Consider the following 125,688-nt stretch of genomic DNA (forward strand, 5'->3'; position numbering starts at 1 on the left):
TAGATACTGACTACCGAGTGAGACCACAGGAGTTTTTGATAGCCACCTTTGCTGGCGAACTAGACAGCATAGACAGGATACTGATACAGACGGAGCTCACTGTCATCGCTGGTGACCACGAGTCATACAATATATCTGCAGATAAAAGAAAAGCAACATCAAGCTGTCATTCCTTACAGTCATTACAACACAAACCATGCAGGAAATTGTAGCCCATGACCATAAGTGTGCACCAACAGCATTATTTTACTTACATCTATTCTGTGGACAAAAGACTTCTGAAAACATGACCAAGAGAGTAAATGCTCAAAATGTGAATGCAAAAGTCTAGATGATTCCTTTTATGCTTAGTTCATATTTTCTAACGTAGAAGATCAGATGATAATAGGCCCCGGTGTATGAACATGTTTCAGCTATATGAATTTTAGGCCCAGTGGTCACGTCTACCTAAATTTGGAATCTGGCAAACTATATATTCAGTACTATAAATGGACGCCAAGGTCTCCGCCGGTGAAGGAGCGGCTGCATTGGATGACATGCTGATTTGCAGCGCGGCCAACTGACTCGCAGTATCTAGCAAGCGCTTGTCGATGGCAGCCACATGCTGTGCTAATTCGCCGAGTTGCTTCTGCATGTCGGCCACCAGCTTGGTTAAAGCTTCGATGGCTTGAGAGCTACCAGAATTGGAACCTGGCAAGGTTGTTGTCAGCGAAGGTGTTGGTGTTGGTTGCATGTGCTGAATGTCCAACCGGCAACAGCCGTCGTAGATGCAGCACTCATGGAGTGCACCATAAGCTCGACATGCGTCGTGTGCTGACCGGAACTAGACAAGCGCTTCCACATGTGTTTCCACCACAAACAACTGCACCTCCTCAGCGCCATATGGGTTGAAGACCTGGTGAAGCACCTCCTCGGTCACCAGGTATAGCAAGTAGCTCACCGTGACGCAAAGAACACCAGATTCGGAACCTGGCATCCCTGATACCAAATTGTTAGGGTAAACACCCGTCGGGAGGATAGCCGGGCGACGGCTGCTAGAGGAGAGATTGGACTATAGATTGGAGAGGCTTAGAACATTGGGGGAGACATAGGAGAATGGGATTGGGAACTAGATTGATTTCTCTTACTTAATTGATTCGATTACATGACTTCTATAAATAGGACTCCCAATGGAAAGTTCATGACCAAATCCAACTCTATCTCCTAGCCGATTCTTTCTCTAATTGATAACAAATCTAATCATACCTTTTAAATGACCCCTTCCAAATCTGATATAATCTTATCTCTAAATGCCATCTAATCATACTTTATTACCTTTGACTCGCTATTCTTTGAAATAATATATGCATACAGCACGGACACAACCCATGTGAATGCATTATGATGACATGTGAAGGATAATGCCATAAACAACCTTTTCACATACTACTTGAAGTGTTTCATTTCCTAAGGTATGAATAATTATGGATTTATTTCCTCAATGTATTAGCATCTGCTTTCATAGAATGTAAGTGACGATAATATCCAAGAAATATGAAGCCAGCATTCTACTCATAGAATAGTTTAGAGGTCAAGTTGGAGAAGTACGCTTTCATTCTAACTATATCTTCATATTAAGATGTTTAATCCCTCATCAACTTTCCAAGAGGTTTATTTGCCAAAAAAACACTTTTGCAAGTGCCAACCAATCACATGCTTCCCCGCCTAACACACAACCACCTGCAATTTTCTGCCTACTTCTGCATAGTAAGAGAGGCAGTCATATCCAAGTTCATAAGTCTAATAATTAATTAGGTATTTCCAGATGCTCAAACGTTTTTTTATAAAAAGTAATTTGCGGTTCTCATCAACTTCACATTTTCTTCATTTTCATAACTCTTCACGGCAATCAGGAAAAAGAACACTTACATATGACAATAACAATTGGCATCAAACACAAAGCCTGTTTTTATTATGCGCACACATACATAACTCTAAGACCAAACCAACAAAGTGAGGGTTTTTTTAAAATTAATGTGACCATATAATGAAATACCATTTCAACATATAACCAAGCCGTTTAGCAACAACTTTCCTATCATATAAAATTGGCAGAAAACTAACATACAGACATACAGCAATACGTAAACAACTAAAAAGGTGCAGCATCTAGACAACTCAGATATAGAATTTCAGGGGCGGGGGGGGGGGAGGCATGAGGGCAGTCAAAGAAGGAAGTGTGTTGGGGCATCTCAGCGCGCCTACTATAAAACTATAAAAGCACGATTGATTAAGTTGGCAACTTTCCTCTAACAACTGGAATCTTAGCACCTAACTGACAGCTTGATGGAAGATTAGGTCAGGCAAAGAACATTCCCACAAGGCCACAGCCATGCAGCTAATCAAAAGCATCAAACATGGAGACATACACAAATCTTCTCCATGAGAGAAGATGCATAAGGAACAGTTTTACCTAAACAGATGTGCCCGTTGCTGTAAATGTGTGGATGCATCGGCGCCGGATTGAGAAAAATGACCTGGAAGCAAAGGCAAAATTATCATCCAATCAAATTAAGAAAAGAACGGAAGAGAAGAGAAGATAGAATTAAAGGAGCAATCTTTCTCGTGAAAACCTGACCTGAGGTGCCTCCATGGGATAATGCTCGGGGAAGTCGACCTGCAACTGGTATGTCTCGCCGGCGTAGAGGGTGCCCGCCGCTCCGGTGACCTCAATTACCCACCTGTTCACTTATCCAAAGAGAAATCTCCAATTAGGTAAGTAGTCCAAATTCACCTCCACAAATAGCGACTGGAATAGAACAATAAAGACAATCCCTACAGATCAAGAACAAAAATTGCACAAAAAAGGATTCTTAAACCCATCTACGAGCTGGAAACATGCTGTTCATCCACACAAAGAAAATCCTAATATAAATCAATAAAAAGGGGAAGACGTAAGGAGAGGAGAGGAATTGCAGGGATGCGGTCAGATAGGCGACACCTTTGGAGGTTATCGGAGACCTTGTGCTTGAACCCGGCGGGGGGGCTGACCTGCCACTCGGCGAGCTCCTTCTGCAGCCGATTGCAAGCGATCTTGCTCAGCGCCTGCACAAGCCAAAAAGGGGCGAAATTTTAGCCGAATCGAGAACGAAAACCACCGTCCTGCTGCTCCCCGGGCGGCGAATCCATGGATTGTGGGGGGGGGGGGGGGACCAGGGTTCGGTACCTTTCGGGAAGGAGAGGAGGAGCTCGTCATGGTGGTGGGGAAGGGAATCGAATTGTGGAAGGGGGAGGCGAAGCAGAGGAGGGAGAGAGAACGTCAGAGAGTCGGCTATTCGGCCTTCTTTATTTCAGTTTCGACTTTGGATGCTTCTCTTTTTTTTGGTTTTTCTAGAGAAGAACCTAGCTTTTTCTTTTATTTCTTTTTAAAAAAAACGAGAGAGAAGAGCGTAGCTGGTTGGTTTTTCTCATCTAACCTCCTACAGTACTTGGGTTCAGGGTGACTTTTATTCGGTTTTTTTTTTTGCGAAAGGTGGGGATTATATTAAAATTGTGAAACAGTACATCCTTTTACATGTAGGATATGAGAAAAGAACAAATTGCACAAATAAACTTTGCTGGTCCTAGTCTTTTTCTTCTTCAACTCTGGCCATCTCTCCCGGTCGATATGTCGCTGCAGTAGCAGAGCCAAGCACCGGAAGACATCGAAATACACTCCTCCTATCAAGGATTTGTTCCTGACAATGTGTCCAACAAATAACTGGGTTACCTTCATAGATCAAATATCGAGCATGAAGCGAGACACATGCGATGTATGCAAGTTCGGACTTCTGATTGGAGTAATATCCTACGTCTTGTGTGTATGATTATGTATATGTATTCACCCGAGTACATGCAATATGGCAAATATATTATAAGGAGTAGATCAGATCTAATCTAACCTACAGCTAAAGTCGTCGAGTTCCTCCTACATCAAGGTTCTGATGCTTGTCTTGAGTAGCAAGAAAAAAAAGTCTCTCACAGGGGATCTGGGTCCCCGCCTTATATAGGGGTCATGTACTGCCTCCTATCCATCTGTATTTGATAGAGAGTCCTTCTTGTCGTCCAAGTAGATAGAGCTGTTATGAATACCAGTCTTCTTGAGTTGGGTAAGCAATCGAGACCTTCTTAGTATACACCTTCTAGATTCTGAAAGTATCAGATACAACAGATTCGGTTCGTAATATCCAGAGTTGTTAAGTATGCACATGGTATACCTCGTTCGTATATGGTATACTCCTTATACGTATATACCTCACAGTTAGATATTCGATACCTCCTACCAAATCCGAAAAGGAGACCCAAATCTTGGATCGCCGCATGAGCCAACGCCTTGAAGCCAAAGTCGGGACGCATCTGAAGCAAATGGGGAGCATCGACAACCTCATAGATGGATTGAGTGGAGGTAATCCAGACCTAGCACCTCGACAATCATTCGTGCCAAAGATGGAGATCCAGAAAACCTCACCGTCATCGACTTAGATCTGGCGACCCAAACACACAAACACACCAGATAGGGGATGACAAGCATCTTACCCAAAAACATGATGCAAACACGTATGTACCTCGCATAGCCCTCGTCGGAGCCTTCACCATAGATGGTGGCTTCATTGGAGATAGCTTGGAGAAACAAAAGGTTGCATGGCTTCGTTATCGACGAATCCAACTGAAACCTACCGAGCCTACTAACTACTATCAGCTACTAACTAATGAACAAGCTTCACCGAACGTTGAACCACCGAATCCCCAACTCCCTCGGTGCCAATGAGGCCACCGGAGGAGGGGATTCGGTGAGATCGATGCCGGTTTTTGGAAATTGCATGTCGGTCGTCTCTTTCTACTGTAGATGGGGAAAATGTCTGCAGGCTTTGACCTCCCTGCCAACATTGACAGCTTTATTCGTATTTCGTGACATCAATAATCTAAGTGTATCACATGTGCTTATGGATTGTATGCATTATAGGCCTGTTTGGTTCACAACCTAAGAATATCTAAGATTGCCAAATGTTTTTACCTATGTTACTACACTTGTGGCGAATAAAATCTTGCCTAATAGATTAAGTTGTAAAATTTGGTCCAGTGTTTAGCTCCTCCCCAGCAAATTAATTCCTCTCACCCGACTCTACCACCCACCTCTCTTTCTTTTCTTTCCACTTCCAGCTAACAAGGGCACTCAAATTGCTCGAGTTCTAAATTTGATCCGAGGCTAACAAAATTTAGCCAAATCACGGCAGTTTTTCGTTGATGCTCTTGCCATTTGCAGAAACAAAACATAAGGATGGAGATATAAAGACTGGCAGCCGGTGTCAATCAAGAATCGCACTGACTGAATTTGTTGCTGCCACTGAAATAAAAAGAGCCAGCTTGCAAACAAACTATGCTTCTCTAACCTTCAAAAACATCATGTGAAACACGTGAAGGACCCTTCAAAAACATTATAAGAGGAAAAAAAACAGAAAAGGGCCATAAAATCAACATCATGTGTATTGACGGCCCAATTGCATGCAAGGGGCCGGAACAGAATGGCACCGATCACAGTACCTTTCGTCTCAATTATTTGATCCTATGCTATTCTACTCGATCGCTCCACATTCTTGTTCTGTCAATTGGCATGCATGGCATGTGCTATATATATTCAACCGCTTACCAATTCAAATATTCAATATGTTTCGATCGTGATATATGCGAAATTCGTAGGCGATGTGATTGCACCAAGAGTCAGTTTTGCAACAAACTCACCACATGCAGGCAAACTTCTTATCCATTCAGTTGCTGTTTAAGCGGAATTTTTGTTACGTAGAAAAAAATAATAAATCTCTCCTTGTTTTCACCCGACACGATTAATCCAATTATGAAGCTCTGGATGGAGAACTTTAATGGTACTGACTAATAAGCTAGTTGGTGTCGGTGGGCAGCCAGTATCGGTTGGTGAACCAAGCCTTGTCGGCGACGACCTTGACGCCGTCGTGGTTGCGGTGCCACTCGTAATAGGCGTGCGTGCGGTTCTTGATCTCCAGCGTCGCGTGCCCGAAGCTCGCCTCCCGGAACGCCGAGTAGTCCGGCTGCGGCCACCGGAATTGGTTGGCGAGGCCCTCGATGTTGCCACCGTCGCCGATGTTGACGTAGACCGGCGCGGAGCTGTTGAACGCCGGCGTAGCCCTGCCGTTGGCGATGTCGTAGGCGACGTTGGAGACGCGGTGGCTGCGCTCGTACGAATGGACGTGCCCGGCGAGGACGAGGTCAACCTTGGCGTCGACGAGCCAGCGCTCGAACTGCACGCGCATCGTCTCGCCCTCCATGTAATGGTAGTCGTTGCTGTTGTACCACGGCGAGTGCACGCAGACGACCAGCCACGGCGTCTCGGTGCGGTTGACGCGCTTCAGCTCGTCCTGCAGCCACGTCCACTGCGGCGTGTACTGGCCGTAGGCGGAGTAGGAGGCCAGCACGATGACGTGTGCCGACGCAATCTTCACCGAGTACCAGAACGGCCGCGTGCTGCCGGACGCCGCGAATGGCGTCGGGTACCGGTTGGTGAAGGGCTTGAACGGGTCCGTCTCGCCGATCTCCGGCGCGTAGTCAATCTCGTGGTTGCCGGTGGTCCAGATCCATGGCTGGTGCGCGACGACCCTCTCGGTGAAGCGGCCCCACGTGTCCCAGCGGGTGTTGTCGTGATCGGGGTGGTCATCGGCGTACGAGAGGTCGCCGATGAAGAGCACCGCATCGGCGTTGGACGCCTCGTAGTGCTTCAGCGTGTCGTTCGAGTGGAACGTCTGCCCGAGGTCACCTGCATGTGTTCATCATCGATCATGTCAACCGATCGAGTTGCTTGCATGCATGCATGCAATCGTTCGAACGAAAGAAAATTAGACATAAAGAAATGAATAATCTACATCGATCTGTGGCCTACGTACCGATCAAGCCGAACTTGAATGGCACGTCAAGGCCGGGCTTGGGCGGCGTCTTGAAGGAGAAGGTCCTGATGGCGTAGCTGAAGCCAACGGCGTAGTGGTACCTGGTGCCGTAGTCGAGGCCCGTGAGGTTGGCGTGGTGGATGTAGCCGGACTTATACGAGCCTCCGAAGGTGTAGCGCTGGACGGTGCCCTCGGCGGCGAGGCTGAGGTCGTCGGCGGAGAGGCCGTAGCGCACGACGTTGCTGCCCGCGTGCTTGGGCGTCACCCACGACACGATCATCGCGCGGCCCGTGAGGTCGCCCTGCGTGATGTGCACCTGCTCCGGCGCGTTGAACCCCGGCGGCGCGCGGAAGACGTCGGCGTCGAGCGGCATGTCCGGGAGCATCTGCAGGCTCCTCCGGTAGCTGCTCGTCACGCCGGCATCGACGCACGCCGCCGCCACGGCCACGAGCACCAAGAGCGAGAGCACACGGCGCATCGTCATCGTAGAATAACAAACTAGCTAACGGCCTCCTCCTCCTTGGTTGTTTACTAGCTAGGCACGTAGGGTTTATGTACGCATACAGCGGATGGATCAGCAAGAGAATATGCTGCTAAAACTGGGAAAACTGCAAAAACCCCCCCAAAAGTCACTTGGATTTTGACTTTCCCCCCCAAAAGTTGTTTTGTTGCAAAAAGCCCCCCAAAAGTTTGACTTTGTTGCAAAAAACCCCCTAAAAATTCAAAAAAATAAAAAAATCATTAAAAAAATTCTAAAAAAAACTAGAGACAATTCTAAGACCTTCTGTGAAATTTGTTTTCAAAAATAATATCCTTTGCATCATATTTCATGGAGAGGAAGTTTGGAAAAAAAAGAAAAATATGCAGCTCATTTATTAACTCATGTTATTTTAAATTTGTCATGTCTACCATTATTTTTCCTACACAAATAATTATTTAAGTAAACTAATAAAAGTGGTTTCACTAATTTTGGGGGTGTTATGGATTAGTTATGAATTAATCTATCTGCAACCCATCTACTGAATCCTGCACGTTACAATAACTATTTCAAGATTTCATGTATTTTTACAAGATAGAGGATCATGTAAGAAGACTAAAAAATTTTGTTTCATGATTTTTGGATTAGTAAATAATTAACTATGCATTTAACTCGAATTAATAAATGAGTTGCACGTTTTTCTTTTTTTTCAAACTTACTCTCTATGAAATATGATGCAAAGGATATTATTTTTGAAAACAAATTTCACAAAAGGTCTTATAATTGTCTCTAGTTTTTTTTAGAATTTTTTGTGATTTGTTTTAAATTTTTTTGAATTTTTAGGGGTGTTTTTGCAACAAAATCAAACCTTTGGGGGGTTTTTTGCAACAAAACAACTTTTGGGGGGGAAAGTCAAAATTCAAGTGACTTTTGGGGGGGTTTTTGCATTTATCCCGCTAAAACTCCGGGCCCAGCAGCGTTTTCGGACGCCCCATGAACCTCTTTTGAGACCAGCCACGGCCCAGTTATCTGAGTATTTTTCTCCTTTAATTTTTAGGGAATTCACAATGTAATTTTGTTTACACTTTAGAGGGGGCAATTGATTTTTTTTTAAATGTCTTTTCTTAACATCCGATGGATGGGTGAGTGATTTTAGGGACGAAAACTTGCTTAAGTTTGCTATTGATGATTTCTAGTACATATATTTCGAAATAAAGCATGGTTATATATATGAGTTACACTTCAAGGTTTGCACGTGAAGTAGTTCACAACTCCAGGTAAAAAAGCAAGGAATTAATGACCTTGACATCGCCGCAGAAGCAGGGGCGGAGCTACGGTGCACGGTGTGCCCGGGCACACCCAAATTTCAGAAAGTTCAACAGAAATCAGTTCTTCATTTTACTTTGAGCCAAATCTCAGCAGCCTATTTGCAAAGCTCAAGACCCACAAGCCACGTACACTCGGGAAGCCCTTCAAAAACACCTTAGCAATTAAACTTCTGATGTCAACACCTAGCTTATGATTTATGAACTGGAAGGATCTATAGATATCTGCTGATTTCTGAAGATTGTCTACTATGTTTCGTTCAGTTTACTTCCTTTTAATCCCTCTCACAAAGGTGAGCTCCTTAGTTGGAAGCTTACGAGATGGATAGGCTACTGAGGCAGGAAGATCTGACCCATCATGATTCGTGGTTACAAATTGCTTTATCAGCACTGTAATACCCAAAAGTTAAATACCGTGGACCCATGAGGGAGTGCGAATTTTGACATTTTAAACCATTGCTTAGTTGGATAATCGGAGATCACGGATACGTAGATCTCATTGAGATAATTCCGTTTTACTATCTAACATCACGTTTGGACACTCAGTGAGTCTGTAACGACTCTAATAAAATTAAAGCATTGGATAAATTAGAAATAAAATACAAAATAGGATAAGATCGGCTCCCACCTGATCCCACCCTCCCTTCACCCGAGCCCCCATCCGCCAATCTCCAACCCTAGCCGTCACCACCTCATCCAACTACTGCCGCCCCGTCTTGTTGCTCCAGGTAAGAAAGCAAGGAGCTAATGAGCTCGACATCGCCGTGGAAGGATATGCAAAGTATTACCTCCAATTCAAAATATAAGTCTTTTTTCAATTCTTAATAGTCAAACTCTTTTAGCTTTGACTATCAATATGTAAAAATATATGAAGATTGACAACACAAGATTGGTATAAATAGACCTATCATAAAAAAATATTTCCACATTATATAATCTTTTTATTCTAAGTAATATACTTTCACAGGAATTGCTAGTCACATTGTCATATTAGAGACCATGTGGATGTTATAAATGACTTACATTTTGGATCAGAGTAAGTAGTAGCAGAAATGCATAGACAAATGACAACGGTACTGTTGGGCCAAATGTCCGTCCACATGAGGAAATTGTTAGCACAAAGAACCCAGCACGGCCTGACACATGTGAGCCGTTCATTGCCGTTGCGATGGACGGTAGAGATGCATCCCCATATGTGAAGGGAATGAGAACAAAACCCTATCCTCTCACCTTGCTTTAGGTTGAGACAGAGGCAGTGTGCAGCAGCTGGGCCTGAGAGACTAGCAGCCCATGGAACAACAAAATAAAGTGGACCATATTTGACATCTTATATATCAAAAATCAAGTGTAATCGATATATGATGTGTCGAATATGATTTATTATGAATCATATTTTTAGCATACGTGTTGTAAGAATTTATAAAAACAGTTATCACACAAGCATACGCGTAAAGCGATCGCACAGCAATCTCAACTATATTCAGCACACGAGGTGCTAAATATAGTACTGTGAAATATATTGGGCATCTCATATGCTGAATACACTTAATTTTCAGTACATAAGGGAATATGATCAACAATACATATTCGACACCTCGTGTGTCGAAAATGGTAGGATCGGCTCATATTCGACACCTCGTGTATCGAAAAATAGTTTTTAGTAAATGAGATGTCAAATATACATTTTAAATTATAAATATAATGATATGTTATCTGGTCGATAAATACCATCATATATATTATCTACTTTTAGATTTTTGCGTAAATATGTTTAAGAGCTGGTATACAAAAGAACATTAGAAACAGCTTACAGTGATCTCAGAAAATGAAAAAGAGAGAAAGAACTGACTACACTTGCAAGCTCGCACGTGTATCTGCTTCAACCGAAAACAAACAGAAATTTAAAGGTGTGCAAAGAACAACTCGATCGAATTGTGCAGCAACTGGACCGATGTTTCCATGGATCGATCACGACGCACGTGTGATCAGTCGGAGTCATCGGTGGGCATCCAGTACCTGTTGGTGAACCAGACGCCGTCGGCGACGACCTTGGCGCCGTCGTGGTTGCGGTGCCACGCGTAGTAGGCGTGCGTCCGGTTCTTGATCTCGAAGGTGGCGTGCCCGAAGCTGGCCTCCCGGAACGCCGAGTAGCTCGGCTGTGGCTGCGTGTAGTTGTTGGCGATGCCCTCGATGTTGCCGCCGTCGCCGATGGTGACGTAGACGGGGGCGTTGAGGTTGCGGATGGGCGTGGACTTGCCGTTGACGATGTCATAGTCGATGTTGGAGACACGGCGGCTGCGCTCGTACGAGTGGACGTGGCCGGCGAGGACGAGGTCGGCCTTAGCGTCGACGAGCCAGCGCTCGAACTGCACTCGCATCGTCTCGCCCTCCATGTAGTGGTAGTTGTTGCTGTTGTACCAGGGCGAGTGCACGAGCACGATGAGCCATGGCGTGACCTTCCGGTCCACGCGATTGAGCTCGCCCTGCAGCCACATCCACTGCGGCGTGTACTTGCCGTAGGCCGAGTAGGAGGACAGAACGATGACGTGCGCCGAGGCCAGCTTGACCGAGTACCAGAACGGCTCCGTGCTGCCGGCGGCGCGGTACGGTGTCGGGTAGCGGTGGGTGAAGGGCTTGAACGGCTTCTCCTCGCCGAGCTCCGGGGCGAAGTCCAGCTCGTGGTTGCCGGCGGTCCAGATCCAGGGCTGGTAGGCGACGCTGCGCTCGACGAAGCGGGCCCACGTGTCCCACCGGTTGTTGTCGTGCAGCGGGTGGTCGTCGGCGTAGGAGAGGTCGCCCATGAAGAGGACGGCGTCGCCGCCGTTGGCCTCGTAGTGCGACAGCGTGCTGTTGGAGTCGAACGTCTGCCCAAGGTCGCCTGCATTTCGTCATCACAGGTCACAATTAAGTCATCAGCTGTAGCACTGTACCTAGTGGTACAACTACATTGCTGCATTCTTTTTCGTCAGGAATGGCATGAATGCTGCTCTGCTACTTCTATGTATTCTCTATCCCCGGCCAACACGGCAAGGCTGGATTGATTGATGTATACTTGCCAGGAAATTCAGACTTGCTAGTTGCTGACGTGCAGATGGCAACAGCTCAAGAGTTTGAATTTTTTTGCAGATAAAATCATCATGGGAGTATGGGACATTAGCAATACCTCAAGTGGTGTATAAACTATTGGGCATTGGATGCTACGATTACAATCGCAAGTGGTGTATCTTGTTCCAGAACCTAGATTATGTCCAACTGTTTGTTTGTTTGTTTGTACGTTGCAGGTTGCACTCAAGCCTTTGGCATGAGAAAAACAAGGGAAACTAGGGATGCATCTCTTACCAATGAGCCCGAACTTGAACGGTACATCAGGCCCCGGCTTGGGAGGGGTGGTGAACCAGAACGTCCTCACCGTGTGCCCGAACCCCATGGCGTAGAAGTACTTGGTGCTATGCTGCAAGAACGAAGAAACCAAACAAGGAGTCAGTTCCACCATCGTGGCCATGGCCGCCGTTGCTGACCTGACCTGATTCGTCAGGGTACCTTGAGGTTCTTGAGTGTGCAGTGGTGGATGAACCCCGAGGTGTAGTTGAAGTAGTCGTAGCGCGTGTGCGTGCCCTGCGCATGGCACTCCAGTTTGTCCGGCGCGCCGCCGTACATCACCGTGCTGTTGCCCAGCTCGTTCTCCGTCACCCACGACACGATCATCGCCGTGCCCGTCTGGTCGCCCACCGTGATGTGCACCTAATGATCCCAAGGAGCAAGCGAAAAAGATGAAATCTTTTAGCACTAGCAACAAGGTAGAGATCGTGCGGAAGTGGCCCAGAGCCGGGGACCTGCTGAGGAGCATTGTAGCCCGGCGGCACGCGGAAGACGTCGGCGTCGAGCGGCATGTCCACCGTGGCCTCCAGCTTCCGCCGGTACTCGCTCGTCACCCCGGGCCCAGCATCGGCTCTCGTCGCCGCGGCGGCAAGGAGCACGGCGAGCGCAACCAGGCTGCTCAGGCGCCGGCGAGCCCCCGACATGTCGCTTGCACTTCTCTGCTTCTCTCTCCCCTGTTTCTTTCCCCCCAACAACTTGAGAAGCAGAGCCTGCAAAGCGAAGCGATGCAATGCAATGGAGACTGGAGTTCAGGTGGCTTAAATAGATCCCTTGAGAGATTAGATACTGAATTTTTTTGGGTTTAAACCGAGTCCAGTCTGCGCAATTTGTGGGGAATATCCTATGAATTGTGCTTAGGCTTAGAGTCCCGGTCGAAGACTAAACTCTGTACTGAATTGACATGGAGATTGGGATTAGTGTGCCGATTCATTTGATCGAGGACTTGGAAGTTAGACTTTGAAATTAGTTTTGCTCTCGCGTGGGAAGAAGAATTAATATTGCGTCTGTGCCGGGCTCAGTTCTCACATGGCCGGACAAATGCATCGCCTTCGTGCCGTGTGGGCGCACACAGCAAACGGCAGGCTAATTTGACCAATCTTAACTGTGGCGATGGCTATGAGATGGCTGAGATGTCGTTATGCGAGAAGATCATGCCACTGAATTATACTGTCCATCTTTCATCATCATTCTAAGCTTTTAGACGGACGAACTGGCTCGTGCATGTAACTGAATTAATAGATACCCATGATCTGCTAATCGCTATTGCCTAGATCTCAACACGGACCAGTGGGCATGAATAAAAGGAGATGACAGCGACTTGTGGCAAAAGACCCCTACTTTTTCACCGATTTAGCTCCACCTTCAATTTCCCCTACTTGTTCGCTGCAAAAGATTGAGATCATACTGGATGCATGCTTTCGAGCATGTGGCCGCGATTTTGCGCAATCACAAAAAGGGCAAGGCTTGCCAAGATTAGGACTTACCAATTCACGAGTAATGTTGAAACATGGGAGAAAAAAAAGTATTTTAATTTCAGTCTTGTTAATTCTTGCTAAAATTATTCGCATGAGACTTACTTATCATTATTTTTTTCTCAATAAAACACACTCCTATTTTATAGATTTAATTATAATAAATACAACTATATAAATGGATCCTAATTTAGTATACTGTTTAATAGATATATAGCTATTGAAATCTGTTAATATATGGTTTTGGAATCCGTGCAGCACTGTCTTCCATATGAGCCGCTGGCCTTGGCTTTGCTTTCATCGGCTGGGCAGCCAATTCATTGGCGAATGATTTCGGCGTCCACGTTTTCTCCTGCACGTGAATGGAAAATGACCTGACGTGCCAAATTTGGGTTGGGCGAGCCAATTTTTGGTCTCCATTCAAATACACGACAAATAACTTGAGCATGACCAATATTTTGTGGTCACACTAGCATCGGCAGCAATCCAAACATGCTTTCTTCTCTTTTCTGAAACAAAGGTAGGATAGAATGCTTTGTTGGCTTGTTGCTGAGATGCTCATCTTTGCCATACAGATATGACATCAAGTTTTAGCGAGTGTTTACAAATGTGTTTGACCTCCGATAACATGCTACCAGTGATTACCGTGAAAATCATGGTAACCACAATAACCGAGCATTTACCAATGATTTTGTGTACAAGCTAGACAAAAGAACAGGTGCATGTTAAACAGACATAGGCCAGGCAGAGGCAGTCTTGTTTCTTTGCTCCAATAATTAACGGGTGGGCATTGTTAATCACGTCAACCTCGAGGACAAGGAGTCTTGAATGACCCCAGAAATGCAGAGCTCAGTCTGTATGCAAGTCCTTGTCCTGCTTTCACTTGATGCACGCATTGCAGAGAAGAAGAGGAGGTAGTATAACCTCACAGGTCACAACTCACAAGTAGGCTTCCATAATTTGATGGATCCATTCAATCGAGTCTAGCTAGCGCAACAAGCCGTTTTGGCTATCTGGATACCAAGCATAATCCATCTGACCTCATGTGCCATAGACTAGAGCACATACACTCAGTATAAATAAATGAATTGAAAAAAAGAGCCACTGACTAAATGAATGTTATCAAGAATGGGCTTAGTCTCTGCAACCATCCATCCGTTCATTTTATTGGTAGACCGTAGACATGCGTAATCATTTTTTTAATCTGAATTTTGTCACTCGAACATAGCAAGCATATTCCATTTCAGTGTTCGTGTCGCCATATACTAGAGCATATATATATTAGCTGCAAATGAACCGGAAGCACACTGCACAACCGACTACATGAATGTTTTCAAATGATTAGAACATATATTCTGTTAGAGTATATGATATAGGATACATAAGAATCTAGGTATGAGGATTGGTTAATATGGTATTGTATTGAGTCTTGAGGACTGAATATATAGAGTACATATGGTTAGATATCAAGCAACACTGAAGATAAGATAGAATCTAATCCTATCCTACCATAACAACCGAATTCTTGTGTATCATATACAATATACTCTAACATCCTTCCGCAGTCGTAACGGGAGCGTCGCAGACGATGAGACTGGAGAGAAAGACGAATGCCATTCCCCCGCAGTTGAAATAACGCGATGCAGATGCTATGACTGGAGAAACCGATGAGCTGTTCATGTAGATGGTAGCCCATTGTGCCTGATGTAGAGGTAGTTGAGAGCGAGGAGAGTAGCCGTGGTCGAGGATGCCGTGCGTGATATAGACGTGTCGATGTAGCCATAGTTGGAGTTGTCGTGGTCGAGGGGACCGCACATGAAGCCACGGACGCAAGGGATGCCATGGTGACTGGCGCAGGGAGGCCCGAGGGAAGAAGACGGTGATGTGGATGAGACAGTCGTTGAGGAAGAGGTCGATGCCGAAGTTGACGCAGTTGAGGCCGTCGAGGACGAGGTGTGCACGGGGTTTGCAGGCCTGGGAACACGTCAGGGACAAAGGCACACACCGGTGTTGCTAGTATCGGACGCGTGAAGGTAGGTAGCCCAACCTTGCGCCAGTGTCTGAGGGACCAGTAGAGAGGCCTCAACAGTCACAGTGCACAAAGCAGCAAGGAGGAGAAGTTGCCGATGCAGCTCGCGGTTCCCGAAGTAGACAAAATAGTTAGGGAATAGACCGCGACATTGGCAACGAAGTAGTGTTGGATGAAGGCGATAGAGGGAGGCGGAACTAATAGCCTGGAACGGCGTCACAGTGCGCAGAGCGGCAAGGAGGAGAAGGTGTTAATGCAGCCCGTGGTTTCTGGAGTACACAAAGTAGTCGGGGAAGAGACTACGACATTGACGACAAAGTAGTGCTGGATGAAGGTGGTAGAGGTAGGCGGAACTAGCGGCCTGGAGCAGTGATGTCAGTGTCGGAGAGAGTGTGGTGACGGTGCTCAAAGAAGTCAGCGAAGAACACCCGAACAACGTGACGAAGACCAAAGGTGCTAACGACTGAGACGATGACATGCCGAGGAGGAGGCGTTGGCTGGCCTAAGCATCATGGCACGCGGGACGGTGATGGCGAGATCCTCCATTCAGCCAGACCACACCTGGGAGGGCGCATCAGCATTGTGGAGGCATGGCCATGGGCGGCAACATTGCGGCTCGAGGGCCATGCAGTGGTAGCCCCGATTCTCGAGTGGAGACGTGCGTACACGAGGAGGACAGGAGCCAGTGCTGATCGACCAGGATGAACTACATGCGATCGGTTGATTAGATCGAGGGCACGCGAGGCGGTCGAGGCATAGGCTTCCTGAGTGGTGACGACAAAGATGAACCGGCGTGGATTGTCGTGCAGATGGAGTGGTGGGGCAGCAACGCATGAGGGCGTCCCTTGAAGCACCGTGCGCTCAACCATGTCGCACGGGCGGAGACTGGCGACCTGCGCACATGCACACGGTGACCGCACACGCACACGAAGCGGGGACTAACACGGATATGGTGACGGGCAGGCGTGTGGTCGAGCGAGTCGGCGTGATGTAGATGCGTTGGCTTAGTTGATGCAGGCGGTTGTCCAGACGTGTGGATGGAGACGGTCACGTGGAGACTGTCGGTGCATGGAGCTGGGTGCAGGATGACGTGTTATGGAAATGACGAGAGCGACCGGTGGAGTCAAGACGTGTGGAGTCGTGTGAAGCATCGGTGCAGACAATGTGTTGACGGAGTGGCACGACGACGTGTCCCGTGGAGTCATGGACAGGCAACGTGCAGAGACGGATGACGCGAGGAGACGTGGAGTCGTGGCACGCAGAGGACCACGACGACCGACGTGAGCACGCCACTGGGGATTAGTACGTAGCACGCCCAGGATCCTAAGCCACGCAAGCACATGGAGATGGGCGGCGTGACCGTGCGTGATGGCGTGCACCGAGCGGATCCAGGCGTGTGGATGGACAGTGGCGGACGTAAATGAGCAGCCGGCCTTGCTGCACGCGGGTGGAGGAGTCGATGTCGAAGCCAAGGTCGGAGTAGAGGCGTGAGGACGATGGGCAGCGGGCGACGGACGATGCAAAACTATTTAGGATTGGGAAAACCTAAGAGAAACGTCAATCAACGACCGACGAGAGAGAAAAATCCGATTAATAGATGAAAAAAAGACTCTCTAGTGCGGCTGATCAACACGATTGGCGGCGTGAACCCTAAGTACGGGCGGCACTGGCCCCAACAGAGATCATGGAGATCGATCTCCCCAAGGTTGCACGGAGCAGAAGCTAGTGGCAGCTAGGGTTTGTGGCCTAGGATTAAAATCTAAAGTCGTGATACCATGAGAGAGTATGAAGATAGCTTAGATATATCCTATCATAACAATTAAATTCTTATATATCTTATACCATATAGTCTAACATATTCATATTTTTTATCTTAATTTTGTCACTTTGAAAGTATGTTTTGGCAGGGTAGCAGTTTGTGAACAAGCAGCAAGAGATTCTGAGTGTCACCAGTTTCACTGTCAAAGCATCTTGAGAGTGGGCTTGTGGCAATTCCCATGGCTGAAAAGAAGATAAAGAGCACTGCACTGGTCGATCGGTCTAGTTCTTCAGGAAGCAAGCCGAAAAGATGGATTTTTATGATGGGGCCATGCATATCTTTGTTCTCTTTTCCTCTACCTTTCTTGCGAAATTTCACTTGACAATGATGGAAAAAGGATCGATTCACATACTGTTGAGGGGTTGAGAGACGTAAAGCTTAAATTCACTCAGATCGAATCCAATCAAATCTGTTTGGTACTGATCGTTAGAGCACAGACACCATGCATCGCTGGGTTGGCCCGGGTGCTTCTTGCGACATTGCCGTGATCCAAGGCCGCATCAAGAGATGCAGATTCGCGTTCTAGGAACAGATACCAATGGAAACTACATCGGCGATGGCTGGACGGCCGCCAATCCTTTGCCTAATTGGGAAGAGCAGGACGACTGGCACGAGGACTCCAAGGCTGATACTGACGATGTCTCTGCTGACCCGGTGCTTCTTGATCTGCTGCCGAAGCTGCGTGACTACAGAGGTAGGCCTCAGCCAACCTTGGAGAGGCACCACGTAGGTTAGCCCACACTCAGCTTATATTATTGTGGAAAGAAATTCTACTAGATTTTTTATCAAAAGATTTTTACGAGATCCTGATCCATGTTGTCTTTTTTTATTCAACAGTTAACACGTGCAACTGAGAAGAAAGAAATATACACGTAATATGCACAAGAGAAAATCTTTCTGTAAGATCGGATCTCATAGAATTTCTTTCCTATTACAATGATATCGTGTACATTATGGTATAAGATCACCGACTGGAACGATGACGCATGGGTGCTTGCCTTTGACATGGACAAATGGATGCTGCAGGGAGTGGCGGAGTTCGGCGCCGAAAGAACTCTCGGCATAAGTTTTACATAGGTGCACAGGAGGTTTACATAGGTGCACAGGAGGATCTCCAGTTATCTCAACAGTGAACAATATGGATCGTGCAGGCTCCAGGGATAAAGGCAAACCTGAAAGAAGTTGTGGCAATGACGATCCCCTTGAAAGCAGCAGCATGGAATCCCTGTGATGGTGGAATGGATGATATTCCACCGCAGTCCTGGCCTCTTGCTATGGTGAAGAAGAGCTGCAGGATGCTGGAACAACTGTGTTTTATTGTTTTTCTTTTCTTTTTCCTGAGCTTCGGTCTGCTCATTGCTGGTGCAATGACTCAGCCGAGGCCTGCTTTGTTGTTACTCCTTGCTAAGATAAACAAACTTATGTGGCCCAGAATTTGATAAGCTAGAGTCTGACTACGTTACAGAGGCTTCCTCTGCTCTTGCCTGGAAGCCTAAGGGCAATTCAATAGTGGTAGATAGCTAGCTCTTATCTGTTTTGAAGTAGTAGAAGCAATGCTAGTATGTTGAGGATGAGTAACACTATAGAGAAAACGTGGTCTGTTAAAATGTTACAATTCAAAATCTCTAACATGTGAATTAAAATTATATGAATCATAATAAAATCTACACCGGACACTGTCTCTAAAGTAGAACCGAAGAGCGTTTTAGACTCATAGGTGGGCGCGAGAAAAAAACTCATATACACTCACAGAGAGACGGTACATGTCCTGAGTGTTTCACCTTTACTTACGTCGCTCATCTCCTATACGGCTAAAATAAAATCCAACTAAATAACCCTCTCTCTGGCAGTAAGTGAGGTGGTCGAGTGGATCTTCAGTGACGGATTTCGGTATGGAGAGGGTGAGCAGGAGTTTGAACGAGGGCGATGTCTAATGAAGGGGGATTTATAGCTGTGGGAGGGGACAGGGGGTTGCAGCTAGGGGAGCGCACGCTGAGTCGAGTGTGTCGAGGTAGAGGTTTCGACGGAGTGGGGAGGTTCGAGGGTGAAGAAAACGGGCATCACATAAACCAAGTTGTCCGATAGAAAAAAACTATATGTACAGAGAGTTATCACCTCCACGGCATTTGCATACGATGCATTGCACTTTTTTCCACAGATTCCATGCGCTATTGAATTATTGGGCTAGAAACGACGGACTGACATGCATGTGATGAAGCATCCATGGAACAATAGATTTTATCGACCGGAATTGAAGATAGTACAGTTTGATACGATCGATCATAACTGAAGGCTCCACCACATGTGATGAGGCATCCATGGACCAATTTTGTTGACCGGAATTGAAGAAAGTAAATCAATCAAAAGTAACTGCATTGCCTGCAGTTGTAGTACGTAATTGATCCGTCGAGTAGGGCGAGAGCGAGCTAGGTTCATACGTGGGTCTCGAGATAATTAAGTCGTCACAGATAAGCAGATCGATCTTCATCAGCATGCAAGACATACGACGGACGCCTTAAAACACACAAGGGACAAGGATCGAGAAGAGAAACGAAGAATCGATCAATTGTACATCTAGGCCGGACGAACTGAAAGAGGCTAGGATCGATCGACCGAAGAACAGTACAAGTGCATGTGGTAGATTAGGTCAAATCGGTATCATCGATCAGGTCAGATGTAAACTGCGTGCGTAGGTACGTACGTACCAGAGCCGCAGCGACCCATGGCGACGGCCGATCGGATTGGAGGACAACAAGACAAGCTACCTAGCCCTGCAACTATATAATACACCAATTCTACTTTTTTTTACGTCCACGTAACTTTCTTCCCTAACATATATAACATTTCTCTATCCACCTAATTTGTGTATATACGAATCCTGCTTCTCTAAAATAAAGCGCTCACACCTTTTCTCGTATGGCTTCATCAAATTCAATGGTCCAAAATACCCGGTTCATCCAACCCTTATAGGTCCACGATAGTTTCGCCTCCTCTCTAAGTCTTGAACGTGCCGCTCCTCTCCTAACTCCCAAACGCGACGCCTCCGCTCCTCCGCTTCATTCATTCGGTCCTCCCACGTTCTTTGGTCCTCGATCCCATCTCGAACAAAAACACGTTTGATCCCCCAATTCCATCGCCCTTCTCCTTCGACGATCCCCTCTCCTCTTCCACTAGACTCTCTTCTGCGTCGCTACCCTTGCACAACTCTAGTCATCTACGATCGTGTCGTCGCCCTTGAACCACTCTGGTCAGCCATGATCGGGCTACAACCCCGTCCACCCATGCACTCTCCGCTCTCGACTGTGGCGAGGAAGTCGTTGGTGCGGTCGTGGAAAGACACTTGTGTGAGCCCCGTCGGGTTCATGGTCAGTGACGTTGGATCTGGATCTCACCCTCGGCCTCGGTGGTTGGGTGGGTCGGGGAGGAGCACGATGGCAGCGACTCCGACGAGCGGCAACACCTACTCATGCGAGACAATGGCGCGAACCCACGATTGGATGGAGACCCTCACTGCCTTCCTCTATCACCACCGCCTGCTCCTCGACGCCCACATCGTTAACTTCTTCAAGGCCCCCCTCAGTTTCCCGTGAATTTTTTTCAGAGGCTCGTTCGATCAGTGCCTATTTGGCGATCAATTTGAGGGCTGTTTACTGAAAGTTTCGATCTCCTATGGTACGGTTTGCATAGGATAGTCTGTGGGAGTTGGTGGACGCTGAGTGGATAGAGTGCCTCTGGTGGGAGCCCGTGGGGAGCTTGCTCAAGCTGCCCTCCAGATACGTTCAGGTACGACTTCCCATTGCACCCCAGTAACTCGATGTATCCAAGTTCATTGTTCCTTGTATAATTCATCACTCCCTCTTCGGTTTGGTGTATGCATCCAAGTGTCTATTGTTTTGCATGAACATTGGCCCGGTACACTACAGGAGTTTGTGCTTACTATCAGGTCACTTGTTCTTCCCTAGGAGCAGAAGGCGCCGCAATCGGTATGTTTGCTGAATCTATCGAATTGAGTAGGTATCGCGTATTGGTCGTAGTAGCATGGCCTTTTTCAGGGGAATGGCACCAGGAGCAGTATTTGATTGAGTTAGTGTATAGTTCATATACGAAAAATTTCTGCACATGCTTCACCTGCAGTGCTTCAGTGAACAAACGAAATCACTGTATGAACTTGCTTTTTCTTAAAATATGTTTGTTTGCATTACATTTTCAGATTGCTTTGCATCTTTTGGAGTCATTGAATTAAGAAATTGCCTATTTTCTGCCATTTGTTTTAATCCTGATATGCTTTTCCTTGAATGCTTGCAGCTCATACCTGATTTGCATGTGGTATCAATTGGTACTATTCTCGCTCAAGGCATGAACTCAAAGAAGAAGCACGAATTAGGTAATCCAGCTTGTACTGATTGTTGTACTTGCTACACGTGTTTATTTGTTTACAAAGATACCATGATTTTCATTTGTTCTTTGCATTCTCGTGTTTGGAGAAATTGCTTTCTGCAGATTGAAAATCTAGCTGCGCTGGTTCATGCAATTGCTAAGAGTTGTGGAGCCAAGACAGTGGTCAAGTATGTCATCTGCATGTAGAAGCAGATGTGTTAACCAGGTTTTATGTAAAGATAATTACTTTTTTTAATGCTTTGATAGTTGGCATCCTTTTTTGTTGCTTTTTATTGTGTCTTTGCCATCTTAAATATTAACCCTATGAATTCATGCCATGTCTGAGCAAGAATTTTTCGATGGGTCCCGCTACAAATACTGGTCACCAAGGGAAGTCCATATGTTGTACTATATAATGTCCATATTTGATTCACTCATTGTTGTTATTTTCCTTGATAAATTGTGACTTGATTGCATGATGCTTTGGAAGTCATGGTTCTAAAGAAGCCAAAATATGGGCTGGTAGCAAAAGAAGGCATGGCTATCATCTAGATTTTCTTATAGATGTTGCATGTGTCTTAATTTTATTGTTGGATGGCATGCCTTATTTCTTATAGATGTTGCATGTGTCTTAATTTTATTGTTGGACGGCATGCTTTAGTTTTCTGTTGCTACTTTCTGAGACTGAAAGAAATGACTGAGTTTTACCATAATTTCAATAGTAATGTGTTATGTCATGTATTTATCTTTTACTCATCTTGATATTATCAGGGTTATCCCTCACAAGCTTTATCTTTTCATTACTAACTCCCTGTTGTAGGGATATATGCTTCCTCACATCATGCATCAGTTACAAATACTCATGCAGAGAGAATAAAAAAGCACTATGCTGCTAAATGGTGCAACCTTCGTCAAGTTTAATATTAGTTGTACTACCTTTGGAGTTGGTGTTTGTTGCTATAAATTGTTGTCTATTATTTTTGCAATGTGGAGAAGAAACCGCTCACAGTACCTAGGACTATCACCTGTTATGTTCTATCAAGTGAGATATTGGCATATGTCCCGTTAGATGCATGTAAGGATGATCTTGATGAATATGTAAGAGAAACTAAGACCTATATTGAGAAAAGTTCTCGAATACAAGAACCAATTCATAGCAGTCCTCCATTAATCCTTGCTGGTCTTTATGCCTGTGGTGATCTTTCAGTTAACATGCTAAGGTTGGTTTTTGCACAGTATGAGAACACCGCCATGTAGCGTAGTCTTTTCTCCAAACTAGCAAAATGCTGCATCTTGAATTAAAAAGTTCTCACCTTGCTGAAAATCCTTTAAAGTATGGTTATCCTCTCTGGACAGGGTTTTCATGTCCTGCGAACAAGTAAATGCATAGGTAAGCATTGGCTATCGCTACAACTTGCTTTCTGAGGATTCTTATGAGGATACAAACACCTGTTTTGGTTTTCCTATGAGCAAGGCTGCCAAACTATCTGAATTGGTGTTTGGGAAAAGCATCTGTGACCTTGCTTGTCAGGTATGATATCAATTCATGATCTTAGTGTTGCCTGCTGTTTTTTAAATGTCCATTTAGTGTTGCAACTCATGTTTGCAGGCACTCAGAGCATAGACAATAAATACTAATAGAAATTATTTGGTTAGTGGACATAGAAATAAAAAAAATGCTCACAAGCTTATTGATATCTATTAGTTTCTATTTTGTTAGGTTTTTAAAAAGTAAATTTTCATTAGGTGTTTGTGACCCTCTAAATAAGGAGGGGAATTTCAATATCCGAAAATAAGTGAAATGTCTTTAGTCCCTTCCTATTTTTCTACTATCTCTATTCTTCCCGGCTGGGGCTCATATCAGAAAGGCAACTTTAAATCACCAAATACATGTTACTTTAAAATTTACAGGCATACTTCTTGTTTCCAGATGATTCCACAAGAAATAGCCTCAAGATGATCTTCAGTGTCATTGGAAGGTCAGAACACAGCTCCTCTTATCTCCATGTAATTTGTGGTACACGAAGTTGTAACGTCAATTAAGTGTGTTTTTTTTATATATTTTCTAACTTAAAATATTAAATAAATAGGCTCCTCATAGAAATATTTATAAAATAGATGCAATAATCGTCAAAATTACTGTTCATACCTTCCAAGTACGCTCTATTCAAAACAGTAGTCTTTTGTTGCTCTAAAAATTCTAGAATTTTTTTTACGTATTTCATAATCCATGCGCAACCCATTCTAATTGGATTTATCTAAAAAGCATGCGTAAATTTAAACAAAAATTCTCAAAAAAAAACTACTTTAATAACTTCTAACAATTGTTAGAGTCTCAAATAAATATTCAAAAATCTGGAAAAAAATCACTAATATCTTTTTATATAATGAAATATTTTCTAATATTGTTTTCAGTCATAGGTTATATGGTGAAAAACCGAGTTCCTTTGCAATACTCTATTTTTGTGTATTTTTATCATTTCATGTGATGTTCATTTTTTAATTCAATTTGAATTCAAACAAAATTCAAACATATAAAAAATTTAGCCATTGGAAACATATCCACTATAAATATTTTTTATGTATAGGATGGGAATATTTTTTTATTTATAGGATGGAAATAATTTTACAAAATTTCACGTGATATGTTTTCACCGTATAAACTATGGCTAGAATTTTTTTTTTTAGAAATTAGTCCATCATATAAGAAAAATATTAGTGATTTTTTTAAATTTTTAAAAATTTATTTGAGATCCTAACAATTGTTATAAGTTATAAAAGTAGTTTTTTTTTAGAGAATTTTAGTTTAAATTCTACACAGATTTTTTTATGAATCTAATTAAAATGGATTACACATAGATTATGAAATACATATAAAAAGTTCTAGGATTTTTAGAGCTACAGAAGACTACTATTTTGAACAGAGGTAGGGGAGAGGAAATGAGATCGTGAACAGTAATTTGACGACTAAGCAAGGGCTAAAAGTTTTTTCATAGGAGGCTAAGGACCCATACAGCTGGACTGTTTGTTACCTCTCAGAGGTGGTAAGGGTCTAATCGCTCTAAAAAAAACGATAAATATCTATTTTACAAATATTTCTACGCGAAACCTATTTATTTAATATTTTAAATTAAAAAATAAAAAAAAAACTCGCGGAACCATCGTCAGTGCCCCCCCTCCTTCTAGAACCACAGGAGACAAGGCAAAAAGGACTTGGTTGGTCAGTGGGCTGCTCGGCCTGCTGGCGTTGAAACGGCCTATTGGCCGACGCCTCCTTTTTTAAGAATTTACTTAAATTCAAATTTGGCTATATTTTAAATTAGAAATTTAAAAAGAAAAACCCCTCAAATACCAACATATATATCAACAAAGTTTTAGTTCAGTTCTAATTTTTTCATAGAGTACTTGGACCTCGAAGTTGGTCTGATAGTTTGGGAGTTATCTAGTTTTACTGTTGATGTCTAGAACTTCAATGCCATATAGAACAGCTGTTTTGACATGCAAATTAAGGCTCATTAATGACAGAATTAAAATATGGTTACAATAGTGATTTGGTATATAATATTATATAGACTTCAAAATGCTATTATTTGCCTTAGCTCATTTTGTATAAATAAAAAATGAAAAAAATAGCCTATCACTGTACAAAATATGTTTTATATATCAACCTATTACTGTCAATTCTAGCCATTAACCTACTATCACTGTTGGTTATTCTTATGAACCGACAATGAAACTTGAGTATCACTATCAGTTCTAGCCACGAACCGACAATAATAATGTATGATAACTTATCTCAAAAAATTCATAGCTTTTTCATGCAAAGTTGGATGGAGAAATTTTTTATATGAAAATAGTTGCTAAAAAAGAACTACAATTTTGTAGTTGAAAACTTTTTTTATTTGAATTCATTTAGATATCTAAATAATTATTTAAAATTTCAAACAAAAGAGATCAAAGAGATTGCATATGCTATTGCTATCACTGTAGTTCTGTGGTAGGATGGTAAAGACATATCATGCGAGCTTAGAGGTTTTGGGTTCAAGTATCATGAACTGCACGCACGTGTATATCATGCAAAAAATATTGTGACGTGTGACTTGCGACGGCCGAGCGCGGGGTGTCTAGCCAGGCAAAAAAATTAAAGCCAAAAAATATCGATTCGGGGATCGACTATCACTGTCGGCTAAAGCCTTTAGCCAGCAGTAATAGTCGGTTTCAGTGTCGATCTCTAGACTAGCAGTGATAGTCGGGGATTATTATTGTCCGTTGTCTACTGTTGGCTTTAGAATCGACAGTGAAAGATGTTTTGGAGCTAGCAGTGAAGGCCTATTCTGTAGTAGTGTATTAAAAAAAGTTTAATAACAATGTTTTTGAGAGGAATTTTGTGTAGTTTTTAGAAATGATATAATTAATTATGTTCAATTGCTGTTATTAAGTTTATGCCGGATTACCTGCCAGGATAGCAAGAATGTTTCTCGGTTAAGTGGAGTTTTAATTTGGTAATGCACGTAGAAACGATTCTTATGCTTTCAAAACTATATATATATATATATATATATATATATATATATATATATATATATATATATATATATGTGTGTATGTATGTATTGTGGTAGAATGGTTTGCTTTGTTGAATGTTTTCTTGGTCCTTTCAGTTAAATTTATTCAACATTCGTATTTCGCTGTGTTACGTGATTCAGGTTTCATAATTGCGTTCCTGTCAAGGTTTCAAATTATTCCTTTCATATCGTTCATATTCCGATAGAACCGGATGTATGGTTTAATTCTTACTTTTATATTCCTATGAGTAAATGCTGGCTTAACTTGTTTGGTTTTACCGTAAATATTAAGGATGTATTTAGATGTCATCCGTTTTAGACAACAACTACTATTTTGATGATTTTTCATGAGAAGAAAATTTTCTTTTAATCCTGGTTCTTTATTGAAATCTAACAAGTTATATGTTCTTCTAGTTTCATATTGTATTTGCTTAGTGTTTTTACTTATACTTATGTTTTATTTTATTTTTAGGTAACAAGTTATCGCGATATGTATGGGATGTGAGTAGCACCATAATTTGAGCACACACACCAATATTTATATTTAGTCTTCATATTAATTAATTATAACTCTATATTTGTTAGTTACATTTAGTTAAACACCTTTATGGTTGAGATGGTTGTGTGGTTGTAGTGGTCGCATGTATCAGGCTAGATTGGGATTGGGTTGTGATGTTTACTTAATGTTTATAGATTGTGCCTGAGATTTCTATGTGATTTCCTTGTTCAGGAAGTTGTTCTTACACGGAAAGCTCTGTTGAAATTTTGTAATATTTATAGACTTGTTAGAATTTGGTGGGAGTGGGATGGGGTAGCACCTCAGGTGTAATACTCTGAGTTTTAGCATATTAGAAAATTGAGAAACCAAGTTGAAATGTGTCTTGATTTTCTTGTGATGAGTGATTGATATTGTCATTTATTTGGTTTGATGATTTTCGGTTTTACATGAGCTTTGATGTGATTTGAATTGATTTGAGATTTTATTTGAGCATATTAATTATGGACTAATTAGAATTGGAGATGGAGATATGTGTTTGCTTGTCTCATGATGTGTAGGTGATGGATGTAATTTGGCGGTCGATGGCGGGATGATCGGGGCCAAGCAGAGTGCTTGCTACCAGACGATCAAGGAGGCCGGGAGGAGTCAAGGGTGATCCTAGCTGAATACGTGGAGGTCAAACAAAGCATTGAAGGCGGATGGAGACGGCGTGTTGACAAAGTCAAGCGAAGGGAATGCCGGTGCAAGTGACAAGGCGGCCCGAAGGATCGGGAGTGGGAGAGAGTTGCCAGCGGTCAGGATCGCATGACGGAGTACACGCATCGACATTGAAACGCTTGCTTAAGGTGTAAGCAAGGCGGTGAGTTACGCTTTAAGAAGCGTGCAGGCGGTTTCGCAGTTTGACCTCAAAACCGTGGGAAGACTGTAGGAGTATGTGACACCATCGTGAAGCTTACGTCGAGGCTAAGCTAAGTCGTGAAGGCGTCACGGCTGTCCGATGAATGGAGAAGAAAATGGACCAAAATACCCTCGATGGTAGATAGGAGTGCACTGTAAGAGAGGGGTACTTTGGGGAAAAGCTAGTAAACTTAAGGGCCAAGTTTCTAAGCCTATAAATAAAGTGATAGGGTTAGAGAGAGTTTTGAACCAGCCACTTGAGTCTCCTTGTGCCACCTATTTGAGAGCATTAGAGCTAGGATTTTAGATGATAGAAGAATGAGCGCTTAGCCTATGTAATATGTGAGAGTTTTGAGAGATAAATTTTTATAATCCACCTAAAATAGGGCTGACCTCTTTGAGTAATGAAGTTTATGTTTTTTTTGCATATGTTTGAATTCCCCTTCTTCTAGTTTCCCTTTATTGGTTCCCTTGTAAGTTTGCAAGCTTTTCGATTTTCGGTTTTGATTTTCGTTTTGTTTTTTGACTGAAATTTCAGCACCTTGTGAGGTCATTCTTCTTGTTACTAGAGACATAAAAACTCACATACGAGTGTATGCTCATGGGTCTTGAGTACCCTTGCTTCTAGATCATCAACTTGAAGAGATTCTTTACTCGGTGATCTTTTCTTTGAGCTGCAATTTTTCACCTTTACATGGTTATTTTTCTTAATGCTAGTGGTTTAAATACTCACATACTCATGTATTTGAGTGGGTCTTGAGTCCCCTTGTCACTAGACTATCATCTTGGAGGATAACCTTGTCCGGTGTTCATCTTCTCTAGTTTCTTTGAAAATTGTGAATTTTTGTGTACAAAGGCACATGGAATGGTCTTGAATGAAAGCTATAGTTTATATTCTATCCGTGGAGTCATGTTTCCATGGAACTAGTCTTCTTACTTTGTCTCTCTAATTCTTTTGCTTCCGTTTGAGTGTTTTGAGGTGCGTTGGGTGAGAAATAGGAAAAGACCATTTATTTCGAAAGAAATTTATTGAGCCGTATATTCACCCCCTCTAGTCCACATTCTCGTTCCTACAAAAATAGCAAAATTCACTTCAAATTAAAACTTTATCTAATTATTAAACCAATATAAAATCAAGAAAATATATATTTGAATGTGTATATACTCGTATGTGCATATTTAGATATATTATTTTGGTTAAGTATTCCAAAGATCACCAAATTAATTTCTAACTTAATCCCTACAATAAATTGAGCATATGCACTTTTGGTTTATTATTTTATGGTTCTTTAAGTGGTTATTCAAATTTGGATGTCTCTCAAATTCTAATCTCAATCTCGATTCTATTCGGCAGAAGTCCAATCAAATTCAATTCTTTTAAATTCAAACCTCTCCCAAATTCCGTTGTTTCCGGTTCAAGCGATGGTGACGTTCAGTGTGCAAGGCGTGGTCGCTTTGATCATCTGCTTGGTCCCTTCCAAACGGAGGTAATTGCATTATTGCATGGGCTTAAAAATGCAATCAGATGGGCATTGGTAACATTGTTGTTGAGGTGGATGCATTGATGGTAACAACATGCGTTGCTTTCATTAACTATTGATGACCATGTGGTGGCCTTGTAAGTGAAGTCAGGAGTTTGTTTCATATACTTTTATTAGTGCTTGTGTTCAGTATAATTCTCGAAAATGTAATAGTGTGGCGCATGCTCTAGCAACGCTAGGTAGTGTAGAAGTTGAACTCGTGTTGGCCACTCTATCAAACTATATTTAGGTTTATTTGGTAGAGCTCTGATTCTACAGTGAGAGTGATCTGTGGTGGAAGTGATTCTATTTATAAAATCGTTTGTTATGTTAGTGGTGGAAGTGATTCCTAAGAGAATATAATGTTGAAATGGAGGAGAATCAATCGGAAATCAGATGGAAGCTAGATTTTTCAGCTCTCATCTTGCAATACAAATCGTGGAGTGATTCCCACGCGGAATCCACTCTCAGACAGGGCATTTGGCAGCACGGGAATTGATTCCCACACGAAATCACTCCACGGAGCGCTACCAAACGAGGCTTTAGATTTTGGTTGGTGACGATTTAGCGGTACCCTTGGTTTTAATGGAATAACTGTTCCATTCAAAAAACAAAAAACAAGAGTACTTAGCATCTCTTGGTCTCAGACAGACTGTGGGTGGGCCCAGGTCCCTCTGGGCCAGGACCAAAAGGCCCTGCCTCTACAGTTACTCCTGTCTGGAACTTTTGCCAGCGTCGGACATGGTGAACACGTGAGAGCCAACAGTTGTTCCATGACTCTTCCTGCTTAGTTTGTCCCAGTAAATTAATACAGTACAAAGCAGGCGCTGGTTACATGTACTCCTCTAATATTAACTGACTACTCACTAGCATCGGATAGGATGCCATTGTCATACTCTGCATGTACTCCTGGAGGAACTCATGTAATTAATCGACTTTCCATGTGTGATCACGAGCCTTACTAATGCACTAACTAGGAGTACGTATTGTACAGGTCTGCTCAAGTAACAGCAATATCCTTCACTAGGGTTTTCTCTCCATTTTGAGTAGAGCAATATCCTTCACTAGTAACTAGCCACGCAATGATCGAGTGTCAATGAATCGGGAAAAAGTAAAAAACCTACAGCAAGCAAGTGCCATTGGAAGCTGAACAATACAATAATATTTTATACTCACTGTTGTGGAAGCTTTCAAAAAGGATGAAGATTTTGATGAGGGTCTCGCTTCTCAAGCTCAAGCTGCATGGAAGAATGGAAGGGCGAGTGCAACAAGGGACTAACTATATTTATTTAATTCCACTCTCTACTCTTTTATATCCGTGGAGCATTGTGCGAGTTTTGGATGTTGGTGAGCCACTCCACATGCTGCACATGTCAGGATGGCATGAACATGAAGCTGATAAAATGTCTCCAGTTATCAGGCTCTAAGATAATAGTGCAACTAGGCGTACTTTACTACTTGGCTCTGGAACTGCATCTCCTTTTCATGTACGTGTCCTGTTCATACTTGATAGTGCCTACTCTTTCCTTTAATTTTTGTTCAAGGAGATGTCAACTTTGCACCCACAATAGTAAAAGCGAGCTAATCAGCCAATCACCGGAATAGCAAAGATAAAAGCGAAAAGGGGAAAGAGAAAAACAGACATCTCTCTATGTACAAAACACATCGATTTGACCACTTGGGTTGAGCACAAGAGAAGACGAGAAGCTGCGCTTGTCCAGCCAGAGTCCTACATGGACATGGTTCATCATGTATCTACAAAACTTTTGCTTCTTACGTACTCTCTCATCATGAGTAGCAAGCATTATACTCACTCAGAGCTCCAGGTGCTGCTCGTAGCACAGCTCGCTCATGCAGGGAGACAGGATCTCCTCCTCCAGCATCTTCAGGACAGCGCTCATCGATGGCCGCTGGCCTGGGTCTGCATCGGTGCACATTGCAGCGATGTCCAGGATAGCCTCGACTGCTTCCACTTCCACGTCGCCGCATCTCTCGTCAATGATGTCCTCCAACCGGTGTTCCCCCGTTAGCGTGTTCAGCTGCAAAAGAAGTAAAATTCAGATGATTTTTTATCATTACTAACTACAAAGGCAATGAGACATGGAACCAGCAATTACCCAGCCAACAATGTTCAGTCCCTTCTTGATGAAGCATGAATCAGTTGGCCTCTTTCCAGTCACCAGCTCCAGCAAAAGCACTCCAAAGCTATACACGTCTGATTTCTCAGTAGCATGCCCATTTTGCAAGTATTCTGTCACTCAAAGTAAAAGTAACACATATCAGTGTTGCTTAGGGAGATCTAACCTTTTCTCTTACAAAACATGACGTGATACATCTCAATTTATGCCTAATACATAACAGGAATTTACAAAGCCTTATGCTGAAGCGGTAATACAGATATTCCTACACTTTTGTGAATTTAACAAATTTGTTTCACCAATCTTGTTCCATTTTTGGTGTATAACTACAAAATGCACTCCCAGTTGCGTTCCAGTACAACTAATAGCTTTCAGCTGTGAGGTTGAAGTGCAATTTCAATCGTGGTGCATAATACAAGTAGTTTTTTCATCGTAAAAATCACAACGGCGATGTCTGACTAGCAAGAGAAGTACCTGGTGCCAGGTATCCAAAGGTGCCTGCCACAACAGTGGTAACATGAGCAGCATTGTCTACAAGCAGTCTTGCAAGGCCAAAATCAGATACACGAGGCTCCAGGCTCCTATCCAGAAGGATATTACTGGCTTTGATGTCCCTGTGCACAATCCCAGGTGAGCAATCATGGTGCAAATATGCCAGACCTCGAGCGGAGCCCAGAGCGATTTTCATTCTTGCATTCCAGTTCAATGGCTGGTCCTCCTGTGCATCTCCTGCCATCGGCAACACAGCATGCAAGCATCGGGAAAGAAGGCATTGCGCAAGTGTTCAAAATTGTAATCATGATCATGTCAAGATTTATAAGATGGTGGGCATACTTACCATGAAGGTAGCAATCCAAGCTGCCCAGCTCCACAAAATCATATACGAGTAGCTTGGCTGTTGGGAGACGGCAGTAGCCTCGCAGGTTGACAAGGTTGATGTGCCTGATGCTTCCCAGAATCTCAAGCTCCTTCTCGAAGGTCCTGTCACGCCCTTCGCGGTTGAGGTCAATCCTCTTTACGGCAAATGCTGTGCCATCATCCATCAACATCTTGTACACTGTACCAAACCCACCACAGCCAACCGCATCCTCTTCATCAAGCAGCTCCAGCCTTCTAATGATCTCACTTGATGAATATGGAAGGTTCCACTGGTATGTCACAAGCTTTGCACCTAAGTTAGGACACCATATATAACAATTAGTTTTCATTTAGTCAGTCAGGAAAAAAATTGTAACGAGTGACTGCAAACGGCATTAATTTATTACCATCAGGAACAGTTCGCTTATCCATTTTTACATAATTTCCACCAATGTTCTTCTTCCTGGACAACAAGCAAATCCATAGGAAGCCGAGTATGGCGATCAAGGCAAGAGCCAAGGTTGACATTGAACCGATCACAATGCCATTCAGAAAGTGCGATGTTTTATTGTTGTTGATCGGAGAAACACCTATTGCACAAAAAAAAATTGACAACAGTACTTAATCATACACATTGCACTAAAATTGCGAAAGAGTTCCAACATGCAATCAACTTAAAATGGAATACTTGCCAGATGAGGAGAGGGGATCGGAATGCGGCAGCACAGCAGGAAACCCCAAGGTTCCATGGCAAGCTTTCTGGATGGGCAGACCACAAAGTTCCAGATTTCCGACAAACCTGCATTTGCCCTTGAGTCATGTGAACAAATGCACTACAACATTAAATGCAGGCTCTTCTACTACCACAAAATGTCAACTTGCAAGCTATCCCACATCATAAATAAGAAGCACACACTACAGAAGGGATAAGTGAACATGGGGCCAAATCTTACGAGCTGCTTTTGAATGTTCCGAGGACACCAACATTCGGGATCACTCCGGAGAAGAAATTGGTGGACAGATTCCTGCAACAATGCAAATGTGTGTTCTCGGTTCATTATGTTCTCAAATCCTTACAGACCCAAAAAGGGGCCACCAACGATCACACACAAAAACTTACAGAAAGCGAAGGTGAGTAAGGCTTCCAATCGACGCCGGTATCGTGCCCCTCAATAGGTTGCTCGACAAGTCCCTGCAGCTTGCACACATTAGACCAACAAAATCGCTGCAACAGCAAAAGTAATCAGTGTCAATCAAAGATGGTAATGTGAAGAACATACAGGATTGTGAGGTGAACGAGCTGGCCAATCTCTGAAGGGATAGCTCCTTGCAGGTAGTTAGCTCTCAGATAACTGAATACATTATGGAAAGAAAAATGGCACATTTGAGCAGTCTGACCAACTAGCTGAAGAAATCGACGAAGATAAACAAGTTAACAGCGTACATTGCCCTGAGCTCTATGCAGTTCTTGATCTCTGCAGGGATTGGACCGTGCAAGCTGTTCTGGTGCAGAGCTCTGAAAGGGAAAGGTCCGTCCACAGGCACAAATGCATACACACGCACATAAAGGAAAAGACAATGTAGTTGGTATTAGAGCTTGTTGCATCCTGCAAATAAGGAAGGAAAAACATTTGGGCCTAAAACTGGCCAAGAAAATCTTACAGTCTCTGCAGCTTGTCGAGCTTCCCAATGCTAGGTGAAATAATGCCTCCAAGCTGCATGTAAGGAAGATTTCTGCACCGAAAAGAGCAGACAAACTACTTTTCAGCGACATGGAATCCAAGAAGATGACATAGGTAACCGAGCCATCAAACATTTCATTCAAATAGTTGAGGCAACATGAAACAACGAAAAGGGGAAATCTTAAGGGGGGAAATACAGATCGGGTGAAGAAGAGGACAAGAACACACATGGATTGGACCCTGAGGTCGGGGACGGAGCAGGAGATGCCCTCCCAGCCGCAGGGGTTTGGGTCGGTCGGCCTCCAACTGGTGAGCCTCTGGGTGGTGGCGTTGAAGGCCAGCTTGAGCTGAAGCAACGCCTCGCCTGAAAGAAATGGGCAAAGAAACTTGCATAAGGGACTGCATTGAGAGATTGGAGGGAGATTGAAGCGGAAATGAATGCGGCGATGCGGTGCAGCGTACCGTCCAGGGTGAGGGCCGTGGAGGCCGTGGAGCAGAGGAGTGCGGCCATGGCGACGATGGCGGCGCGCAGGCCCACAGCTTGCGCCCCATGGCGGCTGCTGTGCTTGCTCCTCTTGTCATTCTTGTCCATGGTGGCTGCTGTGTTTCTGGGAGGGGTTCTTGGCTCGGCTGGCTTCTTCGGGAGGTTTTGATTTTGAAGGGAGTGTGTGAGAGAAGGGTGAGAGTGAAGCCCAGCAGCTGATGAGTGCCTTTAATTATGTGTGAGCTCTGACGGCCTTGAACCAGGCTTACCGGAAGAGTTACCTCAACTGTCACCGACGCGTAGGCCCAGAAGACGTTCATGGATGAGGTGTCAGTGAGAATGCTGCGTGGTGGACCCCCAGTCGTCAGAGAACAGCCGAGAGCTGTTGCGGAGGCACAGACCACGACGTGCTCAGCTGGGGTCTCTTTCCCACCAAAGGAAGGACCGTTCCGTTCCGTTGTAGACGCACGCGTGCGTGTTTGTGGGAGAGGAGAGTGGAGACCGGGGAAATCGGAAAGCTACCGTGGTGCGGTGCTCGTGCTGCTATTCTCTCCAGGAGGAATCGGCCAGAGAATTTAAATCATTGACTACTACTCCGATTTAAATATCGGCCAGAGTAGTATATTATTTCAGAAAACATGATGGCAAAATATTGTTCTAGATATAGCAGTAAGCTGGCCTAGTGATCTTGCCATTTGGAAGATGCGTGCGTGGCCCTACGATTACAGTGCTAAACTCTATAGCTCCCTAGATGTTGCGGCAATGATGTCGCCTTTCAAAAGGATCCTGCTATTTCACGTGCCCGCTAGCGGGTGGTAAACTCGTGTCTTTTTCGACAGCCTTCTCTTTTCTTTTTTTGAATTTTTTTTTTCTTTTCACATCTTTTTATTTTTGGAAATTTCTAAAAAAATCTATCAAAATTTTTGAGAAAATCCTTTTGATAGCTCAAAACTTTGAGAAAAAAATTAATGAGAACAGTTGTATATCAAGATATTAATGGGCTATGTGGACGTGTGACTTGGACTGCTAACGTGTGCCCATGAAACAGGATTTTCGGTATTTAGTGATGGCGGCAAGAGAGAAAGCAGAGGAGGGGGAGAGCCAGGAAGGAAGAAGAGTGTCCAATAAAGAAAGAGAGAAAGAGAAGAGAAGAGGAATGGGAATGGGTGGGAGAGGGAGAATATTGCGATGAATGGGGGTGGTGGGGAACTGATCTGATTCGATTCTCATGTCATGTGCTTGCTGCCCATGCCCATGGATGCCTGTTGCTGGTAGCAAGGAGAACCCAGCCAAACGAGAAGGCAAGTGCTTGCCTTTGCCTGCTGGAAAAAAAAACTAGCCATTCAAGAAGGAGCGGTTTGAAAAACTAGGTGTGGACTGGAGTGACACAGGAGGCAGCATAGCAGCTACCTACCCACTCCAATTAAATTAAAAAAAAAAGCATAACAAGGCAGACAGCACGTCTCCACAGGAACGTACGTGTCCTCTACCTGAAGCTGCTGCTGCTGCTGCTAGTGCCCAAGCTGGAGGCTGCCTCGACTTTGTTGTCCCTCTGCCCTCATTCACAACCGCGGAGAGGAGCTTGATGACGGATGTAGGAGCTGTGTGCCTCTTCGACCTAACTGTAATTGGATCTGGTCATGACGGCATCGACTCGAATCTCCATCACATCAGCAAGCAAATCACACGTAATTAAACCCAAAAGCCTGAGCTCACTGGACAAGGCCGGCCTACTCTCCTTCTCTTCTACGGGTCCAGCCAGCCCCTTCTTTCTCCCCTGCACAGTAAGCTCAACTAGCCCACAAGCCCTTCTCATTCCTCTAGCTGAATCGCACCTGCGCCCCTCCTCTGTCTCCATGACTGAACAAACCAAGCATCTGGCGTGGAGATATGCATCCGGCGGGTGCGGCTTGTGTGGGCGAGCGGGGTCGGGTGGCATGGGCTGGAGGTCCTGGTGGTGGCGTGCCCACGGCTGCAGGCGGTCGACCTGTCCCACTGCTGTAGGCGGTCGACCTGTCCCATTGCATGGTCGTCGGAGATGGTCGCCCTGGCCACGGCGACGGGGCTTAGGGAGCTAGTGCTGGACAAGTGTTTAGTTGTGACGGATATCAAGCTGGCGAAGGTGGTCGTGAGATACCTGGGGCTGGAGAGTCTCAATGTCAAATGGTGCCGTGAGATCTCCGACATTGGAGTCGAGCTGGGCCCAAAGTATTGAAAGGAGGTATCGGCAAGTATCGACAAACGTATCATATATTATTTTTTATTTTTAGATTGTAATTTTCTGATACTCTCCAATACCCGTATCTAGCCGTATCGCTGAGTATCGTGACATATCTAATACAGGTACGTCGGGCTCTGCCAAGTATCCGTGATACTTAGCTGCTAAGGTTCATCCATGCAAGCAATTCATTTCAGGCATTGCATCATGCACTTCAGAAACATGGCAAAAAGAATTTTAAGTCAGACCTTGTCCATCTTTATAGGTGGTAGAAGAAACAATTCGGTTGGCCAACATTGCTCCAATGGTTCGTGTGGCGCACAAAGATGTCAAGTACGGAGGTTATACAGTACCAAAAGGGTGGAGAGTTGTGGTCTGGCTACGATCACTGCACACAGATCCAAACTACTATGACGATCCATTGAGCTTCATCCCGATAGATGGGACGTAAGTTGATAGACAAAGCTAGCTCGTTCGTATACTGAATTTTGACATGAATTGAAATATGTATTGATGACACTCAACACTACACATTGATCATTTTATCAGAAGCCAGCAAAGCCAGGGACATACCTGGTGTTCGGAGGGGGGTACAGGGTCTGCGCCGGTAACATGCTGGCAAGGCTGCAACAAGTATGTGTTACAAGTAATTTACTATCATGCTACATCATCTATCTATTGGTTACAAGTAATTACTAACCAAACTACATCTAATTTCTCTAATTTTTTCCCTAGTTTTCATGGTATTCCATAATTATTTGTTGTTCTTCTAGATGGGAGCGGCTTAATCCTGACGCAGAGGTTGTATACCTTCCACACTCAAAACCAATAGATGGGTCGCCATGCCCTTCACTAAGATCTGAGCACAGAACAAGTATGTGTGTGCTCTATTCCGATCAGATGACAAAAATAAGAAAAGAGTCATTGCATGCCGGCCTGCTCCGTGAGAGGCCCCATCTACCTCATAGAGTATTGATGAGGAGCAAGAATGCAATGTACCAGCTACCTCTGTATATTACACCCTGAAGTGTGCTTGTGTTAAGCACCTTTGCTCCTGCTCTACATTATAAAAAAAAACATCAGTAATACATAGTAAATTAACTCTGTTTGCACGATTTCGAGAGCTCGTTGTATTCAGAATGCTATATTCCTATGTGTTGTTGCAAGAACAAGAGCTGAGTGAGTAAAGAGAGTGTATATTTGTAAAATAAGAGTCTGTTTGGTTGGTCGAACCAACTCATATATACACAATCTCATGTGAGATTTGAGCATATTCAGTTGTTTGGTTTGTTGAGTCGTACCGTTCTGCCTAGGATGAGATGATTCAGATTCTTAAAATATATTGAGAAGATGTTGTACCGAGTCGTGTGGTAAAATCGGACGAATGACCTCGTACATATTCTGCCAACTCCGCTAATCACCTACGGTGAGTAATGATTAGTGATTATTAGTGTTTATTAAGGATTTTTAGTTAAATATTACTCCTTCAGTTTTAAATATATGATGTTTTGATCAAAATCCGATCAAATTTTTAAAACTTTGACCGTTAATAGCTTCTAAAATATTAACTTTGGAAACATAAAAATCACACGTGTAGATTTCTCTTGAAAAATATTTTATAATATTATATTTTTAGGTTTCTAAAATAAATATTTTAAAAGCTATTGACATCAAAATTTTAAAAGTTTTTAAAAGTTTGACCGAATTTTGGTCAAAATGTCGTATATTTAAAACCAAAGGGATTAGTTACAATTAGATGCTATTAACCATAACTAATTATTATTGTGGGTATTTAGTAATGATTATTGACCACTTAAGTTATAATTAACTAGAATTAGTAATAATTAGTACTAATTAGCATAGTTTATTGATAATAACAAATATAAAAATTATTAATTTTATAAAATAATTAAGTTATACATAAATGTAATACATAGTTTTTAAATAATTAAACACGTTTCCGTATCGTCCTAAACACTAGCCCTCATGGCCCTTTTTATGCATGAGAGGGAGGTGGTAGATTTCACCTTTGCCCCAGATATTTACATAGACAATGTAAACGCTCGGTCACCTAAAGCAAGTGCATCATAGTCTTCTGCCTTTGTATATACTATTTCGGGCAATGTGCAATTTACATTGTAGCACCTTTTGACTTTCTCGCACAGGGGAATCCCATATCCGACACACTTGGGCTGGAGGCTGGAGGTATTCCCCCCCAATACGCTCCATTTTCTTTTAATTTTACATGATGAAAACTTTTTTCTTTTCGATTGCTCTGTGGCCTTACTAAGTACCACTTTTGCTTGTGCATAATCCAATGTGTGCGAGTTGGAGGGAGCAACTTCTGCTTACTCATAACCTGTCGCCTAATCCTTGTGTTTGGCAACCCTGCAATTTTGTTAAGTAGAAGCTGAGAGAAGATGTGACAAACTATAACTAGATGTGACAAACTAGAACTTTCACTGTGTACACGTGAGGTTTTCCCCAAAATAAACTGGTTGTTTTTTGCCTCTAGAGTTGCTGCTAGTGGTAAGGGATGAAAACGGTACTAGAAAACTTTGTCCTATATCGTAACTATATCCCATATTTTCCTAATCATTTTTGTTTTCTCGGTTGTTTCTCAGGAACTGAACAGATACGGGACGGAGGTATTCGAAAACAGGATAGGCCTCGTCCCATCCAAATCTCCGGTATCCCGTTTTTAGGCGGCATATTCCCGTTTTCAGACTTATTTTCATGTTTCAGGAAAGCCCAACTCCAGTCCACTCGTTCAGCCCATTAGGCCATAAGCCAGCCCAACTCAATCGGCCCACTGATCCACTCCACTCATGCATGCACGCAAAGACACACAAACCAAAATAAAGAAATGATCTTTGCTCGACGGTCACCACCAATCGAAGGTGCTACTTCTGAAATTACATGATGAATCACACAAGGATATAATAAAAAATATGAACAAGGATTCGTCCACAGGTTAGCTAGCTTATTTAATTTTGCGATTAGAATCCAACAAGCATCTATACTATCCTAGCAGATCTACTATTGCATTAACGTAAGGAGCTCATGCTAGCAGTGGTGGATGGATGCAGGAGCCAAATATGAGGCTCGTTTATTTGTCTCCCCCTTTTTCTTCATTTTTCTCTTCTTTCTCCTCTTTCTCTTACTCATCTATAACAAAACAAATAATTATTAAGGGCTTTCACCGACTTCAAAGCAGTAGGCAGCCCCAGCCCTCCCTGCATGCGGAACCGGATCCTCAACGTCAGAGACGCACAATACATTGAGTCTAGAGCTATAGGGATTTGCCGTGGAAGTGCCAAACAGTGGTTTGAGGTTACTGTTTGACAAAAATATTGTACCGATTTCACTGTTAGCTCGGCTGATATAGCACTTGACCTGCTTCGTTCGTCCCGGATCGGACAGCTACAAATGCGTAAGTCAGAGGGGCACTGTAGCAACACCGGAGAGGCAGCTCAGATGATCTTGTTCCCTTGGATCCACCCCTGCCTGCTACTTAGCTGCATACTACTGTACTAATTAAGTGACTAGAGCAGCAGAAGTGATCAATCCACTGGTGATCAGATCACATGGGCCTGCCCTTCGTCGGCGAGAACCCCTCCCTCAAGTGGTACTTCCGGCACGCGCGCCTCCCCGACGGCTTCATCGACGACAAGAAGCGGAGGTACGGCGTGGGGGGCGTGTACAGGACGCACCTGTTCGGCTCGCCTGCGGTGCAGGTCTGCTCGCCGGCGGCCAACAAGCTCGTGCTGCAGTCCCCTACAGCTTCGGCATCCGCTGCCCCGCGCCGGAGCTCGTCCATCCTCAACGTCGAGGGCGCCCGCAAGGCTCCGCGCCTGCGTAGTCGAGGCGGTCAACCGGCCCAGCTCCCTACGTCCAGCCGCGCGTGGCGGCGGCCCTGCGTTCCTGGGCCGGCAAGGGCACCATCACTGCGGCCACCAAGACCAAGAAAGTTAGCAAAGCAATTCACAGTCGCCTTCAATTTGCAATCCATGCGTCGACGTCAATTGCTAACACCAACTAGTTGACTGTGTCAGGTGACGTTCGAGAACATCTGCAAGATGTTTGTGAGGATGGGGCACGCGCGTCGAAACGTGAGGCGTCTGATGGCGGTTTTGGCGGAGCAGTTGGAACGAGAGCGGGGGTTAGGGATGATGGGTGGGGCCCGCGTGTCAGGGGAGGGAGGCGGGGATCGTGGGGACGTTGGCGTGGAAAGAAAGGGCGTCACACTTCTTCTCATCCCACGTTAGATACTGCGGTCAAATGAGATAGTCCGGTTTCTCTGCTAGGATCGACACAGCTCTGATACTAGTTGTTATGATTTCGATCAAACACAAGCACACAAGATGGTTCGAGGTAGTATTGCTGGATTCAGATGAGAGGGTTCAAACACAGCAAAGGTTCGGAAGAGAGGGAAGAAGAACAAGGGTTTTAGGAGTACAAAGCAATCATCATTCTCCACCTCTCTCTTCCGCTCCCGCCATTACATAGTCGCTCATAATCTCCGACTTGGCTCCCTCATTTGGCCCACACCGAACTCGGGTATAGCTTATTGGGCTCACGATGCCTTGTTCCCAGTGCAATCACCCTCCTCCTGGACCATGCTTGGCGCCTCCTTCTGGTCAGTCTTGTCCACGACAATGTTACACAGTATAAAGGTTTAGTTTTCAGTCTTGCTCATGTGATTTGCTATCAACAAGGCTAGGGAGCTATATGTGCAGAGACGAGAAGTTTATTGAGGGATGTTAGGATCTAGCAGTAGGCTAAGTTTATAATGTTGAGATATTTTATATGTTACTATCATAACCCCGTAAGCTTATTTTGCATTGAGCAGAATGTCGTTTTTCTGTTTTGCAAATGCTAGGTTATTTCTGTGAACGGTGCTCTGATCTCAAAGTGCAGCAGAGTTCAGTGACCCGGACTGCTCTGTTTCTGCTCTCGCTTTTGTTTCATTTACTTGTCCCAAATTAAGATCCATCATGTTGATATCACTCCTGAACAGAAGAATCAATACATCGATCGCAACCTGTTCATCTATCTATCTACCTATTTACTACCTTTCTTGATACACTGCACTGCATGTTGATTTTTCCTTTTTTTTTTCAGGGGAAAACCTTCATACCGGAGGCCCTGCGGCGTTGGCCTTTAGGCTGTCGTTTCCCTCCAGCTCGACGACGGCAACGGCGGCGTCCAACTTCTTGAACCTGTACCAGCGCGCGCACGCGACGAAGTACACCAGGTTGACCGCAGACATGCCTGCGATGAGCAGGTAGTAGAGGTCGACGCGCCCCTGGTTCAGGTCCTGTGCCAGCCAGTCCGGCCGCCCACCGCGCCCGCCCGTCGTCTGGTGCACGACGGTGACCATGAGCCCGCTGGTGTAGCTGCCGATCGCGAAGCCGAGGAAGAGCAGCGCGCCGGCGACGCTGCGCATGTTCTCCGGGAACTGCTTGTAGTAGAAGTCCACCTGCCCAATCACCGCGAACGCCTCCGATAGGCCGGCCAGCAGCTGCTGCGGCACCAGCATGAAGCACGACATGGTGTCCCCCACCCTGCGCCGCCGCCGCTCCACCGCCGCCGACAAGAGCATGGTGGCGATGGACAGCGCGATGCCAATGCCGATCCGTTGCAGCTGGGTGATGCCGCCCTCGCGCTTGGTGAGCCGCTGCACTGCCGGCACCACGAGGCGGTCGTACACGGGGATCCACACGGTGAGCGCCATCATGCTGAACACGACGAAGGAGCCAGCGGGCACCTTGAACCCCGACCGGCCGATCCGGCGGTCCGTCTGCATGGCCTGGAGCACGGCGTAGTTGCCCAGGTTGGTGAGCACGATGTAGTAGACGATCCCCGACGACCACACGGGGATGAGGCGCGCCAGGCACTTGACCTCTTCCACCTGCTGCAGCGTGCAGAGGCGCCACGGGTTCACCGGCGTGAGCTCGTCCTCGGGGGTCAGCACGGCGGCCTTGTCGAGGCAGAGGAACTGGTCCGTGTAGGCGATCTTGGTGACGAGGCTGCTCCGGTGCGGCGGGTCGAAGAGCTCTCCGGGGGACGCGGGCGCGGGGAGGCGGCGCTTGCGGAGCGCGGCGACGATGACCTGGGCGAAACTGGTAAAGGGACTGCCCTCGGGGCGGACGCGGACGTATAGGCGCGTGCCCATGAAGAAGAGCGCGCAGGAGAGGCCCATGAGCGCGCCGGGGACGGCGAGACCGAGCGGCCAGCTGACGTTGCTCTGGAGGTAGATGATGACCGTGGCGGAGATCATCATGGCGATGGTGAAGGTGAAGTAGTACCAGTTGAAGAAGCTGGCGATGCCGCGGCGCCCGGCAGGGGTGCGCGGGTCGAACTGGTCGGCGCCGAAGGCGAGGTTGCAGGGTCGGATGCCGCCAGCGCCGACGGCGAGGAGCGCGAAGGAGACGAGGAGGACGGCTAGCTGGGCGGCGGAGGGGCCTGTGTGGTGCGGGTGGAGGGAGGGGACGGCGGCGGTGAGGGTGAGGAGGAGCATGCCGAGGAAGGAGGCGACGGAGGCGAAGGCGATGGTGGCGTAGCGGCCGAGGTAGGTGTCGCTGAGGAAGGCGCCGAGGAGCGGGGCGAGGTTGACGGTGCCGCCCCAGAGGTTGAGGAGGGTGGCGGCGTAGGCGCTCTTCATGCCGTACACCGTCGTGAGGTACACCAGCAGGTTCGCCGTCGTGCCGATGGTGCCGAGCTTCTCGAAAGTCTCGTTCCCTGTGCATCGATCGATCGCAATAATTAGCAACAGTAATCTTGATGCCACACGGACCCCAGGGATACATGCATGCAGTTGATACTACTCCAACTACTCCAGTTATTGAAGAAAGCTAACGTACGCATGAGTGAGTGAGTGAGTGGAGCCATGCTGCCACGTACGCATGGCTTGGCTTGGATCCAGAGAGATAGGAGTATATCACAAATGGCATGTACCTGCCCTGGAGAGGAGACTGTGCATCAACAGTACGTTGAACAGTAGTCCAATTTTCGTTTTGGCTTTGCTGTATAAATAAATGGTTTCACAGCTGTGGAAGACGATGATCTAAAAAAAATCTGTGGAAGAGTGACTGTGCTGATTCAATATTTGTCGACATCTTGCTTACTCTACAAAGACGAATCACTAGTTCTTGATAGTCCAAATATCTCATCCCTTTCTATTTTATAGAAAACAAGAGATACTTCACAAGAAACCCATGCTAATTCAATATTTGTCGATCTATCCTAGCTTGGTGCTACTCATTTTTTAATGTACTGTAAGTGATGGACAAGACAAGAGTGGTGATGGATAGAGAGAGCGCGCAAAGAACTGACCTATGACGTAGGGCATGGCCTTCCATCCGCTGTACTTCTCCTCGGGCTTGCCGCCGTTGTCATCGGCCATCTGGTGCTTCTTCTTGTCGCTAGTAGTAGTGTCATCCATGGCGGCGGCGGCGGCGTATGGCTTGTGCTCCTCCTGCGGCCTATTGTTGGCGTCCATGGGCTCCCTCAAATCTGACGCAGAGGACAGGGGCACCGACAAGGTATCAGTGAGTGGCTTGGCGGGTGGATCTGCAGCTGTTGCTGTATAAATGAGTGAGCAGAGAAGAAGGCGCCGGGCCGGCCGTATAAATAAGCCGCGAAAGCTAGTAACAGGACGCATGGATTGGATGGTCCCGGAAACAAAGACATGGATGGCTGCTGCAGTGGAGATACTCCTACCAATTAAGCGCCGCCTGCTCTACTTCCTCGCTTGTGCATACGTACGTACAGACACGCCAGAAAGCAACAGCCGTCACATTCCTATACGTCGCGACGCGTACATATACCAGTAATACATTTCACACCTAGCAAGCTAGCTACGTACACGTATATCACGCGTCCGCTCCCGTGTGCATAGATGGACTGAATACTGTATGTGTACGTCTCATGTCTGAATATATATACTTGTGCAGCTAGATATATTCAGAGTCATCATATACATCCACACATATTCAGTAATGAAATAATTGAGGAGGAGGAGACGAAGTATATGACGAGTTTTGCTAGATGTGTGTATACCGGCCGGCCGGCCTAATGAAGTTAGGGGCTATGGTACGTACTGAAGGGAACAATAGATGGATCGCATGACATGCGAGGTACTGGGTCTATGGTTACGTGAGACACGTCACATCTATCATGGCCCAACAGTAGCAACAAGGCCCACAACATTTGACTCACAGAGAGTACTACTAGCTGCATGCCAGCTTCAAGTTGCAGCATGTGTATATATGACGAACGTCGGATACTATCTTCAGTGGATGAATTCAGTCAGTTGTTCGATACGAGGAAAATTAATAAGATCTGAATTTGGCACCAAGAGCAAAAGAAAATTTTGGAAAGGAGAATCAGGCCAAACAAGGACTCTACATACTCCATGTGAAGAGATGGAGGTTGAGAAACCAATATCTGTCAAGTGGTCGAGTTCCAGCAGTTTCTAGGCCTTGTGTTGAGCTTGAATGTATGACGACACGTAGCAGAAGATTTAACCGCATGCCGTCTTAACTTTTTCACCTTATCATCAGGTATCACCAGATCGATCGAATCAAGTGGGAGATATATTATTATATATATCACATACGGATATATAGTGCAACTGGACAGCTGATCGAGCCGATATTGCTGCGTACGGATATGGCGTTTTCAGCTGTCATGCATCGATCATCCGCGTGCGGCGAAGCACTCGATCACGAGTCACTACCAATTTAGTTGAGCCTGCCATCCATCACAGCTGTCTAAGGCTAGGTAAGATTTAGGTATGTTTATTTAAGTTGTAAATTTTTAAAAGGCTAGATCGTAAAAAGTTAGATTATGAAAAACTTTTAAATTATATATTTAAAAAAATTTGATGGACAGTTTAGTAAAATTAGCTTTCATAATCTATCAAAAGTTGAAAAAAAATCAACTTCTCAGATTCTCACAATCCAACCAGCAAATTTTAAAAAACTATAACCAAAAGCTATCTGTTTGTTTCACAATCCGAAGCTGAAACAAATATACTCTAAATCTTACTCTCTATATCAACATCTTTAAAAGATTCTCTTTATATTTTTCTACACACTTCAACCAACTTTTTAAATTTTGCTCAATAAATTCTACTCACCTATATTTTATTAATATCCTATAACTAAAAAATATTTTTAATTGCTATATTTGCAACAGCTATATTTACAATGGCTATATTTTGTATATGTTTGAATTTTGTTTTAATTAATAGAAGAATATCACGTGAAATGATAAAAATACATATAAATGTAGCATTAAAAAGTAACTCACTTTTTCACCATATAACCTAGGGTTGAAATAATTTTAAAAATTAGTACATCACATAATAAAAATAGTATTTTTAGATAATTTTAGTTTAAATTCTATATAGGCTTTTTAAGTGAATCTAGTTTAAATAGGTTGCATATGGATTATGGAACATGTACAACAAAATTCTATGATTTTTGAAATAACAGAAGACTATTTTTGAAGCGGGTCCGCGAGTCAATCTACTTCGTTTCGTATCGAACTAGATATGGCGAGTGTACAAGTGATCGCTGGAAGTGGCGAGGCAGGAGGAGCGGATAGCTAGCGATCTAATTTGGCGATTTCGATAAAGAGCCGGCTGGAGACACTTTTTTGGACCGGCTAGGTAAATGTGGCGATATGGAGCCATTTGCAAAGCCGGTTGGAGCTGCTCTAATCATAGGGTCGCAGCTACATATATGCGTGCGTGCTCGATCGGCTAAGGAATTAATAAGCAACACATGTTGATTGACTTGAGTTCACTGTAGAGAGATCTGATGAGATAGATCGACACTTAATGCAGTCACGTAGATTGATCGACTCAAGTTGTTGTTGTGGTTACATATCTCAACATGTAACCACAACGACAACTTGAGTCGATCCATCTGTGTGACTGCATTACGAGTCGATCTATCTGGTTAGATCTATCTCATTTTATAAAAATGTTTTCAACCCTAATTTATTTAGTGGAAAAGTAAGTTCTTCGTAATACTCCATTTATATGTATTTTTATCATTTCATGTCACATTCTCTTTTTAATTCAATTTGAATTCAAACAAATTTAAACATGCAAAATTTAACCAAATACTTATGAAATACATATAAATATTGATGGATCATTCTATTTACTTTAATCCCACCGATCAAATAAAAAATTAGCGCATCTTATCTATCCTAACCAAACAAAAAACTGAATTATCCCATCTCACTTTGTCATCCAACCAAACGCACTCATAGTGCATACGCATGTTGTTGCTTTTTGTGTGGTCTGAATCTGACCGAATATATGAAGAATGTCGTTTGTAAGGTAGTCGAGAATGCAGGTTCCATCATCCCAGCGGTGTGCGTAATATATGCACTAGTTGTTGACATTGCAAGTTATTCCACACCCAGCCTGCCCCTGACCCCCCTCTCACGCATGACACGTGTCCCTGTCTCTGCGTCCCGCCTGCAAGGCTCCCCCCTGTGTCCGCAACATGTCCCCGCCCTGACCTCCGCCCTGCATGTCCTTGCCCCATGCTCTCCACGTGTCGCCCCGGCCGTCTCGTCATGGCCACCGCATCATGCTGCCCCTGGCCGCATCGACCCCAACCGTTGTGCCATACCCCTGGCCACCTGAATGTATGTGATGTCACCTTGAGGGGGTGGTGAATATGCGTTTTTGAAATTTAAAACTTCAAAGCAAATTACAAAGTTTGGATACTCCGGGTCAATTCGGAGACTCCGATTTGTACAAGATCTGGAGACTCCGGATTGTACAGGATTCAGATACTCTGGGTGAACCCAGATAATCCAAAAATAATAGAAAATCGAAAACTATGAATATTTAAGGGAATCTAGTTGAGTCTATGAGTTACCACATGTTCTAATTGATGTATGAGCTCCTTTTCAATAACCACTTACGGTCACGAACTCACGAACAAATAGATTGGGATAAATCGACCAAAAGATCAACTAGAACAAGAAAGTATGCAAGAAATTAAAGAAGATAAGTATTTGCTTCCCGAAGTTCGGATCCAACGATCCTATGTCTCCGTTGAGGTGCTCACGAAGAGTCGGATTTCTCTCAACCCTTATCCTCACTGAGTGTCGAATATCTAACTATAGGATATATGCGCATAAGGAGTATATCATACACAAACAGGGTATGTACAACACATATTAGGCAGCTTCAGATATCACGGAACCGAATCAACAGTACCTGATATACCCAAAATCAAGAAATTAGATACTAGGAAGGTCTAGATTGGTTACCCAACTCAGAACGATCAGTATCCAAAATAGATCTATCTACTTGGACGTTAAGAAAGATAACTCCCTATTGACTACGGCTGGATAGGAGTCGGTACATCACCCCTATATAAGACGGAAAGACTGATAGAGGGGGGAGACAAGCATCAAGACCCTAGCAGAGGAGATACTCGGTAACTTTAGCTCTAGGTTAGATTAGATCCGATCTACTCCTTGTAATAGTTTTAGCCACATCGCATGTACTCGAGATCATCAACATACAGCAGCAACACCCCCGCAGGACGTGAGGTATTACTCCAATCGGAGGTCTGAACTTATATACACCGTGTGTCTCATTTCATGATTAATCTCTGCACTTAAAGGTACCCAGTCAATTTACGGGCATATTGTCAGGAACTAATCTTCAACAGTTGGAGCGTCAAGTAGGGGACTTCTTCTATTTTTTAGGATTAATCATGCCTCGGGCTCACTTTTGCGTCGGATTCTCCGACACCGGCTTCTACGACCACTCGAAGTTGAGGACGAACATCTTCGAGTCCCCTCCCGTTGACTCTGAGATCATCTTCGGAACTATGGTTTTCGGTTAGGATGATCAAGGTAGACTGATCTACACCAGTATCCTCAAGTCCAGACCATTGGATGCATACCGTTAGGTGGGACAGAGCACGCGTGAGCTGGGTGCAGTCACGTGGCATGGAGCAAGCATTGGGCGGACACGGGCACTCGCGGAGCACATGGGCTAGCAACAGGCAAGGCCATGTGGCGTGGGGCGTGGCTAGGTGGGTGAGGGCTGCGCAACATGCGTGGCTGGGTGGGCTGAGCTAAATTGGGTGGAAAATAGCGCGCGCGCGCACACACACACACACACACACACACACACACACACACACACACACACACACACACACACACACACACACACACACACACACACACACACACACACACACACACACACACACACACACACACACACACACACACACACACACACACACACACACACACACACACACACACACACACACACACACATATATATATGATTGGTTAATGTACATTGAATTTGTTGACCATCTATCCTTATTATTCCTCCTTAATGTTGAGCCGATCGACTGATCAACACAGCTAACTACATACTCCATATTACTTTCCGTAGTGTGTGGGCCACGCTTAGACTATTCTCAACCGATTCCTGTTAGGACTTAGAATCCGTTCACGGAGATATTTTCGTTCTTTTCAGCGTTCCAACGATTTTTCTTCACATTTCTCATCACGAAGGGATTTCTATACTCATTTTCTTCAGGACGAGATTCTCTCTTTTTTTTTTTTTTACGAATCCCTTCGAAAGAAAATTATCGAAGATAAGAGAAAATAAAAAAATGAGAATTTGAAGGAGAATGGAGAAAAGAACTAAATAAAAAAAATATGATTAAGAATGGTCTTATTTAATACACGATTGCTCCGTCTACCGGCCGGCGAATCAAATCAAATCGAGGTAGCTAGCGATCCATCAGAATGCTACCCTCACCTCATTATATAATGCTACACATGGCTGTCGATCATTATATATATCATGAGCATTGGGAGTGACCTAAGTGTCGTTGTCGCTGTACTCTTTTACTCTCAGATCGAAAGAGTCACGGTACTAATTAAGTAACCAATACTATACTTCTATTCCACATATATGCATAGGAATAATTATTCAGTCATTGTGTAGGAATAATTTTCTGTCATTGTCGTACGTCGATATCGTGTGTATCAAAAGCTAGCTAGCTACTACCTCCATTTTTATTTACTTATCATCAATTTTTTACTGTAGCAATTTTTGACCTTACATTTTTCCTAAAAAATTTATAAATAATTAAAACTTTCGTATCATTAGATTCATCATGAAATATACTTTATTAGTATTAGATAATTTTAAGTATTCATAAATTTTTCATAAAAAAAAGTAAAGTCAAAGTTGCTTCAGTAAAAAATTAGTGGCAAGTAATGTATTACTATTTATATTGTAGTACTGAATTAAATAATATTTCTACACATACAGGCACTACTCTTGTCCCCACACTAGCAGTATTAGTCATGTCGTGGTTGACTGGCCGCAGAAGAGAATCGATGGATCGAGTTCAGATACATGTAGCTGGGTGTGGGTGTGTGAACCGTACGCGTGTATCATACATGTATCTTTCGTGCTGGATATGCATAGATGGGTCCACGTACTCTCTTATATCTATAGGTAGCCAGCACGGCCTGCAATTCTGCATAGCTAGCTGCTGGATGGATTGATCGATCTATATGTATAGGTCTCTTGCATGACTCTGTTGCAATATATATATATAATATTCAAAATACGAATTTCTACGGCGAATTTCCACTAACCTTCTAATATGGTGGTCAGAGCACTTAGGGTGTGATGCACTATTCACCATTATTTTCTTACTATTCATCCACTCAAATCATTTACAATATAATTTTCTTTGACAGACGTCTCTTTCAATTAGTATAATCTTTGATTCAATTAATCTTTGTAGATACTATTCACAAAATGCTATTCATGATCTTTGCAATAGGACAGGCATGCATAAAATCTAAAAAGCTTTGAGATATGATTACAGGCTATGAGATATGAGGAGTTAATATTGTGGATAACCCTAGTCATCCACAATATTATCTATTGTCTATAATTTTTTCTCTGAAATAATACAGACGTACTTTTTAAGCCTAAAGGCATTATAACCTATTCAAAATATCATTGAAGACATGTGAATGCTGTCAATTCTATAGGGTTTTTTTTACCATCTTAATTTGCCAAAATCTAGCTTTTAAATTGAATTTTAAAAAATAAATTGCTACCTTATATCATATTAATCTATTCTAGTTTATTTGGAATATTATATGCATCATCCACAGTATTATTATTTAGCCTTTCGTAATTTATCATCATCCTTGATTTATCTCTTACTATTTCAGAATGATTCATTACTATAAATACTACTGATCTATGTGGATTTCTGCTTTTATCTTATTGCCCACAATTTTAATAACTCTTCAATATGCATTTAAACTATTTTATGTACATTGGAGTGGCTTCTATTAGACATATCTTAATTATATAATCTGAATTTATTATGTTTATCTTACATACAATAGAGTTCTTATCTCAATATTTTGTTGGTATTATTTGAATATTATCTAATTTTTGTACAATAATCTTCTCTACATCTTTTTAAATTTTATGTCTCTATATCAATTTGGTGCAAATGATTGTAATCAAATATATTCTACATAAAAATTTGCTATATAATATTTTTCTATGTTTACATTAAGCTCATTTTCTTTATGTTTTTTCTAGGAGCTCATCCGAGTATGCAACGGACAAGAGCGCGCGGCGCTTTGGAATTAGAACTAGTATCCGATGATAAACTAGCTACGGACAGATAAGATTACCAATTGATCACTTGGGGGAATTGAATTAGCTAGATAATGGACTGAACCCAACAAGCAGGTATTACTAGTATATGTACACTTGTGCTGCAGAATACTCCTACTGTATTCACTTGTGTACATATACACAAGGGATAGGTTCTGCTGAAACAAACAGACGCCCCATGCATGCAGGAGGCATGCACAAGATTTTTTGTTGTTGTTGTTAGCTACGTTACGTATGTATATTCACCAGCTCTGCCTGCTATATAGGATAGCAGGCATGCATGTGCACATAACAGCGATCGATCGATCGTTGAACAGCACATGCAATAATTAAGCAGATGCTCAAATCTGCCGATACATATACATGCAGCTACGTACTCAACTAGTAATGGAGGAGTAGCAGAGTTGTATTATTGATGGATGGAGATGCCTGCCTGCCGATTGAAGAAATCAAACGACGGGTCAAAGCAGGACACATGCATTGCCGCCATTCATGCATAGCATACATAGTAATCGATTGGTAGATAGATGATTGGTTGCATTTCCATATCTCTTCGATCCCCATGCATGCTTCGCTTCTTGGATGAACTCATGCGGCCAAAGTCGGCAGGGAATTGAAGGTAGTAATAAGTTTAATCGGGCGGTCAGCAGCACGCATGAACGATGGATATAGCTACTCAATTTGATCGGGTGGATATATCATATCAGAGAAACAATAAGGCACTAGCTAGCTAGATCCGTACGTCGTCATCTTCATGGATGGATGGATGGATGCATCATGCATGCTTACTCGCATCAAGTAGCAGCCTAGCTGCAAGTGGTGCGAATTCTGAAACCATACGACACACACATATATATTCTTTGCAGTTGGACTGCATGCGCGCTGACGAGCTGGAAGCAGGATGACAGGAGCAAATGCATGGACCCGGCCTCTCCTCACTTCAAGTGATCCAAGCAAGTCCTCATCTATCCAACTGAAAGCAGCCAAGATCGAAACGGTGGAGATGTGAACGCTAGCTCTCTTCACGCAACAGTCATCGTGTGAATCAGTGGAGTAAGCAAGGCACCTGGTAGGAACTTGAGCTAGCTACAAGCCACTTGGTGATAATTAGCTACTGGACAACAAATACAGATCGAATGTGTACGCCTAGCCTGTGTACACACACCGTACCTTGGTGTTGCTTCAGTCCAACTGCTAGCAGGGGACCTTAATTGGTGACCAATTTCTAACGAGTGCTCAGTGCCTCATTTGACTAAAACTCTGCATCGATCAGTCCCAGCATGCAGGCTACATATATACTCCGATCCAGTCCAGTAGCTAGTGTGTATATGCATATATGCACAAGACATGGAGTTGACTGAACGATCGAGAAAAGTCCAAATCGTACTGGTGGCTGCTGCTCATATATATACACACTTGACACTAGTTGAGATACATACATGCACTAGCAGACTACCTAGTAGAGTTGTCAATAGCTGCATGCAGTATCGTTGAACACAATTGACAGCTCGGTACATCCTCGGTTTATATCCCTTGACGTTTCTTTTCCTTTTATTTTGCCCCATTTTCAGCAGAGCAAACACGACGGGACATCCATGAATATTTGAGATGAAGATTTAGATCAGCTCGGCTGAATGCATCAATGAATGAAGCCACTTGATATATAGTTTAGTGACAGCTGATCGAAAATATATTCATGTACACGCCCTGCTTGTTTCCGGGAAAAACATGCACACTACTGCCTGCCTGTCTGATATGCATACCTACACTCGAATCATCGGTCCAAGTGCTTCTTCAAATTAATCACCCCGTTCAGTTATCAGACCCCCCCCCCCCCCCCCGTTTGAGAGAATAAGAAATGCAAAGAGAAGAAAAGTGTTGCGCCCTTGTCTTCTGATCTGTGCATGAGTCGGGATCAATGATGAACCATGTCAAAACTAAGCTCTGCGTGTACGGTTTCAGTATACATTTGCTTTTATATGCACGGTAAGATGAAGGAAAAAGATCATTTTACGCACATGAATTATTGGATTTCCCCACTTAGCTGACCGTGCAAAATAACCCTCCTTGGCCCAGCTCGGCAGTTGGCGGCCCATGAAATATTGGGCGGAGGCGGTTGGCCCAGGAGACCGATGGGGACGTAGCCCAGTCGGACGGAGATACTTGTTCTTGTGCCCATAAAACTAACAAAGTTTTCGGTCCAGTAACAATACCGAGAGAAGAGATATTAGAGAGAGAAATTAGGGTTTCGAGGAGGAACTTTTAGGGATGATTTGGAGATGTATCTTGTAAACTTATCCATGCAATAAAGATCAAATTTTGTCAAAGGAAGGTTTATTCTGGAGAGTATTGAAGCAGCTCATAAAATTATTCATGATGCCGTCAAAAATAAGAGCAAGGGGACTATTTTAAAATTAGATTATGAGAAAGTTTATGACAGGGTTTGTTGGGAGTTTTAGATGAGATGTTAAGCTCTAGAGGTTTTAGCTCTAAGTGTATAGGTTGGATTAGACAAGTAGTGCGAGGTGGCTGCACAATTAATGATACAAATAATAGTTATTTTAAATCAGGGAAGGGTTTAAAACAAGGAGAAACTATTTCTCCCCTACTTTTTAATCTAAGTAGCTCATGTTTTTTACTATAATGCTAATGAGAGCTGCTGATCAAGGTTTGATTAGAGGTATGATGACAAATGTTTGCCCTAGAGGTATCATCATCCTACCTTCTTTTCTTAGAAGATGACACTGCTATATATAATGCAATAATATGAGCATTGATATTATTCCATACATATAAAAACAAGAGTTTAACAGTATGAAATCTTTACACATGAACAATACACTGAAATACAACAATTCTATAATAGTAATAGGAATCATATGTAGCATATGAACTGAACGACACCTATAAACCTTTTGTGTAATTGCTCTCAGTGAAACAATTGGTCTCATGACTAATATTAACCTACTACCTAATTGTAATGGTGAATATATCATCGACTGAGACATGTTCCTAAACCCTCAACTAACAAAAGAATATAAACTGAGCTCTCAAAACTTAAAAGGCTCTTCCAAGACAGTGTTATAGTGATACTTTAGAATGCACAAAATGAACAATAGAATCAAAATCACTGCCAAGACAGATATGAGAATTGAACTACCAATTGCAGAAGATAGAAACAACAATATGGACTAGCAATTCATCTAAAAATGAGCAGGTAAAGCATACTTTGAATTCATTGCAGCACTAGACTAGGTATTAGAGGAACAACCAGCACATTGATGCTCCAACCCGCAGATTGTATCACGGTGAACAGAAACAAAGATGATGCACACCAATTAGCCTTCAAGTACTACCAAAGTTAGCCAAACAACAAGAGAAATCACAAGCTTAAGCTAGTGTATCTTAGTGAACATACTTAGTCTCAGAATCTCTAAACATCATTGATCATTACTAAATTAATTGTACTATCTAGATCAATAGAGAGGGAGAAAAGGGTGAACTTTGAATACTCACGGAGGTATGCAATCAAATGAGTCAATAAGCGAGGCCAGGCACGGCTTTACAGTGGTTGTCCCAGAAATCCGATCACCTGCTAGTTGCCACCGATGAGAGGAAGACGGAGATACAACGCATAAACCGTACCACCACTACAAGTACGGGCGAGCCTCAATGTATACAACCCCGAGGAGCACCAACACAACACCTCCACCAATCGATCTCCTAAGCACCGAAGCTCTGAACTCCAGAACTGAGCTCCACTCGGCTCAATATCAAATTGACGGACCAAATCAGAGAAAGCAGTGGACAAGAGATGGGGAAAAAGAGTTTTTTCTCTATGTCCTCAGGGAGAAGAAGCCGACTAGCCATATAGAGGCAGCAGCGACGCCTTTCAACCCACAACCCTGAGAGAAACAAAGGTGGTTGCGCTACCACCGCCTCCCAACTAGCCGCCGCCATCTCTCTCTAAGCACACACACCTTCCTTGCTCCCTTGACCTAGCGAGCTAGTGCTCATCTATTGCTTCATCGCATGGGCTTGGGCCCGCCAAAGAAAATTGGTCACAAGCTCAACCAAAAAGAAAGGCCCGGAAAACATTAAAAATTCATATAAACATCAACATACACTGGTATGGCTATGCGTTTGAAATGGCTTTTTATCTTGCTTTCAACATCTTTCTGGAATGGGAATTAACTATCATAAAAGTGATCTAAGTACCTTAGGCTTAGATGAGGAGGAAACCAATCTCTTTGCTAAGATTTTCTACTATAAAGTAGGAAAGTTCCCTTTTAAATATCTAGGGGTCACCTTGCATCATTCAAAATTAAGAAAAAAGGACATCCAACCTATCGTAGATAAAATAATCAAAAGGGTAGCCGACTAGAGAGGGAGGCTTCTTTCTTATGGAGGGAGATTAACTCTTTTGAAATCTTGTTTGGCTATTATTCCTATTTATCTTTTATCTATCATCAAGTTTTCTAACTTGACTATTGAAGCCATAAATTCTCAAATTGCACATTTCTTTTGGGATAATCGAGAGGATAAACATAAATACCACCTTGCTAACTGGCAACTGATTGCCCAGAAGCAAGAGTATTGTGGGTTAGGGATTCCTGACTTTAGAATGCTTAATAAGTGTTTATTGGTCTTTGAGTTGCTAGATATTATAGAAATAATCTTTCTCTTTGAAAGAAAATTGTTGATGAGAAATATAGGGTTAATGAACCTAATATTTTCTGTTGTAATGATCAGGGGGTTTCCCCCTTTTGGAAAAGAGATATGTGGGCAGCTTCAGCTGCTAAGATGGGCTTTAGACGACAAGTTGGTGATGTTAAATAGATTAGATTTTGGGAGGATCAATGGTTCGTCCAATCTTGCTATTCAGTTTTGGGAATTGTATAATTTAGTTAATGAGAGAAATGTGAGTATTGCTGAAGTTTGGGATGGTGTGGACCTAAAACTGACTTTCAGGAGAACAGATTCTGAAATTTATTGTATGAGCTACTTAGCATTGTTGAAAGTATTTATTTTTCTTCAGAGTGTAATACAATTATTTGGTCCTAGGAGTCTTCTGGTAGATACTCGGTTCAATCTCTTTATGCAATTATATGGTCCTAAATACTTTTGGCCACATTTCAAGGCTTGCAACAAACTTCCATAAGAGCTTCATTCACCTAATATGTTGTGGTGAGGAGGACCTTGAGTAGATCAGCTACTCTTTCCTTGGGGAGATCAAATAATTCCCATGCCGATGCTTAGGACTCCCGATGCACATTCGCAAACCATCAAAGGCATAGTTGCAACCACTAATTGAAAAGGTCAGCTCTTGTCTTCTGAGTTGGCAAGGTCGCATTATGTCAAAAGCCGAAAGACTCGCACTGATTATCTCAGTCCTCTCTTCCATCCCTATTTATTTCTTAATCGTGTTCCCATTATCAAAATGGGTGATTAAGAAGATTGACAAAATCAGAAGGCCTTCTTACGGAAAGGCACGAATAATGCCAGCGGGGGCCACTGTATGGTTAATTGGAAAAGGGTTTGCAGATCGCGCAAGCTAGGCAGCTTGGGAATCCTGGATCTTGAGAAATTCAGCCGTGCACTACGACTGAGATGGATGTGGCATGATTGGGCAAGCACATCCAAACCATGGATTGGAATCAACCTCCCTTGTGATGCTTCAGATGTTAGTCTCTTTCAGGCTTCCACCACCATTTCCCTCGGTGATGGCAACAAGGCCAAATTTTGGCATGATCGACGACTTAGTGGCGCAACCCCTAAATTGATCTTCGTTTCTCTGTTTAATTTGGTTAGGAGGACAAATAACACAGTTTGCACGGAACTTTCAAATGGAAGGTGGATCAAAACACTTCGTGATAGGATTACATCACGGACGCACATCGCCGAGTTCGTTGACCTTTGGTTACAGCTGAGACAGATTAACCTCTCCCCGAGTACCCCTTACTCAATCATATAGAGATGGTCCTTGGATGTCACTTGCACTACGAAATCGGCATACCTAGCCCAATTTTAAAGCTCAACAATTCCTTTCAATTCGAGCATAATCTGGAAAGCACAAACATAAAATAAGTGTCGCTTCTTCGTATGGACTCTTGTCCTAAATAAAATTCTAACGGCTGATAACTTAGCCATTAGGGGATGGCCACACCACTTACAATGCTTGCTTTGCCACTCGTCAGCGGAGATGGTACCTCACATGTGTCTTCATTGCCCTTTCTCCTCCTTGGTTAGATCGTAGGTGCTTTCGGCCTTGCATATAAACCTCCCTCAACTCACTGCAAGCTCTCACGCCAATGTGGTGGAATGATGGCACGAGGTGTTGATGGCCACACCGAAGGAGCAGCAACATGCGACAAATAACGTCCTTATCTATATTTGGTGGAATATATGGAAGGAAAGAAACCGTCGCACCTTTCAAAATTTAACGGAAACACCAAATCAAGTTGCAAACCAAACGGTAGAAGACATCCTCCAATGGGATGGGCGGTCTTCTTAATGGGCTGACGACCTTTTCCTCATGGTCGGACGCTCTGCTATTTTAGCTGCTTACAGTTTCGTTTAACGAATGTCATTTTCTTTTTCTTTTTGTGAGGCTTAGATCGTGCTTGAAACTCATGTAAATACTCTCTGTTTCCTCTCTTAATTGATTTCGGCTGAGCTCATATCGTTCCGGCAAAAAAATGCTGTCGTTAGTTTTAAGGTGTGGTCCCTATACACACACCTGCAGTTTGGCAATTAACCGTACCTTCTTGGGTTCATGTGTTTCTTTGGTTATTAGCAAATAATAGATTGCTCAATAGAGACAATCTTTCTAAGAGAAGGGATCTTGATTATCTGACTTGCTTGTTTTTGTTGTGAAAAGGAATCAATTAGCCATCTATTTTGTTGGTTGCTGTGTAGCTCAATCACTTTGGTTAGAGATCTCTGAAATTCTGAACTTACATGTTGGGAATGGCTTAGATGGTGGTTAAGTGAGAAACAAAAAAATGGCATTGTTAACACTAACACTGCAGCTAGTTTATGGTGTATCTGGAAAGTAAGAAATTCTATGTGTTTTCAGGGTAGAAGATGGAGAAGGATACAGGACCTGGAGAGGATGATCGTGCAGACATTAAAGCGCTGGCTGCTAATATGCAAGGCTACAGAGTTACAGAAGATGGATGGCTTTATCGAGAGACTGGGCTCCCCAGAGACGATGGTGATCATTGATGGATACCAGCAGCCAGCAGCCAGCAGCAGGTCTCGGGGGGGAGGGGCCGCTACGTGGGCTGCTGGACGTTGTTGAGCAGCAAGAGAGTCTGAGGCTGAGAGAGGTGAATCTCTGTTCTATTCTTATATCAAATAAAAATATTAAAATTTGAATAATTTATTTATTTTTATTATCTACTCTCGTCCTGTAGCCTCTTATCCGGTTATCAGATATGAACCTAATTAACTACTGAAACTAAATAAAAAAAATTAAGAAAAAAATTAGCAGATAACTATCTCTTTCTTTTTTAATCTCATCTAAAATCAAACTACAACATCACTCTTAACATATTCTTTTGGCAGTGCTTTCATGACATATCCATATATACATATCTTAAATTTATACTTGATATTACTATATTTTTATATAACACATAGATAATTAGCTAGTATATACTAAGTATATAAACAGCGAAGACGGTGTTCCCGATTCCTATGACGATTGATAAATTACTACTAACTCTATGTTAAATACTTGACACGATTAATTTTAATTTTTACTGATAATAAATTTTAATATATTTTATCAAATAAAATGTATCGTTAGCTTCACTATCTAATGCATTTTATAAATATTTCGTGCTTAGAGTTATTTGTATACATATTTATTTAAAATTTATGATTAAATTTTAAATATTAAAATCAATAGTACTATGAAACGGAAAGAGGAATATCATGCAACTGCACACGTGTGAGCACAAACGCGGCCAGCGGATAAGCTTCGATCGTGTCAAAATCAGGACGTGGCGTCGTCCCAAAGAATAGACAGAAGTTCGAAGAGCAAGTCAAACGCATGCGTGTGCAGAATTATCTAGATCACCTCGAGCATATCACATCAAACACGTACCTATGCAGATGCACTGGAAAAATTAATTTTTTTAGATAATGACGGGAAAAATTAATGTTTCCTTTTTTCTGTGCAGTATGCACAAAATCATTTGGCAACCTAATTACTAGTAGTAATCAGTATGTAGACGCATTTTCCAGTTAACTTGCTTCTAGAGTGCGTACAAATGTTATAATTATTTTATATAATTTTGGAAATGAGATCACCAGATTTGCCGCCGCAGCTGAGTAGGTACGTGGGATCGGAGCAATCAAAGGAAAGGATGTGTACATTCATGCATGCTGCATGTAGCGAGTACGTAGCGTACTCCTGCTCATCATTCCCAATACTCGAGGAACAAGTTTCTCACGTACTGTACGTACGTACAGCATGAAGAAGCTGTGTCTTGGTAAATGAATCCAATATAATCAGGCTGTAATAATAATTCGTGTAAATTAAGCTGCTCCGATATGGATGGAAGGATGCCGGATGCTATACAGTGACAAATTAAAAACATCGTACCTCGTGCCACGCATGAGCTGACTCACCATGCCAATCCTCTTGGGTCTTTTCAAACACGCACCCGCATGCATGTCATCATGTGCACCTTGCGTTCAGTCGTCAAGCGTGAAAGATCGCATTGCGTAAAATTATACTTTCCATTTTATTTAGACATATGCTCCAACGAACTCATATACATATATAAAGAGGTCAGAATGACATGTGCTCGAATGAACTCATAGTTCATTTTTTTTCTCTAAATATTCAGACCCAGCCAATTGACAAAATTGTTCGAACAAACTTAGCTGAGCTTATATGGGGAAAACAACCTTAAAAATAGTGGAGTATTGTAGTTGGATACGTAGGCCAACTAGAGCCCATTGAATTGTCAATTACAATTTTGAGTATTGTAATTGAAGAAATAGTGGAGTAATGTTAGAGCCATTCTTTCATGTCCCGTATTTCACTGGCTTTCCCTAATTATTGTCAGTAGGCTTTCTCTCCACCGCCCGCCGCGCCGAGCACGCCTCCACCTCCCCCTCGATCCAGATCCACCCATCCCTCCGCCGCACCTCCTCGATTAGGGGCGCCGGCGTGGGGTGGACATCCCTCCGGGCTTGAATTGATTCGCTATTTTGCTGGTAAGGAAACCTGACCTTGCTTGCTTGCTTGGATTGATGGTTCGTTTGGCTCTGAAAAAAATCTCTCCTTTAAATTCGCGATCCCTAAAAAATCAAATCTTTCTTCCCCTGTCCAATCCGTACAGTTTATCCCCTGGTAATTGCAGTAGGTTTGCTGGGCATTCAGTATATATGGGTTCAAAATCGGTGGATCAAGTGCTTGATGCTGCCGCCGCCGGGGTCCATTACTCGACACTCCGTTTGGAAGAGCTGAACCTCCAAGGTTCCATGTCAGCGGAGGAACAACCGACGACGTCGGGCCTGGAGAATGGGCACCAGGAGCCATTTGTTATTGGTTAGTATACTTGACGGGCGTTGCTCTATCTAGTTTTTCGTTCTGCGGAATTCAATTGAATATCAGTTGCTGTGCATAGTGTTGGCCCCTTGGTCCCAATGCACCGGACTCTAATTTGGTTTGCGTTGCAGGCGTTGCTGGGGGTGCATCTTCAGGTAAAAGTACCGTGTGCAAGATGATCATTGATCAGCTGCGCGATCAGCGTGTGGTTGTTGTTACGCAGGTTGGTACATTACAGCTTTGGTTTTGTTTTCTGATTTCACCTCTCATCTTGTGGTATATGTGCATTCTACAAACCTTCTAGTTCAGCAATACTAACCGAGATATTATGCTGTATTCCTAGACACCAAAATTTGCCCTAAATGCTAAAGTATCACATTGTCATGATACGCTCTTTCCGATCTTACAAGCAATAAGATTGTTTCTCCAAAATATTGCAGGAGTCCTTCTATTATGGACTGTCCGATGAGGAATTAGTCCATGTTCATGATTATAACTTCGACCATCCAGGTACATGCACGCTTTTATGAGAATTGGATGTCCTAGTGGCAAGATTTGTGCACTGACTTTGGTACTGCTGCTACTTCTGTTCTAATTTCAGATGCATTTGATACGGAGTTACTACTCTCTTGTATGCAAAAATTGAAACATGGAAAAGCTGTTGACATTCCTAGCTACAACTTCAAAACATACAAGAGTGTCTCAAATGCTAGGAAGGTACTACTTTACATTTAGTGTTATTCTATTTATAACTTACCCCATCTGATACACTGAACTTTTCCTAGTCATGAGCTTTGTGACCCTTAACACAACCTTACATTTCCAATCAATATCTGCACATTGTACTGAAGAATTTACAGTGTTCTAGACTTCTGTTGTCCAGATAACAATTTGCTTGAATATATACATACATACATATACATTTATATACATGTACATACATACATATATATATATACATATATGTACATATATACACATACATATATGTACATATATACACATACATATATGTACATATATATATACATATATGTATATATATATATATATATATATACATATATATATATATATATATATATATACATATATGTATATATATATGTACATATATGTATGTGTATATATACATATATATATATACATATATATATATATATATATATATACATACACACACACACGACGAGGCTATTTTGCGTCTATGCGCAGTTGCTATTCGCACTGCGCACATCTCCCAGTTACAATCCGAAACATTGTGAGTTACAATTTGTTAGGTAGACCAGTTACAACTTCACGTCCAGAAATGCATAATTGCAACACGAGAAGCTAACACTGTGAGTTATAAGTTGTTATTCGCACTGCGCACATCCCCCAGTTACAACCCAAAACACTATGAGTTACAACTTGTTAGGTAGATCAGTTACAACTTCACGTCCAGAAATTCATAATTGCAACACGAGAAGTAATACTGTGAGTTACAACTTGTTATTCGCACTGCGCACATCCTTCAGTTACAACCCAAAACACTATGAGTTACAACTTGTTAGGTAGATCAGTTACAACTTCACGTCTATAAATACATAATTGCAACACGAGAAGCTAACACTGTGAGTTACAACTTGTTATTCGCACTGCGCACATCCTCTAGTTACAACCTGAAACACTGTGAGTTACAACCCGAAACACTGTGAGTTACAACTATATTATGTACCAGGTTCAACTCTAGTTACTGTTGCGTCACTCCCAGTTACAATCTAAAAAAGAGTAGAGTTACAATATGCAAGACAGGGAGTTACAACCAGACGTAAATAAAAACAATTTTGAGTTGCAATTGCATTATGGATGAATGTAACTCCTAACGAATTCTTTGCTTAATGATGTACAACATAAGGAACACGATTGTAATCGTAGTACAATTTAAAACGTAACTCATTAGCTTCTCGTATTGCAATTATGTACTTATGGATGCGCAGTTGTAACTGGTCTACTTAGTGGATTGTAACTGACACTTGTTTGAGTTGTAACTGGAGGGTGACGAAACAGTAAACTACAGTGCGTCTAGGCGCAGAATATATTCGCCGCGATTGATTCCATCTTGTAACATTCACTGCGAAAAAGTTGGCTTTCTGCTTATAGCTTCCACATTTCTATTCGTGTTATTCTTCGTTCTCATATTTTTTGATTTTTACAAGCAACCCTAATTTTACGATTGCTGCTAGGTCAATCCTTCTGATGTAATTATTTTGGAAGGAATTCTAGTATTTCATGATTCACGTCTCCGAGATTTGATGAACATGAAGATTTTCGTTGATACAGGTATCAATATTTGCATTCTAAGCTGGTGATATTCTCGCCTATCAATAGTCCAGAAATTCGCAAGCATTTCATTATCATCTATTTCGTATGTATCAGAAGTGTATTATACAGCATTGTTAATGATTTTAGCTCCTTTCCAGGTCAAAGCCATACTCATATGAATCATTTTCATAAGTTCATTTGTATCAATTCATAATTATGTCGAGTCATTTCTTGTTCATTTGATACACTGTTAACTTGCAGCAATGGACATAACAAATGTAACCATAAATGATGAGCATTTCATTCATAGGTTCATTTGTATCAATTCATAATTATGTTGAGTCATTTCTTGTTCATTTGATACACTGTTAACTTGCAGAAATGGACGTAACAAATGTAACCATAAATGATGAGTTCAAGAGATACTATACTAATTTTTCATTGTAGCTTTGTTTCAGTGCCATAAATTGTAGTTGTAGCTCTGTTAGTAGACTCTGGGCTCTCAATACGTAAACAAATGTTTCATGGGAGTGTATCGTTTCTTGTTATTACATTCATTTCTAGATGCCGATGTGCGATTAACAAGGAGGATCCGTCGTGATACAATTGAGAAGGGTAGAGACATCAAAGCTGTGTTAGATCAGGTAACATGGAATCTGATATTTCATTTTTCCTTTTCCATTTGATTTAGCAACATTCAGCTCATCTTGAATGGCTGGCTTTTTCATGTAAACAATGTCTCTTTTTTCTGTTTGTGTTAAGGTATTTACAGAAAGGCTATCTGTTAATTGCATTTGTTCTTTTTTCCCACAGTACTCAAAGTTTGTAAAGCCTGCTTTTGAAGACTTCATCCTCCCAACAAAGAAGTATGCTGATATTATCATCCCGCGAGGTGGAGATAACGATGTGGCAATTGACCTAATTGTTCAGCATATTCGCACTAAACTTGGCCAACATGATCTCTGCAAAATACACCCTAATTTGTATGTCATTCAGGCTACTTATCAGGTATATAATGTAAACGTACATATTTTTCCATTCTATTAACAGCAATTTCTTGTTGTTTGATGTCCCTGTAGTAAATTGCATGTAATCTGCAATTTTTATAGGATTCTTTAATGTTGTATAATGTTGGATTGCTAATACCGCTTTCTTTCAGATACGAGGCATGCACACAATAATACGGGATGCTGCCACGGCAACACATGATTTCATATTTTATGCTGATCGGTTGATTCGATTGGTCAGTATATGCTTGTATTTGACAAGTTTCTTTTATATGGGTTGGGATGGTGGCTTGAATTTCCCTGTGGAAAATAGGTTGTCGAGCATGGTCTTGGTCATCTTCCTTTCCAGGAAAAGCAGGTCATAACTCCAACCGGTAAGTAGTATTGCACGGTGATCATCTGTATATAATTCAATGTAATTTTGTATATAAGTTTTTCTCTTCAAATGTAATGGGAATATTATTCTCTTGCTAGTTTGTATTAAGGTGCTGAATTTGCACCAATACATGATTGCATAAAGTGTGTTTTCATGGAATTCAAGTTATATTTTTACAATGTTCTGTACTTGTTTCCCATCATAACTTTCCTCTAGGTTCTAGTATGCTGCCTCATTGTGCTTTAAGTGTGCTCGGCTGCAGTATCATGGTCGTCTTTTTCTCTTTTGTTTGCACTATTTAGTATTATTGGTGCTGTACATGCACATGTTTGTTGGATTTATCTCAGTGAAATTAATGTAGCTTAAATTCTCAACAATAAGTTCACTGATGCAAATGCACAAATTGGATAAATATAATGCCGAGATAACAAATATTCAATAGAACAGGGCAAAGTTCAAAGTTTCTATAGTAGTTGATTGCTGACAAGGTTGCCGTTGTTACCATCCTATTGGCTCCTTTAATATGTTTTATCCTTATCAGCTTAACACTAATACTTACATTAGCTTGCCTACAAGCAAGAAACGACGATCATTTGCGTAGGACTTCTAAATAAATCGAAGGTTGAAATTAAATTAAAAATTTCTTGGACCAATATTTTAATGCTTAGACATCAAGAAATAGCTAGGCAGATGGTTTATCTAAGTGCCATAGATCTTCCCAGGATTTAACTTTTTTGGCTTTTTGAACCACCATTGACAACATGGGAACAGCAATGATCAAATGGCCAAGTTATCAGCCCAACTAGGTGACTCTTGAGTTTGTCTTTTAATCTGAAAAAGGCCTCAAGACTTGCTACAGATGATTATCATTCTTGTTTAGTGTCTTCTTGCTTACTGACAATCCCATGGTTTAGCAGCATAGGAAGACTGCGGCATGGTTTAGTCAGTACTAATGGGGACAATGATTTATCTACCTTCATAGTCTCTTGTAACAAGCATATTTGCTGGAGTTACCTGCACTTGTACTCTGTACTTTCAGTACTTTCTATGTTTGCCCTTATGGACTTCCTTACGCTTGCAGGATCTGTTTACACTGGTGTGGAGTTCTCCAAAAGATTGTGTGGTATCTCAGTGATTAGGAGGTACCATCTTTTCTAAAATATTTTGTTCATATGCATTGTGAGGCTCTAATTGAGTGGATGACTTTGGCACTCACAGAAGGCAAAATATTTGTGATTTTTGTACCATGATACTTTGTCAGTAATATCGTTTTATTGATAGTATGCCTGCCTGTGCAAACATGATACAATGGCACTTTACAAATGCTCCACACTAGGCAATATTGAGAACTTGGTTTTCAGTTTCCTCATCTTTACTGTAAGATATTCTTCCTACAGGTACAATATTGTCGAGTTATATATAAACATGCTTGTTGAACAACTCACAAACTAGAATTTATTCATCATTGAGGCATCTATGAATAAAACACATCTTACATCCTTGAATAAAAACGCATTTTTGTTAATGATTTGCTACAATTGCATTCCAGTGGCGAAAGTATGGAGAATGCACTACGGGCATGCTGTAAAGGTATAAAGATTGGGAAGATTCTTATTCATAGGGAAGGAGACAATGGGCAACAGGTTTGGTTTGATCATCTTTTTCCATATGTGTTATGGTGAGTTGAATTACTAAAAGCTCTTAATTTCTTTGCAGCTCATCTATCAGAATTTACCAAAAGATATTGCAAACAGGCATGTTCTGTTGTTGGACCCCATATTGGGAACAGGTTTGTTGATGATTCCTACCTACTTGTCCTCTGGAGTACACTATTTTTCATGTGCATGAAATTATAAATCTCAATCATCCTCTCTCCCATATGCACATTAGTGCCATCCTGTCTAATGGCATAAACAAAATAGCGTTGGCATTCTTTTTCTTTTCGTTTAAGCACCTTAAATACTTATGCAACCTCATTTTCCCCATCCTTTTTTTGTGTGTAAAGGCCGTTAAACCAATATGATGGTACTGAGGTTTCTTTTTATAAAGATAAAGCTGTGTCGGTTAGCAAATTATAAACTTTATACTAATTATTTTATCTCCTGTGGTGCTGTTATCAATGTATACCTTGTCCCCTACATTGTCTACATATTGGTCTGGGTAAAATTTAAGAATTTTTTAGAATCCCAGTATTGATTTCTAAAAGCCCAGGTATTTTGACACCATTAATAAAAACACATTTTAAAATAGTTTAACTTAACCGCGGAAACACATTTGTGCAAAACATTTCAATCCCCCCTAATTTTAGTTGATCTCATTGAATCCAGTGTAATATAACTGTGGAACCTATTTGGCAATGAGACCAACTTGTGAAATGTGAATAAAGCAAACCTTCTATCAAACTCCCAGTGTCCTAGTGCCACCACCCACCAGTGCTGACAACTGGGGCTATTAGAAAAGCTCAAGCTTTTCGAGCTCCAACTGAGTTAAGGTTCAGGACATGCTTGTGCAGTTGTGCTCAAACCCTTACTGATCTTGAGCTTGACTTAATGAGGCTTACATACATGGGAGGTGCTTCAGTGCTCTCCTTTAAAGTGAAAAGAACAATTTTTGAAGCACAATTTTCCTATACAATTACGTCTAGTTTTTTACTATTGTCATCAGGGGAAAGCATTGTGTTTTTAAAATATATATTTTTGTATTAGTAGCTAGCATCGAATTGTGTGTGTTCTCTGCAATTTCCTCGTAAGTTCTAAAGTATGGCTTGTGTCACTGAGAGGGAGGGAAAATGCTTCACTATTCGATATTAAGCTCATCTCATCAAATCATATTCTCCCTTTTGATCATTACCAGGAAATTCAGCTGTTCAAGCTATCTCTCTTCTATTGAAGAAGGGTGTGCAGGAAGCAAATATTATATTTCTCAATCTTATTTCAGTAAGTCTTCTCAAGTGCTCAGCATGATCTTTTCTTTATTGTAAGTATATTGCCATATTGGGTATCGTTGGGATTATCATATTGATGCCCAACTCTTTGAAGCTTAGAGATGGTGTTTGTTACTCTATGAGAGAGATTACACTTTTGTTATTCCTATTATAAAGGTCATGGTTTTCTGGGGCTTTAGTGTTGCTATCTTCTAGCTTTATCATCTCAACTGGCCATTTTGACTCTACTATGAATCTACTTACCTAAACAATTTAGTGACTGCAACTACTATAGCTTAGGGATCATCGCTGTAGTGCCTTAGGCAACCTTTTTATGAGTGTTCTGCTGATGGCTGAACAAATGGAGGGCACAGAAGATTATAACCTTATAAAGTGTTGATAAACATATCTTTTAAACATAGTTACTGAGAAATATATCTTTTTCAGTGAAGTCTGTAATCTGACTTGATTTTGCATCATTGTTATATGATTGCGATGTTGACTTAAGTAGTACCTCTGCAGTTAGTGCCTAGCTGTTGAAAACCAAATAACACATTGTTGAAACCTTCTGCTGTTATCCCAGGCTCCCCAAGGAGTGCATGTGGTCAGCAAGAGATTCCCAAGAGTCAAGATTGTGACGTCGGAGATCGAGATTGGTCTAAATGACGATTTCCGTGTCATCCCTGGAATGGGTGAGTTTGGAGACAGATATTTTGGAACAGATGATTATCAGTCGTCGACACCATTCTTTTGTGATGATAAAAATCGTGTCAGGTGAGCTGTTATTTCTTGTACTGCTAGTAGTTGGCTTATTTCATTCGTCAGATTCAAGCCATATCACTCGGCTGTCGCATCTGTACGCACATATCCTTGTACTTGTCAATTGTCATGCAAAGGGTTGACTGTTTATCTGTTGCTATAACTGTGCAGGCTTTTGTGAGAGTTTTGCCCAGACATACCAAGGCCTGGCTGCGGCATTATCTCCATTTTTTGAGAAACTTGTATCCGTGTTTCAAAACTCTGGAATGCCCGTATTAAATGTATTCATTACCAGAAACTGTGTATCATGCAACATTACAGACTGAGCTCGCCTCTTAACATAATTGGAGCAATTTCATTTTTTGGTACCATCAGATCAGATGTCTCATTTCGAAAGCAGTCTCCTCTCCAGTAGTCCATTTATACTCGACGAGCGTCTTCTCCAGCAGTCCCTTCTCTAGTCCATTTATGCTCAACGAGCGTCTTCTCCAACAATCTCATCTGCTGGAAAGAAAAAAAAAGTTTTTTCGCTTTCTTGTAAACTAAGAAAAGATGTTTTCGAAGTTGCAGCTTTGTTTTTTGCTGAATGAAGGATTGGAAGTTGTGATGAACAGCTTGACGATCTGATCCTTCACCTATTAGGCTCCTACTCCAGATACGTGTTGGGTGCGGGCAGTTGTCTTCAAAGGCAAAACCAGCTTAGTAATTCGTCGGTCTTGTGATATTGTGATAGAAATACACTGCTGTTGCTGGTTAACTGTCAAAGTAGGACTCTTGTAGCCATCTGTGTATACCATCACTTCATTCGCAGGCTGACAGCATACATGGACAGGATGATCCTGAAGAAGCTAGCTAGCCATTAGCTTTTTCTTGAATGCTGCCTAACTCTAACTTCAATGTTGTTCGACTCCGGCTCTGAAGTGGGGAAGATATGCATATATGGATGAAAATGTTAACTCCGTCTTGATAATCATCGACGAAAGATCAAACATTCTTTTTTGAGGGAAGAAAGATCAAACATTCTTGTTCTGATATACTGCTTGAATATGTGAGGATCGGTAGAGTATTATCGTATATCATGCGATCTGAAGGAATAACTTCGAATCATGTGGCTATGTATCGCACTCCACATGTCGAGAAGCTACCATGTTGCTAGGAGCATGCATGAGAGATCAGCTAGTACTAGCTGGTGGAGAGGGCCGGTGATTCATGAAGCAGCTCTCCCCGATCCTTTGCATGCAGAGAGAGAATCCTGCGCATCCAGATGTCTGATTTGGATACATGGCCGGTGCCACTAGTTGATAGGTGTGAAAACGGATTGGATTTTTTCCACCCGTCCAATCGTCTGAACCATTTTAGATGCTAATCGGATCTTAGATATTCAAAGGAAATCTCGGATTTCGGATTAAATTTTGGATAGTTGTATCAGATATTAGATTTGAATGTAGGGAGTCAGGTATCCATCGGATATCAGATATCCGAGAATAAAATCAGATATATCCGAAAACTATCTAACAACTATCTGAGCCTATATTTCGGAGCTTGTAATTTTTTCATATAGAGTTGGATGAAGAAGATCTTTATATAAAAATTACAACTCTCGACGAGATCTACAAGTTTGTAGTTGATAATTTTTTTTATTTGAAGTTATTAATATGTTCAAATAATTAATAGAAGCTTCAAACAACGTATTGGACACTCGTAATTTCTCCGATTTCGCTCTAACATAACTCCTTCTAAGGGAGTATATTGCTGATTTGCTTGTTGATCCTCTAACGTAGTTGAGTTTTGGATACCTAGAATAGTTGAACAATCATAATATATGTAACATATATGGTTGTTGTTTTTACTCAATATACGAATAAATATTGGACCACATTATCTGCATTTGAATCGTCACATATTCGATCCGTATTTGTGACCAATACTATCAATATCCGTATTTGTATCCGACATTATCTGTGTTTAGCTCCGATTTCGATGAAAAAAATATGAGATAGAATATAGGATCAGTGATATCAGTCCGTATCCGATGTGAGTATACCCCTAATATATAGCATTCATCATCGTGAGGATCATATGAACTTGATCGGCTGGGTAGGCTGCCTTATATACCTTAGATGACAGCAAGATATCCATGTGATGGCAAGTTAATCTGATCCTTCATTCAGATGATGACTGGCTTCCAAGGGAGTTGGGTGTCCTGTGATTTGTGTTGATAATGGAGTAGTACTGCAGTGCCATGTATAAACACACATGACTCCCCATTGTCATAAATCTCATGCATGCATTATTGGTTAAGGCGGCAATCAAACACATGGGATATATAGTCATAGGGACGGGTGCTTTATTCCAAAGCGAGTGTGTTTATTCCTTCTTCCTTGCGTCTGTAAGAAATTATACTAACACCACACGTCGATGTCGCCTGTCGAGTCATCACCCAAAACAAAGAAAGAAACCCAATATGATCAGTTCCTCACTTATTTCACCTTTTGTTTTTCCTGAAAGGCCAACCTCCGGTGCCAGTACCGCCACTTCATGGTTGCCACTATTTATTGGCATCCCTAGTTAATTAAAGGTGTTTTGTTCTACTTTTCTACTAATGGCTTCTTCTATTCTATTTTACTATTCCTTGTGGGTTACTCCTGGCAACATATTGATGATTACTCCTTGACCTCATGCTTAATGTTTCTTGGGGTTTCAGAAAGGCATTAAAACAATTTGTCCTTTTGGTTTAGTCAATATATCGAAATCACATAAATGACATTAATTAGGAGTAGGGAAATATGTTGATTTTTAAATAAATGAGAAAATGATCAGACCAATTAAGTGCTTGTGCATGGTTGCAAGTGAAAGAGAAGTAGTCCAAGAAGGCTCTCTGTCTATGCATGACTGTGATTGCACCACGCCATTAGTTTCACCTTTAATATAATTTGGTTCTCCCTTTCTGAAAGTTATATATCTATTTACAAGACAAGGAAAGGGAAAAGGCTAGTCTTGCTTTTCTGAAAAGCAACTCTGATGTTCAAGGCCTGCCTGAATGAACCTGACCAAATTTAGTTTGTTCTCTCCTCTTGCAACTAAGCTCTCTTGTTATCTTCTTGTTAGATCATGGATGCTGTGCAGCTCATTGTGTTTTTCTTTCCTCTTAACAAAGCTCTGATGAGTTGTTGGTATTACTTGTATGATTGCAAATTTAGTATTCGAGTTCTTTTTTAATGTTTATGGTGAACAACTTTAGAGAGAGAGAGAGAGAGATTAAAATCAAATCTCCCTTTCATGATCCACCATTAGTACTTTGTAAGCTATCCCGAGTGCACGTTAATTTGTACTTGCGTCCACTATAACCACTCCAAAATAAAGGGGGGGAATTGTCAAATTGTTGTGATTGTCAACTTGACAACTTGCAGTGCTCAATTACTCATCAGAGAGGAGTTCATCATCACGACGGATCGCGTTTCTTAAGCAGCGGATTAAGTTACAAATGACGCAAGTACAATGCAAGCTAGTTTTTCAACTCAATTTTAGATCTCCCTTAAATTATTGGCACGCCAGACATTATCGTTTTTTTCAGCTGTCAGTTATCTCCTTGTCAATCTCCTTGGCAATCTCCTTGATCTTGTTTGTGGCCTACATGTCCAACCAAATCTCTCTTGATTTCTTCTTGGTTCAGTAGTAGTCTACAACTCAGCTTGGAAGTCAAGGTCATATCACCTGAACACGTACAGCTAGCTCTAAATCGCCAAAGACTCAGACTGGCTTACAACATTCCATTTGTCAAGTCATCCAATTGGACAAAGGTTTGTTTCAGCTGCCACGTTTGAAATAACTTGCAAAAAAAAAAAACTTCACATTAATTCGTATCACTTTCACTTCACTGTACCTCGTGATGCGATTGAGAACAATGCTGAGAGGTACTAGCAACAAATTTATGCTCAATATTTCATACCATTTATACGATCATGTAAGTATGGCTGATCTTGCTATATGGAGTATGTGCCACATGTGCCTTCACGCTGTATAAGAAAATTAGAATAGATCTGACAACAATCAATCATAAAAATTCATGTATAATGCTAATTCAGCTTGATTTGCCACCTAATGTCGGGGAATCTCCTTAGGAAATATTTGGCTAGTGAGGGTGGTTGTCACCCAGCCAACTAAAATTCAATTCTCATCTCCTACACATCAATATCAGGATGGACGTTTCTCCTTATAGTTGAGTTTTTTTTTATTCGCCATCTAATGGCCTTTTCATACCATTGGGCGTATTCCTGCTTCATGTGCATTTCATTTGTCACCTACTACTAGCGCTAAAGCAGGACAGGTGGCGCGAAGCGACAACTCAGGACCGAGCAGCCAATTTTTATCCTTACTTTCCCCGGAATGATTAAGACAACAATTTGACCTAATCTTTCATGAGCATCGAGGACAGCTTCACAATAAACATGCATTCTTCAGCATTTGCCCTTGAAAAAGTTGAATTGCCCATGCATTTGGCCTGCAAGATTTGGCAATCACCTTCATTGTGATATTTGTTTTTCAGATAGACTGATGCTTGGTATTCTTGCATTAGAAAAGAAGAAATGGTGAAGTAGGTGCATGACATTGATTGCTGTAATTCAAGCACCACCTACTGTTGAATTTCTGTTGCCATCCTGACTCAAGAAGGATGGAAGAAGGCTCAGATGAGTCTTCTGTGTGAGATTTGGGAGCTAAGCTCAGCTCAACTCAGCAGTTCGATCCGTACAGGCAGATACAACGGCCTCAGGCGGTCAGTCAGCCCACCGGCTGCTGGCTTGAAGCCGAGATGGTGAAACTTGACACCCTTTTACTACTCACCGGTCTTCACCTAATCTCTCTTTTGAAACTGTTGATTACGTAGACAGAGGTGCTCTTTTTTCTAGTCTTTCAAGATTAAAGCTCTTCAGGACCTCTGCTGGGCTTTAGTTTAATGCAAGCACATAGGCTGCAGTTGCGGTAGATTGGCAGTAACAAAGAACTTAAACTTGGAGAGGGTGCCATGTTGTTGAGTTGTTCATCTTTAGGGGCGACCTACGGGGATGGAAGCTTTGAATTCTTACGTCGTGGACTATTGTGGCAAAAAAGGCTTTTAATTTAATTGCACAAGTGCGTAAGATATCTGTCAAGAGACTTTTTCGGTGTGAAATAATGTAACATATTTTTTTAAGATATCGGAATAAAGATTATTTTAATCTTTGCATCGTTGAGATGTACACAACTATATATAATATATGAGCTAGGTCAATATTTGATGTACAGAATATGTAATACAACCGAAATATACAAAATTTATACTATAGTACATGATAAAAACATTTATCGATCATCATTTTACATGGCTATCAACACATGGTAGCTAAGTGGTTTCCTGGAAATGTTGTATGGTTCTCTAGCACTAATTAGCATTTAGCAAGGGAGCCGAGCAACCCGTAGGTCACATATCGTTTAGGATAGTCTCTGCATCACCAAAGAAAATCTCTAACAGTACACTTCTTGCCCTTTGTGTTAAGCTGTAGGAAAAGAAAAATTTCTGGGACACAAAAAACAGGGGACAGCTAACACCAAAAGACACAGCATAAAAAAAAATCAATTTTCTATTTTCTTAATTCTTTCTTTTCCTCCACATTCTTCCCCCCCTCCACTCCTCATCTTTCCCATGTGTGTTGTAGACCACCACTCCTGCTGCCACCCTGCCTGACGCTTCTTCTCCAGTTCTGTCGCAGTTCTTCACCACCCCCAGACCCACCACCTCATCTCTTATCATTCTGGCAGTTTCACTGACTCCAATCCATCCAATCATAGGTAAAAAGGCCAGATATAATCGCACATTAGCACCAAGGTTTCCTTTTGCACATATAAATCTGGAAGTGGAAGCGCACGAGCAGGAGAGAGAAGGAAGGGAAAGAGGGAAGAGCCAGAGGGAGATCCGCCTCCATGGCTGAGAAGGAGGGCAACCTCGATGCCGTCCTCAAGGAGGCTGTCGACCTGGTACGCCCGCGCGCTTTCCTCTTGTTGGGAAAAGCTTGCGCCTTTCTGCTCTTTCTGGGTTCTTTTACCTGATACTGATGTTCCTGTTCGTGGAAATTCGCATCTTTAAGCAAAGTCTGTGTGGCAAAGTCTGTGTGGCGGCTTTGGGTTCTTGTTCTGTGGATTCCCAATTTCTAGGTGACATTTCGGCATAGGGGTCTTCCTTTTCTCAAATCTGGGTGGAATCCTGCAGTTACTTTTTTGGTTTGGGTCCTAGGATTACACATTGGAGACATCGGCACCTTTGTGTTTGTGCCAGTTTCTCGGGATAGCTGTGACATGTAGTAATCGGTCTGTCTCATAGCGACAATTTAGTGAGAGTTGTTGCTCCGTTCTGCTGTCGGGGGAAGGAATTGTGTCAGTGAACTGTGTGTTGCTGCTTATTTCTACAGGAGAACATCCCCCTTGAAGAGGTGTTTGAGAATCTGAGATGCAGCCGCGAGGGTCTCTCCACGCAGCAGGCGCAGCAGCGCGTCGAAATCTTTGGCCCCAACAAGCTCGAGGAGAAGGAGGTTTGCTTCATTCACTTTACTCATGCACTCTTTGCGCTTTCAGCGAACTCGTTGGAGAAATTATCAGTTTCATACTCGCAAATGCTTAAAGTCGGGATTTTGATGGTGGCAGGAGAGCAAATTCCTCAAGTTTTTGGGGTTCATGTGGAATCCACTCTCCTGGGTCATGGAGGCTGCAGCTATCATGGCCATTGCTCTGGCCAACGGAGGGGTAAGGCACTGAGACAAATGAACAAACTTTAGCTTTCATTTCCATGTTTTTCCTTATTTTTTGTTTAAAGTTTATATTGGACTATATTCTAATTTTTTGCTGTCTCGTGTTATGGTCATTAGGGGAAACCACCGGATTGGCAGGACTTTGTTGGTATCATAACACTGCTTGTCATCAACTCGACAATCAGTTTCATTGAAGAAAACAATGCTGGTAATGCTGCGGCTGCCCTCATGGCTCGTCTTGCACCTAAAGCCAAGGTCTGTTACCACCCACTTTATGCTGTTTCGCTATGTTCTGAAGGAAGGCTTGATGTGTCTACTGAGCCCATTCAAAGTCCGAACCAACTTATTTTTCTTCAGGTGCTTCGTGACGGGCGATGGACGGAGGAAGATGCTGCCATCCTTGTGCCAGGAGACATTGTCAGTATTAAACTCGGAGACATCATTCCTGCAGATGCTCGCCTCCTTGAGGGGGATCCTTTGAAGATCGATCAGGTTCTTCCGATTGTCTTGACTTGTTAAAATCACTTAGCCTTTGATGAGCATGGTGATTTTTTTCCTTATAATTTCTCTTTTGTTGTAGTCTGCCCTGACTGGCGAATCACTGCCGGCCACCAAAGGTCCTGGTGATGGCGTCTATTCTGGTTCGACGGTCAAGCAAGGTGAGATCGAAGCTATTGTGATTGCCACTGGTGTTCACACTTTCTTTGGAAAGGCTGCACACCTTGTTGACTCCACGAACCAAGTTGGCCATTTCCAGAAGGCAAGATTGAAACCCTTACCTCACATGCATGTATTCTGGACCGAATTACTGATGTAACTCACTGTTTATACCATTACCTGATCGATGCAGGTCTTGACAGCTATTGGGAACTTTTGTATTTGCTCAATTGCTGTGGGGATGTTTGTTGAGATCATTGTAATGTATCCTATACAGCACAGGGCATACCGCCCCGGGATTGACAATCTCCTCGTCCTTCTCATCGGAGGCATTCCCATAGCCATGCCGACAGTCTTATCTGTAACTATGGCTATTGGATCACATCGTTTGTCTCAGCAGGTTTGTTTATGGATCATCATATCTGTCACATTTCACTTTCTTTATCTGTGTTGATATACTTAACGATTTAAATATGATTTCTGCAGGGAGCTATCACAAAGAGAATGACTGCAATCGAGGAGATGGCTGGCATGGATGTTCTTTGCAGTGATAAAACTGGAACATTGACCCTGAACAAGCTTACTGTGGACAAGAACCTCGTTGAGGTGAGACAAGGACAACTATTTAATATTCTCTTACTTTCTCATGTCTGATTAAAATAACTTCAAAATTGTCAATCCAGGTTTTCGAAAGAGGTATCACTCAGGATCAAGTGATTCTAATGGCTGCTAGAGCATCTCGTACAGAAAACCAAGATGCTATTGATGCGGCAATAGTCGGGACGCTAGCTGATCCAAAAGAGGTACTTTGCTTTGTTGAAGGCTTGAAGCGGAGGCAGATAATTGTCTTGCTTATATGATGAAATGACACTTCTCCACATTTTAATGCAGGCTCGTGCTGGTATTCAAGAGGTTCATTTCCTACCATTCAATCCTACTGACAAAAGAACAGCATTAACATACATTGACAGTGATGGCAAAATGTATCGTGTTAGTAAGGGTGCACCTGAGCAGGTACCTCAAAAGATGAATTGCTCGTGCATTGATATCCTAGCATGGCCTTATATTTGAATATTGTTTCCTGTAACACCATCCTATAAATTTGGTTGCAGATTCTCCACCTGTCTCATAACAAGTCAGAGATAGAGAGGAGGGTCCATGCTGTGATCGATAAATTTGCAGAGCGTGGACTTAGATCGCTTGCTGTAGCTTACCAGGTGAGCAAAATTACTATATGCCTTCTGTCTTATGCTTGCTATTCAACGAAGCTGCACTGGTCACAAGGATTTCATGTACATCATGGTCCATGCAACTTTAGATTATCGACTTAAGCTAATTTTCTTTTAACAATGCAACTTCCTCATTTACATGTAGGTTCACCTGTTATATGCATCTGTTGTCTTACTGGTGCATTATTCTATTTTTGCATATAGGAAGTACCAGAAGGGAGAAAAGAAAGCCCTGGTGGCCTATGGCACTTTGTTGGTCTCATGCCACTTTTTGATCCTCCAAGACATGACAGTGCTGAAACAATTCGGCGGGCACTTAACCTTGGTGTTAATGTCAAGATGATCACAGGCATGCTTCCAACAGATAATGTCCAAATGATTTTTTTTTCATCGGCCCAATTTCCTGATCTGTTTTCTAATGTTCAGGTGATCAGCTAGCAATTGGAAAGGAAACAGGACGGCGCTTGGGAATGGGTACAAACATGTATCCTTCATCCGCTTTGTTGGGACAGAACAAGGATGAGTCAATTGCTGCTTTACCAGTTGATGATCTCATTGAGAAAGCCGATGGTTTTGCTGGTGTATTCCCCGGTATGGTTTTTAAGGAATTACTGGATGACAAAGATTGGAGGTTAAATTCTCGATTGATTGAGTAAATTGTTTTTCTCCAGAGCACAAGTATGAGATCGTGAAACGTTTGCAAGCACGGAAGCATATCTGTGGAATGACTGGTGATGGAGTAAATGATGCTCCAGCCCTAAAGAAAGCTGATATTGGTATTGCCGTTGCCGATGCAACTGATGCAGCAAGGAGTGCTTCGGATATTGTCCTCACAGAACCTGGACTAAGTGTGATCATCAGTGCTGTGCTTACCAGTCGCGCAATTTTCCAGCGTATGAAGAACTACACGGTATGTTAGATGAGGAAATGTGCTCAGTTATGCTTTTTTCCCTTGTTATATTTGACTAACACTTTAAATGATGGCAGATCTATGCTGTCTCGATCACCATTCGTATTGTGGTAAGTTTTCTTGTCTATTACTTCTGAATGAAAATTTTCAGATCATTGTATTTTTGGTTATAGAACTCCACAACGTTGGTTCCGAACTGCATGATGTTTCTTTTAGGGAATTAATGTTATACTGAATTCAGTAGAAGCAAGACTGTTAGTGACATTCCCATGCATACATGTCTTGTATAATAGATCCATCTTCAGCGTTGAAGCTACGCATATGGATCCTACATATGTTACTTCAGGGTTGAACTAATTACTTATTTCCCTAATTTTGACAGCTTGGATTTATGCTCCTTGCCCTCATCTGGAAATTTGATTTCCCGCCGTTCATGGTCCTAATCATAGCAATTCTAAATGATGGTACCTTCCTCCCCCTCTCTCTACGAAAGAAGTTGAAGATAAACCACAAAAGGTTCTAATGCTGTTCGACCATTTGGTGTGATGAATAGGTACCATAATGACTATATCGAAGGATCGCGTAAAACCATCGCCACTACCTGACAGCTGGAAACTGGCTGAGATTTTCACGACTGGAGTTGTCCTTGGTGGATACTTGGCTATGATGACTGTCATCTTCTTTTGGGCTGCATACAAGACGAACTTTTTCCCAGTAAGGATTCTTGTGCATCAGTTAACTATATTTGGATTTTGATGTATCTTAATCCAGTTAATTTTTTTTTCTTAGCACTAGAATTGGTTAAGATGTACCAGTACTTTTTAGGATCTTTTCTTACTTTTGCTTACTGGAATTAAAATTTCAGAGAATATTCCATGTTGAAAGCCTTGAGAAGACAGCTCAAGATGATTTCCAAAAGCTTGCCTCTGCTATTTACCTGCAAGTTAGCACCATCAGCCAGGCTCTCATCTTTGTCACAAGGTCCCGGAGCTGGTCATTTGTGGAGCGTCCTGGTTTTCTACTGGTCTTTGCTTTCCTGGTTGCGCAGCTGGTCAGCTCTTGCTCCTCCTTATAAATTGCTTGAGGAGATAAAAGTCGCATGAAACTAAGATTTCCTGTTGAATTACAGATTGCTACACTGATTGCTGTGTATGCTGATTGGGCATTCACTTCAATCAAAGGCATTGGGTGGGGCTGGGCTGGTATTGTGTGGCTTTACAACATCATCTTCTACTTCCCACTCGATATCATCAAGTTCCTCATCCGATATGCTCTGAGCGGGAAGGCATGGGATCTTGTCATTGAGCAAAGGGTAATAATATGCGCTGCACACCTGTCTAGGCCCGCCTCTGTCAGAGTGGGTACCTTGAGTTTGTGACTAATGTTCATCGTCCTGTAGATTGCATTCACAAGGAAGAAGGACTTTGGCAAGGAGGAGAGGGAGCTCAAGTGGGCACATGCACAGAGGACCCTCCATGGGCTGCAGCCACCAGATTCCAAGATGTTCCCGGAGAAGGCTGGCTACAATGAGCTAAACCAGATGGCTGAAGAGGCGAAGAGGAGGGCCGAGATTGCAAGGTAGGACCACAAACCACTTGCAAAATGTCAGCAATAGTGCTTTCTTACGCACACTGTTCTCTAGGTCCTTTATTGGCCCACCCTGTCCCTTTTTTTGATCAATGCATTATTTCTACTCATAAATCCAATTGTGAGGATGAGAAGTATCTTTTGTGGTACTGGTGACCAATAGTTGGAGCAGCTTTAAGGTTGCTTGATAATGATGCGAAGTTAATTTGTGCGGTCATGGTTGTTACAGGCTTAGGGAGCTTCACACACTCAAGGGGCATGTGGAGTCGGTCGTCAAGCTGAAGGGGCTCGACATCGAGACCATCCAGCAGTCTTACACAGTGTGATATCGCCTGTCCAGAAGAAGCGAATTTTTTTTTCCGTAGTTGCCACGGGCGTGTGAAAATTCGTTGGTTAACTGATCTGCAATCACCGACAAGTACTTGAAAACGAAGGGAATTGTTATAATCCTGTCTGTCTTGTGTCCTCACATGTTATTATAGTTTTTGGTCGCCTAAATAAGTGCTTGAAGGGGAGCGCAGTGGCATTGCCATGCTGTTCTTTTGGTCATTCCTGAGATGCATGTGTTGGTTTTGAGAGAGATTCCGTGTATCTCCTTCCTTTTTCTCTTGCAATCGATGCAGCGATAAGGGTCTGCTTGTGGGGGCAGATTGGTCGTCAGGTCACTCGTATCATTGGCTCTGGCATGCGAGCCTCAATGAATACATGGAGGTGAGGTTGAGATGCTTCCTGGAATGTGGTTTGGTTCCAGATCTGCAGATCTGTAGCTAAGTACATGATGCAAGATGGCACATGAACTGAATTCGTGGAACTGCTGGGGCAGGTTAGCTGCGTGATTCTCTTTTTTTGAGCTGTGTGCTGGCTCAGCTACTCGGGCGTGGCAATGATATTGATTTGTAAAATGTTTTTTTTCCCCTTGTTCCAAGGGAGAACAGGGCAGGGGTGTTGGAGGTGTGGCCACGTCGTCCCTGAGTTCTTTAACGTCAAGAGTAAATTGCGTTGGTGGTCGTTGAACTTCTCCATCGGCTCTTTTTTTCTTTAAGAACCCTTGTGGCAGTGTTGCTGTAAATACACTCAGGACTGTGGATGTTTGATTGGGAATCACAATTTGTCACATTTTCTTAGGTGTCTCTAGGCAATGGTTTGGTTCTAGCTAAAGCATAGTCATGTCAAACCTTTTTCCAACCAGATTTCACATGTCAGAGACGCACTAGAGTTGTGGCGCTGTTTTTCCCCATGAGTTAGGCGAGTTAGGCATAGATGTTTGGCATAACTTCGCAAGGTTTGTTTGCAAACCAACTAGGTAACTCATGGCCTAGTTCCCCTGCCATATGAGACTACATTAATCGCCTGAATTTTGCAAAAGAAAACGAAAAAGTCATCGGTTGGAGGAAGGAAGGGGGGCTCTTTCATTGCAAAACTGCTGCATTATCACTGCTTCTGCTCCAGCTCATCGGCAAAGTTCAGGGTCTGCGATTAGGGATGCAAGTTTTGCTTTTTTGGGTCGACCGAAAACTCAGTCGATTGAACTAAAAATGTACTTCCACCTATTTAAGTTGAGAAAGTAAATGAACTAAATTAGTGAGGCAATTGGTACAAGATGAATCATGTCTTGAGTAGATCCAGCCCGAAGAGGCCCAGCCCAGGCCCAGAGAGTAAGCTCCTGATCTCTAGCTCAAGGCTCTGCTCTGCTCGGGAGGCGCCTGCTCGTCCAAATGCCGCATTGGCCGTGTCTCCACCCCACCCTCGCCGCCGCTCGCCGCGCCACACCCTCCGCCTTCTCCAGGACCAACCGCTTCTCCTCCTCCTCCTCTCACCCCACCTCCGTCTGCGCCTCGACGCCCAGCCACGGCCACCAGCAGGTAACCGTGGCCGCAGGTGCCTGCCTGTCGCCGCCAAGCTCTCTTCATGTAGACAACGGTTGACACAGGGCCTATGTGTTGTCAGGGGGAGCATGAGCCGTCGTTGGTCGTGGTAGGGGGAGGCGCCGCCGGTGTTTACGCCTCCATAAGGGCCAAGACACTGGCGCCCCACCTCAACGTCGTCGTCATCGAGAAAGGGAGGTTCCTGTCCAAGGTCAAGATTTCTGGCGGTGGTCGCTGCAACGTAACCAATGGGCATCATCTTGACCCAACGGTATGCACAATTCTGCCTCCTACTGTTTGCGTAGTTAAGGCAATCTTCTCAACGTTGCAAGTAAGCGGACACTGTCATCCTGTAATGTTGTTCTCTGCAGGGACTGGCACCAAATTATCCTAGGGGAAACAAGGAGCTCCGAGGATCGTTCTTTAGCACTCATGGTCCGCAAGACACCATGCGTTGGTTCACAGATCATGGTGTCGAGCTTAAGGTAGGTACCTAGCTTTGTTGACATCACAGTTACCTCAGAATCTTGTATATATGTGCATTCCCCTGCATCAAATTACTTATGTTGCTCCCTTCCCCTTGTTGATTGTTATGTCAGACAGAACACGATGGTAGAGTCTTTCCTGTCACTGATAATTCAGCTTCAGTAGTAGACTGTCTATTGAATGAAGCTAGAAGACTTGGAGGTATCTCTTGCTAATTGGCTTTGCTGTTACCTCCATTGTTGTCCACACGTCATTCACTTGCTGACCGCTTCTCAAACTAAAAAAAAAACCAAAACAAAAATGGAAGTTTCTCTGCAGGCCGGTAAAGCTGTGTGTAGTGCATCTGTCACTGAACATGGAAAGTTTGTTCTCAAGGTTGAGAAGCGTACTGTTGATTTTGTTGATTTTATCAATGCTAACTATGTCTTAGTTGCTACAGGCAGCAGCCAACAGGTTTGGGAATTCTTTTTCGGTCCTCTCTTTGTATCGTCAACATATCATAGGGAAAAAAATTTACCTCCTTAACATTTTTCTTATCTGTAGGGCTATTCAATTGCTGCACAACTTGGTCACTCCATTATTGCACCGGTGCCCAGCTTATTCACATTTAAAATTGCAGATAAGCGATTGGCTAATCTCTCTGGGGTATTCATCCACAAATACTATTTGTCATTCCCAAAGTTTCAAAATTCATGCCGTCAAACTGCATATGTTTCCTCTGTGTACTTCCCTGATTTGTTGGCATAGGTTATTTACTACCAAGGAACTTAATAAACTTCAAGACATGCTTTTTCAAAGGAAGAACTGATTGCACAGACCTTTTTTTTCTTGAATTTACAGGACTACTGGACGGTAGTGACTTTTGCCCTTTTCTCCTGCTATGTAGGTTACATTTCCAAGAATCAAAGCAAATCTGAAGCTAGATGGCATTCAAAAAAGTCTTCCCGAACTAACTCAGGTGAACAGGTCATTTCCTTTCAGCAGTTGGCTGACTCTTAGGGAGGTGGTCATAGATATTTGCTTAAACTAAGTGCTTTGTCTTTACAGACTGGGCCTATGTTAGTTACACACTGGGGGCTTAGTGGGCCTGTTGTTCTTCGATTGTCTGCATGGGGAGCACGTGAACTACATCGGTGCAATTACCAAGGTATGATGCAAAGGAACTATACGGGAATTGCAATTCATTGACAACTGGGCAATGGCACCGTGATCATATTTTTAATGTTAGCCGGTGATCATCGCTGCAGTCAGTAGATCCAGAAGTCCAGAACATAGAGCAGTTATACTGTTTCATTGTTGCATTTGCTACTTCATAGCAATGGTTGACTTTACAGAGGTATCGTTTAGGGAATTATGTATGTGGGCAAATTTCTTAACGATGCAACTATGTTTAAACTTTAGGAATTATAATTTTTTACATTGTTCAGAGCATTTGGACATCCATAGTACTAGTATGCAATATCAAATTTACCTTCATTTAGAACGTTTGTTCTTTGTCCTCTGAGGTCCTATACTTTAGCACTTTGAACTAACTTTTCATGGCACCTTGCTGAGTAGAACATATCCATCCTATTCTCTTCAGCTGGCGCATGTTGTCTTTCATCAAATACACGAAACTTCCATTTTAATGATATTTTACTGTGGTAGAGAACTAGAAATAATAGTCAATTGTACCCACTTCCCTTGTTGAAATTCATACATTTTTTCAACACAGGAAAGCTTATGGTTGACTTCATACCTGACATTCATATTGAGGACGTGAAGCACATCCTATTCCAGCACAAAGATCAGCATGCGGTCAATTTCTTTCTCTGCACCATTGCCTTAACAAATGCTTGAAGTGTTTGTCAAATATTTTAATTTCTCTGCACTATTGTTCCAGAAAAAATTAATGAAGTCGAACTAAGAGGTTTTAGTCCCTGCAGAAGCACAAAGTAAATAATACCTTTCCCACGGAGTTTGGCCTGGTGAAGAGATTTTGGAGATTCCTGCTAGAACATGAGGTCATAATGTTACTGAAATAGCGCTTTACTCATCCCTTTAATCAGATTATATAATCAGGCGAAGTCTTATCTTTACAGAGTTTAGATGGTGATATGCACTGGGCCTCCATGCCAAATAATCATCTAAACACATTAGCCTTTCGGTTAAAACAATGGATGTTTGAGGTTGTTGGGAAGGTGTGTGACATCCTAATATGCCAACCAAAAAAAAAATCAGTCATCTAAAATAGGATCTCGACAATGCTTCTATCAAGACTCACCGCCAGTCATCTTATGATCATATGTAGGGCCAATTTAAAGATGAATTTGTGACTGCTGGAGGTGTTCCAGTTTCAGAGGTTCTTAGTCTTAACTGCAGTTTTCCTGAATATGCATTAAATGTGTATAAACCTAAACTGTTTCCTTCCCTGTCTGTAAAGGTATCACTTAGCACTATGGAAAGCAAGAAACAGCCGAATCTGTTCTTTGCAGGAGAGGTAATACTATTTTTCTTTAACTTGCAACACTCTGGACAAGCAATAATACAACTTATCTCATAAAGGGTGGTCATGCTGCAGGTACTTAATGTTGATGGGGTCACAGGTGGGTTCAATTTTCAGGTAAGCAATATAAATTTCCTGAAGAATTTTCAATTCAGAGAGCAATAGGTTCACGACAAACATTGGAGACGAGTAATTGAGTGGAAGTTTGATTAAGGAGTTCATTTTTCTAAGTGAGAACAACTTGTTTGCAACTAGCATTGGTTCTTTGTTTTCCACAGAATGCATGGAGTGGTGGATACATAGCTGGGACAAGCATAGGCACGTTGGCATCAACAAGCAATCTCAGACAGCAGTCGTGTTTGCAACTGGAAGGATCATAGAAGGAAATGGATTGAGCTATGAAAGATACTCCTTTGTTCATCTGAGGGATGATTCAGGGATTCCCATTGGCTGACCAAATTTGTGGTCGCGAGGAGGGTATCCAAGATGACCAACATTGAGGGGGCTACATTTGCAAAAGATTAGGTTTATCATGGAGCTCATAAAGAACGATAGTAGTTATAGCCTAGGCGTACTTATGTATGACCATGAAGCAGTCAGCTAGTTGAACAACTTTTGAATTGTACTTGACCTATCAGAACTCAGATTGAGTTATAGTTCTTGACTTCTTGTGTGTCACATTCACAAGATTACAATGGCTTTTCAAGATTATATGTTAGCAGCAGCTGTCAACTTGTCAATCAAGTTGAAAGAAGAGTTGGAACCTGGAACACCTCACGTACTGAAACATGCAACACTTCTTATAGGCTAATTCAGACCAATTTATCTCATGCTAAACGCAACAATGCATCTCTAAATGTTATCACAATCATAATAAATAGTTTTGAAGCATGAACCATCCGACTACCATACCCATACTACACCTGACTAACACACTCTCAAGAGTAAAGACCAAACTGAAGCAGGTGCGCCGGATCTTTATGCAAGCTGATTCTTCCACAAAACTGCACCAGCTTAAATAAGTTTTTTTTTAATTTCTGACCTGACCAATAACCTCACTAGCCACTACAACAAATGCATGCGCTCAACATAAGGATTGTGCAACCATCTATTGAGTGGCTCCCCGCATCCGACGAAGCAGCCAGTATTTCCACGAGTGGGGATGAATGGGAATTCGAAGAGGTTCAGAAGCTTTTGAACGGATTGTCTAACCAGCGACGATCCAGTCACCCTGCTCCTCCTGCCCCATCCGGTCACAATGTCAATTCTTTCTGGGCCAGTGCCCAATGTCAGAATCTGCCTGTGGAACCAGGCGAGTGTCCTGGACAGTGCAGTCACTGCAGTGCCCTCAGACATCAAATGAAGGTTGATAAGCCAATACGATGAGCCTTTCTCCCTCACGGAATCCGGGTACACATTCTTCTGAGCAGCAACCTCCCATATGATGCCAGCTTCCTCCTTGAAGCCAGACTTGTGTAAGAAGTCTATGACAGCATCCATTAGACCCCTCTTACTCTCTCTGTCCTCACTGTGCATCATGTCCAAGAAATACCCAGTGTGATCCCTAATGTTCTGGCCACCAGGTTCTGCATCAGGCAAATACAGCAAGAACATGTGAGCTGGATGTCCAGTGATCGCCATGAGCTGGCAGCATAAACCCATCTGTGCACGAGCCTCGGTACAACAGCTGAGCAGCAAGGTGTAAGTCTGCAGAGATGGAACTAGTCCTTGAGCAAGCATGTTCTGAAGCATGACGTAGGCATCTTGAAATCTGTTTATCTTCAGAAAAGCACTCAAGAGCGAATTGCAGGTAGGGACATTAGGCTGCAAACCATCGTGAAGCATTGCATGATACCATCCTAGTGCCTTGTCGACATTGCCAGCTTTGCCCCAGAGGTCCACCAGAAGACCATATACAGGTTCATCAGGAGCCCAATCACGCCTCATCTCAATGAACACAGCCTCAGCCTCATCCAGATGACCACAGTGACCAAGAACTTCCATGACAATGCTGTAGGTTATTTTGTCAGGACGGAACCCAGCAACCTGCATGTCCTTGTACAGCTTAACAACATTTTCATAATTCCTTGCTTTGGCCTGGAGTGCAATCATAATGTTGTAAGTAACAAGGTTAGGTGTGCAGCCATTTTCAATCATCTCACAAAAAAGCTTATAAGCAGCAGCCAATTGACCACCTTTTCCAAGGCAATTAACCATGGCACTGTAGGTGAAAGTATCTGGTGACAGGCCTACTTCTTGCATCCTGCCATATAGATCCATTGCAACTTCCAGGTATCCTGCTTTAGCATGGATGTCAAGCAATGTACAATATGTAACCCGATCAGGCTCATAACCAGCTTCCTGCATTTCCTCAAATACTTTAACAGCCTCCCTTAGATAATTTGCACGACCATACGCGTGTATTATTCTGTTGTATGTTACCACAGTTGGTTTGCAGTGAACTCTGCTCATCTCATCAAGAATTTTCCTCATTGTACCAAATTGCCTAGCTTGTCCAAGGATGCCTATCATGGTTGTGTAGGTATGACCATCATGCTTGAACCCTGGTTGCCGCTTTAACCATTGAAAGAAACCAAGGGCGATAGTGTGGTCATGAAGCAGCTTGAGTACTTGATTAGCCTGGAATGCATCTATCTTGCAATGAAGACTATCCAGGACATGTTCTGTCATCGGACCCCATTTCATTTGCTGCAGTGTGTGGTAGTATTGTTCAACTGCCCGCAGTGACTTCAATGATCTTAAGTTAGATTGAGGTCCGCCGCCATGAGCTTTTATTGTTCCTGTAGGACCCTGCGACTTGTTACCAGAACCACACAAACCATTCGGAACTGACAGGTTCCAAGTTTGAACTTCATCACGCCTGACGTCTGAATGGAAATTATTAGAATGATAGTTTGCATGGTGCTGACCAGGATGTCCTTGATTCCTTATTTGTGATGGAGAACCAGAAACCATAACAGATGGCCCTGAAAAATTCTGCTTTGGTTTTGCAGAGCCTGCTCTTGGGGTAACCTTCCCGAAATCATTGTTCATGGAAGGGTTATAAGGCGCCTTTGTCTCTGGAAAGTTATGTTGATTATGTGCCCTATTATTAGAAGAACGGCTGTCAGATAAAGGCTGATAAGAATAGTTAGTATCTGTCTGTGAAGCCTGATCAGTGCTTCCATTATTAGATGTGGACCTGAAATTAACCAGCTCGGAATATACACCAGCTCCTGCAATTCCAGACTGAGAAATGCTTCTGGCAGTCTGCTTAGATGGCTGTACATAATCACTTCCTAGAACCTGATGATGATTACGAGGATGATTGCTTCTGTTACTAGATACAGGCTCCTTTTCTGGAGATGAGGTGGAGGGAATGGCATGAACAGCTGGAGCTGGGTAGCCAGTAGACTGTCCAATTGATCCAACAACATATTGTACAGGAGGCTGAGTCTTCACAGAAGCTCTGTGGGTTGAATGAGACTTCTGCTCGATACCACTTGCAGTCTGCCTTTTTGGAACACAAGTCTCATCCTCAGGGCAAGTGCATGAAGCTCCATCTGTGCTACCACACCTTGACCCATTAAGATAGAAGGATCGTGCACACTGTGCTAGTGTGCCGAGTTGCTTTGTCCTCAACATGAACTGCAAAATTTAGTTCGCAACATGTTATCAACAAGAACAACCCTTCAAGCTATGAGCACTATGATGTTCTGGTGCTCATAAAATTGATAAAAGAGTACATACAAGGAGTAAAAAATAACTCTGTTTTGAGTTTTTACTGATTATGTATATTCGGATATAGTCTGAAGCACGACGACTTAGAAACAGTGCCAGGTCAAAAGAAAAGAAGCTATTGACAATAGAGACGAAAAAGATCCATGCATTAGCCAACTAAAACCAAAACGAAACAGCATATTGCAAGCTGTAAAGCAGAGACTTCTCTTAGAATCAGATTGTGTGATATGAATGAAAATATGGAGTAGCATGTGTGCTTCCATGCAGATATACCAACTCTATCTAACATTGTGACTAACATGAAGTGATTAGGTTTGAGATTTTTATGGCAGCGATGTTGTTTACGATTTTTTTAAGCCATGGAATTTGAAAGTATTTTTTTCGGCGGTTGGACAAGTATAAAGCACAGAAAATACATCATGGTGTTTCATCCATTTTGAAGATTAGGAAATAGGAACTCGGTAACATTTAGAAATGCATGCGGATGACAATCAAACTGCATAAAGTAGTAATGACTACTCATAATATTGAAACCAATATTTATTAATTGAATCGGTGTGGTGATGAGCGTTGCATCCAAATTATAAGCATAACAACATATACTACGGTAAATAAAGTATTGTCTAACTGGAAAAGCACACCAAAAGGAGATGGTGCATGAAAGGTCTATAATGCTACTTCTTGTACTCATATTCGTCAGTCCATACTTTCTCTTTGTTTTAAATAAAGCGAGGGAAGCTGATTCTGATGCTGCAGAGTCTTTTTCTTTTTCTTTTTTTTGGGCCATGACTATGTTCAAATATTAGCAGAAGCAGAGATAGAGAGACAGGGTGAGAGGGAGGGCAAGAAGAGAGGGGCATACTTACTGGTTAATAAATCAAGCCGCAACTTTCAACAAAGTCAATGTATAGTTGTAGGCTTCTAACCGCCACTGAAATTCATGTGGCCCCTCAATGGCAGACCTGAAATGAAAAGCCGTTGCAAATCAACATATAGGGCTAGGAAGTACTATTAGCTGTATATCAAACCAGTAGCGCCAAGTCAATCAGCCTACTATGCTCATAGATTTTCACAACCAAGTTATGAAACTCCTAAGATAAAACACAATTAAGGACAGCAACACAATGAGTAATAAGGTTGTCTCTATAAGCCAGAAGCCGCTAGGGAAAAGAAGATCATGACAAACAGAGCTCAAATAAGCAGCTTGGCATATAATTTTGAAGACAAGTTGAATGCTAGGTCGCAACAGGACATACTCGCCAGATTCAGGGCCTCTTTTGGTTAAGCTTATTCCAATCTTAAACATGACCAGTAAGCCAGCTTACTAGGGCTTCTGCCATGAGCCCAAGGAGCCCTCTCCCACTACCTTCATCCTTTTGGACTTATTGGTTGATTCTAAAAAGGCCTCACAGTTTGCAGGTTTCTGGTTGGAGCAGGGCTTAAGAATAAGATCAAAATTAAAGCCCCTGTTTTTGGCCTTAATTTCAGATTTTATGCCCAAAAGATGACACTGAAGCAGCACGAAGGCAAAAGAGGTTGAAGAGCCCTTGATGCAAAACACAAATTCATTTAATACAAAAAGCTCCAAAAGAATACAACAAGAGTTCTTTTGTTACATAAGAAGCATGCATTCTAGTTCTATTAGCGCGAGCTTCGGTATGATGATAAATTGTCCTACATAAATAGGACGATAGAATCTATACCGATAATCATATGACATTGCCCAAGGAAATCGATGAAAATGCGTCATAGTATTATATCAGAAGTGAAAATGGTCTCAGCATTTGTCTGCAAATCAGAAGAAAAAATTGAGCTTGTCAGGACTAACTCCTCAAAGTCCCATTGGTTATATTTTGTTTCGTCCATGTTCCAAACATGTGCTCAAAATCATTTAAACAAGTATAATCCGTAATGCAACACGCGATATGATTAGTGGATGCATGTATGCGGCGTAGAACATTGTACAACGAAGGGGCGGACCTCACGTGGGGCGGGCGGGTTCAGTTGAACCAACCCCAAAAAATCTTGGAAAAATAAACATACTGGAATTCGCAGGCCACCACGCAGACGGAGCAAAGAAATTCACAGCAAATTGAACGGATTGGAGAGAAGGAAAAAAAGATTGGACCTTTTCCCCCTCGTTTGGAGGAGAGCAAGAAAGATTTGATTTTTCTTTTCTTTGAGGGGTCACCTCGCAGCAAAGATGAGAAAAGATCCTAAATAACAATCGAAGAATCCATCCGAAGAGCAACCTAGGAGGAATTCCTTACCAAGACGACAAAAGAAGAAGTCAATCCCAAGTCCGGATGGATGGTTCCCCACTCCACGCCACCCCTGGGGGACGAGAAGGAGCAGCTGGATCTCCACCGCCACGCCGGTCTAGTAGAAGGAAGGAGGAGGGTGAGGAAGGCTATTGGAGAAGAAATCCATGGAGGTGGAGGTGGAGGTGGAGGTGGGTGGGTTGTGACTTGGGTGGAAGGGAAGGAGTAGGCGGCGTGCTTGTTCTTGTGTTGGGCTCGGCCGCCGTCCCGTCACCGTGAGTGGGAAGAAGAAAAAGGGGATCACCAACACCTAGGAAGAACAGGGAGGGGAGAGGGGACCTTTTGGAAATTTCCTACTATGGGTAGCTCTAGCTGGAGCGTTTGGAGGAAGGATATGGGTTGAAGGCGAGGATCTTTTTGCGTAAAAAACGCCGGGCCAGGAGGCTGCAACTTCTTCCTGCTCAAGTCAAGACTCAGTTATCTCAGTAAATATGTAGGTATTCCAGTGGCAGTATGGAACAAATTTGCACGCACCGATTCCTTCTTACGCAGATTTCTAAAATATGTACTCCTACTATTAATTGTGTGTTCAGCTAGAGTACTTGGCAAAAGAAACATCGAGAAGAAACATCGACAAGAAATATCAAGAAGAAGTAACGAGTGAGTGTGTGTCTGTGTTTGGCGACATGTGTTTAGCTCGTGGCCATGAGAAATATGATGCCGGAGACGTGGTTTTGTTTCTGGTGAAAATTAAGAAAACGAAAAGTTAGAGCTCGTGATTCATGAAGCAGAAACGAAGAAATATCTGGTCGCTTTTCACGTCTGTCTGTAAGTGGAAACGACGTACGTCATCATTGATAGAGTAGTAAGCTTATATATCATTTCTCAATGCAAGTTTGTTTCATTTGCATGCGCAGCTTAATTTGTCGTTTCATGCTTAATCTGCTTCCAACTGCATGCATGCATACCGCTAAATAATCACTAAGATATAGAATCCACGCGGGTAATCCTATCGCCCCTGGTTTTCGCATGCACTGGCGGATTTAATAAATCGATCCAAGAGGTCACGTCAACAAGAAGCATGTAGGTCTGGTCCGGACCAAGTTGCAATTACAAAACGTTACATGGATCACTCCATTCATTGCTTCCAATTTTGTTTTTGGAAGGGGAGATTAATCGACCAGGTTCATCGAATCGATCAGTTGCCTGAAGCCTGTAGAATAGTACTACTAAATAGGATCGTCCAACCTACCTACTTGCGCCTCAAGCCATCATCAAGCTTAATTTACCCTCTTTCCTCTTCCTATTTTTTACTTACTAGTTCTATGTACATGTTTCACAGTAGTAACATGAGAGCGGCAGCGAGGGCACGGGAGCACGCGACATGGGCCCACGTGAGGAGAGGAGCGGAACGCATAGGCGAGCGAGATTTACGGGAGCGAAACGCCGAGCAAGTGAACAGGAACTCGTAGACGTTTTTTTAATAATACAGATACTATAATAAAGTAAATGTATATACATTACTATTAACAAAGTAATATTACCATTGACAAAGTACTAAGCTTATCATAATCGAGGGATATATAAGACCACCGCTAATCCTCGGAAACATTAATTGCATGTGAAAAGTCTCCGACATTGCGAGGTGAAAAAAAGCCAAAATTCTAGTCTGCTTAAAAATCTCAATCGATCATGCCAAGCAAACAAGAGCCAAATAATATTAGGCACCACAAAAAATCCATATATAATTATTATTAATTCAAAAGGATACACCACTATGCAAGCCAATATTTGACTACTACCTGCAGTGCAGTAGCATGCTAAGTGAAATTATTGGAGTACTTCTACCAGCTACTGTAGCTTTTTGAAGAATTAATGTTGCTGCAGCAGTATTTCTGATCGATGAATATCAGTATTTCTGATCGACGAATATAATGCTAATCAATTAGTAACTGACAGCACTGGTGATAGTGAAGCAATTAGCTAGCGGCAGGATGATCCTTGAGGTCATTGCATTGGCACCGTCCACCTTGGGTGCTTTCATCGCCTTTCTCTCTGATGAATTCCCCGTACGTGCTGCTGGGAAAAATATTCGATATTAAGCTAGCATTTCCAGTTTGTTAGTTATATGTAACTTATTATTGATTTCCCTACAAAAATTAGTTTTTGAAACCGCCCAAATATGACGTCCAATAAATATAAAGATTCGTGTCGTGATACAAGTGTACTTTGAGTTTGCCAACATATATAATATGCTAATAATCAATGGTCAAACAACAAAGTAATTAAAAAGACTAGTTAAGTTTTCAGTGATGACTTGTTATGCAAAGTGATCGACAGGCAATATATATTATAATTACCTGGATTCCTGAGGCATCTCGTCGTCGATGTTATCGACGAAGTAGGACATCTCGTCGTACGAATCCGGGTGGATGGAACTGCAGTACTGCTGCTGCTGGGAAGCGTCGACCAAGAACTGATGATGATCCTGTTGCGGTTCCGAGATGCTCGTCCACGGTGCCTGCAGTGATGCAACAATGCCGCCGTCGTCACAAGCAGCAGCAGTGTTCAACATCAGCTGCTGATCATCATCACCGTACAATAATGGTACGCCGCCGTACGCATGATCAACAATAATATCGTTGTTGTTGCCCGTCTGGGGCTGGAGCGGCGGCGGCGCGGGGGACGACGCCGAGAGGTCGCCGTCGTCGGCAAGGGGTCCTAGTGCCGCGCGGTAGGCCTGGACACGGGCGCTGAGGTGGTGTAGGCGGAGCTGCGCCTGGCGGACCTGGTGGCGCAGTTGGAGGATGATGGGGACGCAGCCTTGGGCCGGGTAGACGTCCCATGCCTGGGACTCGAAGATGATGCAGTGCATGGCTTCGCGGTGGCGCTCGGGGCCGGCGCGGGCCAGCGTCTTGAGGATGTTGCTGACGCCGAAGAGGCGGTGCGCGTTGCGGAAGGCGCGCGGGCGGTCGTGCGGGAAGTACTGTGCCAGCGGGCACTCCGGCGTGCACCGGCGCCGCTGGTACTTGCACGCCGCGCACGCAGGCGCAGCGCCGCCCGACGCCATCTCGATCTACGTACTAGCTAGATGTACTAGCAGTGCAACTCCAACGTACAGCAGCTAGCTGCATCATACGAGCTGAGTATTTGCCCAATTAATGTATATATATGCATGTATGCACCAGGAGCTAAAGCTAGCTAGCTGAGGTGTACTTACCGAGATCGATGACTGAGCAGGAAGAATTATACTTACCAAGTATATATTAGCACTACTCAGGGAATTGAATATACTGAGAACTGGTCGTACGTTCGTATAGTGGCTTCTTCTGTTGCCCGATCCTATAATCGCTCCCGTACGTTCAGTCCAACCTAAAGCATGCATGCATGCATTTCAAAAACCGAACATGTGCTAGCTTGTACGACCTGCGGCAGGTGTGCACGGATCTGTTTCATGCATATGCATCTATCCATCCGTCGATACACTCTCTTTCAAAACTTGTAAGCCAAAGGATAGTTAATATATAGTCTGTTCCAACTTCCCTAGTACCCCGAAAATTGCAGTGGATACAAAATTCCGAAAACCCAAAGTCCAGTATAACAGACAGATCGAATAATACATATGCCGTATTAATTATTTTCTGTTGACAGAAATGAGAATCGGAAATTAATCAAGCAAGTCCCTGCAGGTGAATGCATCGATCGATCTGCATGCAGGTCCGATGCAAGTATGTATATGTATGCACGTACGTGTCTACAATCTGCTGGTGGCGGCGTGCTTCTTGAGCGCGTCGGCGGCGTGCTTGAGGTTGTCCGGCACCGGGAGGTTGCAGAGCAGCGTCACCCTCGACTCCGAGATCTGAGGCCCCTTCTTCCCCGGCGTCGATGGATCCTGCTTCCACAGCTTCACTTCCCACACCTAATACACACACATCCATTTTTCATTCAATTTCATGCATGACTACAGTTGTGAATGTACATGTTTTGGGGATTTTGAGACAATCCAAACAAGGCCTAGCTTAGTGGGCTCCTCTATGATTGGGCCTGAAACTTTGGTGGGCCATGATGGAGATGATATCTATCTGCATCTTCTGCGTAGTAGGAGAGGAGTATGTGCATGTTGTCAAGGGTGACCAACGGTGTATGTGGCCTAGATATAGCAACTTAAGCTAGCCAGAATAATCTCATCCAAAGCAAGTAAAATCAGATATCGATCGGAGGATTAAAGCCTGGTTAGCGATACATTCGATTCTTGCAAGGATCTGGATGTCCAATATTCAAGAGAGATCTAGTAATTAGTTGTGAGAGGGCGACAAAATCCTTGTACTATTTTCATTATGTGATGAAAAAGATAATACTAGTCACTAGGAGGAGGTTGTGCAGTGATGATGCTGTAATAATGGACGGCGCGGAGGAATGACTTTTTCCTTCATCTAAAAAAGTCAATAGGAGGACCCATTCAATATAGTATACCACGTTCCTATCACTCGGTTGTAAACTAACGCATATGCCGTATAGTAGCAAACAAATATAATTATGCGCGCATCACAATCGGTCGTCACGATTAGGATTCCTCGATTGCCACCATAAAGAAATTATTAAGATGAGAAAAAGATGCTGTCGAGCCGTGGAGAAGATAAGGTGGGATGGCATCGATGGTTACAAGCAGCAGCGACGAGTCTGTCGCGGTCGTATCGTACGTACCTGGGTTGAGCGGCCGACGTGGACGGGGGCGGCACGGACGAGGACGACGTCGCCCACGGCGGCGCTGCGGAAGTGGTTGATGCTGAGGTGCACGCCGGCGACGCGGCTGTAGCCCGAGGCCATGTGCGCGCCCATGCTGGCCAGGCCCTCCGCCACCAGCGCCGACACGCCGCCGTGGAGCACCTTGAACGGCTGCAACCAATGAATTGCATTGGTACTTCAACTTTGGTAGGCGTTCCCATCAATAACAAGGAGTATATATTGATTGAGCTCAAGCAAGCTCATCAACAGCAATTCCCGCGGAGCCTCAGCAGGTAGCTCAATTGCTTGCTTATATTAGTCGATCGGATCGATGCATGATTAGTATAATTAGCTAGGCATGAATTGAGAAGAGACCTGGCAGCACTTGTCTGTGACGGGGAGGCGGCCGGTGAGCTGCGACGGCGACACCTCCTGGATCTGGAAGCCGATGGAGTTGAGCACCGGGTCCAGCTCCGCCGTCTTGCTGCTGTTGTTGCTGGAGGGCGGCGCGCCTGTGGTATCACTCTGCCGATCATCATCCATGGTCAGCTGCTAGCTAGGTAGGCGTGTGCTTGTTGGGGGATGGGAGCAATGAGAGGGGAAGGCCTGGACTGGACACTCTTAACTCTAGGTACGACTTGTTGTTTCTTATCAACATCGATCAGTCGTTGACGTTGTTGGGAGAGAATTAGATTAGATTGGGCACTACTCCTACTCAACTCTCTCTAACAAGACGAGAGGTCGTTAAAGATGAGCAGCCCAGTTTGCATTACGTTCCAAAGGCTAAAAAAAAGGAAGACAAGTTTATACTAAGCTAGCTCTTGGATTGTTGCCATCTCCGACCGAAGATTGTCTCTGCTGGTATTCCATTTGATCCACCAGAAGTTTGGAATCGGTTTCTAAGATGACGCTCCCATGATACGACTCGAAAATCAGCTTGAGAACCTCCCCGCACAACACCACCAACTGACGGAAGCTGTCCATCTCGCAGAAGAGCCCAATTGGAATTTGGAACTGCCCTTCCTCCTTACGCCCAACAACACCAACTGCGCCGCTGGAAGTGTTAATACGCACTATTATATGTGGATCCTAATTAAATTTGAAGATCGTGCTATAGCTAGCGATACGCCCGAGCCTGGGGTGAGGGGCGCAGGCCGACCGAGCTTGAGCGCGACGGATTTGTGGCGATGGCCTTTATGCCGTCACATTTTTCTCTGCAAAGCACGCGTGGCGATATCTAGTCGTGTTGGCACCATAGATCGTCCTTTTCTTTTTCTTTTTTTGAAAATACCAATATTCTGAATCTATAAACAGTTTTGGAACTCGCAATAGAAAGTTTTCCATTTCAAAGTTTTTGGATCAAATCGAAAGCTTTTTAGTTGAAAGCTACTCAGATTAAGTTGAAAGTCTTACTGGATCTGTTGAAGCTTTTGAACTTGTAGTTGGAAGTTTTCCGATGGAATGTTTTTGGATCAAATTGGAAGTTTTCGGATCAAATTGAGTGTTGTACAAATTCCGTGGATTCGGAGCAAGATGAACGCTGCTGCTAGGAGTAAGAAACTACCAACACGTGGCCATGTTGGTTGCGCGCCACATACATCATCAGACGTGCCACACAATCCCATCACAAAACCAAAAAGAAAGGAAAGGACCAGGAAAAAACACAAGAGGGAAAGAAAAAATCAACTCGAAAGTTGTAACCCTCTCCGGCCGCCTGCAATGGCGACCGCACTGACGCGGACGCGGACGCGGACGCGGTGGTCGGCGCTGGCGGCGAGCGCGTTGATCCAGTGCTTCGCGGGGAGCTCCTACTGCTTCGGCGTCTACTCGCCGGCCCTCAAGGCCTCCCAGGGTTACGACCAGTCCGCGCTCGACGCCGTCGCCTTCTTCAAGGACGTCGGCGCCAACGCTGGCGTCCCCTCGGGATTCCTCGCCGCATGGGCGCCCGCGGGCCGCCGGCGCCCGTGGCTCGTCCTCCTCGCCGGCGCCGCGCTCTGCGCTGTCGGATACCTCCCCATGTGGCTCGCCGTCGCGGGGATCGTGCCCGCGCCGCTCCCTCTCATGTGCGTCTACATGCTGCTCGCCGCCCAGGCGCAGACCTTCTTCAACACCGCCGACGTCGTCACTGCCGTCGAGAACTTCCCCGGTCGACGAGGCACCGTCATCGGCATCATGAAGGTGGTTCCTTCCCCTCATTTCTTGATCTGCTATGTTCTCCCACTGTTCTATATTATATTGCTGCTTAGTGTTCCCATTAATTCGGACTGCGTGAATTCTCTTTCATTCGGGCGATTTTTTAATTTAATGGCATAAAAGATGTAAACTTGTGAACAATTGAGATCTTAAAACATCTTATACTTCCCTTCCAACAACAGTCATTGTTGGGAGTGGTGAACTGACATTGGGACCATCATAATCTGCCTCTCCTTTGATGCTAAGCCTACTGTTTGGATGAGATGCAATCATTCTTCTGATTTTGCATGAACTTTCAGTGTCCTTCTGTCGGAAACCTCTAAAGTGGATTCTTTTCATCATCGAGTGTTGGGTGAATTTTATTTTGATTTGGTAGGACGCCCCACCTTTTTTTGGCCATCACGCCTAAACCTTAACTCTGTGTCTTGATAACGTTTCAGTGTTATTGTACATTTGTTGCTTAAAGCTGAATCTAGCATAATAGCTATATATTGGTGTGTTAATTTCTGTTTGAACCTGAAACGTATGATTTACTCAAGTGCGTCATGTTTTGTTCTTTTTACCACTTTCCTCAGTACAGGCAAGTCCTTTTTGTTACATACTTACATGAATTCATCTTTGTAATTTTGCAACAGGGTTTTCTAGGCTTAAGTGGTGCAATACTTGTCCAAATATACCACACTCTCCATATTGATCCCAGCACTTTCATACTGATGCTGGCAGCCTTGCCGACAGCCATCACATTGATGCTCATGTATTTTGTCGACGTCCACAACACACATGAACGGTACAGCAAGAAATTCCTTGATGCTTTCTCTCTCATCGCCGTTACTGTTGCTGGGTACCTAATGGCTTTCATAATCTGTGATCAAGTCTTCATCATAAGTTCAGCTGTGCAGAGTGTTTGCTCTGTGATACTCCTGCTACTACTTTTGTCTCCAGTAGCTGTTGTTGTAATGGCCCAAAAGTCAGAACCAATACAGCATGAAGAATCAACCTCAGAACAAAGAATTCGATTACTTCAAGAAGAGGATGCAGAGGATTCTGTGAGTGCCCGCTCTACTACTGCACCCGGGGGATCTAACCAATACCTGTCTGACGGAAAAGAAAACCTGAATCTACTACAGGCCATGTGCAAACTGAACTTCTGGTTGCTCTTTCTCTCAATGGCTTGCGGGATGGGATCAGGTCTCGCCACTGTGAACAATATCAGCCAGATCGGCGGCTCCCTTGGTTACACAACCAAGGAGACCAGCACACTTGTGTCACTCTGGAGCATCTGGAACTTCTCAGGGAGGTTTGGTGCAGGCTTCATCTCCGACCATTTCCTTCGCCTGCGAGGAGTTGGCAGGCCATTCTTCATAGGCGTCACACTATTGATCATGAGTGTGGGTCACGCCATCATCTCCTCCGGTCTCCCCACATCGCTCTACATTGGTTCAGTGCTTGTCGGCCTGTGCTACGGGTGTCAGTGGGCTCTGATGCCGAGCATAACGTCTGAGATCTTTGGGCTAAACCATTTTGGCACCATCTTCAACATGGTGGCTGTTGCAAGCCCTGTTGGTTCTTACATCCTCTCGGTGCGTGTTGTGGGTTACATATATGACATGGAGTCTCCACCAGATGAGCATGCCTGCCTAGGTAATCATTGCTTTGCGCTCTCTTTCATGATCATGGCCGGTGTCTGTGTGTTCGGGTCTGCTGTCGCATTTGTGCTGTTCATCAGAACAAGGAAGTTCTACAGGCGGGTTGTATATGCGAGCTTGCAGTCCTTTCTAGAGAAATGAGTAGTGCTTGTATAAGATAACATAAATTATGTTCATACTTTTACAAGTACATCATGTCAGCATTTGTATAGCCTGAGCATCCCCCCTCCCATCGTACCTTTGCTCTACCACTAGGCTTGATGTGTGGGTGTGGCTCCTATACCTATACAACCTGATTTTGCGAATTTGCGATTGAGAAATGAAAACCATATTGCCTTAGCCTATATGTACATCTTGGATCGATTCACAGTATGTTTATGAGATGAAGATAAAGTGCCACAGTTGCCTTGTGTCCAAGTGCTTCCACATCACATTGATGTCTGTTTAGCTCCTCATGTTCAGTGTTTGTAGACGAATGTTACATTAGTCTTCTGGATTGATTGATTTGAACTAGGTGATACATATTTTCTTTGAACATGAATGCATCACATGTTGGGTAGGTGTAGGTCACAGGATTCAGCTTCCTTGATCAATAATAAACAAGATCACTCTATTTGCAGCGCAATCTCCAGTAGTTGACACGCATCCAAAGTATTTCTAAACTGACCCATCAGCCGTCTGTTTAAATTTAGGTTACTCTTATCCTTGGCTTCGTATATGAGGTTAAAATCCCCCATACAAATCCAAGGAATGTCACTGGGCGGCTTAAGCGAGGAAAGTCCGTCGGAGAAAAGAGATGTTTGTGAGGCGTAGAGTGATCCATAAGGACAGCGAGAATTCCTTGACTACCGGGTTTGATGCAGTGGTGAGGTCGTTGTCCCAGGCAATGAAAACACCTCCTTTAAAATTAGAGGCAGGTAGCTGAATTGACTCAACCTCGGGCCTAAAAATTGGAGGCAAATCTTAGTTATGCCTTCGACGGGAGGGGATCCTTGTAGAGCCGCCAGGCGGGGAGCTGGGTTCGGCTCCAAAGGAATGGCAGCGAACGCCTGGTCGCCATCGTGTGCACGATGACGATGGCGTCCAAGACCTTGGGCTCCCTCCGAGAATAGGAAATCTCAACTGGCAGATGCAGAGCTCCTTGAAAAAATGAAGCAGCGGATCAGGATGGTGCCTTCTTGTCCGCTGGGAACGCACCGCGTCCAAGGGTTGGACCGTGCCAGGCGAGAAGCCCAATCGTGCTTTGGCCCATACAAGATAGCAGCCGTGACGTGTCGGCCCTGCTCATCTCCAACGACGCCCAGTCACGGTCCATGGGTATGATGGGCTGGTTCATGTCGGGCCGGTCCGGATACAACACAAGTGCATAGATATATGGGAATTTTTTTATTAAAAATTTAAATAAATAGATTCCTCATTTTCAGTCCTAGGTTTTTATATGTTTGAATTCAAATAGAGTTAAAAGAAGAATATCACATGAAATTATAAAAATACATATAAATGGAGCATTACAAAGGAACTCACTTTTTCACCATATAACTTAGGGCTGAAAATAATTTTAGAAATTAGTCCATCATATAAGAAGAACACTAGTTAATTTTTCTAGATTTTTGAGAATTTATTTGATACCCCTAACGATTTCTACAAGTTAAAAGTACATTTTTAGAGATTTTTAGTTTAAATTATACGCATGATTTTGTACAAGAAGCAAAGACAACATGCCTCCTCATATGAACAATGTAGGTCTCAAGCTGTTCCCTTATTATTGCACGATCATGATAATACAATTCCCCATCATAAGTTTCAGCAAACTGAGTAAGCTTGTTGACGTCGAACTTGGAGAAAGAGTTCTTTGGATTAACACAAGAGAAACATATCAATAACTCCGTAGTTGCTTCACCACACCGATGATTCATTTCAGCACATATATTGTCAACATTGACATAGGAAATCCCAGCATGATAATAATGAAGATTAGTAATAGTAAATCCATTACGCCTTGAACGACCCCTCACTAGTATATCTTTGGACATATTTGGAACAGGAATACCCTTCACCCCACAAAATTGTCTCACCTCATCAAATAAGTCACCCCAACCACTTTCTCCCACGGTGTTCAGGAGAGCTTTTACATCATGAATAAGATGTATATGCAATAAACAAAAAGAGTTGGATTAAAAGGAATAATGGGATAATGAGAAATGGAACAATGGACTTAGTACTAACCTCAAGAGCATTAACAATGTTAAGATCCTTTCTCTGTAGGAGATGTGAGAGCTCATTTGTGATACCAAGCAACCTTAGCATAAGCTTCAAAATGAAAACAAACTGAAAACACTCTATTTTCTCTATCAAATCAGCCACTTGACTTGGCACTCGTGCATCTTCATGAATCATATGAAGCACCTCTATCACTGAGTCCCACATTTGAGAAAACAAAAGTAGTATGATGTGAACCCCATCTAGTATCTCCAGGTCTGGCAATGATGGTTTCTTGATTCAATCTCCTTCTTGTAGATGCCTCACCTTTCCAAGCCTAGCCAAAATATTTTGATGATGGCTTTCAATCAATGCATCCCTTCTCTTGCAAGATTCTCTTATTGTGGTCACAATTAATGAGACATACTCAAAGAAATCATGAATAAAAAAGCAATAATTTGCGGTAGAAACAACAACCAGTGCAACTGATGGGCATGTTAGAGTTTGAGTTGTTTTCAGTATGTATGTGTCGGTGTATCAGGAACCGGGGGTCTCTGAGTCCCGAGGCCAGGCCAGCCGTCCGCCACGCGTCACCATCCTACGAGGTCCCTCCTGCGGGATGAGGAAATTCTAAGTTTCGGGAGAAGGTGTTCGGGGCCACAGCCTCTGGTCCCCGAGCACCCCAGTTCCCCGATGACCCGCAGAGTCCAAGTACCGGGAAGAAAGTGCTCGGGGAGGTGCCCGCTCGCCCCCGAGTACCCTAGTCCCCCGATGGGCCGAAGAGCTAAGTGCTCGGGAGAGAGTGCTCGGGGCTGCGCGTGGCAGCCCCCGAGCGTTCGGTTCCCCGAAGGTTCTACAGAAGTGCTCGGGGCTGCACGTGGCAGCCCCCGAGCACTCGGTTCCCCGAAGGTTCGCACAAGGACACCCGAAGCCCCGACGACCCAAAGGGGCCCACCGACGAGGTGTCGACCAGTCAGAGGTCCAAGGCCGCATTTAATGGGCATGCGCGGCCTGACATCCTGACATCCCCAACTGCTCCCGCCGAAGTGTCAGTCCCTGCCATGCTTTGGCAGGGGGGCGTGGGTCCATTAATTGCACGGGTCCTGTCCCGTATCATCCGGTGTGTATCGGGATAACGTTGCCGGGATCAAGGCGTTCCGCCTGCCACCCTGCCGTGGCAGAAGAACAAGACAGGGTGGGCGCGCCGGATGCCGCTATGGCTGCCCGGTGGGCCCTCTCAATGGCGCCCACCGCTGGGGCGTCCACAGCGGCGGGCGATCGGGCGACGCGCCGCTTTTTTCCACCGCCCCTGTCACTTCACCCAGAGGGAATGATGACGCCTTTCTCAGTCGTGGCGTCTCGGAACTTGTGCCTCCTCTTTCCCATTCGGGGTATGTCATGGCCGGCGAATGCATAAAAGGAAGGGGAGGCAGAGAAAAGAAGGAGAGAGAGAGAAGCGACACCCGAATCAAAAATCACACGAGAAAACATCCGAAGACAGATCGAGACGATCAAAGACATCATCCGAAGAACACCGCAAGCAAGCTTGGGTAGAGTTAGAACAAGGGAGCCTCAAGCTCTCAGTTAGATCATATATACTTGTAACCAGACATTTTCCCTGAGACTTTCCCCTTCGGGGAAAGTTATTGCATCCATACAAGAGTAGGGTATTACGCCCCCGTGCGGTCCGAACCTGTCTAAACCCCGGTGCATTTACTTCCCTTTGCACTAGGTCGATCATCCCCCACCACCTGCCGTTGCATTTATCTCCACTCCCATTTATTTCTCCGACGAACTTATTCAGGATCATCCCCCCGGCCGAATCTCTAAAAAAGGGTCTCTCGGGATCCCTGCGATAGGAGTTAATCCTCCGACAGCATGGATACATGAGATCAATTTGTTTTGGTAGCTAGAGATAAACTTGGCATGTTCTGATTGTATAGTCCTTATCTATTCAAACTAATCTCCTGCATATCTCTAACGATTTGTACTTGCCACGACGGGGATGTTTTCCATCCTATATTAACATGCAGAGCGGTTCGAAAGGGTTCAACGCTTCACAAACAATTCTTTCATGGTAATCAACACCATCCTCTTCCAAATACATCTATGTTGACCCCCTCCACAATGGCGTTGGCATCTCCTCTTGGTCCTCCCATCTCTGAGAAGTTGACAATGGACAATTTCCTTCTTTGGAAAGTGCAAGTGCTTCCTGCTGTGAGAGGAGCGCAGCTCACCGGGTTTCTAGATGGAACCACGCTAGCACCTTCGATGATCATTGAAGTCACCAAGAGTGACAAGGGCACCGAGATGGTGCCGAACTCTGCGTATGCACTATGGTTGGCGTAGGACTAGCAAGTGCTAGGCTATCTGCTTAACTAGCTCTCCAAGGAGGTTTTAACACAAGTAGCAACCATGACGAGCGCAACTGAGGTGTGGACTGCGATTCAAGAGATGTTTTCATCACAATTGAGAGATCAGGTCACTAACCTGAGAATGTCTCTTGCCAATGCCCAAAAGGGAAGCATGACCATGGTTACCTACTTCAACAAGATGAAGGCCATTGGTGATGAACTCGCCACTGCTGGGAAGCGCCTTGATGATGAGGAGATGGTGTCCTTCATCTTGGCCAGCCTTGACATTGACTACAACCCTTTGGTGTTTTTCATTGTTGCACGCACAGATCCCATCTCTCTTAGTGATCTGTACGCGCAACTGCTCAGCTATGATCTTCGGATGGAGCTCTTGCAGGGCTCTAATAATGGAGGCCACTTCCAATCTTCGACAAATTTAGCCTCATGTGGTCGTGGTGGTGGCTACAACTAGCAGGGGCACGAAGGTCGTGGCCGTGGAAACGGCCGCGGCAATGGAGGCAGTACTTGTGGAGGTTGTGGCAATGGTGAACGCCGCGGAGGACAGCACAACTCTAGGAACCGTCCCATGTACCAAATCTGCGGCAATATTGGTCACACGATGTTTGATTGTTGGAACCGTTTGGACCAAAACTTCTAATAGGAGAAGATTGCAGGAGTGACCACCACATCCTATGGAGTAGACACAAATTGGTACACCGACACGGGTGCTACTTATCACATCATAGGAGAGCTTGAGAAGTTCTCTACCCGTGACAAATACAACGGGCATGATCAAGTCCACACGGCTAGCGGTACAGGTATGGCAATTAGTGATGTTGGCAATGCGTTTATCCATACCCCTAGTCGTAAGCTTCATCTAACAAATATTCTCCATGTTCCTAGTGCTCGAAAGAATCTTGTTTCTGTTCATAAGCTAGCCATTGACAATAAAGCTTTTCTAGAATTTCACCCTAATTTTTTTTTTATCAAGGATTAGGTGTCGAAGAAAACAATTCTTTGAGGCAGATGTGAAGGGGGGTCTCTATGCTTTAGTGTTGTATGCTCCAAGTCCAAGTCCAAATAAGGAAGCCTATAGTGCTTCCAAGCCTTCGCCAGAAAAATGGCATAGTCGTTTAGGTCATCCTTTTTTTTCAATTGTTGAGCATATCCTGAGAAATAATGAGCTTTCTTGCTCTAATCATTCTAGTGAAGAGTCAATTTGTGATTCATGTCAAAAGGCTAAAAGTCATCAACTTCCCTATCCAAAGTCTACTAGTGTGTCTACTGTTCATTTAGAACTCATATTTTCTGATATGTGGGGACTTGCCCCTACTTCTGTTGGTAGGCACACTTATTATGTAAGCTTTATAGACGACTTCAGCAAACATATATGGATCTATCTTCTTAAAAAGAAGTCTGATATGTTTCAAGTATTTCATAATTTCCAGAACCTTGTTGAACGTCAGTTTGGCAGGAAAATTGTTACCATGCAAACCGACTGGGGTGGAGAATATGAGAAGCTAAATTCATTTTTCCAAAAGATTGGTGTCGCTCATCATGTATTATGTCCTCATGCTCATCAATAAAATGGCTTAGCTGGAAAAAAAAACATCGCCATATTGTTGAAGTAGGCCTTGCAATCCTAGCAAAAGCATCCATGCCACTGAAATTATGGGACGAAGCTTTCCTTACTGCCACACATCTCATCCATATCTTGCCAAGCAAAGTCATCAACTTCCAAACCCCCATGTAATGTCTTCTTGGTAATAAACCCGACTATACATCGCTTCATATCTTTGGTTGTGCTTGTTGGTCAAATCTTAGACCTTATAATCAGCGCAAGCTTGCCTTCCGTTCCAAATGATGTGTCTTTCTGGGATATAGTTCTCTTCATAAAGGTTTTATATGCCTTGAGGTTTCTAGTGGTCGTGTATACATCTCACGTGATGTAGTTTTTGATGAGGCTATTTTTCCCTTTGAGCATCTTCATTCAAATGATGGAGCTCGCCTTTAGAATGAGATCTTACTTCATCTGCCACATCTTCACAATTTCTCATGTTCTAATCAAGGGGGTGATGAATGTATTGATCACATGACTAATGATCCTAATCGTGCTACTGATGCCTCCTATGATAGCTTGCAGCAAAGTGAAAATCTTGTTGAAATCAAAGCACAATTCTATGCTCCTGTGAATTCCGACCTCCAGTTGTTACCGGATGAAACTGGAGCAGACGCAGGTGTTGAAACCCAGAGTGATTCACCTGTGTCTCGGTCGAACACGTCGTCTCCTAGTTCCGCCTCATCTCGATCATCTCCATCAACAACATCTACATCCGGATCGGCTGCGGGGACTCCCTCTACTGCACCAACAGTCGGACCTCCGCAAGTGGCTACGGAACCTCCGCAGCAAGTTCCGCAAGTGGTTACGGAACCTCCACATCAAGTTCTGCAAGTGGCTACGGAACCTCCGCAACAAGTAGCTCCAACACCACCAGAGATGGCTCAACCGTGCACACGACTGCAGGTTGGGATTAGCAAGCCTTGACAATTCAAGGATGACATTGTAAGGTACAATTTTTTTGTGTTCTGCAGGAGAGCCTAGAAATTTACAAGAGGCAAGTGAAGATCCAAACTGGCAGTTAGCTATGGATGATGAATTTTCTGCATTGATAAAGAACAAAACCTGTCATTTGCTACTGACACATAAAGGTAAAAAATTTATTGATTGCAAGTGTATCAGATCAAAAAGAAGGCAGATGGCACTATAGATAGGTACAAATCCAAACTAGTAGCAAAAGGATTCAAACAACGATATGGTATAGATTATGGAGACACTTTTAGTCCTATTGTTAAAATTGCTACTATCAAACTTATGTTGGTTATTGCAGTATCTAGGGGGTGGAGTTTGAGACAACTAGATGTTTCTTCATGGTGTTCTAGAAGAGGAGGTTTACATGAGACAGCCACCTGGGTACGAAGATCAAAATTCTCCTCATCACATTTGTAAGCTAGATAAGGCTATCTATGGATTAAAACAAGCACCAAGAGTGTGGTATTCTCGTTTGTGCTCAAAGCTTCAAGATCTTGGCTTTATACCTTCCAAGTCAGATACATATCTATTTATATTTAATAATTCAAATATAATGACATTTGTGCTTATATATGTTGATGATATCATAGTCACAATTCCTCTAAAGAAGCTGTTTCAGCACTCCTTCGAGACCTTCATAATGATTTTGCACTGAAGGATTTGGGGGAGTTGTATTTTTTCCTTGGGATAGAAGTTAGGAAAATTGCAGATGGGATATTGTTGACTCAAGAAAAGTATGCAACTGAACTTCTGACTCATGTGGGAATGAAGGATTGTAAACCTGCACCAACACCGTTGTCATCTTTAGAAAAACTCTCAGCTCATGAAGGTGATTCTCTTGGACCAGAAGATAGTACAAGGTATAGGAGTATAGTTGGTGCTTTTCAATATTTGACACTCACTAGACCTGACATAGCTTTCTCGGTCAACAAGGTATGTCAGTTTCTACATGCACCCACTATAGTGCATTGGACAACAACAAAGAGGATTTTGAGATATGTTAATCATACATTAGGAATTGGCTTAACACTTAAGAAATCAAGTTCTATTTTGGTTAGTGTAGACTGGGTAGGTAATATTGATGATAGAAGATCAACAGGTGGATTTGTAGTATTCTTTGGACCTAACTTAATTTCATGGAGTGCCAAAAAAACAAGCTATTGTGTCAAGGTCTAGTACTGAAGCAAAATATAAAGCTTTGGCTAATGCTACAACAGAAGTAATCTGAATGCAATCTTTGCTTACTGAACTTAGAGTTCATCTACGCCAATTGCCCTGTCTATGGTGTGACAAACTAGGTGCAACATATCTTACAATAAATCTTGTATTCCATGCACGAACGAAGCATATTGAGATTGACTATCACTTCGTGAGAGAAAGAGTTGCAAATAAATTGTTGGAGATTAGATTTATCCCTTCTAAAGATCAAGTAGCCGATGGGCTTACAAAGGCTCTACCAGCTCGAGATCTGGAATAATTCAAGAACAATCTCAACTTAGCAAAGTTGTGATTGAGGGGAAGTGTTAGAGTTTGAGTTGTTTTCAGTATGTATGGATACAAGATACACAGGAGATCAGTTTGTTTTTGGTAGTTAGAGATAAACTTGGCATGTTCCTATTGTATAGTCCTTATCTATTCAAACTAATCTCTTGCATATCTTTGATGATTTGTACTTGCCACGATAGGGGCATTTCCTGTCCTATATTAACACGCAGAGCGGCCTGGAGGGGTTCAATGCTTCACAAATAATTCTTTCAGGGCAAAGCAATGGGCATAGAATGCATGTGGGTTTTCATCTAGAATCTTTTTTTTTGTAGGCAAAAGTTTTGAACACAGGGCATGTGGTTCTCATTCCCAAATGTGCGGCTGCGCAATGCATCTTAGACTATCAGCTGATTAGTCTGACACATAGCATTGCGAAGATCATCTCGAAAGTTCTTGCAACCAGACTGGTAGCCTACCTCAAATCCATTGTGTCATGGATCCAGAGTGCTTTCATAAAAAAGCAGAGCATTCATGATAACTTATTGTACACCCAGATTCTAATAAAAGAACTGCACCGCGCCAAGATACATGCCCTCTTCTTAAAATTAGACTTAGCTAAAGCCTTCGACACGGTAAGATGGGACTACCTGCTGGAAGTTTTGGATAGGATGGGCTTTGGAGTGAGATGGAGGGAATGGGTCTCAGCAATTTTATCTACAGCCTCATCATCGGCCCTGCTCAATGGAACCGGAAAAAGTTTTCACCGTCAAACCAGCTTGCGATAGGGAGACCCCCTCTCTCATGTTCTTCATCTTAGCAATAGACCCTTTGCAGAGACTCTTGGAGATAGCCACGGAGACACACATGCTGCAACCGATCCAACATAGGGCTGCGAAGCTGTGCATTAGCATGTATGCTGATGATGATGCCATTTTTGCCAACCCGGTAAAAGAGGAAATCCACGTGATCAATGACTTGTTGCAGATTTTTGGCAACGTGTTGGGACTGCGGATGAATTTGGCCAAGTGTGCGGTATGTCCCATTTGTTGTGAGGAAGTGCGCCTGGACAGAGGTCATGGAATCATTCCCTTGTGTTGTGAAAAGTTTTCCATGGAAATACTTGGAGCTTCCATTTAGCATCAACAAATTGACAAGGAGAGATGTACGGCCGGTCATTGATAAAATTGCAGCCAAACTGCCTTCATGGAAAGGGAAACTCCTCAACAAACCAGGCAGGCTCGCATTGGTGTCCATGGTTCTGTTAGCAATCCCTCTACCACTTCACTATTTTTCCACCAAAGAAGTGAGCAATCAAGAGAATTGATTGCATTCGAAGAAACTTCCTGTGGAGGGGCTCGGAACAGGCCAATGGTGGATATTGTTTGGTTAACTGGAAGCGAGTGTGCAGGCCTAAGAAGCTAGGAGGCCTAGGTATACTTGATTTAGAGATGTTCAGCATGGCACTCAGGCTTAGATGGCTTTGGTACCAATGGGTCGATGAAGAGAGACCCTGGGTAGGAACAAACCCGCCATGTGATAGCATTGATCATCAACTCTACAGTGTGAGCACCACTGTGAAGTTGGGAGATGGACGAAAGGCTCGTTTTTGGCAATCAATCTGGGTAAATGGTCGTGCTCCAATGGACATTACACCACGCTTATACAAGTTGGCTTGGAGAAAGAACCGATCTGTATGGGATGAACTGGAGAGACACAATTGGACAAGAGGTCTGCTGCGCATGAAGAGTATTGAAGAGATGGTGGAGCTCATCATACTCTGGGGTCTAGTGGACCAAGCCACCTTGACAGAGCAGCCCGACACCATTACATGGAGATGGACAGCAAGTGGGTAGTACTCCGCCAGGTCAGCCTACCTGGCCAATGTCAAGGTTCATACGACACTTTCAACGCTAAGCAATCTAGCGGGCACACGCGGCGGGCAAGCACAAGTTCTTTACCTGGCTGGCAATGCAAAACTGAATCCTGATAGCAGACAAACTTGTGAGAAGAAACTGGCCATGCAATCATACATGTGCTCTGTGCAATCAAGAGCAAGAAATCGCTACTCATATTTGCATACAGTGTAGCTACGCCAAAGAAGTCTAGCAGCTGGTCAGAGAGTGGTTGCAGGACGCTTTCAGGGTGGCTCGACAGCCGGATCAAAGCCTCAAAGAATGATGGTGTCAAGTGATGAAGGAGGTTCATCATGACCAACGAAGGACAGTGGCAGTAATCATCATGTTCATGCTTTGGAACATATGGAAAGAGCTGAACATGCGTGTCTTTAATGGCAATTTCATGCAACAAATAGAGTTATTCAGGCAGATCAAGAAAGAGAACGCTCTACACTCCTTGGCGTATGCAACTGTGGGAAGATAGTATGCTCTTTTATGCTTTTTTTAATCGAGTGTGTCTGTTTTTCATATGTAATCTCGTCTATGTAAAAGTAACTGTTTTCCCTCTTCTTAAATGAAAGAGCAGTGCTACTACTCATCGTTAAAAAAACTAGGCCTGGCAACAGGTCGGGTCGGGTCGGGGCCCCGTGGGTTTTAGACCCGGCGGGGGTGAGGGCGGGTGCGAAATTGTACCCGCGGGGGTCGCGGGTCGGGTCCCCGCAACGGGTCGGGTCGGGTTCGGGGATACATGATCACCCGTGGGGTTGTCACGGGGGCCCGCATCCCGCAGCCGCCAGGAAGCCCGCAGCCAGCAATGAGCCCAGTAGCCCACGACTCGTAACCCTAGCCGGCCGTCCGCATGGCACATTCTGCAATTCCCCATTCGCCAGATCGCCAGGACCGCCAATCAGCAAATCCACCGCCGCCCGCCGCAGCCCGCAGGCGCCCGCACCTCCATGCCGTCCTGGCTCCTGCGCCTGCCCCTGCCCGTAGCCCGTCCCGCCGAGCCGTCCGCGCTAGCCGCCAGGGTCCTGCCGAAGCGTTCCGCGCTTGCGCTAGGCGCCAGCCACCAGCCCACCAGGATCCCGCCGGAGCTCGACTAGTCGACCTGCAGCGGGCTAGCGGTGGTGGCGTGCTGCCTGCCTCGGGCTGCTTCGGGTCCAGTAGCTGGGAGACGGCGGCCGCCCGCGCAGCGTCCTCTCCCTCCCGCGTGACCGCGTCCCGCCTCTTCGTCCGTTCGTCGCCTCCTCTGCCCTCACCGCCCGAGTACCCGACCGACTGAGGTTCGACTTCTCTCTTCCCCTTTGTTCTTCCTCTGATCCTCTCCATACACTTTGTATTTGGGTGCATTTTGTGCAGAGACAGAGAAACCGACGGTCTGATCTGAGAAAGATATTATTTTGTATATGGTTACATGTTGTGTAGCGATGTAGATGACTAGATGTTAATTTTGTGCAGAGATTGATTTCCCTCTTTTACTATACAACAATTGATATCCCTGAAATTTCTGTTGCTGTTTTGGGTATTGTCAACTGGGCTGGGCAGAATTCTTCCAAATTTGATATCAAGGAAGCACACTAACAGCGCAGCAACTGGTATGGCTTATCTGAATGTTACCTCCTTGTGCATTGATAGAAGTTGTACAAATTGTCATAGTGCTGTAATTTATTATTCAGGTATTACAAAATTGAGGATGAATGGATGTCATCTTAGTTCTGTAGCATGTACCAGTACCTGAAACAGCAACAGAATGTGGTTTCGGGTCCCCACGGGTCCCCGCCGGGTTTCGGGTCCCCACGGGGTTCGGGGTCGGATTCAATTTTGCACCCGCAATGTGGTTCGGGTTCGGATCAGGTTTTTAAATTCGGGTTTCGGGTCGGGTTCGTTCTGGCTGAACCCAGCCCCGACCCGACCCGTTGTTATGCCTAAAAAAACAAAAAGAAATGCTCAATATAAGATACCAACAGAACACATCAAGGATTTACGACAGTACCGAAACATAATTAAGGATTTAAGCTTATACAAGCACTGTAGTGGATAACTACGGGTTTAGATATATACGACATTGATGAATTTCTGCAATAATTTTCAATACAAAATTTCGCGGGAGGCCATCAGCCACATGGGCGGAACAAATATTGCGGAACAATACGACCAGGACAGTATAAGAGACAAAATAATTAGATGAATATTGAGTCAGTCTGTGAATCAATTAGTCTACAGATCTGGTTAATTAAACTCTGTACCCACGTTAAAGAAACATTTGAATATCTAAACGATCTAAAAATCATATACAAAAACCCTAATGTAACCAAATTTTGGGGAGTGCTGGGGTAAACTTGACCTTTGACCAAGGAAACTTGATTGCCAAGCTGCTTGCATTATTCAGGCAGATCAAGAAAGAGAACGCTGGGGTAAACTTGAGCTTTGACCAAGGAAACTTGATTGCCAAGCTGCTTGCATTATACTAGTATATAGTATTTAGTTTCTTAATTCCAAAGAACATTACATATGCTTGCTTAATCCTTAAGAAATAGCATGTCGGTCGTCCTGCATTCAAACTAATAAGCAAAGAGGAGGCCCTCATTCATTCTAGCTAGGTAGCTAGGAAGCTTCCCTTTGTTTTCTTCTTTGTTTACCAAAGACAATAATGATACAAATTTGACGCGCTTTAATATTAATTTCACGACGCACGTGTTAATTGCCCTCTACTCACTAGCTACACAGTATAAATACGCTGTTGATCCTCGATGGGTTTGCATTGCACCTCGCTTGATTTTTATCATTAGCCAGCGATCAGTGAAGCGCGCCATGGAGCTGGTCGGCGGCGACGTCGACGTCCCCGGCTCCGGCTTCGGCTGGGCCGGGGTGTGGTCCACGGTGGCGGGCTTGCTCTTCCTGTGGTCCATGGTGCAGGAGCACCTTCCCTTCGAACTCGAGGAGCACGTCGCCGCCCTCGCGCGCGGCCTCCTCTCCCGCGTCACCCCCTACGTCACCATCACCATCGACGAGCGCGTCGCCGACTCCTTCGGCCGCAGCGAGGCGTATGTCGCCGCCGACGCATACCTCAGCGCCACCAGCACCGCCCGCGCCCGCAGGCTCCGCGCCGAGCTCCCCGACGGCAGCGACCGCGTCAGACTCGCCGTCGACGACCACGAGGAGGTCGTCGACGACTTCCGTGGCGCCAAGCTCTGGTGGCGCAAGACCAAGACGCTACGCCGCAGAAACGTCATCGCCTGGAACCCGGGCGAGGAGGAGCGCCGCGCGTACCGCCTCACCTTCCACTGCCGCCACCGCGCACTCGTCGAGGCCGCATACCTGCCGCACGTCCTCGCCGAGGGACACGCCGTCACCGTCCGGAACCGCCAGCGCCGCCTCTTCACCAACAGCACCAGCGCCGACTGGGCCTCCGGCGAGGACGGCCCACGCGTCTGGAGCCACGTCAAGCTGGAGCACCCTTCCACGTTCGCCACGCTCGCCATGGACCCAGCCAAGAAGCAGGAGATCGTCGACGACCTGGAGATGTTCCGCGACAGCAAGGAGTACTACGCGTCGGTGGGTAAGGCGTGGAAGCGCGGGTACCTGCTGTTCGGGCCTCCCGGGACCGGCAAGTCCACCATGATCGCGGCGATGGCCAACTTCCTCGACTACGACGTCTACGACCTGGAGCTGACGGCGGTGAAGAACAACACCGAGCTGCGGAAGCTGTTCATCGAGACGACGGGCAAGTCCATCATCGTCATCGAGGACATCGACTGCTCGATCGACCTCACCGGCAAGCGTAAGAAGAAGAAGGACAAGAAGAAGAAGAAGAAGATGCCACCGATGCAGGGCGAGGAGGACGATGACCGGAAGGTGACTCTGTCGGGGCTGCTCAACTTCATCGACGGGCTGTGGTCGGCGTGCGGCGGCGAGCGCATCATCATCTTCACGACCAACCACAAGGAGAAGCTGGACCCGGCGTTGATCCGGAGGGGAAGGATGGACATGCACATCGAGATGTCCTACTGCCGCTTCGAGGGATTCAAGGTGTTAGCTAAAAATTACCTGGGCGTGGCGGAGCACGAGCTGTTCGGCGAGATACGGCGGCTGCTGGAGGAGGTGGACATGTCACCGGCCGACGTGGCGGAGAACCTGATGCCCCGGTCGAAGAAGAAGGACGTGGACGCCCGCCTTGGGAAGCTTGTGAAGGCGCTCAAGAAGGCCAAGGAGGACGAGGAAGAGGAGGGAACTGATACTGATGACGACGAGGACGAGGACAGCACTAGTAGCGATGATGAAGACTCTGGCGAGGAGGAGGAACCGAAGAAGAAGTCGGCGAGAAGGAGGAAGAGGATAATAATAAAAAGGGATAAGTAGAAGCTGAATGCGTTGCGAGTACATGGACATTGACTGATACTGCGATTCATTCTTAGATACTGGAACTCGTTTTAGGATTTCCTTGAACACATGAATATTTGGTAGTCATACCTCGATTATGTAGGTTGATGACTAAATCTCGTTAAAAAATATTGTATCTTGGTGTTATTGATCTTATGTTTGGTTTTACAATCTTAGTGATGCTTTTACGTACTACAACCAATAGTATCAGAGTCATAAGGAAAGATTAGTGAAGACACGAGGAGATATTTCACACTGCGTAAAGCTTGCATGGTCTGTGAAGGGACACGACATGAGGAGCATGGTAGCGATCGATGACTTGATCGGATGATTCAGACACTTCGAGTATAGTGGCTCAAACCGTCTGATAAGCTACATCAACGGAGATTCGTTCAGACATAAACATCAGGTTTATGGTGGCTGGAGGCAATTGTTTGATATGGGTCAATTAGACATGACAACCAGGTTCAACGGTGTGACTAGAATACATTGTGGACGAGTGCGATGGCTTCGATTCGTGATCTGATTGATATGCAGTCAATCTAGATCAAAAAAGCTATTGCGTGCATAAGGTGGAGCAGCGATGACGATGACGAGCTGCTACTTGCACCACGTGTGTGCTTGTGAGAAGAAAGAGTGGCGCAAAGGCCCAACCAGGAGGTCTAATGGGTGGCCATGGGGTCACGGGTCTACAGGGCATTATGGCCCATGTGGGCATGGCGAGCAAGGCTCGTAGTCCTGGCCGAAGTTTTATATATATATTTTTAATGTTTTCAAGAATACATGTTTGTTTGAAAAAATTCATGGGTAGGCTGCTGTCGATGACATGGGAACCAGGGATCCTCGAGTCCCCAGGCCAGGACCGTAGGCTGCCACGTGGCGCTTTCCCTCGGAGACCATCTCCCCGAGGACTGAGAAGAGCCAGTTCTAGGAGGGGTGCTCGGGACCATGAACAGTGGTCCCCGAGTACCCAGAGTTCCCCGATGACCCAAGAAGAGGCAGTTTCGGGAGGTGTGCTCGGGACCATGAACAGTGGTCCCCGAGTACCCGTAGTTCCCCGAGGACCCGAGAAGAGACATATCCGGGAGAGGGTGCTCGGGGTTATGAACAGTGGTCCCTGAGCACCCAGAGTTCCCCGAGGATCTGAGAAGCCCTTTGCTAGTGGACCCCACAAGGGCTCAACGGTGAGGTGTCAATTGGTGAGAGGCTCGATGCTGTATTTAAGAGGGAGCGTGGTCTGTCACTTCCAACCACTGCCCCCCCCACGCCTATCGTACTGAGTACATCAGTCCATGCCACCACCTGGCAGGAAGGCGTGGGGACATTTAATGCGACGGGTCCCATCGCACATCACCCTGCGGGGCCCATAAGGGAAACGGCTTGGAGATATCGTCATTGGGCTCGAGGCATGTCGTCTGCCCCCTGCTGTGTCAGATTTGCTTTGACCGAGAGGGCATGCGGGGTAGTTCGGCGGCTGCCCGGTGAGCCCCCGTGCATCTGCTAAAGATGGGCGATAGGACCGGCCGAAGGCGCATTTTTAACCCTCTGTAACATCAAACTGTAGCCCCATGACGGTTGCTTTCCATTTATGGCTCATGGAAACTCGTGCCCTCATTCTGGGCACGCTAAGCCTCTCTCGACAGGATAAAAGGGGGGTGCACTCCGGATAAGAACAGGCTGAGCAGACTTAGAAGAGCAAGACGACTGATAGAAGTCGAAGAAGCTGGGCAGAGGTTCACCAAGTTCGAAGCAAGACCGAAGCTCTAGACTTAGACAAAAAACCTTGTAACACAAGAGATCCAGAGAAAAGTATTACAAGAGTATTAATAGCATATCATACACACATGAGTAGGGTATTACGCTCTGAGCAGCCCAAACCTGTTTAAAAATCCCTTGTGCATTTACTCTCACTAGCCGATGATCATCTGTCCCGCCTAGATCTCACATATTCACATTAAATCCACGTACGAGGTAGATCCAGAATTAGCCTCTCGGTCGAATCTCAAAGGGGGTCCCTCAGGATCCCCGCTAGCGGTGTTCACCCACCGACAGCTGGCGCGCCAGGTACGGGAGTTGCATCCCTGAATCCGCCTTGTTTCTGTGCGTACGGGCGGATATCGTCTTCAGTGCACTAGCTCAAACTCAAGCAAAGAAGTGGAGCACATGGCCCAAGAGGCCCCGACTCCTGCTGTTCCTCAGCAGCAGCAGCAGTCGGCCCGTACGGTGCCCCCCTCCCTTGGGGACAACGGTGCTGGGCCCAACAGGGCCACCACCGCCGCAGGCGGGCCGCCCAACCCTCAGCAAGTGGAAACGTCCCCGTCGCAAGATCGACGTCTGGGCAGCGCTGGATGCCATTACGGCGTAGGCTCACCTTCGGTGACGCCAGCCCTCGGAGTGCTTTGCTTGCGACGCAAGCACTCCTCAGGCACCCGCCTGTCCAGGCAGCGGGGGAAACCCCGGAGGGCCGTTGGCTGCAGGAGGTGGCCGCCTTGGTGGGCATGGTCATCGGCAGTGTCGGTGACACAGGAACTACGGGTCCCCGAGTCCCGAGGCCAGATCAGCAGTTTGCCACGTGGCGCCCTCCCGCGGGGATCTCCCGAGGTGCGAGAAGACTAAGTCCCGGGAGAGAGTGCTCTGGGCCATAAACAGTAATCCTCGAGTATCCGAGTTCCCCGATGACCCGAGAAGACCAAGTGTCAGGAAGAGAGTACCAGATTTGTAAAAAACAATCCTAGCACTAGTGACTATCCTACCGGATTTGTAAAAAATCAGAGAAAAAAGTATACATCTTTTCTCTGGCAGGGCTTCGCCACATAATTTTCCCCTCTCCCCCATCCCTCCTCTCCTCTCCTCTCCTCTCCTCTCCTCTCCTCTCCTCTCAGCAGTGTTGGTATGAAATGAGTGGCTGCCATTGGCAGGGCTAGCGTGGTCGGCTTAAATACCTAAAAGATCTCGCCCATTCAACAAGCGAGACCTTTTGGGTGGATCCGTCTGGTGTCACAGCCACGGAGATCTCACTCGTTCAGCGGGTGGAATCTAGTTCTCACCTATTAAACGGACGAGATGTTCTCCTCTTCAGTTATTTAATGCACTGAGTGCTGAGGTCTACAAGTTCTCGTATGTTTAACGGACGAGATCTTATTCTCGCATGTTGAATGAGCGACAGTAACCTAACTATACAATTTTTTAAAATAGATATATAATTTTGAATATATATATATATATATATATATATATATATATATATATATATATATAATTCGCGCTGGCCGACCTGGCATAGGCTGTTGGCCCAAGTGGACCGGTGGAGGTCCAGGCTAGAGAGCTGCAGCAGGGCTGACTCAGCAGTAGAGCCCAAGCGGGTGGCCAGCTCGGGACCGATCCCCACGGCTGATCGGTCTGGTGCAGGCCATGTGAGCACACCGAGGCCCATGCGGGCGTGTGCTCATGTTTGAATCGGACAAGGTTGTCAGGCCCAGGTCAGCGCTTAGGTGTCCATTCGGCCGTTTGGCTCGGTTTCATATTGTGGCCGGTTCCACGTATAAAAGCACAGTACCCAACAGTAAACAGTACCCGAGAAAAGAAATAAATCAGAACAACAAGTATTGCAATCGAGCAAGAACGAGAACAACCCAAGGAGGAAGTCCACATGGATCATGGAAAATTGCAATCGGGCTATTTGTGAATCGGTGTTTGCGAAGGTTGACGATGAACAGTAGGCGGTGATCGAGCGGATCAACTTCGTCATGTGCAAGTAGCACAAGTCGATAGGACTCAAGAGTGGCGGATTGTGTACGAGGCGACGTGTGCATGGTTCGGCGTGTACGCGGCGGTGCATCCAGAGGGTCACAGGATGAGTGTGTGGAGGCGCGTTCAACACACACGTGAGTGGAGGGATTCAGTGGTATGTAGTATCAGCCAGATAGTGTCCACATTCGAGGTGATGGGATTTAACGTGACTACTAACTTCGGACTTTGACAGACAAGAGTTAAGAATATGCTGACACAATAGGGTATCCTAAAGTCTCTGTAGTAGTCAAAGTTGACCACGACAAAAAAAACAAGTCAAAGGAGATGCAAGCACAAGCAACGACAATAATTAGGTTGTATCTCTCTGATCAGATCATGTACCATATCGTGGATGAGTCATCGTCTAAGAGGATTTGAGATAAATTGGCCAATCAATTCATGTTTAAAACATTGACCCAGAAGCTGTATCTAAAACAGAAACTGTACAGCCTGAAGATGCAAGAGGGGTTCAGATCTTGTTGAGCGTATAAACATCTTCAATCAAGTTGTAGCTGACCTTTGTGCAATTGGAGGTGACAAATTGATGATGAAAACAAGACGATTATTCTTTTGTGTTCCTTATCAAGTTCTTATGAACACTATCAAGTTCTTATGAACACTAGGTCTCTACTATGACATATGGTAAAGAGGTAGTTAAAGTAGATGATATTATTGCTGCGTTATTTTCTCATGAAGAAAAGAGAAAGAACAATACATATGAGGGTTCATGAGAAGATGCTTTGTTGATCAGGGGTGATTGAGACTGGGAGATTGACAAGGAAAAGAAGTGGCCACAATGTTATAAATGTAAGGATCGGGGAGCAAGATTGTCTAGAACTGAAGAAGGACATGCCAAATATTGTGGTTTCTAATAAAGATAACTTAGAGAGCGATACTGATCATATTCTCGTATTGTCAAGTGAAAAATCCTATGGCGAAGCATGGCGGTTAGATTCTACAAGTTCATATCATATAACATCTAAGAAGGAGTGGTTCTCTTTATACACCAGAGGTGATCTTGGTATTACTCACTTGGAAGATGACATGGGGTACCATATTATTAGAGCTAGCAATATCAAGTTGAAGATGTATAATGGACATGAAGTATTACACGAGGGTGTGCGTTATGTGCCGGGATTTAAGAGGAATCTAATCTCGTTTGAAATTCTACGTGAAGAAGGTTGGCTGTATTAGACGATGCTAGATAAGAAGATCTTAAAAGTGATGCAGGATGACAAGACTGTAATCATAGGTGAGAAGATGGTAGCTCATCAGTACAAACTGAAGGGTGAAATCATAGATGAGAGAGCTGTAAACTTTGTGAAATTTGTTCCTGACCGTGAGGTATCCTCATCGGGCTGTACGAAGTGACTAGCGGAGCTAGATGACTCAAGTCTAGGTAGACAGAGGTTCGTATATGATGGTTTTAAGGTGACGTGCATATTCGTTCAAGGTGAAGTTTGTTAATATATGTGTTGAATATGTGTATAAGAGTCGGTTACAAATAGGCTTGGATTTAAATTAAGTGGATAGAGATAGAGTTATAGTCGGATTTGTATTCCCGAGTCTATAAAAATTAGGTACCATCGTGTAACTATAAGTACGATAAATATGGGAAGGATCGCTTGTACTCATACTCGAGAATATAGACCGACCTCATTAAAAAAATATCATATTTCGGTGTCGTTAATCTTTACATCTTGGTGATGCTTCTGGGTAATTCAACACTTTTGGTTCTCTTTCTCCCCTGTTATTAGTTTCCTTTTAACATCCTTTAAACGCGCACTCTCCTCCGCCTTTTCTTTTCTTTTCTCTCCCGCAACCACCTGCATCGATTTCCTTTCGTTTGTTTTTTACAATTTAGCCTGACCCCCCTCCAACTCACGAATTCGGTCCGCGTCGGCCACCATACCCGCAACTCCTCACCTGTGCGACGGATAAAGAAGCAGACAATCATGTCCTGGTCCATGGCAACAAAGCAACACGACAGTAGCTAGAGTGCAAGCCTGTCTCGTTTTCAATCCTATCTGTTTTGTCATCAGATCAGCTAGTGCTGGTAGCTGCTGGTCTTCGAATCTCTGCAGCAGTTTCTGACTTTTGGCGATTGGCATCCCCATCCACGATTTTGTCGTCTCAATCTACTGCATGTGCGTATCTGCAGATTTTGTCGTCTCCATGCCAGACTGATTGCATTATTGACTGCTGCTGTGCTGCCTCAACTTGTATCCCATCGTTAGGTACATGATCAAGTTGCCTCATGTAAATTGATTGACATGTATATCCAATTATATTATGCAACTACTAATTTTAGATGAACAGATTGATGCATCTCATAACTAACTTTTCTTTTCATGAGCTCACGCATCTAATTGGATTATTATAGAATCTGGGTTCTTCTGCCATGTAAATGAACATAAAAAGAAGTATAGACTAACCAAATAGAATATACTTTGCAGAACAAAGATCAAGGATGCCTTAGAATTCAGGATCTTGATATCCAAAATAAATATCTACTTCATAAATGGCTCAACAATCTATGAGGAATAAGTATCTAGAAAGCAAAACCATTTCTCAAGTGCAAAAGAAACATATTGATTCACAATTCTGGTCTAGCCTAGTGAAGGTTGAACCACTCTTCTTTAATTTGGGAAACTTTTATTTACAAATGGCACACAAATTAGATTTCGGGAGGATAAATGATTGAGTGAAACAATAACGGATGTTCTAAATTCAAACCCCCTTAATGTCTCCTTCCCTTGAGCATTAAAGGGGAATAAATTAGTTGTGTGGCATGATCTGGTTGCTAGGATTGCTTTTGTGTGCCTTAATGATCAACCTGATACATTCAGATGGTTCCTATATCAGAACGGGCAGTTTTTTGTGCAATCGATGTGTAGGGCCTTGTTAGATGATGGTGTTATACGCAATAACCGCTAGCTATGGAAACTAAAAACCCCTAGAAATTAAGATCTTTTTTTTTATCATGCCTGGATCAAGGAATCATCCTTACCAAAAGGTAACTTAGTGAAGCTACATTGACAAGGGTAGTGAAAAAGGTCAACTGGAGTATGGCCAACCACCAGAACCACCACCGCTGTTTGTGAGTGGTGTGGTCTCGTTGGGCGGCCTTGATCAGTTGAATCCCCGTGCATCATCTTTTCCGCCTTTGGCTTTGTCAAATATAATGGCATCCGTATACATCAGGGAGTGTCACAGCATTGAGTTTGACTCGCCTGCAATATGAATGGCCGTGGTTAATATTACAAACCGACGTCAAGAATAAATACATATGATCAATTAGCAACTAACTGTCGTTAGCAATTACTAATGGAAAGACATCCTTTGGGGCAACTTTCATCCCCAACGTGTGTGTGTGTGTGTGTGTGTGTGTGTGTGTGTGTGTGTGTAAAGATTAATTGATCAATGAGACAAGTTCTTTACTCTACTGTTCATTCCTGTCTCTCTACATTTTTCTACCAAAACACGTTATTAGCACTTTGATCTTCACTGAGTGATAGCAACTACAAGCAGAGAGGCATGAAGGCCTCTCCCAGACAGTGAGCACTACTCCATGGCAAACCCATTTTGCCCCCATACATGGCATACCTACAACTTCCTTCTTCATCGTTGTCCTGCCACATCATCCACGCCGTTGGCGATCACACCATCATCCGCGACGTGGTGCTGCTCATTGTCATTTTGGCCGCCACAACGGTCCTACATGAGTAGCAACACTAGCGACAGCTTTGCCTGCCGTCTGGCCACCGCCATCACCGCCACCGGCCTCGCTGCCGCCCTTTTCTTTTGGACACCTATAACACCGACCACCGGCATGAGATCCTTTACGGTGGTGGATACCACCATGAGGGCGATTGGCTCCAGACCACCACCCACTATCGCAGCCCGCCGAGGTGTTGTCTCTCTCTTCAAAAGTCTGACGGTGGTGGTGTCCTTAGTGGCCTTCATCGACTCCTTCAATAGACGACACCGTACACACCACTCCAGTGGATACTATCCAGCCTTCACCAACACCCACTACTCCCTCCTCCGAGACGGTAGCACTGGTTCCGGTGCCCTCTGATGTGACGATCACCTACCATAACTGGATCTTCAGGATCTGTCGCAACAGGAGACTCCTTGGAGTCATGGCGGACTATGGCCACGCTTCTTCTTCTCGTGGTATTGACCTCAACATGCCGACCGGGTCATCTTCATTCACATTGGCCTTCATCAACTCCAGTCTCGATGTCAAGGAGGCGCTCTCCGATGAGTCCTCTAACTTGGCCTTCAACGTCGCCGCATCGTCCACCTTCCCATTTGGCACTGATGGTGGCAACCCGACCTTGACCACCAATGCGATCGTCGAATCAGCTAACGGCGACACCAAGGCTGCCCCTTGTGCTCCAAACCCATCACATCCTCCGTCACTTCGCAATAGTGGCGGCCAACCACTGTCCGGGTCTTCGCCCGGGGTCGTGGGCTCCCACGGCGCTCGGCTTTCCCTCTGAAAGCGCCTAAGCGTGCCTGGGTGCGCGCGCATGCTTGGGGAAGGGGGCTTTCGAGCCCCTTCATGCGTGCATGTATGGGGAGGGGGTGGCGCACCCCAACGCCAACGACTCACCGGTGACAACCCGATCTCCTGTGTCCGGCTGCGGCTCGGCGCGGTGGCTCCCAGCGCACGGGGTGATAGCACCAGAAAGCGTGGCTCGGCCCGCCGGCTCTCTGGTGGTGCGACATCCATTCCAGCACACACCGGTGGTGGCCCTTTAACGACGGCGGCTTCAATGGGGCGGTTGGTTAGGGTTGGAAACCCTAATCATTGGCTTCTCCTCTCTTTTTATACGATGTGGGGATGGGAGGAGCCATGTTGGGCCTTGGGCCGAAAGTCCTAACAGGTCGGAGCCCAAGTTGTCTCGATCCACAGGCCAAGAACTCCAGTGGAATGGCTATTTTTCAAAAATAAACTGTCGGTGACACAGGAACCAGGGGTCCCCGAGTCCCGAGGCTAGGTCAGCAAGTTGCCACGTGGCGCCCTCCCGCGGGGATTATCTCCCCGAGGTGCGAGAAGACTAAGTCCCGGGAGAGGGTGCTCGGGGCCATGAACAGTGCTCCCCGAGTATCCGAGTTCCCCGATAACCCGAGAAGACCAAGTGCCGAGAAGAGAGTGCTCGGGGCTGCGAACAGTGGCCCACAGGCACTCGAGTCCCCCGACGATATGAAAAGCCAAGTACCGGGAAGAGGGTTCTCGGGGCTGCGAACAGTGGCCCCTGAGCACCTAAGTTCCCTGAGGACCTAAGGAAAGTCAGTTCCGGGAGAGAGTGCTCGGGGCCGTGAACAGTGGCCCCTGAGCACTCGGTTCCCCGAGGACCCGAACAGCCAGTCCGGGAGAGAGTGCTCGGGGCTGTGAATAGTGGCCTCCTGGGCACTCGGTTCCCTGAGGACAAAGAAAGGGCATATACGGGAGAGAGTGCTCGGGGTAATGAACAGTGGCCCCCGAGCACTCGGTTCCCCGAGGGCCTAAGAAGTCCTTCGCCGGTGGCCCCCACAGAGGCCCAACGGCGAGGTGTCAGATGGTGAGAGGCCCGATGCTGCATTTAAGAGGGCGCGTGGCCTGTCACCTCCAACTGCTCCCCCACACTTGCTGTCAGTCCCTGTCACAGCCTGGCAGGGAGGCATGGGGGACATTTAATGCATGGGTCCCATCGCAGGACATCCGGCGCGCCTCGGGATAACATCGTGAAGCCCAAGGCACCCCACTGCCGCCCTACTGTGTCAGGCCTGCTCTGACCGTGCGGGCACGCTGGGCTGCTCGGTGGCTGCCCAGTGGGCCCTCCCCGCGACGCCCGTTGAAGAACGACATGATGACTTATAAGACTAGACGGGGCGCATTTTCAACTCTCCCCATCACCTCGCGCAGCAGCCCATGATGGTTGCTTTCCATTTATGACGCCTTAAAACTCATACCCTCCCTTTCTAGGCATGCTACCGCCTCGGCGGGTATTTAAGCCGGGAGGGCACCCTGGAGAAGAAGAGGACGAGTGGAGCCGAGATAGCAGTAAAGACAAGCACAGAAGCTCAGATCACCGAAGAACAAGGAGCCCGAAGCTCTAGACTAGACAAATATTCTTGTAACCCATCAAGCACTCAGAGAGACTCTCAGAGCATTTATAGCATACACATAGGAGTAGGGTGTTACGCTCAGTGCGGCCCGAACCTGTCTAAAAACCTCCTGAGCATTTACTACTTCCTGCATCCGATCATTTCATTCCACCTGTATCACATTTACATCCATTTATTTCACCCGCAAAACGGATTCAGAATCATCCCCCCGGCCGAATCTCAAAAGGGGTCCATCCGGATCCCTGCTTGAGGAGTTCACCTTCCGACATAAACCCTTCAGGTTTCTTTATAATTATAGCCACGTTCAATATTTGTTGTTTTACAATATTTTCACTTTATGTTTTAACCCTTATCTTTAACTATAATTGTGTTCATTGCTGTTTAATATTGTAAATTAATGTTTCAGACCCTGTTTTATCTAAAAATTGCTATGTCACATGTGTTTGCCCTTGAGCATTTCCTATGACATACCATTATGTTTACAACTTTGTCATTTTTTTGCAATTGAAATTCTATTTCTTGCAAAAATCACTTATTAATTCAAGCAGAATTAAATAAAGCAAAATAAGTGATTACCTCGTCAACTTGATATAACACAAAGTTCTAAATCTTTGCATATTGACCATACACAAGGTAGTACCCTAGTACTACTAAGGGATCTACACTATATCTAACACATAGTGACTATCCTTAACGTGCGTACCCAATATCAAATTTGGAACAAAGATCTACACCTTTTTGGTGATTACCTTGAAAGTGTTAGCACATATTTGCATAACACAAGACAGTGGGGGTTTTACTGCATAGTTACAAATTATGCCCCACTACTGAGAGGTCTACACCAATTAGGTGACTACCTTCAAGGTGTTCGCAACATAATTTGAGGTCTATACTATGTAATTCAAGTCTTAACTTGACTTTACAAATTTTGTATTATTACAACATTACCATGATTCTTCAATTACCCAAAGTGTAAATTCATTCAATCATTGGTCATTTTTTAGGAAAAAATGTCCAACATCGAATTCGACATACTCGAGTTAGATGGAAAAAACTATCTTACTTGGGCAATGGACATGAAGATAAGTCTATTGTCCAGAGGACTTATAACAGCGATTAATCCTCCTCGTGAAGGAGATCCGCCACTTCTAGATCAAATCAAGTATGGGGCTTTATACTTTATAAGGCACCATATACATTCAAATTTAAAATTTGAATACTTGATGGATAAGAGTTCATATGATCTATGAAACTCGCTCAAAGAGCGATATGCACAGCAAAAGACAGTCATACTGCTTGAAGCTCAACGCGAGTGGTCCAACATTCACCTCCAAGACTTTAAGTTAATTGGAGAATACAACTATAATGTTCACAAGATCTACGCTAGGTTATTATTTTGTGACAAAGCTCCCTCAGATGCGAAGAAAATTGAAAAAACTTTTTCTACAATGCTTCCTGCTCATAGGATATTGCAACAATAATACCGTGCTAGGAATTACCAGCATTATTCTAAATTAATTCACACTTAACTTCATGCTAAAAAGCATGATAAACTTCTTTTCAAGAATCATCACCAATACCTTACATGCACTTCTCCTTTACCTAAAGGTAACTCTAATATTCAGAATACCAGGAAGTTCGATGGCAACAAATATCGTCTCAATAACTTCAAAGGCAAGAAGAAGCGCAATAAGAAGCAGAAATTTCATAAACCCAACAAGGGGAAGGACATTTCCAAGAACAACAAAGATAAATATGATATTTGTCATAAGTGTGGTTGCTACAACCATACAACTAAGAAATATCGCACCCCAAGACACTTGATTGATCTCTATCTCAAGTCCGTTGGACGAAGCTGGCCAGCTCAAGGCGAAAGATTTGAATCGCATTTCAATCTTCAACCTGACACCACTAGGAAGATCATTTGTTCCCAAAGCGTTCCTCCAGAACTAGACAACGATATCACTCTG

At 43.9% G+C, this 125,688-nt stretch overlaps 13 protein-coding genes, 1 non-coding gene and 1 pseudogene across 19 annotated transcripts in view; 7 read left to right on the forward strand and 8 right to left on the reverse strand.

Annotated features, from left to right (window-relative positions):
- Nucleotides 1-3,356, reverse strand: part of LOC133906393 (ubiquitin-conjugating enzyme 15) — a 3,772-nt gene extending 416 nt beyond the window's left edge. Inside the window, exons 1-5 of the mRNA XM_062348279.1 lie at nucleotides 3,206-3,356; nucleotides 2,981-3,084; nucleotides 2,618-2,720; nucleotides 2,453-2,516; nucleotides 47-135 (exon numbers count right to left, since the gene is read on the reverse strand). Coding sequence (XP_062204263.1) covers nucleotides 47-135; nucleotides 2,453-2,516; nucleotides 2,618-2,720; nucleotides 2,981-3,084; nucleotides 3,206-3,235 — 390 coding nt within the window. The 5' untranslated portion in view covers nucleotides 3,236-3,356. The remainder of the gene's footprint in view (nucleotides 1-46; nucleotides 136-2,452; nucleotides 2,517-2,617; nucleotides 2,721-2,980; nucleotides 3,085-3,205) is intronic.
- Nucleotides 3,357-5,912: 2,556 nt separating this feature from the next.
- LOC133906399 (purple acid phosphatase 2-like) lies at nucleotides 5,913-7,433 on the reverse strand. The gene is made up of 2 exons (XM_062348285.1): nucleotides 6,930-7,433; nucleotides 5,913-6,802 (listed from the first exon to the last, which is right to left on the reverse strand). Exons 1-2 carry the CDS (start codon nucleotides 7,411-7,413, stop codon nucleotides 5,913-5,915), a joined length of 1,374 nt encoding a protein of 457 aa, XP_062204269.1. The 5' UTR covers nucleotides 7,414-7,433.
- A 3,016-nt stretch (nucleotides 7,434-10,449) lies between these two features.
- Nucleotides 10,450-13,067, reverse strand: LOC133906449 (purple acid phosphatase 2-like). Its single transcript, XM_062348365.1, has 4 exons — nucleotides 12,566-13,067; nucleotides 12,273-12,473; nucleotides 12,072-12,183; nucleotides 10,450-11,610 (listed from the first exon to the last, which is right to left on the reverse strand). The coding sequence occupies exons 1-4, from the start codon at nucleotides 12,752-12,754 to the stop codon at nucleotides 10,718-10,720; spliced, it is 1,395 nt and encodes a 464-aa protein (XP_062204349.1). The 5' UTR covers nucleotides 12,755-13,067; the 3' UTR covers nucleotides 10,450-10,717.
- A 7,794-nt stretch (nucleotides 13,068-20,861) lies between these two features.
- Nucleotides 20,862-23,431, forward strand: LOC133906084 (uncharacterized; annotated as a pseudogene).
- Nucleotides 23,432-30,804: 7,373 nt separating this feature from the next.
- Nucleotides 30,805-34,642, reverse strand: LOC133905776 (LRR receptor-like serine/threonine-protein kinase FEI 1). 2 transcript variants are annotated; one of them, XM_062347537.1, is made up of 14 exons: nucleotides 34,429-34,642; nucleotides 34,195-34,330; nucleotides 33,947-34,018; nucleotides 33,729-33,800; nucleotides 33,565-33,636; nucleotides 33,405-33,476; nucleotides 33,238-33,309; nucleotides 32,977-33,083; nucleotides 32,692-32,874; nucleotides 32,265-32,597; nucleotides 31,901-32,155; nucleotides 31,406-31,539; nucleotides 31,103-31,327; nucleotides 30,939-31,017 (listed from the first exon to the last, which is right to left on the reverse strand). In XM_062347537.1, the coding sequence occupies exons 1-13, from the start codon at nucleotides 34,556-34,558 to the stop codon at nucleotides 31,103-31,105; spliced, it is 1,863 nt and encodes a 620-aa protein (XP_062203521.1). In that variant the 5' UTR covers nucleotides 34,559-34,642; the 3' UTR covers nucleotides 30,939-31,017. The 2 variants fall into 2 exon arrangements, with proteins under 2 accessions (XP_062203520.1, XP_062203521.1); XM_062347536.1 differs by having other exon boundaries at nucleotides 30,805-31,327.
- Nucleotides 34,643-41,491: 6,849 nt separating this feature from the next.
- Nucleotides 41,492-44,284, reverse strand: LOC133906762 (protein NRT1/ PTR FAMILY 2.11-like). Its single transcript, XM_062348761.1, has 2 exons — nucleotides 44,007-44,284; nucleotides 41,492-43,412 (listed from the first exon to the last, which is right to left on the reverse strand). Exons 1-2 carry the CDS (start codon nucleotides 44,170-44,172, stop codon nucleotides 41,803-41,805), a joined length of 1,776 nt encoding a protein of 591 aa, XP_062204745.1. The 5' UTR covers nucleotides 44,173-44,284; the 3' UTR covers nucleotides 41,492-41,802.
- Nucleotides 44,285-60,221: 15,937 nt separating this feature from the next.
- On the forward strand, nucleotides 60,222-68,716 carry LOC133905913 (uridine kinase-like protein 3). 2 transcript variants are annotated; one of them, XM_062347718.1, is made up of 16 exons: nucleotides 60,222-60,639; nucleotides 60,765-60,973; nucleotides 61,105-61,196; nucleotides 61,414-61,483; nucleotides 61,575-61,690; nucleotides 63,199-63,295; nucleotides 63,842-63,921; nucleotides 64,091-64,285; nucleotides 64,437-64,520; nucleotides 64,598-64,658; nucleotides 65,742-65,802; nucleotides 66,210-66,303; nucleotides 66,377-66,449; nucleotides 67,514-67,596; nucleotides 68,167-68,357; nucleotides 68,514-68,716. In XM_062347718.1, the coding sequence occupies exons 2-16, from the start codon at nucleotides 60,811-60,813 to the stop codon at nucleotides 68,521-68,523; spliced, it is 1,470 nt and encodes a 489-aa protein (XP_062203702.1). In that variant the 5' UTR covers nucleotides 60,222-60,639; nucleotides 60,765-60,810; the 3' UTR covers nucleotides 68,524-68,716. The 2 variants fall into 2 exon arrangements, with proteins under 2 accessions (XP_062203702.1, XP_062203701.1); XM_062347717.1 differs by having other exon boundaries at nucleotides 60,786-60,973.
- Nucleotides 68,717-73,988: 5,272 nt separating this feature from the next.
- Nucleotides 73,989-80,053, forward strand: LOC133905911 (plasma membrane ATPase 3-like). The gene is made up of 21 exons (XM_062347712.1): nucleotides 73,989-74,354; nucleotides 74,786-74,905; nucleotides 75,018-75,116; nucleotides 75,239-75,376; nucleotides 75,479-75,613; nucleotides 75,702-75,881; nucleotides 75,972-76,178; nucleotides 76,265-76,384; nucleotides 76,462-76,581; nucleotides 76,670-76,792; nucleotides 76,891-76,995; nucleotides 77,212-77,356; nucleotides 77,434-77,598; nucleotides 77,679-77,917; nucleotides 77,995-78,027; nucleotides 78,300-78,381; nucleotides 78,471-78,631; nucleotides 78,783-78,968; nucleotides 79,047-79,229; nucleotides 79,317-79,495; nucleotides 79,734-80,053. Exons 1-21 carry the CDS (start codon nucleotides 74,301-74,303, stop codon nucleotides 79,828-79,830), a joined length of 2,871 nt encoding a protein of 956 aa, XP_062203696.1. The 5' UTR covers nucleotides 73,989-74,300; the 3' UTR covers nucleotides 79,831-80,053.
- Nucleotides 80,054-81,129: 1,076 nt separating this feature from the next.
- On the forward strand, nucleotides 81,130-85,004 carry LOC133905914 (uncharacterized). The gene is made up of 15 exons (XM_062347719.1): nucleotides 81,130-81,366; nucleotides 81,452-81,640; nucleotides 81,741-81,854; nucleotides 81,969-82,056; nucleotides 82,163-82,308; nucleotides 82,399-82,500; nucleotides 82,742-82,813; nucleotides 82,903-83,002; nucleotides 83,570-83,652; nucleotides 83,781-83,858; nucleotides 83,937-84,035; nucleotides 84,146-84,196; nucleotides 84,278-84,334; nucleotides 84,416-84,457; nucleotides 84,619-85,004. Exons 1-15 carry the CDS (start codon nucleotides 81,220-81,222, stop codon nucleotides 84,718-84,720), a joined length of 1,470 nt encoding a protein of 489 aa, XP_062203703.1. The 5' UTR covers nucleotides 81,130-81,219; the 3' UTR covers nucleotides 84,721-85,004.
- Nucleotides 85,005-85,119: 115 nt separating this feature from the next.
- Nucleotides 85,120-90,886, reverse strand: LOC133905912 (pentatricopeptide repeat-containing protein At1g18900-like). 3 transcript variants are annotated; one of them, XM_062347714.1, is made up of 4 exons: nucleotides 90,352-90,886; nucleotides 89,785-89,869; nucleotides 88,948-89,043; nucleotides 85,120-87,988 (listed from the first exon to the last, which is right to left on the reverse strand). In XM_062347714.1, exon 4 carries the CDS (start codon nucleotides 87,983-87,985, stop codon nucleotides 85,406-85,408), a length of 2,580 nt encoding a protein of 859 aa, XP_062203698.1. In that variant the 5' UTR covers nucleotides 87,986-87,988; nucleotides 88,948-89,043; nucleotides 89,785-89,869; nucleotides 90,352-90,886; the 3' UTR covers nucleotides 85,120-85,405. The 3 variants fall into 3 exon arrangements, with proteins under 3 accessions (XP_062203698.1, XP_062203697.1, XP_062203699.1); XM_062347713.1 differs by lacking the exon at nucleotides 89,785-89,869; XM_062347715.1 differs by lacking the exons at nucleotides 89,785-89,869; nucleotides 90,352-90,886 and adding an exon at nucleotides 90,210-90,230.
- A 1,161-nt stretch (nucleotides 90,887-92,047) lies between these two features.
- On the reverse strand, nucleotides 92,048-93,775 carry LOC133905851 (LOB domain-containing protein 27-like). 2 transcript variants are annotated; one of them, XM_062347628.1, is made up of 2 exons: nucleotides 92,703-93,775; nucleotides 92,048-92,418 (listed from the first exon to the last, which is right to left on the reverse strand). In XM_062347628.1, exons 1-2 carry the CDS (start codon nucleotides 93,410-93,412, stop codon nucleotides 92,322-92,324), a joined length of 807 nt encoding a protein of 268 aa, XP_062203612.1. In that variant the 5' UTR covers nucleotides 93,413-93,775; the 3' UTR covers nucleotides 92,048-92,321. The 2 variants fall into 2 exon arrangements, with proteins under 2 accessions (XP_062203612.1, XP_062203611.1); XM_062347627.1 differs by having other exon boundaries at nucleotides 92,048-92,421.
- Nucleotides 93,776-93,923: 148 nt separating this feature from the next.
- On the reverse strand, nucleotides 93,924-96,048 carry LOC133905853 (1,4-dihydroxy-2-naphthoyl-CoA thioesterase 1-like). The gene is made up of 4 exons (XM_062347629.1): nucleotides 95,724-96,048; nucleotides 95,443-95,678; nucleotides 95,047-95,238; nucleotides 93,924-94,261 (listed from the first exon to the last, which is right to left on the reverse strand). The coding sequence occupies exons 2-4, from the start codon at nucleotides 95,608-95,610 to the stop codon at nucleotides 94,097-94,099; spliced, it is 525 nt and encodes a 174-aa protein (XP_062203613.1). The 5' UTR covers nucleotides 95,611-95,678; nucleotides 95,724-96,048; the 3' UTR covers nucleotides 93,924-94,096.
- Nucleotides 96,049-96,706: 658 nt separating this feature from the next.
- On the forward strand, nucleotides 96,707-99,315 carry LOC133905850 (protein NUCLEAR FUSION DEFECTIVE 4-like). The gene is made up of 2 exons (XM_062347626.1): nucleotides 96,707-97,245; nucleotides 97,896-99,315. The coding sequence occupies exons 1-2, from the start codon at nucleotides 96,787-96,789 to the stop codon at nucleotides 99,045-99,047; spliced, it is 1,611 nt and encodes a 536-aa protein (XP_062203610.1). The 5' UTR covers nucleotides 96,707-96,786; the 3' UTR covers nucleotides 99,048-99,315.
- A 4,382-nt stretch (nucleotides 99,316-103,697) lies between these two features.
- LOC133906837 (small nucleolar RNA Z247) lies at nucleotides 103,698-103,836 on the forward strand. Its single transcript, XR_009907848.1, has one exon. It is a non-coding gene; the product is annotated as a small nucleolar RNA Z247 (small nucleolar RNA).
- Nucleotides 103,837-112,059: 8,223 nt separating this feature from the next.
- LOC133906161 (AAA-ATPase ASD, mitochondrial-like) lies at nucleotides 112,060-113,985 on the forward strand. Its single transcript, XM_062347967.1, has one exon. It carries the CDS (start codon nucleotides 112,241-112,243, stop codon nucleotides 113,786-113,788), a length of 1,548 nt encoding a protein of 515 aa, XP_062203951.1. The 5' UTR covers nucleotides 112,060-112,240; the 3' UTR covers nucleotides 113,789-113,985.
- Nucleotides 113,986-125,688: the final 11,703 nt, after the last annotated feature.

The sequence above is a fragment of the Phragmites australis genome, chromosome 23 (assembly GCF_958298935.1).
Source record: "Phragmites australis chromosome 23, lpPhrAust1.1, whole genome shotgun sequence".
Classification (NCBI taxonomy): Eukaryota; Viridiplantae; Streptophyta; class Magnoliopsida; order Poales; family Poaceae; genus Phragmites; species Phragmites australis.

What these genes read in the sequence shown, in the direction of transcription:
- LOC133906399 (XM_062348285.1), bottom strand. Translation starts at nt 7,413, where the DNA reads ATGACGATGCGCCGTGTGCTCTCGCTCTTGGTGCTCGTGGCCGTGGCG. An exon ending in ATTCAAGTTCGGCTTGATCG is followed by an intron (nt 6,803 to 6,929) that starts GTACGTAGGCCA and finishes GAACACATGCAG; the next exon opens with GTGACCTCGGGCAGACGTTC.
- LOC133906449 (XM_062348365.1), bottom strand. Translation starts at nt 12,754, where the DNA reads ATGTCGGGGGCTCGCCGGCGCCTGAGCAGCCTGGTTGCGCTCGCCGTG. An exon ending in GCTACAATGCTCCTCAGCAG is followed by an intron (nt 12,474 to 12,565) that starts GTCCCCGGCTCT and finishes TGGGATCATTAG; the next exon opens with GTGCACATCACGGTGGGCGA. An exon ending in GCACACTCAAGAACCTCAAG is followed by an intron (nt 12,184 to 12,272) that starts GTACCCTGACGA and finishes TCGTTCTTGCAG; the next exon opens with CATAGCACCAAGTACTTCTA.
- LOC133905776 (XM_062347536.1), bottom strand. Translation starts at nt 34,558, where the DNA reads ATGGACAAGAATGACAAGAGGAGCAAGCACAGCAGCCGCCATGGGGCG. An exon ending in CACGGCCCTCACCCTGGACG is followed by an intron (nt 34,331 to 34,428) that starts GTACGCTGCACC and finishes CATTTCTTTCAG; the next exon opens with GCGAGGCGTTGCTTCAGCTC. An exon ending in GGAACATTCAAAAGCAGCTC is followed by an intron (nt 33,084 to 33,237) that starts GTAAGATTTGGC and finishes GGGCAAATGCAG; the next exon opens with GTTTGTCGGAAATCTGGAAC.
- LOC133906762 (XM_062348761.1), bottom strand. Translation starts at nt 44,172, where the DNA reads ATGGACGCCAACAATAGGCCGCAGGAGGAGCACAAGCCATACGCCGCC. An exon ending in GGCCATGCCCTACGTCATAG is followed by an intron (nt 43,413 to 44,006) that starts GTCAGTTCTTTG and finishes ATCGATGCACAG; the next exon opens with GGAACGAGACTTTCGAGAAG.
- LOC133905913 (XM_062347718.1), top strand. Translation starts at nt 60,811, where the DNA reads ATGGGTTCAAAATCGGTGGATCAAGTGCTTGATGCTGCCGCCGCCGGG. An exon ending in GCAGGTCATAACTCCAACCG is followed by an intron (nt 64,659 to 65,741) that starts GTAAGTAGTATT and finishes TTACGCTTGCAG; the next exon opens with GATCTGTTTACACTGGTGTG. An exon ending in TATTTCTCAATCTTATTTCA is followed by an intron (nt 67,597 to 68,166) that starts GTAAGTCTTCTC and finishes CTGTTATCCCAG; the next exon opens with GCTCCCCAAGGAGTGCATGT.
- LOC133905911 (XM_062347712.1), top strand. Translation starts at nt 74,301, where the DNA reads ATGGCTGAGAAGGAGGGCAACCTCGATGCCGTCCTCAAGGAGGCTGTC. An exon ending in GTAAGGGTGCACCTGAGCAG is followed by an intron (nt 76,793 to 76,890) that starts GTACCTCAAAAG and finishes ATTTGGTTGCAG; the next exon opens with ATTCTCCACCTGTCTCATAA. An exon ending in CGATCACCATTCGTATTGTG is followed by an intron (nt 78,028 to 78,299) that starts GTAAGTTTTCTT and finishes TAATTTTGACAG; the next exon opens with CTTGGATTTATGCTCCTTGC.
- LOC133905914 (XM_062347719.1), top strand. Translation starts at nt 81,220, where the DNA reads ATGCCGCATTGGCCGTGTCTCCACCCCACCCTCGCCGCCGCTCGCCGC. An exon ending in GTCTTCCCGAACTAACTCAG is followed by an intron (nt 82,814 to 82,902) that starts GTGAACAGGTCA and finishes TTGTCTTTACAG; the next exon opens with ACTGGGCCTATGTTAGTTAC. An exon ending in ACATCGGTGCAATTACCAAG is followed by an intron (nt 83,003 to 83,569) that starts GTATGATGCAAA and finishes TTTTCAACACAG; the next exon opens with GAAAGCTTATGGTTGACTTC.
- LOC133905912 (XM_062347713.1), bottom strand. Translation starts at nt 87,985, where the DNA reads ATGTTGAGGACAAAGCAACTCGGCACACTAGCACAGTGTGCACGATCC.
- LOC133905851 (XM_062347627.1), bottom strand. Translation starts at nt 93,412, where the DNA reads ATGGCGTCGGGCGGCGCTGCGCCTGCGTGCGCGGCGTGCAAGTACCAG. An exon ending in GAGATGCCTCAGGAATCCAG is followed by an intron (nt 92,422 to 92,702) that starts GTAATTATAATA and finishes TATTTTTCCCAG; the next exon opens with CAGCACGTACGGGGAATTCA.
- LOC133905853 (XM_062347629.1), bottom strand. Translation starts at nt 95,610, where the DNA reads ATGGATGATGATCGGCAGAGTGATACCACAGGCGCGCCGCCCTCCAGC. An exon ending in TCACAGACAAGTGCTGCCAG is followed by an intron (nt 95,239 to 95,442) that starts GTCTCTTCTCAA and finishes CATTGGTTGCAG; the next exon opens with CCGTTCAAGGTGCTCCACGG. An exon ending in ACGTCGGCCGCTCAACCCAG is followed by an intron (nt 94,262 to 95,046) that starts GTACGTACGATA and finishes TGTGTGTATTAG; the next exon opens with GTGTGGGAAGTGAAGCTGTG.
- LOC133905850 (XM_062347626.1), top strand. Translation starts at nt 96,787, where the DNA reads ATGGCGACCGCACTGACGCGGACGCGGACGCGGACGCGGTGGTCGGCG. An exon ending in CCGTCATCGGCATCATGAAG is followed by an intron (nt 97,246 to 97,895) that starts GTGGTTCCTTCC and finishes ATTTTGCAACAG; the next exon opens with GGTTTTCTAGGCTTAAGTGG.
- LOC133906161 (XM_062347967.1), top strand. Translation starts at nt 112,241, where the DNA reads ATGGAGCTGGTCGGCGGCGACGTCGACGTCCCCGGCTCCGGCTTCGGC.